This window comes from Girardinichthys multiradiatus, chromosome 1 (genome assembly GCF_021462225.1).
Source record: "Girardinichthys multiradiatus isolate DD_20200921_A chromosome 1, DD_fGirMul_XY1, whole genome shotgun sequence".
In the NCBI taxonomy this organism is placed as follows: Eukaryota; Metazoa; Chordata; class Actinopteri; order Cyprinodontiformes; family Goodeidae; genus Girardinichthys; species Girardinichthys multiradiatus.
The window spans coordinates 21,023,732-21,167,910 of NC_061794.1; the positions used below are offsets into that span (position 1 = coordinate 21,023,732).

Genomic DNA, 144,179 nt, shown 5'->3' on the forward strand with positions numbered 1-144,179 from the left:
TGCAGACCAGAAGGCAGCATGATGGTAAGTGCAAAAGATTTAATGACAAAAAAGTCACTCATTATTACAGGAGGCAGGAACAAAACAAACGGGCAGGCAAGACAGGAATGGCAATGGCATGATCAAAAAACAAGACTTGAGCATTAAAAACAAGACATGAGCATGAGAAATGTCTCCGCGACGACTAACAGAACAGGTGTGAATATATGGCGTGAAAACCAGGTGGAGCAAGGAGACAGGTTAACTTAAAGCAAGTGAACCGAATAAACTTAATTAACAGAATAAAACGTGACTGGAGCAAAACAGAGACTCTTGAACACAAACTAGAAAAACATGAAGCAAAAGCATAACCAGATCCGAAAACCAAACTTGACAAAACATGAACAAGACGACAAAACAAAAGCATGATCAGGAAAATAAACAGAAAGATGAATCAAAACTTGAACAGTGAAAAACATAAGGAAGAACCCGGAAACCAAAAAACAAACAACCCCAAATCATGACAAATACAAACACACGCACTACTTTGTGGTGGTCTCTCAGATAGAATCCAAAGAAACATATGGTTGTAATGTGACAAAATGTGAAGAAGTCACTCACTGTAAAACATAATAATTAAGATCTATCTCTGTTTATTCCTGATGATTGATCTGTACACTTCCATGTGCCAAAGACATGAGTCTAGAGTCAACACATGTACAAATTCTAAAGAAAATAGTCTAGTTTATTATACAAAGTTCCTAAATTTCTTACTTTTGCAAAAGATGCTGTCTACTATCACACAGCTGTCTCCTCCCTGGCTGAGTGCTCCAAGATTACTGTGTTTTCCTTTGGATTTAACTGGTGTGTCAGGACTGATTTTCATCCTGGCCTGGTGTGCATTTAGAAACGGTTAACATCAAATAGTCTGCTAACCTGCCCTCCATCAGTTAAGGCAGGCCAAATTAACACCCACTGCTCGGCTGAATGCTTCTGATCACAGGTGTGAACCAGGAGATTTTCCACTGAAAATCAGCCTGTGTCCTTCCCTGTCTAAAATAAACACTGCAGAGTTTAATTCAGGTGGAAGAAAAACACTTTTTTTGTAATTTTATTACATACTTGTATTGGCAGCAGTGGCATTTAACTGACTGATTTTCAGCCGTGTTCCGGTTCAGTATGCTGCATGTCTATTAATCGCACATATCAGAATACCCAAAGGCCGTCCATGTTTTGTTTGAGAGACTCTTTACTTTATTAACCTTGCATCTCTATACACCTTGCTTGCAGCAACCGTATTCATCCCTGTCAGCCAGGCTCAATTAGTTCAGCTGTGACAGTTTTAGATTTAGGTTGTAGCCCGGGCCTTAAACAAATTTAGTATGGCTGACGAGCTAAGGCACTCGGAAGTAAAATAAATATATAAATTACTTTTTTTAAAGAATGTTGTGTTAGGGACGAGCTATGCCGTGTAGTGCAGTGTGTGTGTGTATATATAACAGGTTTGCATCAGTTTCAGAGATCATTAGAGCTGTTTTAGAGGGGACTATTGTGTTTTTTGTGGAAAAAATTATTTTATGTTCCTTAACAGACACCGCTTTAGTTTCTTTGAGTGAATGCTTTTAGGTGTTACCTGATAAAGTAACAAGCACATCTTTTAAACAAATTAAGCTTTTGAAGAGCATCACAAAGAACCGCGTCATAAGAGAAATTAGATATTTGCTCAAAGTGACTGAGGAAAGCATTCTAGCACACACAACACACAAACTTAAGAAGTGTGCCTGATGTATTTGTCTCAGAGAGTTTCCCTGTTTGGGAGCACCAATGGAAATGAAGAGATTGTTTTCCACAGCAGGGCCTAATGATGCCTGATGGCTTATTCAGCTGCTGAGTGCCAGCGCTAAAAGCTGATCATTACGGAGCCCCTCTGCTCTTTCGGTGTTAAAGCCGTGGCTCAGAAAATGAGCTGTCACCAGCTCGAGGAAGCAACGCCACGTACTGTGGCGACCCCGTTCTTTTTGGATGCTACTGCTTTGGAGGACACAGAAAGGTCTGTGACGTGACTGTAAAATGCAGGGTTTTAAAGCATTTGGCTGAAAATGAAATTAAAATCCAACAAATTCAAACACTGGATTGTAGGTTTTTTTTTAGCTTTTTGTGTGGTCTGAAAGAGACATGAAAATAACGTGTCAAACAGTACGGGTGGAGATTTTGATGTATCAAGTGCACAAGATGATAACTAATGTTCTACACAACAGTAGCTCAGAGTAATATAGATCAGATTTGACTGATTTGACAAAATGTCTTCACCAGACCTTTTAGATCTAGTTGAAACAACTTTTAACCCATGCAAGTCTCCAAGATATGAATGTTTTATTGACCTCAACAAGTATTCTGCTAAAAATAAGTTGACTGAATGTCTGCTGTTATACATCAAAGTCTCTCTTATATGAATCAGCATATTTTGCTGATTTAGAAATTCTGAAATGTTAAAGTAATCAATGAAAACTCCATTTTGAATATTTTTTATTGCATTGGTGGTGAACCTGTGTTTATATTAAATCCATATTTGCTTTGAATGCAAAAAAAAATAAATCATAAATTACTTACTATGTCTAAATTCGTAGTTTGCTGAAATTTTCAGTCTCTCTCTCTAACCTAAATAATATGATTTCAAGAACTCATGAAGAAGACATCCCTAAGTGATTCAGAGCCAGGACTAATTGCCCTGTCCAATTCTGTTGCACAAGCTGTTTTTGTTTGCATTGTACACCAGGCTACATTAATCTCAGTCTGTGTAAAGTCCCTCAATCCTTCGCTTGGATGTGCTCAGTGTCAAAATCATCACCCAGCTGTAAATCCAGAATAAGTATCCTCTAGATATCAAACGGCCAGGAAATACCAGTAAAGCCTGCCTTTCCCAAAGTGAAAAGTGGCAGAAAGAACCACTGCTGGAGCTGAAGCTCCCTCCAACCAAGAGAGAGGTGGAGGTTACAGAACCACCCGAAGTTAGTTCTGAGAAAGTAAAAATCTATGTCTGGCCAATAAGGCCCTCTTTACCTGTTCTATGGTGGTAGTTCTAGTGATAGAAGCTGACAGATCAAAGTTGGTTCCAAGACTTTGAATTCATCCTCCTTTTCATTTCCCCTCTCAAATTAAAATAGAGGCTTCAAAACTCTGTCTTCAAACTCCTGTGATACTAGTAAACTTCTGTCAGAGTACAATTAGAGTTAGTATCTTTGTTCCATAGGTTTGTTTGTTTTTTCCTGATTAAATCATTAATAAAAATATCTGGTTTGGTAATCATAAAATTCATGTTTGTTTATGGTACCAGTTGCAGTAGGTCCTTTATATCATTTCCGCTAAACTGAAAATATTCTTGATTGATCCTTTATAAATCTCCTGTTTCTTCTTTAAATTTGTAATTTTGATATCAATTTTCAGATGGATTTTTGATGATAGATTATGAGGCTATTTTATGTATGAACTTTAACATAGTTTAACATTGTATGATAAATAGCATTACTCTTCTACTTTACTACTCTAGTAAAATTTTCTACCTGTAGCTCTGCACAGTCTTACCTGGAACACCAATGGGAAATGAGCCATAGCTGTGGGCACTCTTTTATAATGGGTCTAAATTGAAAATGTTAAATTAATTTCTTCCACAACATCAATATTGAATAACATTCAACACACCTACTGGAAATATTATCTGTTTACATGGTTGCCACATTGAGATAAACTAATCAGAAACCATCATAAACAATCCCACAACATTTAAAGCAATGTCTCATGGGAGTTTTCAACAATAATTTTCCAACTTTGTGTCGTAGCTCACCTGGTTGCACCAACTTGAACATAAACAGGAAAAAAAGAAATTTAATATAAGTTAACATTTTTGTTAAATGTTCTTTGATAAACAAAGTTACTGTTGATTTGTGTTTCAGACACCATTCTGACAGCACTCAAACTATTTCACTGCACTCCAAAGGTTCATATGTCATGTTACAAACCCAAACTTTAAAGCATAGTATTACATTTTTATGTAATAGACCAAGACCAACTAGCACATGTTTATAATATGGAAAATGATATGTAATTTTCAACATTTTCCACAAATAATGATGTAAAAAATGTAGCATACATAAGTTTGTAGAACCCCTTTACTTTGAGATGACTAAATAAAATCCAATGCAACCAGCTTCCTTTAGAAGTCACCTTAATAAATATAGTTAATCTGTGTGTAATTTAATCTCAGGGTCAAAACAGTTGTTCTGTGAAGACCTCCAAGCTTTATATGACAATATTAGTGAACAGACAAGCTGTGAAGAAGTTTAAAACAGGGTTTGGTTATAAAACAACATCCTAAGCTTTAAACATCTCAAAGAGCAGTGTTGAACCACTCATCTGAAAATGGAAAGAGTTAACCTAAAATGTTGTATCTACTACAGGCAAAAGTGAACTATTTTGGATCACAATGTCTTCTTTAAACCTACAAAGCTCTCAGAATTAGGTCTTATCCAACCTTAAAGATCTCCTCGTTCCCCTTCATCTTAAACAGAGCACTGTGCTCTCAGAATAGAGGCCCACCTGTAGTTCTGTATTCAGAAGAAGGTCTAGTGGCTGAGCACTTAGCTATCAGGCCCCTTTTTATTAGAACCTCCTGCCTGTTTCAATTAGTCAATTACACAGATACACCTAAAACTTTCTTTTTACTCCGGCTTATATTTAAAGTTTGCTTGTAACTTGTCTTTTGCATTAGAGCTATTTCCAAGTCTAAGCATAAATCAGTACATATTTTTACTATATATCTGTCACTTTCTTTAACTTCTTTTTCTAGCTTTTACACATAGCTTTGGGGCTGCAGTTGGATTTTTTTATTGGACTTTATCACTTTTTATTTTCTTGCCTTTTAATTTTTATCTTATTCAACCTGACAAGCATGCCTGTTGGAATGGGGATGCGCCAATTAAGATAGATTGATAAAGTGTGGCATAACTGGCATAACTGAAAACCTAACACATGGCCATCCACCTAAACTAAGAGGCTGGGAAGGAGAGCATTAATCAAAGAAGCAGCCAAACAGAGGTTGGAGCATCTATTGACATGAAAACTATTGCTCATGCTCCCTACAAGCATGTTCTTTATGGAAGATTGGCAAGAAGAAAGCCGCTGTTAAAACAAAGCCTTTAGAGGTCCATAAGCCATATAGGGGATACAGCAATCATATGAAAGACAAATAAGGTGTTCTGGTCAGATGAGACCAAGATGAAACCTTCTGGCCTACATTCAAAAATACTGTGTGTGATACATTCTCCTGAACACACCACGACCTACAGTAAAACATGGTGGTGGCAGCATCATGCTGTAGTGATGCTTTTCTTCAGCAGAGACATGAAGCCGTAGCAAAGTTGACTGGAAAATGGATGGAGCCAAATATAGGAGAATCCTGGGCAGAAAACCTGATATAAGCCTCAAAATAGATGAGGCTGCAGCAGAGCTCACTTTCACTCACAACAACCCTAAACATGGAGCCAGAGATAAAATGCAATGGTTTAGATCAAACCATATTTGTATTAAATAATGACCCAGTCAAAGTCCAGACCTAAATCCAAGCGAGAATCTGGGGCAGGACACAAAGGTTGCTGTTTACAGATGATCTAAATTTAACCTGAGGTTTTGCTTAAGAATGGGTAAAAATGTAATTCTGCAAATATGCAAAGCTGGTAGAGAGATAATAAAGAAGCTGATTGTTTGTCAGATAAAAACTGCATTTCAATAAATGAAACACACTCTTAAACACATTGATGTAGGCTTAGCTGTAATTGCTTGAAGCTTCCACGATGTTATATATAAATAACAATAAGATGTCACAGTTAATTAGTTTGACACTTGAACTGGGTGTCATGACCCAGAGCTCTTCATGATGTTTGCATCATTAAAAGACTTACGTTCAAATACTGAAGCATGCACTGTGTACTGTTGTCCATACTCACAAGAGGGACAGTCTCATAATTAGCTATCAAAACTGTCCATGTTTGAGTCCTTGCAGTTGTAACAACGTTGTTGCTGTATGAGCAGATGAGGACCTCAAGTAATGCTATTTTCTCCCATTAGGTATCACAGCTTTGGACTATTTTCAGGGCAATTGGGCCCTTGTGGGATAGCAATACACCAGATTGCAGTTGGTCCAATCACGTGAAATCCCCTCTATGTCAAACAGTGATGTAACATGGAAGGCGAGAGGAAAGGGGATGCGAGTCTTGGAGAAGCTAAATGTCATTGCAGCAGAGTGGGTGACAGTGATGGTTTTTGGTTATAAACGGCATGTGAAGTCACGGTCACTTGCAAGAGAGTCACACCATTACTCCTATTGGAAATCCATGTGTAATGTTTGAGGCCTGCTGTCATTTTTCTCAAGCCTAACAGACCTGAAAATGTTTAATCAATTATACAAGAAATGACCCCTATTAATATCATCATTTGAGTCTTTGAATTATGGCCTGTTGGCACCATAATTCAATTCAATTCAGTTCAATTCAGTTTATTTATATAGCGCCAATTCACAACACATGTCTCAAGGCACTTCACAAAAATCAGGTACATACATTCCAATTAATACTAACAATTGAATAGTTCAGTCAGATTCAGTTATTTATTCAAATTGGATAAAAAGTTTTTCTATGTAAGGAAACACAGCAGATTGCATCCAGTCAGTGACTTGCAACATTCCCTCCTTCCGGATGAGCATGTAGAGACAGTGGACAGTCACTTGCATTGACTTTGCAGCAATCCCTCATACTGAGCATGCATATAGCGACAGTGGAGAGGAAAAACTCCCTTTTAACAGGAAGAAACCTCCAGCAGAACCAGGCTCAGTGTGAGCGGCCATCTGCCACGACCGACTGGGGGTTTGAGAGAACAGAGCAGAGACACAAAGAGAACAAAGAAGCACTGATTCGGGAGTACTTTCTATGGGAAGGAAAAGTAAATGTTAATGGATGTAGCTCCTTTAGTCGTTTCATCTAGAAAGAAAGAACAGATAAACTCTGAGCCAGTTTTCAAGGTTAGAGTCTGAAAGAGAGCACATATAATTAGTTACAGTAAAAGCTCAGTCAATTGCCATGTCTAGGAGAGAGAAAGGGTTAAACACTAAAAATTCAATTTCATACAGTGGAAGTTGCATGCAAATTGGCATAATGAGAATGTGTGTTAGGCTAATATTCACTGCTCGTCACTTTTTGGGATTATCAAGAGTTCAAAGGGATAGTTCAGATTTTTTAGTACAGGTTATGTTAAAAACCTTTTTAGCAGTTTTTATACCTGCAGTAGATAACCTTTTGGCATTTTATTTTAGTATAAATCCAGAGTGGTTGCTTCTGAATGGTTTAGTTAACAGCTAATCTGAGAGGACCCAAGACCATGATAAACTAATATTATCTTAAAATCACTTCAATAAAAAAAACTGTCATAGCAGTTTGTGAGAATGCTATTTTATGAACCTTTGAACAGCTGTCAGAACAGTCCTTCATATTGAGCAGTTTATAGAGAAGATGATTATTTACACTGGAAATGAAGGTAGTAGGCTGTGCACCACTCTTATGTGTCCCCATTTATCACTGTTTTTATTAAATGAGCTTTCCTTAACTGTATATGTCCTTTCAGAGCTGATTGGCTGGTTAGGAAAAAAGTCTGGAGGTCAGATGTAAGCCCCACCTCCTTCCTCCTACAGCAGCGAACCTGTGCTCTTTTGTTGTATTTTGTTTTTGGCTATGTTGGTAATTGATGGTGGTCCTGATTGTTGGTTTTAGCATATGGTTAGGCAGGGAATTGGCCCTGATCTGACGGTCTGCCGGTTGGCTTTTTTTTGGATTTTGGCTTTTGTTTTTCTTTTTTTTTTTTGCTTTATTCAGCAGTGAACAAATTTTTTTGTGTGAAAATAATTAGATTTTATTATGTTTAAGAACTTCAAAGAATGGCTATTAAAGAAATGACTGGAGATTTGGTTGGATTATTTTCAAATAATTAAGCATAACCTGGTATAGCCAATGTCTGGATAAATTATACAACAATTAAACCCCCTGAAAATGGGCAAAGTTCAATTTAGGAATTTTTGAATGAGACTACCAAACAAAAATGTTTAAATCACTTTGAAGTTGTTTTGATATGTAGACAATCCCGTGTACCTTTGGTCCCTGAATGCACCTTAAAAGTTCAGCTGTTGGGATATCCCCTTTTGTCAGATTGAATCCAGCCACCATGTCTGCTGCTGGGAAGCATTTTAGCTGAATGAGCGCTACTACAAGCAGCATCATTTGGACCTCAGCTAATTTTTCCCCAGTACCAGTGGTGTTGGAAGCTGTTTCAGTTGAGTAATGGAGTTTTAATGAAAATTCAACGTAGAAGATTCACCTTCATCGCCTCCGCTCCACCTGATGACTCCGCCATAGCGCTCCAATCAGAGACATACCCAATCCTAATCCTAAAACGCCCTTACTAGCTCTCGTCATCTTCAGAGTATACATCTTCCTCCAGGGTCCGAGCGCCAAACAGATATTTTTTATTAATAAACCTGCTAATCATAATCTCGTTTTTTCCCTCCTTTGTGAGTATTTCCAGGTTGAAATTTAGGGTTAATACATGCTAAAAACCTTTGGTTCTACATTATTTTATTTTCCATTGTCACTGTAGGTGAATAAGAAACATTGACTTTTCTTAAAAAGCAGACTGTAGTGATAACTGGGATCCACACTGTTTTTGTGTTGCATTTGAAACTTGCACAACAGATTGTAGCTCTGTGCACATAAACATTCTGCATGTGTTCAGCTTTAAAACAACTCTGTATTCAATTGGCACATGAGCATGCCAAATCAAAGGGGCTGTACCGAACATTTCCAGTATGTATTAGTATATTATTACACCGCTTGTTTCTCCATAAACTGCTATAATATTTTTGTCTTTTACATTTGCTGTCCCCAGTACATTTTGACACTGTTGGTGCAGTTAACCACTATTAATTTCTGTGGAAAGAACCACACAATTTAATACTGATAGTGGTGATATTGGAGTCGTTTTAAGACAGTAAAAGTTCACGTATCTTCCAGCTAATCTGGATTTGCATTAAATGAAGATAGAGATTAACTGGAGGTAAGAAATATTCACAGCTTTCCCTTTATTTGAAACACTGTTTTTCTGATTTTCTTTTGTGAATCTTCACCAAACAGTGAAAGCATGATGTAAAGTGCTTTTTCATTAAAGTTAACAATGCCTTGTTGCAGTGAAATTGTAGACCCGCTGTTTAAAAAAAAAAAAAAAAAAGAAGCCCTGTTTGTGTTGTAATGAAGGCAAAAACATAATGGCGATGAGGGTCACATAATGAAGGAAAGAATTCAGCAGACGAGAGGTGCACCTGTGTGCCATTTCTCATCAGAGCGTTTCTCACACCAACATCACTGACTGCTTTACTGCCTTATGGCAGTTCACTGAATTACTAAAGCAGCAGCCTGTTTGAATTAGCAAGGAAACGGCCGTATTTGTTATCTGTGAAGAAGAGCCATTCTGCGGTAAATTGAAAGAGTAATGGGCCTGACGTCAGGAATGAATTCCGGCACAAAAGACTCAGCATCGATTCATCAGGAGATGTTGGTGTTGATTAGCATCTGGGGATGCAAGGAAGCATGGGGGGAAATAAATTACACACGACTAGCATGTGGGTTTCAAATCTGGGATGCTTTGTAGCAAACACAGATAGAGACATGAAGAGATTTTTTTAACATAATCCCTTCTTCGTTAAGACATTTTCTCCTCTTATTTTTTTATTTTTTTATCTCTAAATATATTAATTCAAATGTACTGGGACAACTTATCTTTAGGTATATAGATCTACTGTTTAGAATTAAAGATTTAGCACAACCCCATTTTTTGTAGATAAAAAAATAAACTGTGCTCATTTTTTAAGCTACATTTTACAAACAAGAAAGCAAATGTAGAAAACTGATCTTTGACAGTTCCCGCATTTACAGCATTCACAGTGCTGATGATTTTTTAAATTAGTTACACTGCCAGGCACATTCTGATGGGCTATCCGGTCCCTGTAGAACCAAGGCAAGGGCTGTGTCGTCATTCCTGGCAAGAAGTCGAGCTAGAGAAGCTGCCCTGTTGTCCCAGTTTCTGTTAGTGGTGTTCAAAGACAGGACCTTGTTGAGATTTGATCCAGTACAGCAGCAGGTTTTAAAGAATTGATTAAAAGACAAGATAAAATTGACCTGGACAGCTACATTCAGATAATCGTTTCGATGGAATGTAGAGACAAACATATATATCATTCCTAAACATGTTGAAAGTACTATCTTAAAACAAATTGTGGACATTCTGACTCCAGACAGAGAGGTTCTGCACATTAACAACAAAGTTCCTCTGAATGAAAGTAATATTGATGTGGCCCAGCCAGAGTTCTGACTTGAATGATAGATAATCTGTGCATGGAGGTAAGGATTAGGGTGATGACAAGGAGGTCTTCACCAAAGACACATTTTCAAAATTCCAGTGGAACCATAAAAAAAGCTGGTTAGCAATTATGAGAAGCCTTTGATCTGATGCCAATAAAGGCCTCTAATAAAGGGATTATTGTGAATAAATGAGATAAATGATTTTCAACATGATAATTTTGTTCAAATCTAAACAAAAACAGAAGCTTTTTTTCAGAAATGACACCCTTTGGACATTGTTATATCATCTTTCAGGAGATGATGAAAATGACTTTAAATCTAAATCTGCCAGGGGTATGAATTATTTCATGCTTAACTGCCTTAAGATGCCAAACAATTAGCTGTAGAGTGTTGCTGGGAGAGATCTGGGCTTGTATTTACAAAAAATCTTAAAACTAAAAGTAGCTCCTTATGATGTCATTCTAAGAAAAATCTTAGAATTTCTCAGATTCTAAGATTTTGTTTTGAATTTTCCCTTGGCAAGATAAAAGAAGGAGGCCTTAAGAGAGCTCCTAATGTGAGGAAATGTTTAGAGCAGTGAGGAGGACTTTTAGTGAGCCTAAGAGTGTCTTAAGCTGGCAAGATGGCAGAAAGACAGAAAAAAAGGAGAGATATTCTCTGAACAATGAATAACAGCGAATTAATAAAATGCTTCCGGCTCAACTGCACAGGGATCCACCCTCTTAATAGTTGAGTAAATGAGCCAATGAGCCAAGTAAATGAAATAGAGACAGTATGAAAATGACCAGCATGGTGAGTGAACATAATAACAAGCAAATCAAAATAATGACAAGCATGTTAAGCTACGTTCAAACATCTTGATACTGTGTGACAATTTAATCTTGCTACGTTTTATCATCATTGTTTTCACATTTCAGAATCCAGTCCACATTCTATCATTGGTTAATTTCTCTCCGTTGATTACTAGGAGAGCATGTTTTTCCTTGTTTTTTTTAACAACCAATCACAGCACCTAGCAACGGGGTCAACCACACCTCCTCACTATAGGAATTTCTGTCATCTCCTTGCTTAGAGCCACTCTCAGCAGTGAACAGAACCACTCTTTAAGCTAGGAGTCCTTGGCAGGAATTTTTAAGCTATGTTAGGAGCTCTCTGAGAGGACTCTGAGAATCTTTGTAAATACGGGCCCTGGCCTTGGATAAGATAGAGAAAAAAAAAAACTCATTTACCATTTACATAGAGACCAGAAATCAAACTGGCATTAGGGACCTGAGCAGGCTAGACAGAGAGCATTATGCATAAAAAGTGTGTTAGATATGTGCCGATCCAAAGGGTGAAACGCATTGTTATGTCTCAGCACAAATCAAGCAACCCATCCAGAGTATGTTAATGGCAAGAAAGGATGTGCCTGACACATTGCAGCACAATATATCTGTTTTTCCATACTGGCCCTAACCCAAAAAGGTATATCTTGAAACATTTCATTGCTTTATTCTTTGCAATCATTTGCAGTTTCATACATATTCCAGGTCCTTTCATGCCTACTTTGTGTCATTTTAAAAATCATCAAGAAACTCTTGGGAAGGGGAAAACTAACAAAGAGAATCTTTTTACAAGAAATCGCTGTGAGGCCTTTCCAGGTTTACTTTCAGTCGATGCAATTTGCTGCATTGTATGCAATAACAATGGCAACCATAATGAAAACATTGAAATGAACCTTTCTTTAGAACAAAGGAAAATGTAAGTACATATTGATGACATTCAATGAAATTGTTTCATTACCTGCCTCTAGGCTCAAGTGATGCCAGTGAAAATAAAACAGGAAACTCATTCTCTCACAAGCAATATTTGACCTCTTGTAAAAATGTTAACCTTTTTGGGGAATCAGACACTGACAAATGACGGTCTGTCTGACACTCGGGGATATCAGGGAAGTTCTGTTTTAAGGCTGTGTGTTTCATTGAGCTGAGAGTGAGCCGTGCAAGACTAAACTCTGCACAGCAGCAGTGGACCAGCAAATAATGGTGGATTAACTCAATATTGTTCATTGGGATTCATCATCGATGACACATCCCCACTTCTTCAAGTCCTTAATTACAGTTTACAGCTGGTGGGTGGTTAGAACTGCTGTGCTTGCATCCGGTGGAACAGAGGTAAGATATCTAAGTGAGGGTTAATATACTCAGAAAGTGTACTAAATATTAGCACAGGATGCATTGAGAGAAAGTGTCCCTCACAAAATCAGCCTTTCTAGGTCACATGGGGACAGCAGAGGTTCAAATTAGGGCCACAATAAGAAAATACATCCCTCTGTTCCTTCTCCAGTTTCTGATGCTGGTGAAGTCTCTCCCTACATCACAATCAAATCCTTTTGTTGACTCTCGGATGCTGACAGTCACTACCCCCTTTTGTCGGTTTCAGCAGAGCTAATGACTGGCTTCCTATAAGGAAGCACCTCATTACCGCATGGCACAGCAAGCAGGTGGAGCAGAGCTGCGAGCGCAGTGTCTGTGTTGTGCACATGGATGTACAAGATCTGATCATGCCTAAATCAAAGCAGCCCCAGCCTTGTGTCTCTTCCCGATTTTTAAGTGCATGCTCATTTGCGTGCCCACGGTACATGCAAAGACTAACCACTGAATTTAGCTGGGGTCTAGCAATTGGATGTTTTATTATGACGCAAATGCACAATATAATATGTTTGGTCTTAATCCTGACTCCTGATATATAAACATTTGATCAGCACTCTTTTTTTAATGTGCTAAGTAATCCTTAGTGCAATTTTGCAACATTCAGAGTTAAAGTTGTTGTATATTCAGCTGTAAGCCAAACCAACTGAATCTAGATGTGAAAAAGACACTTTATAGTTTCCTCTCACTGTCTGACATTAAATCAGATTAGACTTTTCAAGTTTAAGGTAAACTGGAATTACCAATTGTATTTCTTTTTAGTTCAATATTAAGATATTGGTTTGATATTTCCACTTAACATTCTTCTCTTTTCTCATGAGGCCATATATTTTGTGAAATGCATCAGAAGCAAACACCCACAGAACATGATGCTGTCACCAACCTACTTCACAGTTGAGACGGTGTTTTAAACAATCTTAATGATTGTAAACTTCTGAATTTGAAGAATGTCATAAAAATGTTCTCCGTAATTATTCTGGCATTTAGCAAAAACTGTAATTTTAGTAATGCTAAATTACCTGAAACAGGAAAAAATTAAAAAATGTTATTATACTCCACAATATGGACTATTTTTGCTGAACTATCACGGTTAAATTTAAAGGTATAAATACTTTTGCAAAGCAATTAACCAATTAGATTTTGTTATTTAATCATGATTAAAATATAAAACCTATGTGACCTCCTATAATTATACAAAAATAGTTAATTCCTCTTGATAAGGTTTTGAATCAATCACACTAGAACATTCTGGACATAGTGAAGATCAGAAATCTCTGTTTACAATCCATTCAGTCCTGCAGGTTTTATTATATTGATTCCTATTAATGGGAAGTTGAGTGGAAGGAAAAAAGTTTTGCTGAACAACTAAAACAAGAAACAGAGATAACCCAGCCTTAACAAGGCATGGATTGCAGCTGGAGTCAGTGCTTTAAAAGCCATCAGAGCAAATTGATGCAGCAGAACTGAAGGCAGCTTGGGCTTCCTTAACACCTCACCACGAGTTGCTTGCTTACCTGTGATGCCACACTAAAGTAGAAATTCATGCAAAAGGGGCCCTGAACAGTGATTACATATATTGTACTGTACATGGACATACTTTTCAATAGGATAACATTTCTGTATTATAAGTATTTTTTTATTGGTCTTGTGTGATATATCATAAACGTTTTTGAGAAAATGAAATTCGGGTTTTATTTAGTTGAAAGTCCCAACAATCAAAATTACCAGAAATAAACACTTAGATATGTCACTCTGTGTCTATATGAGTTTCAGTTTTAATTGAATTTTATAATAATATACACATTTTTTGAGATGCACTTTAATATCGGATATTTTTCTGTGTGTTTCTGTCTGGTGTTATTCTGCAGTACTGACTTATTATTCACCTTTACTAAAATGACATCTTCTCCCACTTTACAACATTTTAGAAACAATCAATTTTTACAGGGAGGTTTTGACTGTAGTTTGCAAGATCACGACTCCATAAATGACTACAGGTCCTTCTCAAAATATTAGCATATTGTGATAAAGTTCATTATTTTCCATAATGTCATGATGAAAATTTAACATTCATATATTTTAGATTCATTGCACACTAACTGAAATATTTCAGGTCTTTTATTATCTTAATACGGATGATTTTGGCATACAGCTCATGAAAACCCAAAATTCCTATCTCACAAAATTAGCATATCATTAAAAGGGTCTCTAAACGAGCTATGAACCTAATCATCTGAATCAACGAGTTAACTCTAAACACCTGCAAAAGATTCCTGAGGCCTTTAAAACTCCCAGCCTGGTTCATCACTCAAAACCCCAATCATGGGTAAGACTGCCGACCTGACTGCTGTCCAGAAGGCCACTATTGACACCCTCAAGCAAGAGGGTAAGACACAGAAAGAAATTTCTGAACGAATAGGCTGTTCCCAGAGTGCTGTATCAAGGCACCTCAGTGGGAAGTCTGTGGGAAGGAAAAAGTGTGGCAGAAAACGCTGCACAACGAGAAGAGGTGACCGGACCCTGAGGAAGATTGTAGAGAAGGGCCGATTCCAGACCTTGGGGGACCTGCGGAAGCAGTGGACTGAGTCTGGAGTAGAAACATCCAGAGCCACCGTGCACAGGCGTGTGCAGGAAATGGGCTACAGGTGCCGCATTCCCCAGGTCAAGCCACTTTTGAACCAGAAACAGCGGCAGAAGCGCCTGAGCTGGGCTACAGAGAAGCAGCAATGGACTGTTGTGGTCCAAAGTACTTTTTTCGGATGAAAGCAAATTCTGCATGTCATTCGGAAATCAAGGTGCCAGAGTCTGGAGGAAGACTGGGGAGAAGGAAATGTCAAAATGCCAGAAGTCCAGTGTCAAGTACCCACAGTCAGTGATGGTCTGGGGTACCGTGTCAGCTGCTGGTGTTGGTCCACTGTGTTTTATCAAGGGCAGGGTCAATGCAGCTAGCTATCAGGAGATTTTGGAGCACTTCATGCTTCCATCTGCTGAAAAGCTTTATGGAGATGAAGATTTCATTTTTCAGCACGACCTGGCACCTGCTCACAGTGCCAAAACCACTGGTAAATGGTTTACTGACCATGGTATCACTGTGCTCAATTGGCCTGCCAACTCTCCTGACCTGAACCCCATAGAGAATCTGTGGGATATTGTGAAGAGAACGTTGAGAGACTCAAGACCCAACACTCTGGATGAGCTAAAGGCCGCTATCGAAGCATCCTGGGCCTCCATAAGACCTCAGCAGTGCCACAGGCTGATTGCCTCCATGCCACGCCGCATTGAAGCAGTCATTTCTGCCAAAGGATTCCCGACCAAGTATTGAGTGCATAACTGTACATGATTATTTGAAGGTTGACGTTTTTTATATTAAAAACACTTTTATTTTATTGGTCGGATGAAATATGCTAATTTTGTGAGATAGGAATTTTGGGTTTTCATGAGCTGTATGCCAAAATCATCCGTATTAAGACAATAAAAGACCTGAAATATTTCAGTTAGTGTGCAATGAATCTAAAATATATGAATGTTAAATTTTCATCATGACATTATGGAAAATAATGAACTTTATCACAATATGCTAATATTTTAAGAAGGACCTGTATATAAAGCGAAATGCTTCAAGCCACATATTATGAAACAGGTTCGCAGAGATCTAGCAATTGTGCTTAAGTCATACTGGGGTTTGTGACAAAATAAAAAGCTTTCAGAAACAAATTAATTTGCAGTTCTTTCATTTCATCTGCATGTTTGGTCTCTATTGAATTCTGCCTCCAGCCCAAAGTCAGCTACAGCTGAACAAAAAGGTTTCTCAAGCCTAAAAATAAGAGCTAAGGATGAGAAAAGCATGACCACAGAAAGTCATAACCAATCAGTCGCAGGAAACTGTGAAAAAAAAGGTCCTGCTCTTTCTGGCTTTAGGCTTTTCTGAGGGATTAGTTTCCATTTTATACATTTTACAAGCAGCAACAAACAACCAAAGAGTCAGGCAATGAAACAAGCGAACAGTTCATTATGAAGGATTGACTGTCTTAAAACTTCTAATTACCACATCTATGGTATTTCAGGGCCAAACACTGCAGTGACATTTAAAATGTGAACCTAGAGTCAGCAAAGGCAAAAATCCTACAATATACAAACACAGAGGTATTTGTTGGTGTGTTTTTGCAGAATTTTGTGTTTTGTAATTAGCCCAGTGTTTCTAATGTTTAAAAAAATATTTACTATGATAACCCAATGCACTGCTTTACTAAACATGCAAAAATATCACGTACTCAAACTTGAATCTCACACAAAGTAAAATGCATTTAAAAAGACAAATAGACACATTTTTGTTTAAATTAATTTAATGTTGTCTATGTACGCTTATTTAGATTTTGTTTGATTTTGAATGAATTTTAGTTACAATGCCTTTCAAATTGCAAACCTTTCTGCAGTTCCTGACAGCGAGCTTTAGAGATTGTTTTACTTCCATCGTAATCCTCGTGGTGAGATAAGCATGGCTCCTCATTGGGCTTTGTCTGTTGCATTTCCAGTTGTTTTAAACTTTTTATGTATAGCTCTGGCTTTAGATATGGGCAAGTAAATGTGAGTAACTACTTTCTTGTTGCCATTTTCCAAATTGACAAACATCTGCCTTAATGGAATGGTATGTTTTATTGTCTTTCCAATTCTTAGAGGCATTTTAAGAGGAATGGCGGTTTGTGTCACATCATTTTTAAATCTAAGTAAAACTGGAAGTCATGGATTACTGATTAAAGTTCCTCTACAGCCTGAGGAACTTGTGAAAGTGAAGCGTGAATTTAAAAATGCTTTATTTACATTCTTTTGATTGATTCTCCACTGAAAAAAAGTTTCCAATTTAAAGGATGATTTTTTTTCTACGTTTTTTAGCACAAGATTATATTGCAGCCATAGTGTTATTTTTTACATTTGTAGAGTATTTTTATGAGCGTCAATAAATGTGGATGACGCTGTATGTGTTTTCACAATAACTGAAATATCAGTCACCATTTCAGTTCACTTCACAAATGATGAAATCTGTAAATACAGACAGAATGTGATGTTTTTAGACAACAACACAGCCCTATTCAAGCATCTGTTAGTGGCCCATGAAAGATGGGGTAAAAAAAAAATCTGTTAAATATAAAATAATATATTTTACTGTCCAATTTTAAAAATATAATCAAGAGAAAATAGGACAAAAACTGGTTTAATTCTGAAAGGATCCTACGTTCTACAATCAGATAGAAGAAGTTTTAGTTTGTTTTTGCGTGTGTGTAGACAGGTATGGGTACACTTCTGGGTGTGTACAGTTCTTTCCAAAGCAAAAATTAACTAAATCATATCATTGTATAATGCTTTGTTAAAATAAGAGACCTTCCAGAATGTCATTGTTGGAATGAGAGGTGATGTTTAAACCCACAAGCAAAACTAAGATCTGAGTATGTTTCTCTGGCTATAAGTGTCTAAAAGCTTCAAATCTATTTAAACTCACAGAAACCATCAAGAATGAAAGATCCTTGTTCTGAAATAAGCACATAAATCAAACATTTTTTATTTTTCTAATAATGTGGTTGGACTTCCAGAGCTGCATTTTATTAAGTCTGCAGGTGTCAGTTCTGTTGATGCATCACGCTGGATCATTAAAGCATGAAAAAGCTGGATGACGTCTAAGCGGAAAACATCTGCCACATGCATGGACTGCACTGTTTCTCAACATCCCACCAGCTCCACAATAAGGGGAGCTAAAAGGTTACGCCTGAGAAAGAGTACCATCAAAAAGGTCCTTTGATATTGCAAATTAACATTGATATTCATGTGGATAATTATTGTAATTCACGTCAAATACCAGCCATTAGTGCTGCAGTGTTAGGGAAAAAGGGGGTTTGGTTATTAGAAGCTACTTATCAGACAACTGTTGCTGGCTGAAAAGCCCTGCTTGCTTCTGACTAACATCAATATCCATATTCCATTAAAACAGACAGCACAAAACCTCTGCAATCCCCACATTACAATAGCTTTCACAATAAATCTGTGGCTATAGCATTTGGTAAAGTGCAGATATGTGAAAACAGAGTAAAATCCAATGTAATTGTTGCAATCTGGTTTACTTAACTACTAAACTGCTGTTTTGTACTGTTTTTAGAGTTCATAATAGTAAATAAGTGCAAACAAAACATTGTGCTGTAAAATGCTGTGGATAAAATCTATTCAGTTTAGTATCCTTAGAGCTTAGCCATCACAGGAACAGGATCATAATTAGTAACTGGCATGAGTCAAGTTTCATCAACATCACTGTCTAAACAGGATTGACACGGCACCAGAGCATGCTAAAGATGATGGATGCTTTACAGCTTATTGATATATTCAAGCTTTACCCTGATAGCTTTTTCAGTTGCAGAACTAAATCGGTATATTTTGCTGAAAATTATGGAAAAAAGGAAATTGAAATTTGCATTTTCATTAAAACGTGAAAGGAATGTCAAAATCATTCAAACTACTACAGGTCCTTCTCAAAATATTAGCATATTGTGATAAAGTTCATTATTTTCTATAATGTAATGATGAAAATTTAACATTCATATATTTTAGATTCATTGCACATTAACTGAAATATTTCAGGTCTTTTATTGTCTTAATACGGATGATTTTGGCATACAGCTCATGAAAACCCAAAATTTCTATCTCACAAAATTAGCATATTTCATCCGACCAATAAAAGAAAAGTGTTTTTAATATAAAAAACATCAACCTTCAAATAATCATGTACAGTTATGCACTCAATACTTGGTTGGGAATCCTTTTGCAGAAATGACTGCTTCAATGCGGCGTGGCATGGAGGCAATCAGCCTGTGGCACTGCTGAGGTCTTATGGATGCCCAGGATGCTTCGATAGCGGCCTTTAGCTCATCCAGAGTGTTGGGTCTTGAGTCTCTCAACGTTCTCTTCACAATATCCCACAGATTCTCTATGGGGTTCAGGTCAGGAGAGTTGGCAGGCCAATTGAGCACAGTGATACCATGGTCAGTAAACCATTTACCACTGGTTTTGGCACTGTGAGCAGGTGCCAGGTCGTGCTGAAAAATGAAATCTTCATCTCCATAAAGCTTTTCAGCAGATGGAAGCATGAAGTGCTCCAAAATCTCCTGATAGCTAGCTGCATTGACTCTGCCCTTGATAAAACACAGTGGACCAACACCAGCAGCTGACACGGCACCACAGACCATCACTGACTGTGGGTACTTGACACTGGACTTCTGGCATTTTAGCTTTTCCTTCTCCCCAGTCTTCCTCCGGACTCTGGCACCTTGATTTCCGAATGACATGCAGAATTTGCTTTCATCCGAAAAAGGTACTTTGGACCACTGAGCAACAGTCCAGTGCTGCTTCTCTGTAGCCCAGGTCAGGCGCTTCTGCTGCTGTTTCTGGTTCAAAAGTGGCTTGACCTGGGGAATGCGGCACCTGTAGCCCATTTCCTGCACACGCCTGTGCACGGTGGCTCTGGATGTTTCTACTCCAGACTCAGTCCACTGCTTCCGCAGGTCCCCCAAGGTCTGGAATCGGCCCTTCTCCACAATCTTCCTCAGGGTCCGGTCACCTCTTCTCGTTGTGCAGCGTTTTCTGCCACACTTTTTCCTTCCCACAGACTTCCCACTGAGGTGCCTTGATACAGCACTCTGGGAACAGCCTATTCGTTCAGAAATTTCTTTCTGTGTCTTACCTTCTTGCTTGAGGGTGTCAATAGTGGCCTTCTGGACAGCAGTCAGGTCGGCAGTCTTACCCATGATTGGGGTTTTGAGTGATGAACCAGGCTGGGAGTTTTAAAGGCCTCAGGAATCTTTTGCAGGTGTTTAGAGTTAACTCGTTGATTCAGATGATTAGGTTCATAGCTCGTTTAGAGACCCTTTTAATGATATGCTAATTTTGTGAAATAGGAATTTTGGGTTTTCATGAGCTGTATGCCAAAATCATCCATATTAAGACAATAAAAGACCTGAAATATTTCAGTTAGTGTGCAATGAATCTAAAATATATGAATGTTAAATTTTCATCATTACATTATGGAAAATAATAAACTTTATCACAATATGCTAATATTTTGAGAAGGACCTGTATATATCACATATGCGGTGAGGATTTTACATGCAGTCATCATCAGCATGAAAGTCATAATAATTATATATATATATATATATATATATTGTGGATATATATGTACAGGCCCTCTTGAAAATGTATGGACTACACTAAAAAGCTGGGTCTGTAGCAGGAAACCATAGAACTGTCATGGAGTGACATTTGTGGACTTTATGGTTTCTTTTGCTAGTCCTTAGATCTTAGGTTGTTGTGCTACCTCCAGTTCTCAGTTTCCTTTAGTTCATGTTTATTCTTGATTCTGTTTTATCTTGGTCTGTAGTTTTCGTTTAGGTCTGTTTCACTGTTTTGTTAATCAGTCCCTTTCCTCATGTCTTAGTCTTATTAGGTTCACCTGCTCCCTCTGTCTCCCTGCGTCCATGTCACACCTGTTCCCTGTTTCTTTGATTACCTGCCTTTTGTTCCCCTCTTTGTGCTCTGTGTATATTAGTAGTTCTGTTTGCTTAGTTCCTTGCTGGTTTGTTCTGTTACTACCCCATTCCCTACCATGTCTATGCTTTGTCTATGCTTCGTTTGGAGACTATGCTACGTTTTTGCTACGTTTTTGCCTTAAGTGACCTGCAGAGTTCATGTAAGTTTTGGACTGTACTTATGATTCATCCCTGCTGTGTTTTTGTTGTGTGCTGTATTTTTGATATACCCCCCAAAAGAAATGCTTAAAATAAATGATTAAAAGCCCTAAATTTATATGATATTCCATTCATGAACTGATTTGATAAAGTACAGTTTGATAAACAGTTGTGACATGCATCGGTCTGATGGAGTTGTGTGACAGAAGAAGGTGGGGGATGAGGACACACAGATTATGTGTCTGTCTCACTTTGTTTACCTAAATGTCTGCTTGCTGGGACAGCTGAGTTCATTTACCTCCCTATTAGGCAAAGTAAACTGTTCCAAAACAGGCAGCGTCTGAGCGCTGTGAAGCAAGCATGATAAGGTGAGTGTCAGCTCTTCATTTTTAAGAGCATAAACCTCTAACCTGCTTCTATCCTACCTAATTTTCTGCAGAGGCATCTGTGCATTTGTCCTGTTTCCCGTCCTTGGTGTCTCACTAAGTGTGGAAATGACTGGGTTATATGGCAGCTTTGCTACCCCTGAATTCCCCCAGCCATACCATGACAACCAGCACATCGTGTGGAACATAACCGCCCCTTACGGCCACCGGATCAAGCTCTACTTCACCCACTTCAGCTTGGAGCCCTCCAATCAGTGTGAATACGACCACATCCAGGTGAGCTGCCTCTGAACAAAGATCCAGTTATGCACCCTGAAACATCTCGCTCACCTAAATGCCTCTAACTCTGCCAAAACAGGTTTTGGTTGAAGGGAATGAAACTCTGCGGTTCTGTGGCGACGAGGAGAAGAACCACGAAAGCACCCCCAGGAACACCGTCATCATGTCAGCCGGGAACGTCATGTCAGTGGTCTTTAGGAGTGACTACTCTAACGAAGGTCGATTCACCGGCTTCCAAGCATTTTACACCTCAGAAGGTGATGTAAAAAAAGGTGATGTTCCCAGAAGGCAGATAGAATACCGGCAGCCAAAATTAACTGTTGAAGTTCATGTGGAAATAATAGCATGATTAGATCATCGTAGGTGCACCAAAGTAGCCCCAGTTTTTGAGGTGGAACAAAAATAATAGAATGTTTGTGGTGTGTATTTGTGTTTGTATAGAGCCCCCTTTACTCTGAGAGCCCTCAATAAAATCCAGTGCACTCAGCGGCTACTGAAATCCCTTAATTTGTAAACAGAGTCCATCCAAATGTCTGAATAGAAAGAGGTGTTCTGTTAAGGCCTTAAAGGTTTGGTTGTGTTACCTCTAAAGTTTGAAATAATTAAATTTTAAATAAAACTAGCGGAATGAAATAAAATATTTTTTTCACAAGCTTTTCTTTTACCTGTTATTGGTTGACTTGACATCTTGTGGCAGATGTTTTAAAGTTGTATTTATATAGCACCTTTTGCAGATGAAAATAGTTCTTAACAATCAGAGCATGAAGATCAAAACATGAATAAAAAGACAAAATTAACACAGATAATTATTCACAAATATAAAGTAATGTTTAAAAAGATCTTGAGGAAAAACATGTTTGAATAAGAATGTCTTCAGCTGCTAGTTGAAAGAGTCCAGACTCTCAATACAATGTAAAAACAAAGGAAGCTTGCTCCATAGCAGAGGCGCAACAGTCTGGACAGAGCAATCCCTTTCAGTGTTCTATCACTTTAAAGACCCAAGTTCTTGAGGTGGAGTATACACAGGTCAGTAACCATGAGAAGGAGCTTGTCCAAGAATTTTACTATGTTCTACAATAAACAGGTAACCAGTGCAAAGACATTAAAATGTGAGTGATGTGAACTCTTGTGTTTGTTCCAGTTAAGAGTCTTGCTGCAGAGCTTTGAACCAACTGAAGGCGACCAATGGCTTCTTTGTTGATACATGTAAAAAATGTCTAGACAATATAGACAGCAAAGGAACCCTGAAAGACAACTGTGTCAGAGATCCTTTATTTCTTTGAGTGGAAGGACTTACACCTTCATGTATAATTTTCATCCAGGTGGTTTTAACTGGCAGATCCAATCACAATCCAGCCTGCTGTAACACAGAACTTCAGCTAACTGATATTACATAGTGTGATGGAAATAAATTAACTCTTAGTAAACCTCATCTGCAAAAGCAATGGTGGCTTACGCTGTTCAGGGAGATGCATGCAAACAAGTAATCACATTTGAAACAATTACAAGACTCAAGGGACCCTCCAGGCTTACATATCACATTAAGACAGTCCAGCATCATGCATTTTAAGTGTGCTTGTAGATGGACAGGCACAAATGTACTTGCTGACGTTAAACCAGCATCCTGTGTCGGTCTCTTCCAGATATCAATGAGTGCCTATCCAAGGTAGATGGCGAGCGAGTGTGTGATCATTTCTGCCACAATTGCATTGGCGGCTATTACTGCACGTGCAAGCAGGGATACCTTCTCCATGACAACAAGAGATCCTGCACAGGTAAGAGCAACTCAAGCTCATGTTCATTTAAGAGCAATCAAAGAGGCACAGATGTGCACAATGAGTTGTGAGCTCGGCATGAGGGTATGACTGCATTAGTTGTTGTAAAGAGAGTAAATAAACCCATGCTGAGCCTCTCAACAGTAGACCTGTTTGAGACAGGTTGTGAGAACAAGTCCTCAGGATTGCTTACTAACACAACAGTAAGAAATCAATGGAAATTTAAGCCAGATAGTATAGTCTGCATAAAGTAAGATCCCTCAATTTATGTGAAATCATTGTACATCACCACAGAAAATAGTTTTCTGACTTTTAATATTGGTGATGTTGTAAGTGTAAAATGTTGGATCTTATAATGTAAAATACGGTAATTTCAGGCTGAAAAGAAATACTGATGTACAAGGCTGCAGATCTCTGGCAGGTGGTGCACGGTGAGGTTAATCACAGCCGATTCCTCAGGGAAAAGCGACTTCAAAATGGCTATAAAAATTGATACCTGTGCGTGGCACTTACAGTGAACCAGCAACAGGTAATTAATCACAATTACCAGCTGATGCGGCTTAAATTATTATACTTTGCCAGAGGAAAAATGGTGGCACAACAAATCATGCAATGAATAGACAAAAATGATTATCTGCCCACAGATTGTACTAATTATATAAATTACAGCAACTCTGCCTCTTTGCAGAAGCTCATTTGTTTTTGTCCATAACTTCATCTGCACACTTTGCCAGGCCAATAACGCGCATCAAATGAGTATCATCCTTTATGCTGCCGGTGGAGAGAGCAGTTCAGTGGGAAATGTTATTTTCTTCCTCTAAAAAGGCGTTATGACACAGCAGTTGAAGGAAAAGCAGATTTTAAGAATTGAGTATCATTCACTGAAGGTTCAACACTGGGAACAGAGTTCCTATTCTCTCTGGAAAAGTACAAAAAGTATTTTCAATATATTTGCCAGACTTTATTTTATTTCTGACTGTTGTCTAAAAGTTGTCTGTCCGTCCGTCCGTGAATGTGATTTTTGCCAGTTCTGCATTTAACCCCCAACTCTGCAGAAATACACAGTAAATTCACAGTAACTCCTGCGTTTATACTTTGAAAATGTGCAAAAATAATGAACAAAGCTCTGATAAAATGGAGTGTAAAAATATGGAATTACAACGTAAAATCTGAAGAAACCTTGATCATTGGAAATATACTACCCTGTCCATTATGTTCACCCGTCTGTGGTCTGTCCATCCGTCCTTCTGTCTATCAATCCCTTACTGTTAGCAGGTTCCAAATTTAAAACCATCCCACTGCCATCAGTTCATAGAGAACCTAATATAAGAACCCTGTGAATAAATTATTTCACTTAGGTCCTAAATGAGCACATTTTGGTCCAATCCGTGTTTCCTTTACAGTGCCCTGCAAAAGCCAGGTGTTGACGTCAGCATCTGGAGTTCTGACTAGTCCTTTTTACCCAAACCCCTACCCACCCATGAGCCAGTGTGACCACACCATCAGTCTGCCAGGGGGCTCCAGAATCATCCTGGGTTTCCTGGAACCTTTTGATGTAGAGGGACACCCTGATGTCCCCTGTCCGTATGATATGTTAAAGGTTGGTCTTGCATGAGTCTAATTTACACAGGACGATGAATAAGGAATGTATTCCTCCTCACGGCTTTGAAGATGGTCTGTCACTGACTTAACCTCTAGCAGCTGATTTATATCAGTCAAGGACCTAATGAATCAACATTGTTCTTTTTTCTTTTGGATATCTCTTTTTTCTTTAGATTTCAACAACTGGACAAGAGTATGGACCGTTCTGTGGCTCAGCACCACCAGACTCCATAGATACTGGAAGTTACCAAGTGCATGTGGCGTTCAGGTCTGACTCTAGTGGGAAAAACAAGGGATGGAAGATCAAATACACCAGTACCAAAGCTGAATCTCTCGCATAAACTGAAGGCTTGTTGCCCAGACCATATTTTCTTCTCCAAGGTTTCAGTTTTTTGCTAAATATTGCTGTTGATATTCATAACAGCTTTGAGTTTACGTTATTTCCTTTTGCACCAGTACATTGAAATTTAAATGCAGCCATGCCAAAGCATCATGTACCGCTGAACTTTTTTTTTTTTTATGTTACAACCACAAACTGCAATATATTTCTTTAAGAATTTATGTGATAGTCCAACAAAACGTTAGGTTTCTCAGAATGTTGAGTTTGTCATGCATTTGTATTCAACCCTGTTTAATCGGGTAGTCCGGAATAAGAACCTTAAAAAGTCACATTGTCAGTAAATAAAGTCCCCCTGTGTGTATTGTAATCTTAGTATAAATCCAGCTGTTCTTTTCAGCATCATGAAAATGAAAGAACACAGCAGAGAGCTCAAGGATAAAGCTGTGAAGTTTAAAGACGTTTATGTTACAAAACATCTTACAGAACACTGTTCAATCCACCATCCAAAAATGAAGAGTACATGCATATTTACCAGGTCACGGGTTTCCAACTACACTGCATATACAAGGAGAGCATTAATCTGAGAAGCAGCCAAGAGGTCAATGGTAATTCTGGAGAAGCCGCATGGATCCTCAGCTTAGGCAGGACAATCAGCAGAAAGAACCAGCTATTGTTCAAGGATATCAGAAACCTGGCCTTTATAGAAGAGTGGGAAGGAGAATGCCATTGTTAAAAGAAGGCTGTAATAAACTCAATTTGGAGTTTGCTGAAACATATAGAGGAAAAACAGCAAACAGGTGGAAGAAGGTGCTTTGGACAGATGAGGCCAAAATGGAGCTTCCTCTTACCAAAGCTAAACGCTCTGAGCTACCGCACCCTGTTGGCGGTCAGACGCCTTGGAGCTCCTCCGGTCCTTGGTCCCCATGAAGCGATCACACACACTATCTAAAGACTCTTAAATGAACGACTCTCAACCAGTTTCTAACTTTCAGCTCCTTTAATCTAAATTAAGGCGGAGGAATGATTACAGAGATCAGCGCTGAGGCTCCGTCTCGGACCGTGGCCGTCTGTTAGAGGATGACGAAGAGCCTCGATAGAAGGTCACCTACAGTTTTTATATCTGGTACTCCAATGCAATGGATGTGTCCTCCCTCAGTGTTTATCAGTAGACTATGTGTCACCATTGTGGTGTCTATCTGTTAGATTGTGTATTAGCGGGTGTCCATACTTCATCTAAGTGTGCTGTGGCTTTCTAATCAAACCAGTTATACTGGCTGCTCCACTATCAAACCCAGTGCCCCAGCCTCATGTGGTTCGTGACCAACCTTGGGCCATTTATTCTTGTAATGTGTGTTGATGAGCATTTTTATCCTATTCTAACAAAAGGGAAACATTAGAGCTTATACTTTACTTCACTATGGTATAAATGGGAAAAACAGCTATGAGTCATATTAATAAAGGTTATTCCTAACAGCTATGTGTGGCCGAAGTCCAACACCTCTACAGGTCCTTCTCAAAATATTAGCATATTGTGATAAAGTTCATTATTTTCCATAATGTAATGATGAAAATTTAATATTCATATATTTTAGATTCATTGCACACTAACTGAAATATTTCAGGTCTTTTATTGTCTTAATACGGATGATTGTGGCATACAGCTCATGAAAACCCCAAATTCCTATCTCACAAAATTAGCATATTTCATCCGACCAATAAAAGAAAAATGTTTTTAATACAAAAAACGTCAACCTTCAAATAATCATGTACAGTTATGCACTCAATACTTGGTCGGGAATCCTTTGGCAGAAATGACTGCTTCAATGCGGCGTGGCATGGAGGCAATCAGCCTGTGGCACTGCTGAGGTCTTATGGAGGCCCAGGATGCTTCGATAGCGGCCTTTAGCTCATCCAGAGTGTTGGGTCTTGAGTCTCTCAACGTTCTCTTCACAATATCCCACAGATTCTCTATGGGGTTCAAGTCTGGAGAGTTGGCAGGCCAATTGAGCACAGTGATACCATGGTCAGTAAACCATTTACCAGTGGTTTTGGCACTGTGAGCAGGTGCCAGGTCGTGATGAAAAATGAAATCTTCATCTCCATAAAGCTTTTCAGCAGATGAAAGCATGAAGTGCTCCAAAATCTCCTGATAGCTAGCTGCATTGACCCTGCCCTTGATAAAACACAGTCAACCAACACCAGCAGCTGACACGGCACCCCAGACCATCACTGACTGTGGGTACTTGACACTGGACTTCTGGCATTTTGGCATTTCCTTCTCCCCAGTCTTCCTCCAGACTCTGGCACCTTGATTTCTGAATGACATGCAGAATTTGCTTTCATCCGAAAAAAGTACTTTGGACCACTGAGCAACAGTCCAGTGCTGCTTCTCTGTAGCCCAGGTCAGGCGCTTCTGCCGCTGTTTCTGGTTCAAAAGTGGCTTGACCTGGGGAATGCGGCACCTGTAGCCCATTTCCTGCACACGCCTGTGCACGGTGGCTCTGGATGTTTCTACTCCAGACTCAGTCCACTGCTTCCGCAGGTCCCCCAAGGTCTGGAATCGGCCCTTCTCCACAATCTTCCTCAGGGTCCGGTCACCTCTTCTCGTTGTGCAGCGTTTTCTGCCACACTTTTTCCTTCCCACAGACTTCCCACTGAGGTGCCTTGATACAGCACTCTGGGAACAGCCTATTCGTTCAGAAATTTCTTTCTGTGTCTTACCCTCTTGCTTGAGGGTGTCAATAGTGGCCTTCTGGACAGCAGTCAGGTCGGCAGTCTTACCCATGATTGGGGTTTTGAGTGATGAACCAGGCTGGGAGTTTTAAAGGCCTCAGGAATCTTTTGCAGGTGTTTAGAGTTAACTCGTTGATTCAGATGATTAGGTTCATAGCTTGTTTAGAGACCCTTTTAATGATATGCTAATTTTGTGAGATAGGAATTTTGGGTTTTCATGAGCTGTTTGCCAAAATCATCCGTATTAAGACAATAAAAGACCTGAAATATTTCAGTTAGTGTGCAATAAATCTAAAATATATTAATGTTAAATTTTCATCATGACATTATGGAAAATAATGAACTTTATCACAATATGCTAATATTTTGAGAAGGACCTGTATTGTGAAACATGGTAGTGGCAGCATCATGATGCGAGGTTGATTTTCTTCAGCAGGGACATGTGCTTAGCCACCTAGTCAAAGTCCTGATCTAAATCAAATTCAAAATCTGCAACAAGATTTTAGATGTACATTATATAGAAGCTCTTTATTCAATCTGAGCTTCAGATATTTTGCCAGGAAGAACGAAAACATGTTTTTTCTCTACAGGTGGAGAGCTGTTAAAGATATATTACAAAAGACTTGCAGCAATAATTGCTGTGAAAGGCAGTTTTGCAAAGTTTTGGCTCAAGGGTGAATTAAAAAAAAGGACACCACCCTTATTTTATTTGCACCAAAAATATTTAGATGAATATATCATCTTCTTTTCACTTTACAATTATGTACCACTTTGTGTTGGGCTAAGAAAGGGCGTAATGTGACAAAATGCAAAAAAAGGTTTCAGGGCTATGAATAAGTCTACATGGCTCTGTAAGCTTTCATGCAGTCGGTCGTGGCAGATGGCCGCTCACACTGAGCCTGGTTCTGCTGGAGGTTTCTTCCTGTTAAAAGGGAGTTTTTCCTCTCCACTGTCGCTACATGCATGCTCAGTATGAGGGAATGCTGCAAAGTCAACGCCAGTGACTGTCCACTGACTCTACATGCTCATCTAGGAGGAATGAATGCTACAAGTCACTGACTAGATGCAATCTGCTGGGTTTCCGTAGATAGAAAAACTTTTTATCCAATTTGAATAAATAACTAACTCTGACTGCACTGTTCAATTGTTAGGATTAATTGGAATGTATGAACCTGACTTTTGTGAAGTGCCTTGAGACGACGTGTTGTGAATTGACGCTATATAAATAAAACTGAATTGAAATATTCAGCTTCATTTCTTTTTACCAAGACAGTCATCACACTCATATTCTCTCACATTTCCTTCACCTCTCAAAAAAGTGTTTGGGTTGATTTAGTGTTTTCACTTTTATCAGACCAACTCTGAATTTTTGTTGTGACGTAACAACAGATCCATTCATCTTTAGACTCAGAAGGTCTTCGCCGAACCAAATGGAATAAGATTAGTTTCTAGCATGATGTAGTCTTTGGGGCGCCTGGGTGCTTACCTGAGCACTCACAAGTCACCATCTAATTCATACAGACACTGTGACATATGATAGCACAATGCAGCTGACTGCTCTGATGCTGCATCACACTGGCGCCAAACTGTTCAGGCAAGGTGGAGCCAGTTTCACAGGAACTACGCACACCATGATTCCCATTAGGTAGCTGTTGGAGAACATACAGCAGTAGAGCTCATATGCACATTATTCCTTAACTCATGCAGGAACATGGTAAACATGTGCACAAAAAATTATGAGGACAAGGTAGTACTGTCAAGAGACTGGAGATACGTTTATTTACCAAAAAACATGGGAAAATGTACCCCTTACATCACTATACACAAACATCACACCTTTAACCTCTGCTTAAAAACTATTCAAAAAAAGCAATAGGCTGAAACACGCTGAGGCTCAACTACTCTTTCAAAAGATACAATACTCACTAATTACGGGAGAGCTGTGAATGGAGCACCTTTTTATAATAAGACCGTTGTTTTTTTTCAGGGTTTCAGAGACTGCGGAGACAACCTACCTCGTGTTCATGTCACACGGACCTGCGCACACGGTCTTACATCACACATCCTTCAGACTGACACATAACTGTCAGGGTTGGGTGCAAGATATAGACTTAAATCATCCGGAGTAAGCAAATAACATGTTAATCTGCTAGTGTTACTGGTTTCTGGCTGTGTTGTAAAAGTCTGCTTGGGTAGATCTTATCTTTAACCTCTGTTAAAATGTTGCAGCTGATGAAACATAGAGCACACCTACTGTTATTACTGGAGGTATGTAAAAGATGGTGAATAACAAGGTAACAACATCAGGAAGTACATTCCCCAAACTCCCCAAAGAACTAGTTTTTCATCTGTGGGAAGAATTCATGTTTAACCACAGTTAAATGCGAATAATAATAACAGTTAATAATAATAATAATAATAGTTTTGAAACAGATTACTAAATACAAAGCTAACTGCAGTTAACCTAACTTGGAGAACAGACTGGGAGCTAAGCTGCTTTTAGGTCGAGCAATAATAAAACTCACCTGTAAATGTTGCATCTAACAATGGACCGACAAAGCAACGCATCTAACTGAAAGCAAAACAATGAAGACCGAGCTCAGAGTAACGTCAGATTACAAAACACAGAATTTCTGGACTCTTCCCTAAACAGTGATCTATTCAAGGGTTCCTGCAAAAAAGTGCAATAAGCTAGTTTTAGGAGTAAAAATGTGCCTTTAGTAAAAAAAACAAAATCAAAATTAAAACAGAAAACGAATGAGTGTCCAGCTCTAATATGTAACTAAAGGAAATTCAAAGCTAACGTGGAAAATCTGGACAAAGTTGAAGACTAAGAAGCCCTGTATAGTGCCATCTAGTGGACAACACAAAGACGTTCAAAGAAAAATCTATGTATCGGTTGTTTAGCTTTCAGTATTGAGGCCTAAAAGAGCCACAATCCAGAAAATAAGCTATCAAATACTTGTATGTGCTACTTCAAATAAAACTGTAACAAATCCAATCAATAAAATCTTAATATGTATGTGTCATTAAGATATTAAATACACTTTGTAAATCATTAATATAAATAAAACTTTAACTACTTGTAAGTTAAACTATATATAATTATTTAAGTGCTCCCCTATCTACATTGCATGATGAAATAATGTGAACAGTCACTTTAGCTAGTCAAATATACCTTGATGTTAGATTGGTTAAGCCACAGTAGACCAATCACCTTGTGTATAGCTGTGTTAGTCCCGCCCACTGACTTCAACGAGGACCAATAGTAAACAATTCCACCATGAGCAGCGACACAGGACTATGAAATCATTAAATTAATACTATAATAATTACATACGGTTGTAACAATGAATTTAGCTTTAAACGGTTTACACGTGTAATTATGTATTTCGTAACAGACATGTTTGTAGACTTATAGATAACTTTATTACTGAGTGAATGCATGACCAAATTTGATTTAAATTTCCAAATATATAAATATTTATTTAACACGTTATTTTGTGAACCATGGCACATTTAGCTCTCCATACTTGCCAGGTACTGGGTGACATGCTTGTTGACTTGCCTCTGTTACATCACTATATAAGCCTGCTGGGTGCTGGTTTGTTAATATTCACAAGGATATGATTCTCTCCCAGCAAAATACCAATCCAAATTAAAAGCAACTAAATCTGAACACATTTGTGCAAATAAGCCCAATGGTTCTCTAGGCTTTGGCTCCTTTGCAGCTTTCTTGAAACGATGCAGATATCCACATGTTTAACATTTATGTATTCCAGCAGTGAATATATAAACAGCAACACAGCGCAAATTCCATTCTCCTGACCCTTAGGCAGGTTAGTGTGAATCCTTATCAGTCTCTGCTAAGGTAAAGCTTTGGCTTAGCTGCTGCCGTGGGTCGCCATTGCTGCGCTCTCCTCCTGTCTGCTGCCATCCTGCTGTGTGCTGCTGATGGACTGCATGGCCCGTATCTGCTTCAGGCGCGTGGACAGCTCCGCTTCGCAGGCCTGCAGCAGCGTGGTCGTCCTTGCTATGTCCCAGCCCAGCACCTGCTGCATGGCTTCCAGCCCTCTGCTCACTACCATCTACATGCACACAGAGGCCAATATCATTTCAAACAAAGGAGATGTTCGTACCCGAGCTTTTATTATGACCAGTAACTTTACATATCTCTGCATGCGCTAATTAAAATCTCATGGCTTATAGCAAAGCTGTTACTGGTTTAGCTGGAATAGATCAGAAGGTGTTTCTATAGTGTTACTCTCTTAGAGCTGGAAATAAACAGACACAACCTAATGTTTTTTAATTATACATAAAAACAGTTTCAGTTAATGAGCTTCAGATGTCTCAGGGATTCTAGCTTTGCAGCCAAAGTATTTCCACCCCATGAACTTCTTCATGTTGTTACAATAAAACCACAAGCTTCAATGAATTTTATTGCAATTTCATTTGATAAACAAACATAAAGCAGTGCATCGTCTTGAAAGCAGCCAAGAAGGCCAGGTTACTGGAGGAGTTGCAGCAATCCACAGCTCAGGTATGAGAATATGTTAGCAGGAGAACTATTAGTCACATAGATAACAATTCTGACCTTAAGAGGAAGAGTGGTAAGTAGGAAACCATTGTGTGAAGAAAGCCATCAGAAGTCCCGTTCAAAACAATGTAGGGCAGAAAACTAACACTTGCACGTCGTCATAAACAAAAGTACATCATGATGTGAAGATACTGTTCTTCAGGAGGGACCATGAAGCTGGTCAGAGTTTATGCAGAGCAATCATGCAAAGCAAACCATTAAGAGTGGAAAATGACTCGAAACTGGGAGGTTTCAAATCTGCAAAGCAATAAAAAGTACTGTATAATGAGGTATGCACTGGGGCTGAAACAATTCAGCTGACGAATCGTGATGAATAGATTGTTGAAATAATTGTCACCAAAATTAGGAATTGAGTAATCGTTAACTGGAGTATAGAGACTCTAAAACATGTTATTTGCTGAAAGAACAACCCTCTCAGAGCAGTTATAAAGCCCAAACTGTGCACAAAATATATAATTTTGCATTTAAGATGAAAAACTTTCCTTGTCTGTAAATATGATCTATGCAAAACTCTAGTGGCATAGTTTTAGCTTCACCTGGATATACTGTGTGAAAAATCTCCTATTTGCTATCTGATTATTAATCGGTCAATCCAAAAACTGGTCAACGGATCAATTAAAAATCATAATTGGCAAAATAATTGTTAGTTGCAGCCCTAGTATGCACTACTCTGTGTGGGTCTCTCAAATAAAATCACGCTGAAATCTGGTTGTAACGTCACAACATGTGGAAAATGTTCACCACTGCCAGGCACTGTACTTCATCATTCTTAAACGCCAGACTCAGTAGGCTTGCTGGCATTAATGTGCGCCCTGAGCAACAAGTGCACCGCTCAAAGTTCAGCTGTGAACCAATCACACACCACGATTTTGTTCCCTATCAATGCGTGTCCAGGACCACCGGCCAGCTAAGCCTCCCGGTGAATAATGTATGTGGCCTGCAGATGGTTCATTTTAAACAACATATATATATATATATATATATATATATGTATCTCTATTTGGTGGGTCGACTTAATGTGCAGGGTAATGTTAGATGTGAAAAATACGAGGTGTATAGGAAACATCTGGCACCAGAAGGAATGACGCAAGTTATGACAGAGTTCACAGAACAGCTGGAATGTACTTTTGTTGCAATGTTCTGCTTCAAAATTCCCATTTACTGCTTTTAGAGAGGTCTGGTATTTCTGATGCGTCATTATAAAGGTGTTTTTATTTTATTTAAAAGACTGAAGGCATAATGGACGAGTAGTGAGAGGAGAATACCTGCAAATCCTCAGTAGAGAGTCGGGTCTCTGGGCTCGTTTTGCCTTTCAGGACCATCAGTGTCCTGGACATGAATCCGGACGCAGAGTCCACCTCCCTTCCATCGGGCAAATCCACGCCTCCAGCACCTGACATATTAAATCATATATCAGAAGCACAGATTATAGTAAATGAGAGAAACATGAGGGATTATTGAGCAGCAGCAATGACTCCATCTAGTGACCAAAGGGCACAAGTGCAACTAGGCGCCGTGATCAATCACAATGTGAAGAAAGTACAACTAATCACTGAAATATTACCTAGGAATTTAGGTTAACCTTAAAAAAAATACCAATTTAATTTTTCTCCTTAATATTGTTTTCTTTTAATTTAACGCAAATAAAATCTTTGCCTATTGAATCAAGTTTTGCGTGGTGGAAAAGGTTTGCTATTCTTAAACACAAAAGCAAAGATTATGAACAGATGTTTGAAAATTCATTAAAGTCTCCTTCAAAATCATCAGAACCCCTGGTAAAGATGAGCAAATTAAGAATACCTAAAAATAATACTTCCTTCTTTTATTACAGTAGCATAATCTCACAAAAGAAATGTATTCAGTGGAGGAAAAACCCTCTTAATATATATATATTTTCCTTTTTAATGAAACATTTTAATGATTTATATTCTCCTTGTTTCCAGGTATCTGAGAACCTTTAACTGCTAGTCAGTGACTTACTGTTGAAAGGACAGACAAAGTAAGGGCACCAGTAAGAAAGGAATAACAGGAAAAAATTAGGGAGGAAGGAAAAAAATAACAAAAGAAGGCAGGAAGGACAAATATTTGATTAAGTAATAAGAAAATAAAGTCTGGAATTACAAATATTTTTCCATCGTCTTATTTTTATTTTTTTTCCAGACCTGAAAAATACTGAAACCAAAGATCCAAAGTCCATAGGAACCCTGTAAACAACAAATTTTTCTTCAGTAAATCCAAAAGCACTAATGTTGCAGACAAATTGGCTGAAAACTGGGGAGACGGTTCTGTTGAGCGTCTTTATCTTAAAAGAAATACAAGTCTATTGTGCTGAAAAGCGAAAATATGTCAAAATCACTTTGTGGAATGAGACGAGAGTAAAATCCCACAGATTGTCTTTTACAATGACTATTTCCATATGGGCAGAATATAAACAGTAACCACATAATAAATCTGTTATACCATGCTGGCTGGGCGTGCTCGCCTCCTCCTGCCGTCTGTCCTCTTTCTCCACAGCTTTGAGGTACAGCTGGAGCAGCTCTTTGGACTGCCTTTCCTCCTCTCTGCGATCCAAAACCCTCTGCAGCGTCTCCTGAAGTTCCACTGTCTTCTTCTCTTGGAAGCCCAGGGCAGAGGCTAGTTCAGAGCATGGCGCATCCACTAATGACTGGGAAAGTACAACATTCTCTCCAAATTACACACTTAGTTATGCAAAAGTATGAATAAATTAATGAAAACTTTACATGCTTGTATGATCCAATCCCTTAAATTGGCAGCGGAAAACTTTTTTCCATGCAGCCTTCTTTCTAATCTACAGGAGAGGAATCTTGAGTGAAACAGAGAAATCCTGTCTGTACCTGTAGGTCTCCCTCCGACATGAGGATGATACTGGCCAGGTCTTGCTTCAGCTGCAGCGCCAGATTCCACCACGGTACTGCAAGAATGGAGGAGTCGACGACGTCAGCTTCCAGCAACACGGACTCCCTCGCCATCCAAGCCGTCCCACCATCAACTGCAGTAAGAGCGAAGAGAATAACAAAACACAAAAATGCGCATTTCTTTGCAGAATAACAGGAATCCATCCAAGCTTGAGATAAATGTTTCTGCTTACTCTTGCGAGCTGGAACCCATGTCTCTTTATCATGCAGCAACATGAACTTTGTGTTAAATGGTAAACACAAAAAGTAGGCCTGATCCTCTACTATGGTCCCATCGCACTCAAGGACCACAGAGACCAGGTCAGTTTGATTCACTCCAAGAAACTCACATCCTGTAGGAAGAGGAGAAATTCCGAGTTATAGACGTATAATTAACGAAATATCAGTTATGCCTAAGAAAGTTCATCCATCACAAAAAAAAATCACAAGAACAAAGACTGTAATTCAGAATCTGTACAGGGACAAACGTATTTATACCCTTTTAACTTTCACATTATGCCACGTTACAACTACAAAGCACAAACTAATTTTACTGGGATTTTATGCGACAAAACCCACAAAAAAGCAGCGCATAACCGTGAAGTGAAAGAAGGATACATGCTTTTCAAACTTTATTATCAATCAAAATATGAAAAATGGGGCTAGGAATCTAGGAATAAACACAAACAGCAGATTGACTTTTTTTTTTTTTTTTCATTTAAAGACTTGCAGGTTAGAACATGACTGAGATTGACTTGTTTCTGTACAAAACTCTAGCGACCATGAGTTCTAAGCAAGCTTGATTTGAGCAGTAAAACCACCATGGATCCTGAATACCACTAAAAGACCATAACTGACATTTATCTCCCTTGCATGTTATTTTACTCCTTTACGGTGCCAAAGCAAACTGAAATGACAAAAAACAGCAACCAGAACTACATGAAACTGATCCAAATATCCAATAAGGCAACTAATAAAAGGAAGTCTCATAATAGTTTCTCGGAGGTGTTTTCCCCATATCAACTTACCTTTTTTCTTCAGCTCATCCAACGAGGGAACAACCACGCCGTACGACTTCTGCCGTGTGAAGTTACACACTTTGCAGGGTCTCCCGTCTGTCATTATGAGCCTCAAGCTTAAAAACCGATATTTATTTTGAGTTTTCGACCTAGAAACCACGAAACTGCAGTGCTAAACGTTCAACTACTCCTGCCCTTTTCGTAACGCGGAACCGCCACTTGAGCGCTAAGGATGCTGGGATGTGTAGTTTATACAAGACAACAAGGGATGGACGTAACAATAAAACAGGCAAATGAAGATTACAGCGGATTTTACGTACTCTCGTCTTTAAACATATGCATTGTCAGCTAAATGAGATACAGCATTTCTTACTTTATACCTTTATGTTCGGGGAAAAGATGACAACACACACACACACACACACACATATAATATAAATATTTATTTATTGTGGCACTAGTGGCCTTTATTTTGAAAGTTGAGTGACAAGAAATGCGATGACATTTTTATGAAATGGTTGAAAACACTCACGACCGTCTTCCTTGCTAACTATGGAATCTAGTTGTTTGGAAATAAAGTTATACCAACACAGTTTTACATCTGCATCAAAGCCCATGACACTGTTCTAACCTAATCCTGCTCCAAACACCTCCATAACTCCATTCTTGACCTGTCTGGTGTACACGACAGTCTCCACAATGACTTTTGCCCACCAATGCTCTCTAGAGCTAACAAAATAATGAAAGACTCTTGTCACCTCAGTCATCAACTGGTTTACCCTCTGAGAACAAACAAAAAGACTCTGCTTTCCCTCCTCTAAATGCAATAGTCCACACTAATGAACTAAACTAAAGCAATAAACTTTAATCATGGATATACAGGAACTTACTTTTCTAAAGCATTATGTGTTGGTTGTATTATTTACTGCCATTAAAAATACCCTATATGTTATTTTATTTGTAGAAGGTATCTCATGTAATATTTCCTTGTTATGTTCTTCCTTCTTGATTATGGTACTAGTAGTAGAACCTTTCCTAAATTCAGTATACTAAGTGTAATGACAATAAATGTATCATATATTCATTCATTTGCTTGAGGATTGTGTTGGGTTGGGTGACTCCTTGGATGCATGCTTGGAGATAAGCATGGTTGTTCCTGATTGTTATTGTAAATCATGAAATTTAGGCTTCTGCTCTTGAACACTACAGACAGATTCACAGATGGAACAGAATATAATACATTCAATTCAAAAATAGTTTATTATTCCCAAAGGAAAATTTAATTGCTGTAGCTCATATTATATTATATTATAATATAATACAGGTTTCTTCGAAGAGCATATAGAATATTTATAGACAATGCAAATTTCCTTTAATTGTTGTCTTTAAGGGTGGGCTTTTCCAGTGTTTAAGAAGCTAAGCCGCTTTTGGGATGACTCCTGAATAAACTAAACAAATACAGTAAAGATTTGTGTGAAAGAAGAGTCTGTTTCAGGAAAAGCAATCGAGCGTGATTCCATCGACCTATTGGGGAGCTAGGAAGATGGCCTCCACCGAGCAACCTGAACCACCAACACAGGTCTTTCTTTGTCTCTCACCCAACATTTACGTCCTGTTCCCCAGATATCACCGGGAACTCTTCGAATGTGCTTCTAATTTGTTGCTTTTAGCTATCAGCCCTTTTAGCGGCTGCTGCAATAACTGCTCAGCTAATAGGTGCTAGCATGCTTGCTAGTTAGCATGCTAACTGGGGAACGTTTTAAAAGTTTCCTCTCACACAAACTGCTGTTAAGAAGTGGATATAAACGAGTCCTAGGTTTTGCCATACGTTTTCACAGACAACGCAGCTTGTTTATCTAACTGACCTGCCATTTATTACGCTCCCACGTTGCTAAGTTGTTTCTCTCTGAACATATAGTCATGATTCTGTCATGGGAGGTTGTTGATATTGGCAATGGAAAGGTCATTCAAGAAGAGCCACAGGGCTGGCTGGTAGGAGTTTGTTGTTAGTCCTTAAACAATTGACAGCAGGTATTATAGAAAAGGATGGCTTTAAGATTTCATATTTGTCTATTTATCACTTGAGTTACACGTATTGTATTGTAAATACATGCGTGATTTAACAAACAGATGTTAAAGGCAGAGTGCATGCTACTAAACCATTAATCAAGTCCCACAACGCTATACTCACTGAGACAACTCAGATGATATTCCTGCACCACAAAGTTAGCAACCCCAGCTTATGTGGTGCCAGACATTTACATTGTGATTATATTACCTAACGTGAAATAAATCATAACCCCTTGCTTAAAGGATCAATCTGAACCACATGTTACACTCATGTCATTTTGGAAATAAAATGGTTGTCAGAAAGGTCATTTGTGTGCTGTTCTAGAGGTTCCCCCCCCCCCCATTAAATTTCATTGCTTTGCTCCTTATTTTTTACCAGTCAATTCACTGATCAGCTAGAGATTGGAGTCAGATGACTTTCCCTTTATCAGCTTGGATGTGCAGGAAAAAAAAAAGATGTTTTTTCATGTTCAATAAATTAATCAAAACTAAGAACTGTCACCCCTTTTGGTCTTCATTCACACCATCCAACAGTATGTACTTTCCACTTTTTTGAGTTTAAAATGAGATCAAGGGACTTTTATGCTTTCATGCATAAATAAGGACCATCTTATAATTCCTTCTTTTTCTGTTTGATTCTGTTGGTGCTTCTTTACTTTTGTTTTCTTGTCTTGATTGGTCCAAAACCGGAATTAAGTCATGAGGCTCTGCTGGTCTGGACACAATCCATTCATCCGTTGTTTTAGGGGGTCCTCTTTAGTCTTCAAAACGTTTTTCCTCTGATGTTGAGTAATAGCAGCACCTCCTACTACCCAAAGTTTTTTTTTTTCCATATTATATTTATTCATGCATTTAGTAATTAATGAAAAATAAGTTGGCAAGGAAAAAAACACAAACAACAATGATGAAGAGCTAATGAGCTAGCCACATGTAAAACGACTGAGAAGCATAGATTCTAAAATCTTAATAAGAGTAATACAAGAAAAAATGGAAATAAAAAATTTCAAATTTTACTTCCAAAAACTAACAATTAATGTTATTACTGTTGTTAATCAGTAATAAAACAACAATTATAGTGAGAAAAATATGTGATAATAACCAAATAGAAATATTTGAAAGCAGCTAGAATTGCAATAAAACTAAAGATACAGATTAACTTAAGATAAGATAAAATTTTAAGAATACTCAGCCGTAGTTTATATGTGTAACATTAATAATTAATGTGTCTTATTAATTATTCAACACCTAAGTAGAATTTTCTTTTATATTCAGCAATATAATTTTTGTGTTGTGAGCTTTTTAGGTGAAATTCAGTACATTGAAGTATAATAAATGTCAACAGTTTTGTTTTTTTAATGGATCTCGTTCCTATTCTATTTACAGCACATTTTTACACTTTTGCCAGTTGGCTATAAGAAAATCTTTTATAGGAATACACCTAAGTGTCATGTCCAGTGTTGTCCAGCAGATGGCACCGTAACATCGAACTTTGTTTGTCTTTGCAGTCGGGCCTTCCTGGAGTTGACGGGGCAGCTCGGCCCAGAGAAGCACTGGTAAGGAGGCAGAACCTTATCCGAGTTAGCTGATTGAAACGTGGGGGTTTAATGGAAGTGCAGATCAGTTAGCTAAACCAAATGTCGTTCTAATATAATTTATTTTACATGGTTAAGTAAAAAACAAAACAGTTCTACATCATACTGATAACCTGGAGACATAATGGGAAGATAACCTTATGTTTTATTTTTCCTCTAGAGTGGAAAACAAAGTAAGAAGTGGTTCAGTTTTCTTGTAGCTGTAACTTTAATAATTACATACTTGTGCGGTCTTGTCTTTAGAGCAGATTTGATTTGTTTTGCAGAAAAATCCACGTTTTTATCAGAAAATGGTTTAGAGAAAGATGCCAGAAAGCAGCGGCTGCTTGCTTACATAGCCTTTAATGCATGCTTAAAGAAGTAGTTCAGGTTTGAGTTCTATCAACAGCAAGCATCAGTAGATCTTTCATAGTGATTATAGGAAAGTGTTTATTAGGCGGGTTCTTGTTCCTAAATGGGATGGAGTACGTCCCAGGTACACTCGGCGTCCTTGTATGGGCCCAACACCCAGGTTGTATTGTTCAGCCAGCATGTCTCAATGTCATTCGCCACCATTCACTCTTCATCTTCCCCCCATCATCCCTTCATGCCAAGGCTAATTTAATCCTGCGTTTATTGATTGTGGGAGCATTCTCACAGGCTTTCTTTCAATTTACTTCAATTTCATCATCCTGGCGCACTTGAGGCTGCCTCCTCAAAAAGGGAAGAAATTCTTGTAGCGAAGGTCCTGATTCGAGACCGACTGACAAGTCCCACCACCTCCCTCCTCACTTCCAGCCCCTTTTCTCTATTCTCTTTTCTCTTTTTGATGAGCTGCTCTTTCCCAGTTAAGTGGATTATTACAGTAGGGATAATTCTTGTCACATGGCATTATTTGGATGAGGTGAATAATTGAGATTTGTGTCTGAAAGGATTTTATCTGGATGAGAGGAAAGGCAGTGCTGGCAGGGTTGGGAAGGACAGGAGGAAGCGAGAGCAGGCACACACACACTTACACTTGTATAACATTCATGTGCACATGGCTATGTCAGACAGTGCTGTGTGTCAAACTGGGGACACCAGTCATGTTAACAGGTTCTGACTCACCTCGCCCACATCAGAAGGCCTTGGCACACTGCACGGACTCTCTTTAGTGGCAAAAGGACCCAGCTCAGGGGTGCCAGTGCCACAGCCTTTGCCACCACACAACCCAGAGGGGCCGCTCTGGACCTGCAGTTACAGAGACGCATTTTGCTCACCCCAGGAGTGGCAAGTACTTTAGGAGAAACCCAGAAATTTTTTTTATTTGACTTTATTAATGAATGATTTATTCCCCCAAATATCTATGTTGCTAAAATAAGTATATATTGGAAATGTTAAAATTATAAGCTTATAAACATAGTGCTGGTCATTTCAGTTATAGTAATTTGCTGTACTCTAGTTCAAGTCTCCTATGAGGAAATGTGGTATTGAGACTCTAGTATGTATATACCAGCAGATCGTTGCTTAAAGTTATTTTGGTTTGAACCAGGGGTTCTAACCTGTCATTTTTTCATAAAAGTTAACTGGCCAAAAAGGGATATCTGAACCAAAACCAGTGGAAATAGAGCATAATATAAACATTTTATAAAGTCATTGGCAACTGAATTAAATGTGAGAATTAAATGTGAGATCGCAGCATTTTTAATGACAATTTATCTCCATAATAAAACAAAATACTTGAGAACAATGAAAAATAAGAGTGTTACACAGTGGTTTGTGTACATGGGTATGAAATGGTTTACAGATTCTAAACGGTAGTAGGAAGTACATATCGGCGAAGCGGAAAACTGACCCCGAGAAAAATGTGAATAAAGCACAAACATTTCCCCCTCTGCTCTCACTTTTAGGTTTTTTCTTTCTTGGCTACTAAGATATAACCAGCCTTGACAGTAAATAATAATGGACTGGAACTAAGTTCTATGCAAATAAAAAATTGCCATAACTTTGTGATCTGGGGGTTTCTATAGAATTGATAAGAATATAAATCTTTGTCTTTTCTGTAAAGGATCTGGTCAGCAGTCAATAAAGAGCCATCACCATTCAGACGTCTTGTAAATAGAAAGCTATTCATAGAATTATTATTTTCTTTAACTTTTATTCATCAGCCTGTGATGCAAATGTCAACAGACCAAAAATGGTGTTCTGTGAGATGAAATATTTTCATTGCTCAGTTTACACTTGTATTACAAACAGCTTTCGCCAAAGTCCTATTTCATTTAGTTGCCTTTTAAAAGTCACAGCTCCTATTATCAGTCAAGGTTGCATTTTTTGTTTTTTTTTACAAAGATCTTGTATTGATAATAGGAAAGTCAGACAGCGGTTCAAATCCATTAAAAATCGTACATTGGGGTAATGTTCTGACTCTGGTGTCCAGCAATCATTTTTCCTGCTCTAATTCACCAGTTAAGATACATGAGTCCTGATACTGCACATTTTTTTTTTATTTAAGAAAGGAAAAACCTGATTGTCAGGTACATTTCCTTACATTGTGTTGGTAATATAACATGATGAATATAATATAATAAGTACATTTGTCCCTCAGCATTGTGTTCCATTGCAATCCTTCGAGGCTTTAACGCTTTTTAGACAGATTTAACCTGGTTTTAGTGGATTTTCCATATTCATTGGGTTATTTTGCTGGCATAATGCAATCCAGTAATTTGACCCTGCTAGAGAAAATAACACCTATGCCATAACTACGGGGTCTTCTGAAATGAAGGCTTAAAGAATAACAAACTACTGCACCAGGTAGGGTTAAATGCGTTTTGGCCGACCTAAACTCAAACATCGAAGCATGTTACTTTATTTAGTTGGTGTCTTTTTTATACACCTGCAAAAAGCCCTGCTCATTTTGCGTCAGCAAAAAACCACAGAGATGTTGTATTCACCCTGTACGCATGCAGCGGCAAATGTTGCAACTCATCTTAATAGGTCATTTCAAGGCAATGAATCACAACATACTGATCTGATCTCAAACACTGGATCACGGTCCTGATCAGAATCAATCATTCATTGACTATTGATCCTTATCTGGGTCAGTGATTACACCTCATCTCGGTTGAAGTGATCTGCGTTTGCAGCTGTTAGTGTAAGGTGATTAGCGCATGGCTAATTATCATATCAGCACAGATGTACATTAAGCAAGCTGTTTCGAAAACACCGCAACTATATTCATTGTTTCATTGATGACATACTAACAGCCTGTATTTTAATCCCATGAAGGAAACCATTAAAATTGACTATATAAGTAAGCAAACGCCGGCAGATCTTAAGTAGCCTTGCTGCTATAGTTAGTGTTATATTTATATATACATATATATTTATTTCTGGTTTAGATGCCTTATTAACAGAATTCTTCTTTTAAAAATAAAAAGTTTCCTTAGAGCTCTCTAGATGGTTCTATGGTTGTTTTTGGTTTAAAAAAAACAAAACATAAGATGGCTTTTTTTTTTTACTAATAAACATGTTTTTATATAAGGAAAAAACCTGTAAGGATTTTGAATAATCAAAGCTTGTTTTTCTTGCTGCAACTCAAAGCTACTGAGTTTATTGGTAGGGTTTAGATGCGGTGCCAGCAGATTCTGCATCTTATACGGCTCCAGGTACGTATAACGACGTCATGAGTGGGCCATCCGTAGTTTGGTAGGTATAATATAGGTTTGAAAATCTGGGCTGTTGTTACAGCTGTCATAGCATAATCTCATTTTTTTTTTTTGTGACTGACATTTAAAAATGAAAAAGCAATGAAAATGTTTGCTCCTTTTTTTTTATTTTTTAGCCTTTGGTCTATCCTGATAAATAAATGTGACCAAAAAAAAACAAGAAACATTTCGAAAGGTTTGATTGCTCTGAAAATAAATAAATCAATTTGATTTATTATCAAAACTCATTTTTCTGCTCCAATGAAATAAGAAGTTGGAGACTAATATCTGAGCTCACCTAGAGCGCAGTGTGTGCTTTTATCGTTGAGTTGTTGAGTCTGCTGCAGCGTTTGTCAAACCCAGGTCTTGTACTTTAGAATATCCTTCCTGGCATGAAACCAGTTATTTACTTTCCATGCCCTCAACCCAGGCCCCAAATGACTAAATGTGTGTTTGTCTGTAAGAATGCAAGCGTGCGGTTTATGTTAGCAGTAGGTGCATCGCTGTCAGTCAGCGTGTGCATGTTGGCATAGATAGCATGAACCCGGGTGTGTGTTATGTGTTCAGGTTTGGGGATTTTAGTACAGCAGAGGGAGGAGAAAAAGAATTGTAAGGAGAACATCCGCGGTCTCGCAGCAACATCAAAAGCCCTGCTTCCCCAGGATATTAAGCGACTGTGATGAAAAATTTAGCAAGCGTTAAATAAGCCGCTTTGAAGTGATCTGTTTTGGCTCAGCAGTCTTCAAATTTCCGTAGCCCCTCTGCTACAGTGTAGTCGCCTCGGCGTAACGGGGGAACTGAAGATGATTGTGTTCAGGGCAGGAATTTTGGTTGGTTAGCTGAGGCCAAACTAATAGTTACTGGTGGAGCCGTGAAGGGACCGCTGTAGCTACTGTAACCTCTTTATTGTTCTGTCAGACTGTTTCTCTCATCATTTCACTCCTCGCTGTCGGCTCCTTCGCTGCGTCCCGGGAGGCACTGGCTGACAGATGTGGCACATATGTTAGCTCTGGAAAGAGATATTTTTTTCTTTTTCCTGCACTTCCATGTGGGTGTAAGCCTAATGTAAAACAGTGGTGTTACCAGGAAGTCAAAGGTTGAACTGGGGTCTTGCCTGAGTGATACTATCCCCTTCGAACATGTTCACAGTGCCTTGGAGAAGAATTCATTCCCCTTGACGTTTTTCACATTTTATCAGGTTGCAACCCCACATTTCTGTGTATTTTATTGAGATTTATGTCACAGTAAAGCACAAAGCAGTGCATGGCTATGACGAAGAAGGAAAATGATACTTGGTTTTAATTTTTTAATTTTTAATTTTACAAACATTTGAAAAGTGTGACGTGCATTAATCTTCTGCTCTACAGAGTCAATATTTAGTACCAACACTTTTCGTCACAGTTATAGCTTAGCTTATAGTTATATAAGTGTTTTGGGAGTATGTCTCTACCAGGTTACACATTTAAAGACTGAAATTTGTAACCATTTCTTTTACAAAATGGCTGAAAATCAATCCAGAGAGCGTCTGTGAACGTCCGTTTTCAAGTTTAGCCCAAAGATTCTTAATCGGATTTAGGTCGAAGCCATTTTAACACATAATTAGACTTTCATCTGAGCCATTTCATTGCAGCTCTGACTGTGTTTGTCCTCCTGCTGGAAGGTGAACCCCTGCCCTAGTCTTTAGTCTTGTGGATGATCATTTTGCATCATGATTCCTTCCAGGACTGCCATGTATTTAACTGCACACATCTTCCCATCATCTCTGACCAGCTTCCTCCTCCGTGCTGAAGAAAAGCAGCCCCGCAGCATGATGCTTTTTCACAGTGGGGATGGTGTGTTCAGGGTGTTAGTTTTCTATCACACAGTGTTTTGCATGTTGGCCAGAAAGTTCAGTTTTAGTCTCATCTGACCAGAACGCCTATTTTCCGTGGACTTCATATTAGGGATGCACGATATATCAGCATTAACTTGGACATCGGCCGATTTTAGTGACTTCTTTTAAAGATATCGGCATCTGTCCCAGAATTAAAACTATAACCGATGTTAATTTCTGTCTTGTTGCAGTTTGTGCATGTTTCAGGAGAGGGAGGGGGAGGAGGTTAGCCATGTGGCATTTGTTTATGCATAAGACAGTGATAGTTATGCAGTGCAGGATTCGATATGGGCCCAAATGTTCATATTTATGCATCCCTACTTCTTGTCTTGCCACTCCTCCATGAAACTCAGATTTGTAGAGAGCACAACTAATAATTGTCCTGAGATCACATTCTCCAACTGAGCTGTGGATCTCAGCTGCTCCTCCACGGCCCTCCTTGCTGCTTCTCTGAATAATTCACTGCTTGCCCAGCCTGCGAGTTTAGGTGATCAACCATGTCATTTCAGAGAAATTCAGAGTAAAGGGGGATGAATACATATGCAAGGATTGCACATTTCAGATTTTTATTTGTAAAACTGATTAAAAACTATTTTGGTTTCAATACTTTTATAAGGCACTATATATGTAGCGATTTATAGTATATGTGTGCTTTTTTTTTTTGATAGATAGATAGATTAAAATCTAAAAAACACAATGAAACTACTGCACACTTCAAAGTGATTGCGATTAAGCTTTTAACTTTTCAGCCTCCATAAACCAAAAATGAACAAGAACTTAATATCTTGTTTGAAAATTCAGATCTCTAATTATTTCACATGAATCACTTTTAAAGCCATCATTTCAATTTTTGAGAACTGCAGGTTTCAACATGCTTCAAATTAATTATTGGGGCAGAATACAAAATGAGAGCCGGTAATTGGTCCAGTATGGTAACTCTGTTCTGTCAAGAAACTGGGCTACCATTCAGTTAGCCAAGGGAACCTTCTCAGAGATTTTTCCCTTTTTTTCCTCTTTGCTCATTACTTTAATTGTAATTGTAATCCTTTATTGGAGCTGTCTGCAGTAAAGGAGAGTTATGGTCCGACTGGGGGTGCGAGCAATGGAGATATTTCATGATTATTGGGGAAGACGGTCACTAGGTGGCAGCCACTCGTTCTGCTCCGCTGTAATTACTGAGGAGAAAGTTGTGAGGATGTGTGTGTGTGTGTGTCAATTCAAGGTTGTGAGATTTCACAAATTTGTGCACTTGTGTTATCTGATCTGATTCTGAAGTTGCACACAGCACAAACCACATAAAAGGCATTAACCTGCATTTTTTTAAAAATAACTAACATCATCTTTCATGCACCAACAGGCCTGATGAAGGGGGGTGCGATGTATGGAAGTGACCTGAAATCATCGGGTCAGAAATGCTCAGTCTGCATCTGTTTCAGCAGTCGTGGTTTAGGTTTTCTCTTCGAAAAGCATAAAAGCTCCATTCTGTGTTTCACAGCAATTATTGTGCATAATGCTCTGTTTGTTTCCATGGTTAATGACACAGGAAGGGCCCTCTGTTTTATTGTTGCTGTGTTGCAGTTTTTTTTTGTTTTTTTTTCTCCTCTTCGCGCCGCCTCCTTAGAGGACTCTGTATGAATTCTCACTGTCATGTCCAAGGACGAGTGGCGCAGGGTCAGCTAATTGCTTTTATGATTATGATTTCACGTCAGATTTATTGTGCATGCTCGGAGCCCATCTTCCAGGTCCTGCCAACGTTGCGGGCTTTGGATGGGGGGGGGCAATGAGTTTACAGCTTCTGGCTGTGACGTCTTGTTTAAGTGCGGGTCACACTTTTTGACTCATTAGGAGTTGAACGCAGGGGGTTGGGGTGAATCACACAGGCTTTTCCTGTAAAAGCCTCTCTTTTCTATGTCAGTTACTGTACTTGTTTTGCTCACATTTGGCCACAGAAAGCCATTTTATCACTTTGTCTCCAACATGTGCTGAAGTTTGGAGGTCATGAGTGTGGAATGACGCAGACAGGGATCTTGGTTTTTCTGGTCGTTTGAACTTTTTTATGAGCCATAAATCTTTCATTTTCGTTTCTGTTTGCAGATGAAATGATTAAGCTCATTCCACTCATAGTGTGCCAAAATTATCAACTGACTTCTTTTTGATGGTTTTTTTTTTGTTTTTTTTGCCTAGGTTCCACCCACTTCTTTGAAAATGATGAGCACAGATGAGTCCAACCCCTTTAAAAAAAAATTATTTTCATTCTGTGGTTTCTGCCTTGGGTGTTCAGCTGGACTCGATCTGCATCACAAACCCCTGTGATAGCATTTTTATTCTATGAAAATGTCTCGGTGAAACGTTCACACTGAAGGGGAGCTGGGCTCTCCTTGCCATATAAAATCACACGTTTTAAGCAGATAGTCTCATGTCGTAAGTCAGAGCTCTTGATTTGTTGCAGTAATTTGACCTCGCCCTGACCTCCCTGAGCTGGGCCGCGGTGTGCCGGGTGACAGATGCAGCCTGGGAATATGGTTTGGATATAGCTCCACTGAGCTCACAGGAATGTTTCAGTTAGTTTTGCACAAAGTTCATTTTGGAGACATATGTAAAGTCTGTGGTTAGGCTGAATTTAATAAACTTTAATTAATACTTAGGACTTTATTTGCAGGGTTTTTGTCACAGCTAGTATGATAATGTAAACGGCTCGGTAACAGAGCTGTAATTTCCTATTCTCCCACAATTTAGTGAACTGTCACAATATGTTTACTTAAGAAATGATAGAAATACGACCCCGGTTTAATTACAGTGTAGCCCTTTTGCCTCAATATACTTGGGAAAGTGGTCTTATTGAGCTTAGCTTTCTTTATACTCTCCATTCTGCTTTGTAATTACTTCAGCGTGATTTATTGTCTTTTCTTTGTGTTTATGGCTGTAAACTGCTCGAGTGAGTAAGTTGGTCTGAGAGCGGCTTGTCTCCTCGCAGCGAGGCTGGAAATCTCCCGACGAATCCGAGATGTCTCTGCTGTCAAGACTGCTCACATCGCTCTCAGCCTCCAATGTCACTTTCAAGGCATAATTACACAAGTTGTGTTGATTAGTATGAGAAGCAATTACGGCGGCTTTCCGCCGCAAATGGGGAATGTGATGGCTCTTGATTGACAGGAAGCATCCTGGTTTTAATAAGTAAATGACTATGGTAATTCAGGTACTGAGACCCTCTGATTTGTCAGCATATTTCAATTTTTTTTGGAGATGCCCTCTGATTTTTAATGAACATGAATTTGATTGAATTCCCCTTCATTTCCTCTGCCTCTGCGTCCATCTGTCTCCTCTCAGGCCAGCTCGTGCTCTCATAAAGGGGCCGCGTACTGATGCTTTCTAAGCTTTCCAGCTTCTTGCAGAATCAATTCAGCTTGCACAAAGAAAACAAAACAAAAAAAAATACATGAAATGAGCAACCCACACTGTTCAAATTCCCTTTTAGCATCTCTCTCACTCTCACAAGTGCAGAAATCAGTGGAAAAAAAATATTTGTAATTGACACTTTGGGGAACATTTTTCCTCTTTTTATCTGGCTTCCCAGTAAGTTATTAGCTGTTAATTTGTCTGCAAGCTCCCCTACAGCGCCAGATATTTGTTCAAATACTAGGATCCCCTCAGCGCATTTGTAACTACACTTCTGAAAATGCTGCCTCGCCTAATTATGTAATATAATACTGCCTTTTAGGCAAGTTTCTTTTAATTGAATAATATTAGCGCCAGCTAAGGATAAGCAGTCGGAGCTGCGATGCTTAAAAGAGCCATCCATACTGTGTGAAACAGTCGTACAGTGAAATACAGTCACCACAGCAGGTTAAAGCTTCCACACTTATGCGGTATTTTTGACTGAGGGCCAAATATTTATGCTAAAACTTGATTGGCCCAACACTTAGTCTCATATTTCTTTCTTTGTTAACCACTGTTGGCCTAATCAAGTAATTCCCTATTTGTCTTAGTAACCCCCTATAGAGTCATACATGCATACATATAAAATAATTTGCTCTTGCACTCTCTAGCCCAGCTGTAATTTATATGGATTGAATGAGTGCTGCATTGTGGAAAAGCATGAGTGGACCAAACTCTCGTTTGTCACCTCTAATAAATGTTGGAAATGTAAATTATGAACTTCTGCCTTCGGATGTAAATGCACTTTATCCCAGTCCCTTTAATGTAAACAGTCCAGTCCAATACATTAAAGGCTATGGGAGGGGGGCGGAGGGGTATTAGATTTTGGATTTTGACTGTTTTCACAATCAATAACCAACACAAAAGAGCTCAGATGGAGAATGTTCCAACATATCTGAAGTTGCCTTCATAAATTATGGCCTGAAAGCAGGCTTGTACACCAAAAATGTAAATACATTAATGTTATTAATAATGTAGTGACTAATAGTTCTATCAAAACTGTAATAGCAGTTTAATGGAATATGACAGCAAGAATGTATTACACTTCGTACATTCAGACGGGACCTCACATGACATTTATCAGATTTCTGTAACAATTCTTTTGATTATTTTGTAAAGTTAATTGCTTCTTTTCCCTTGAACGTCTTCTCCGGGAGAGGGACAAAAAAAAAACAAAAAAAAAAACAAAAACCTGGTAATAGATATTAATTAATATGTGTCAGTTTCTTGGGTTTGATTAAAAATAATGAAAGCAAAATGCTAATAGGATTTCAGCGTTTCTCTGCGTGTGGCGTCCCGAGATTGGGGCTTTATCTGGGGAATCTGGAAAAAAGGAGATGGTGTGAAAGTGTCTTAGCTGAAATGAAAAGGACGTGGAGCACAAACTGAGATAATTCTTCTTTAAACCCACTAAAAACAAAAGAGCACTTGCTTAACTTATTGAATTCTGATTATTCGATCTTAAGAAGGATGATCAGGAAGTGGATTAGCAGCGTGTCACGTCTTAGGGATGAGCTGGTTGCAAATATAAAGTCATACCAAGTTGTTGAAAAGTTGTAATTTAGAATACCCACTCATACTGTTCCATGGGTTTAAAGCTCTTTTAACGAAATGCTAGAGAAAGTGCCTGAGCACCCATTTTTTTCTTGGGCTGCATAGAGCATAGAATAACGCAGCCCTGACCCTCTTCTACCTGTTGCTGTGCATTGCAAGTTATGTGGCAGAAAGAAGGGAACTACATTTTTACCTCGATTACTGCTTAAGACCAATTGGAAATATTTTCAGTTGTGAGAAACATGGACAAGTCATCGTTCGGAGTCTTAAGGAATGCCACCCATCTACCTTATTATAAAATTACAGCTGTCATGTCTGTTAAAAGCTATTTGCTGTGCTTACAGCTATGCCAAAACTTGTTCATACCCATGGCATGGTTTAGGTTTAAAATTATTTTTTTTAATTTTGCCAACGTGTTGTTTCTGACTGGGAGTAATATCAACATTTTTAAGGATGTAAATAATTTTCGACATGCCATTATTAACATGATAAAAAAAATATTTGTGGATTATTTTATTAACTTTTGAACAATGCATTTTTCATTTCCTATCAAAAATAAACGTGTTAGTTGAATGAAAATTTTTTTTTATCTAAATCTGCCAGGGTATGAATAATTTTAAGAAACTCTGTATCTTAATGAACAACAAAATAGCTGAAGAAATATAATATTCTGTGCAATAAACACTTAGCAGATCTCAGTGTTATATGTTTGGCTAATGCTATGCATCAAAATAAAAAGCAACAATAAATAATATTATTATAACTCTGATAATTGGTGTGTTATATTAGTTCATCAACTTTGTTGTTTTTCTCCTTTCAGTTCAAACAAGAAGATCATGTCATACATTCAGTCAAGATGTCCGTACCTGATGATCTCATACCAGCTCAATTGTGTTTTTTATTCAAATAACTTCACTTTGCTTTGACAATAACTGTATGAATGCCACAGTCCACCACAGTCGACCTGCAGAAATCATGGCCAAGACTTTTAGTTCTCTCTACATCTCCCTGCACTTTTTAGCAAAAACAAACACCTTTTAAGAGCTATCGTTATGGTAGGGCAAAGGTGTGAGGAACTAGTGAAGCAGAGGTTGGCACCGCTCAAAGAAGTCACCGCCGTCACTGGCTTAACTGACAATTATCCAACACCTGGACTGGGTGCCTTCCCCGGGTTGTGTGTCAACTCTGTCGACTTCTTGTTAATGTAGTGATTAACAGGAAGATTGCATTTGTTTTTCTGTATGCAGCTCTCCTGGAAGCACATGCTTTGCTTTCTCTTTGATTAAAACAGTAGATGGATGGGTGCAGTGTAGCTCAGTCATAAACTTCAAAAGGAAGGGTGAGCAGACAATAACCACAGAATATAGAGTAGACGATAATCCCCTCTTTTATTTTTGCTCCCCAAGTGCTGTTTACTCTGTACATTGGGATTTAAAGTAAGGTATTATTGGCTTGAGGTCCTGTAAAGAGTCAGCCAACCCAGATAGTTGTTAGTAGTCGTCCAGTATGCAATACTTGTATGCCTCCTATAAACAGAATGTCTTTCCGTATAAGGGTTTATGTTTTTTACATAACTGTCCTCCTGTCTCTCTCCTTTCTGCTCTTTTGCTACATCATGGCTCTGAAAGTACGTGGAAAGTGGTTTTAGGTGTCATGGGGATAAGAAAAGGGAAGCAAAAAAAGAGCGAGCCTTTACTTTTGAAATGTAGAGATTGGCATTGTCATGTGTTTTCTGTGTCAAGGTCGACAGAAAATGTCAGAACAGGTGTGTGTCTGCTGCTGAGCTGCTTGCCAACTCAGCCCCTCTTCTGTAACACGCCACCCCATGTGACATTATAGTAGTTCACTGTGGGTCGTCTCCTCTCCTCATTCATTTGGAGGAGCCTGGTGAAAATATGTACTCTCCTCCTGCTGCCACGTGATGGTTTCTTAACGCCTAAAGTTTGCTAAAGAACTTCACGTCGCTACGCAAGGTGCACCAGTCATTCACAACTTTCATTTTTCCTTTAGTTCAGGTCCTTTCTGATTGTTGTGCTTTCCCTTTTAACAAGCCACAATTTTCCTCAAGATAAATAATAAGCCTTTCATACACCAGTTGAAGATGCACCGATCACAACGTTTGGGTCAGTTGCAGACCTCTGGTTCTGTTAAAAGCTTCACATGATTTAAGCCAATTTTCAGCTATGATATAAGATGTAGGAAAATCATTCAAAAAGTTTTTTTCCTGGCCTTCCTGGTTTGAGGGCTCATTAGAGCAGAGGCTGCTTCACACAGTCACTTTAAAAACAGTTACTATTTTTTTACAAGTATTTTTAAATAAATACCAAATGTTTACAGAGATTACATTTTAAACTCTCTTTAGCATCTTATATATTGTTTTAGGACTATATTACAGGATTAGCTAAGTTAGCATGACTATGGTTCCTGAGACAGAGGTCTCTGTGTGTATATTCTTGAAAATGTAAATCCTGACTTTTCCAAAAGACTCCCAACATTCCTAAGTCCAGCGTGTTCCATGACTTTTAAGTTGAAAACTTAAAAGGATTAAACAGACCACCTTTTCTGTCCTCAGTCCTGCTCTCTCTCGCTGTCTTGCAGCCTAAATGAAAAATTGACTACTTAGTAGAAAATACCTTTTTAATTTGCTTCTTAAGCACCTGACAAATTGTGGAAATTGACAACTTTTAAGTTTTTTTGAGGAAGAACTTATTATGGTGACCTGGTAGCTGAAAATCAGCTGACTTTTCTGTCCATCTCTGCAAACAGTTCTAATAGCCAATGAGAAAATTAGCATTGATCTTCAAAGGTATCTCTTCTCGTGTGAAAGAAAAAACAACCGTTTGCTGCTCTCAGGATTTTACCGATCTGTTTCAGGCAATTATGTTGCAAAACCTGAAACTTCTGTTTGAGCTTCTTAGAAAAGGCGGATAATGTTCAGGTGGGGCAAATAAATATGCTTTTGTCATTTTCAAACCACCGCATCCTCCTGTGTGTAACCGAACAGGTTGAGGAAGGCTGAAATGATGAATTCTTATTGGATCTGACAAACTGTCTTTTCTTTCCTCCTGATTGGGCTTAATGAGATGAAAGGCAAATGCTACTTCTCTGACCCTGTTTTTTCATGCTGTCAGCACTGTGTTGTTTGTGCTCTTATCCCGTTCTCCCAAAGCGAGGCTGTTGCTGCTAGTTGGGTGCCTCCATAAAATAAGATTTAGCCAGCATTTTTCTTTGTCACTTAGTGTGATCTCTTACAGACTCTGTTTGTTCTCCTTTTCAAAAAAATCAAGACGAAGGCCCTTAAGTTTCCTCCCTCAGTTGATGGTGATTTCATCCTGACTTGTCTGCCACTGTAGATGTGTGGCCCATTGTCTTGGCAAGTGTGTCTAAATGTTTCTGACAGGTCTCAGTGAAAGACAGGCGGCAAGGGTAAACTGCCAGCGCTTTTCCTCCCCCTTCTGCTTTGCTCCACCCCATCCCGTCCTTCCCCAGTAGATGGCGATGTTTATCTTCTCTGGCTCAGATGTGTCTCTCTTAACACAGTCCATCCATCCCCTCTCTCCTGCTTTCTGAGGGAAGGAAGGATCTCACCCTGTGTGCAGGGTCATGCCACCAATTCCTGGTCCCCTTTGAAGACCATGAAATTGCTGATCCAAAACACATGATTAGTGTATTCAGCCTGGTGACTGGAGAAGAGTTGACACACGATTACAATGTCATCAGAATGTCACAGTCTGTAGAGCTGTCTTTGTGAGGACAGTTCAGTAGTACTATGTGTCTAAGATGCTATAATTTGATCAGTAAAATTACGCTTTGGACTCTGGTTTGTTTAGTTTTTTTAATAGTCAAATACCATGACCGGAAATGGATGCCAACTGAGTGTATTGTCCCCTCATTTCATTCCTTCATTTGCCTATCAAAGTGTTTTAGTTCAAACTTAGCTCTCCGTGTTGATATTAAAGTGTGTAAGTGTGTGTGTATGCGCGTGTGTGTGTGTGCGTGTGTATGTATCTGCGGCTGAGCGCCTCCTTAGTGAAAGGAGTGGTTTGGATCACTGGAGGAGGATAGGCTTGTCACTGTAAGTTGCCCGTGACGGAGGCAGGTCTTCCTCCTGACACCACAACACAACTTCTGTGGTGTGTCGCTCGGACACAACCTCTGCATTGTTTGCTGCTGTTGCCGCTTGCATTTTGCCTCAATCAGCTAATAGGATGTGAAAGGCCAGTGGGCCTCGACGATATGAAGGACGACCCATGGAACAGCGGTGGTTTCAAGAAAACACATTTTGATCCTAGTCATGCAGATGCAGTCTTCTTTTCTCCATTTACAGAGAAAAACTGGTATGAACACATAAAAGTTTTGCAGATCAGGTTGTTGAGGATGTAGGGTCATTTCTCAGAATGGGTAAATGCTTGTCTGAGGCCCTTATTAGGTGTAAATTCCAATATCATCAAACATTTAATTAATTTCAATATTTCAGATTCAAAAGATAAAACCCGTACATTATATAGGTATTTTACACACACTGATATATTTCAAGCTTTTTTTTCTGATATTTGAGGCATTAGAAACTTAAACAATTAGAACATTTACCTGAATTTTAGCAGTTTTCATCAGGTTTAAGCCATGATCTTTAAAATTGACATAAATACAAGCCTGAAATACATTAATCTGTGTTTATTGACTCTATAACGTAAAAGTTTCATTTTTGAGTTGAATTAGTGAATTTTATTAACCTTTTAGCTATATTCTAATTTACTGAGACATACCTCTTTGTAGTTAAATTGAAAGTAAATTCATGTTCAAGTCAGTTTTTATGCATTTTTACTGTGTAATGCATCTAAGTAATAATATAAGTTTCACTTTATTAATAAATAACTGACATCCGTTAACCTCAGAATATCCATATTCATTTAGATACACCTCTTATACAATATCAGACAGTTTCTGAGCAACTAATAATCATTTTTATACCTTTTTTTAAAACTTGTAATAATAAATGCGTCAATTAATAACTATTTGTAGCACCCTCTGTTCATCAAGGTTTGCCTTGGAAACATTTGAGGTCATGGCTGAGAGGCACATATGTTGATATCATCGACATAACGTCAGTACAGCTTTTGTTCTGCGAGATAAGACATTTCTGTTGCAAAATCAGTAGCCGTGATCTCTGATGATTGATTTTATATGAAGTCTTTTTGTGTTTTACTGTATTTTAAAAATTTTCCGACATGTCGACGTTTCATTTCTGAACCCATCTTTTTTTTCAAACCACATTATGAGCTCACTCTTTGAGTTTTTTAGTATCAAACTGAGCTGTCTTTTTACTTTAATCTGCTGACTTGCTGGTACTAAAAAGCACGCAGAGCTGCTTGTCACAGAAAGTCATCGCTAACTGCGAAAGTAGAAAAAAAGAAAAGAAAAAGAAAAGCTTCGAATTACAGGAAAGAGGCACTGCATTAAAGAACAAAGGAGATCGATGGCAGTACATTAAATTTTATGCGACTGGAAAAAAAAATCAACTAATTAAAATTGATTACTCCTGCTTTGTAAATGTGTTTCTGAATTAAATTATTGTATGAAAACATTTTGACCAATTGAGGGGCTGAGGAAGTATCCATTACTGGATTGCAGCTGAGAAGGGGCAGGAATGTTTAGTCGTAGCTAAGTAGTTTGTTGTGCTCGGCTGCGACTTCCCCCCTCTACGTCTCCCCCCTGCCGCTAAAGTGCCACGGGTTAATCTCCGATGACCCTCATCTCTCAGAGCAGCTCCAGGCTCACTGTTTGGGCCTTTTACTTGAATTAAAACGAACATGTGAGTTATAAAAGTATTTCTAGAGGAAGAAAGAGGTGTTTCTCCTCTTCAGAATGAACGGCTCTTTGGGCTCTTCAGTCCACCACCGGGGGTGTCCTCTAGATCACTAAGGGCAACCCCCGGCAGTGCCACTGACAGTTGCACATAACACAAAAGCCAGAGTTGGCTTTATATCTGTTGAGTTAGTTTTGCACAGGCTGGATGCCACATGTTTATCTTGACATCAAGCCAGCACTTTTGTTGCCTTGTTGTTCTTAACACCCTCTTACTTCACACAAAACACAGTCATGCCCTTTTTGGACAAAATATTTGCAGTATAAAAGAATGAGACTATCACATGATCTGATATATACTCTAACTGAATCATAAAATATGTCTGATTGCTGTAGCATTTGCGGGAAATTCCTTAAGAACATAACGCGTTCTAATCACATCTGTTCTCTGAGCAGTTCAATAGCGTCCTCGTTGGATAAGCTACTGGGCCTTTGGTGTTTCACGCCCTCAAACCTATTGAACGTTACCACGTTTGCAGTGAAATGCTGCTGAATGGAAAGTTTGGTCTGGAAACGTAGTGGTCTTTTAAAAACAAAAAAAAACAACTTGATTTCCGTCCAACAAACCCCCACCTCCTTTACAAATTGCATAATGTGCTTTTGATGTTCTGTTTGCGGCCCTGCCCGTGGCTCTGACACTGATACAGTGCTGTATGCTGTTATTTTTAAACCTTTGAATAGCAAATGTCAATGAAGTTTTCCATGGCCCTTTTTTTCATCTACTAAAATGTTGAGTGAAACCTTTAAATTCCAAACACTGGGTTCATTTAGTAATCACTAACTATATTTTAGTTAAAAACTAAACAGTTTTGTATATGTTTATAGTGTAAAGATTTCTCACATTACAAAGACAAATACATAGAGAATGAAGCTACAACCTTTTTTGGTTCATCTCCTGCTATGGGCCTTTAAAGCTCCCTGAGTGTCTGAACAACTGAGTGTTAGCTAAATGGTCGGGTCAGCACCTCACTTCCTAATGTCTCCCAGGGTCAATAATTCCCCATAGCTGCTCCCATGAGGCCTTGCCTTTTTCGGCTAAAGGTCAACATTTAGGCAGGAAAGGTGTCACAATTAGAAGGCCGTTTAAACTTGCTCTTTCAACAAGATTAAAAAGCACCGATGGCCACATCCAGCAGTCAGGCGACCGAAGGAAATACAATAATTGCATTAAAACTTAATTCCTTTCTCGCTGGGCTCTGATATCAGAACAGTATTTGGTTAAGTCATTTAAGACAGCTGCCCCTAATAGCAAATTACCCATGAAAGCACCAAATTAATATAGAGCTTAATTTTTTATTTATTTTTTGCCGTCTCACATTCTCTCGCTTTTGGTCCTCCAAACGTGTTTGAAGCGGGGAAATTTGAGACCGTCCTAACATGATTTTTGATCATGTCTACCAGTCTGTTATTATATCAGGGGCACTTCACAAATGCACAGGCCAGGGCAATTTGGAATGAATTGATTCACACTGAGCCTTGAATCCTATACTTGCTAATGATTTTCTTTTAGTCCTCGACTGCACCACGACCCAACTTTTTGTTCCACAATGTCCTCTGAATGTCTGCAACACAGATCGTGAGTTGTCCTACATTGTGGTGTTGTTTTTTTACATTTTTATTTTAAGAAACATTATAGACAGATAAAGATGACATTATCTTAAAATTATTTTATTAATATGTGATCTTATTCTGGATTAAATTGGATGAAAAATTTGTATAGCTGTTTTAATAAACCATTTTGTAGTTGTGTAGTTCAGCATCTTTATAAAAAACTGCCAGTTTTTCCAAAAAGAAGGCTCAGCAAATGCAGTAACGCCACAATGTTGGCTCTAGGCATGTTCCGATTACCGAAATAAAAGTATATGGTCGTTTTAAAAACCACACAAAGTTTCATTCCATTGCCATGGTTTAAGAGAAACAGCCAGAGATACCTCAGTTTTTGCTGGCTTAGAATACAGAGTAACACTGTGTTCCCCATCCCCCACCCGTTGCTATGCACTGCCGGCTCCGTCACTTTAACTGTTAGGGGTAAAGAGTTTGAGATGCATGAAAAAAAAAAAGCTCTATTAATTGTATGTATGATAATACAAATTAGCAGTGTCTACCCATTATTGAAATCTAGTAAAAATTGACGTGTGTCTTCAGCTAGTCCACCGTCTGTTTTCCTTTAATGGGTTTTGAGGTTAGTGAAGCTACATGTGAAACTACGGGAGTCCCGTGCCAGACCTGAAAAACCCAAACTTAAGTCAGTTGTTTAAAACTTTGTCAACTTAAGTTAATGAATAAACTACACAGTAGTGATTAAGTCACCCAAGTAATTTTTAATAATCTATGTTGGTCTTAAATTTCAGATACAGGTCCTTCTCAAAATATTAGCATATTGTGATAAAGTTCATTATTTTCCATAATGTAATGATGAAAATTTAACATTCATATATTTTAGATTCATTGCACACTAACTGAAATATTTCAGGTATTTTATTGTCTTAATACGGATGATTGTGGCATACAGCTCATGAAAACCCAAAATTTCTATCTCACAAAATTAACATATTTCATCCGACCAATAAAAGAAAAATGTTTTTAATACAAAAAACGTCAACCTTCAAATAATCATGTACAGTTATGCACTCAATACTTGGTCAGGAATCCTTTTGCAGAAATGACTGCTTCAATGCGGCGTGGCATGGAGGCAATCAGCCTGTGGCACTGCTGAGGTCTTATGGAGGCCCAGGATGCTTCGATAGCGGCCTTTAGCTCATCCAGAGTGTTGGGTCTTGAGTCTCTCAACGTTCTCTTCACAATATCCCACAGATTCTCTATGGGGTTCAGGTCAGGAGAGTTGGCAGGCCAATTGAGCACAGTGATACCATGGTCAGTAAACCATTTACCAGTGGTTTTGGCACTGTGAGCAGGTGCCAGGTCGTGCTGAAAAATGAAATCTTCATCTCCATAAAGCTTTTCAGCAGATGGAAGCATGAAGTGCTCCAAAATCTCCTGATAGCTAGCTGCATTGACCCTGCCCTTGATAAAACACAGTGGACCAACTCCAGCAGCTGACACGGCACCCCAGACCATCACTGACTGTGGGTACTTGACACTGGACTTCTGGCATTTTGGCATTTCCTTCTCCCCAGTCTTCCTCCAGACTCTGGCACCTTGATTTCCGCATGACATGCAAAATTTGCTTTCATCCGAAAAAAGTACTTTGGACCACTGAGCAACAGTCCAGTGCTGCTTCTCTGTAGCCCAGGTCAGGCGCTTCTGCCGCTGTTTCTGGTTCAAAAGTGGCTCGACCTGGGGAATGCGGCACCTGTAGCCCATTTCCTGCACACGCCTGTGCACGGTGGCTCTGGATGTTTCTACTCCAGACTCAGTCCACTGCTTCCGCAGGTCCCCCAAGGTCTGGAATCGGCCCTTCTCCACAATCTTCCTCAGGATCCGGTCACCTCTTCTCGTTGTGCAGCGTTTTCTGCCATACCTTTTCCTTCCCACAGACTTCCCACCGAGGTGCCTTGATACAGCACTCTGGGAACAGCCTATTCGTTCAGAAATGTCTTTCTGTGTCTTACCCTCTTGCTTGAGGGTGTCAATAGTGGCCTTCTGGAGAGCAGTCAGGTCGGCAGTCTTACCCATGATTGGGGTTTTGAGTGATGAACCAGGCTGGGAGTTTTAAAGGCCTCAGGAATCTTTTGCAGGTGTTTAGAGTTAACTCGTTGATTCAGATGATTAGGTTCATAGCTCGTTTAGAGACCCTTTTAATGATATGCTAATTTTGTGAGATAGGAATTTTGGGTTTTCATGAGCTGTATGCCAAAATCATCCGTATTAAGACAATAAAAGACCTGAAATATTTCAGTTAGTGTGCAATGAATCTAAAATATATGAATGTTAAATTTTCATCATGACATTATGGAAAATAATTAACTTTATCACAATATGCTAATATTTTGAGAAGGACCTGTACATGGATCTTAAATAGGACTGCGACTAAAGATTATTTTCATAGTCAAGTAATCTACGATTATTTTCTCGATTAGTCGCAATTCTTTTTTTATGACAGTATCTTGATAAACCGAGCAGATATTCTACATTCTCGTCTAAAAACTTCATAAAAGTGCATTTTGTGTCACAGAAATTGTTACTTATCAAACTTTACTCAATGCTTTTACTGGTTTCCTCCGCCATTGCTGCTCCAACCCGCAATAATAGGGTGGGCAATGACACAGGCAAATAAAGGCTATACTGCCCTTTGTAGTTAACTATAGGGACTATATGTGCTAAGTAGTGCTTAACACCGAGACTGAGATATTTAGACACTCAGCAATGTTTGTTTATATTTTTTTAAGTGACGCTTTGACACATAAAAGTTTGTCTTTCTTTTTCATAATCGACTTAATCGATTATGTCAACAAAAAGTTGCATCCCTAATGTTAGGCAGATTTCTAAAAGTACAAAACCTAACTACTATTAGCAATCCAAGCCAATGGCAATGTTTTTTTTATGTGTTTTCATACTAAAGAAACATGTTTGCAAGCAGATATTGTACAGTAATATATGAACTTCAGCTTAATGTTTTTCAAACCATCAGAAGAATTAGATGGAGTTGCCAGTTGAATACTGAACTCAGGCCAGCTCTGTGACCTCTGACCTTCTGAGTAGGAATTCATATGTCGGGAGGCTTTCTTTTTGTATATACAGATATTAATTCGGAAAATCTAGCTTGAAAAAGTTCAAAAAGAATGCAGCTTAAATAATGATCAACATAAGCCTATTGTATATATGTTACACTATAAAGAGCACAATGGAGTATATTTTGCTTTAAGAAGGTTGACCTGTAGCTAACCGTGGAACCAAGGTAGATCCTCATACCATCAGAATCTTATACCGGTCCATACCTAGTTGGCACATTTCTTAATTATACTGTGGTTTCAAATCAGTGGACTTCATAAGTTTCCTTTTTATTTGGACTGAATTATTGAGACTTTAAACCTTTGCATTTGCTGCCATTTTAAAAACTAACTTGAGACGGTTGGACAGGTCTGTTTCAATACATAAGGATACTGAAAGACTTTGCTGTCTCAGTGTAGACAGATCATATATTCCAAACCTTCAGGTTACCTACCTTCTCCCCATAATGTAAACCTCGCGTACGACATCCATAGGTCTTGCGGTATGTTATAGTTAAGTGCTGTTACTAGTTAGAGCGAAAATATACAACTGGTTACACAGATTCCCTCAGGCGTCCATCCCTGTGGTTCGAACTTAATTGGATTCTAACCTCATTTCTCACAGTTCGAGGCATCACTGTTGTAATTTTCACACAAGTGCAGTGGAAAGTCTGGTCCAATTCAAACTCAATAACATTTCTGTAATCTTGTCTGTTCATCAAGTTCACTCTCTTTAAGTGTATTGGTTAATGTTATCTCTTCCTGTGATTGAGTTTTCACCTCTTTTTCAGCTTTACCTGACACTTTATTGGTTATCTGGTTTGCAAAGATTATTGCACTTTACATGGAGCACTTTGGTGCATTAGTAGTCAAATCTTTACAAAGTTTTCCAGGTTTTCTTTCAGATAAAAATTTACCGGTTTGCCAAAAAAAATGGAAATTCATCTTATTTTTCTTTTTTATTTATATTGGCAACACGGATGCATCTTGTACTGTTATCCATCATCTAAAAGCCCAGTGGTGTGCTACCCAACACTATAACTGGGGTGATCCATGAGTCAATAACAAGAGTGAAATCAGTGCAATGTGGTTATAATTGATTGAGATGTCTGGATGGAACTTGTGCAAAGCCTCTATGTCATCTGCTAAGAAGTGCACTTTTCCTCTCCCTGAAGATCCACCACTACAGTTTTAACCAAATGGACATTTGCCTCATTAGTCTGCCGCTGAGCAAGCTGCGGTCCTTTCTGAGGTATCATACTTATGCCTGTTAACGTTGATACAATTTCCTTGTCAATAATTGGACAACTGAAACTTTAGGGCAATGTAAACAAGGACTGCTCATTCAGCGTATTCTTTCGCTAATAGGTCATTACCTCTTACTGGGCTTCCACCGCTTTGTTATTCACTGGACAGAAAAATTAGAATATTAGATTTTTGTTGGTTTATCTTTTTTCTGGTCTTACTAAAACTTGTCACCTACAGTGTATTTATTTGTTAATGTTCTTGAACCTTTTGTCACATTATTGCCACAAGCTTTAGTGTATTTTGAGGGAATTTTATTGGATAGACCAAAACGAAGTGGAGCAGATCTGTAAAGTGGAAAGCAAATGATACATGGTTTTCAAAACTATTGATAAATAAAAATCCAAAAGGTTTGACATGCAGATGTATTCAGCCTCCTTTATTTTGACACCCCAAAATAAAGGTGCATTTACACTGCTGGTCCAATCAAGGGATTGGTAGAAGTGAGAAAATTCTCACCTTCAGTTGGACTGGTTTGCTTTTACACAGAAATCTTTTAGACCTGGACCAAACAACGTCATGCAGTTGCAATTGATTGTTTTGGGGGCAGTATCGCACAGATCAAGAAGAAAAAAGTACAAAGAAGAAAGTCCGTCTCTTGACTACTCCACATAACCCCAAGAGACAATTTCAAACTCTTTCATCTATGGATTCAAGTCCTTACTTTGTTTTTCCTCTACTACTACTTCTTCTCCTCAAATGCGCTGCTCTTCCGTTACACTCTCTCTTCCTGCTTTTAGTACACCCACCCAGCATGCATGCACACTGCAAGTGAACTGCTCCGAATAAACCGTGCCAAGACAGTAGTTGTAACCATGTCAGGGTACGGTTCTCTGGTCCGTTTCAGGGTCTGGTATGGGTTCACACCAGGTAAATTCACTCTAGAAACCGGACTCTGGCACGGTACAAAGCATTCTAAACGTTTGGTGTGAAAGCACTGTATGATCCAGTAGACCTCAGTGCTTTCAGAAAATAGTCCACCTATGTGTCATTTAATTTCAATTTAAATGCAGCTGTTTTGTGAAGACCTGAGATGTTTTTTGGAAACCATTAGTGAAGAAGCAGCATCATGAAGACTAAAAACACAGCAGACAAGTCAGGGAGAAAGTTGTGGGGAAGTTTAAAGCTGCAGTAGGGAGGTCTGAGGAAACAGTGGACTTAGCCTGAAATTTGACCCAGCATACCTTACAGGTCCCTCTCCCTTGCTCTCTGCTGTGCTACAGCCCTCCCTCCACAGCGGAGCCCGCTGTGGCTAGTAGGCTAGTAAGCAGGGCCACTGATGACGGCGGATAAACAGCTATGACAAATTCACTGGTAAGGACAAAACATCAACGATATGCTTTACATTGAATATGATCTGCCCATAACTTGACAACAAACTTGGTCTTCAAATCATTAGCACAGCTGCAGCACAAGGGCAATCTTTAAATGATGGTACACACTTTGCAGGGGAGGGGTGTGAGCAGCACGTACATGCATGTGATTGACACTGCTAAGACATTTTTCCCTGCTCTGATTGGTTGTTTCTGACCGGGAGCGGTGTGTTTCTGCAAATGGCAGTAGGACCACTGGGAGGAGCCAGCAGAGCTCGATTTTAAAATTTTTTTTTCACAGATCATCTGTCTCATATTGTACTCTTATAGTGACAGTTTTAACAAAAATATCAAAAAATACATGGTCTGCATAGTGCCGCAGTGGTTAGCACTGTTGCCTTGCACCAAGAAGGTCTTGGGTTCGACTCCCGGCCAGGGGTCATGGTGTTTGCATGTTTTCCTATGTATGCGTGGATTCTCTGTGGGTACTCCGGCTTCCTCCCACAGTCCAAAAACATGACTGTTAGGTTAATTGGTCTCTCTAACTTGCCCTTGTGTTAATCGGGGTGTGCATGGTTGTTTATCCTATGTGTTTTTGTGTTGCCCTGTGATGGACTGGCGACATGTCTCTTGGCTGTAGACTGCTGAAGATAGGCACCAGCTCTCTCATGACCCTTTACAGAAGAAGCGAGTATAGAAAATGGATGGATGGATAAAAAATAAATTTTTGCAAAAGTTACCTACTGCAGCTTTAAGGCAAGGTTATCTTTTGAAACAATATTCCAAGTTTTCAACATTTCAATGAGCAAATTCATCTGAACATGCAAAGACAATATCACAACTGCAAACTCCCAAAAACATGGTTGTTCACCTAAAGTGACAGGTTGGGCATTATTGAGAAAAGCAACAGTGAGGCCCAGGGTAACTCTGGAGGAGTTGCAGGGATCCACACGCTCAGGATTACAGTTACTCGTACACTCGGCAAATCTAGCCATTAGAAATAAAGCCATTGCTGCAATGAAACCCATAGGAAGTCCAATTTGCACTTCGCCACAAACCATGTAGAGTATACAGCAAACAAGCTGTGGAAGTTGCACTGGACAGATGAGACCAAATAATTCTGGTTTTGGCCTGCAAACATAGCACTCTGAACACATTGGAACGTGGTGGTGTCAGTATCATACTGTGAAGATTTTCTTCAACAGGGAATCTAGTCATACCTAGTAGACAGATAGGTTTACAATGAGGATAGTACTAAAAAAAAACAACTTTTTACCGGCAGCAAACCTTCAGACTGGGCCAGAGGTTTACTTAACTGCAGGATAATGACCCTAAACATACAGCCAGGGCCTCAAAGGGATGGTTTAGATCAAAGCATACATATGTGTTCGCATGGCCCAGTCAATCCAACTGAAGTTAGATATTTACAGATGCTCCCAATTCAGTCTGACTGAACTTGAGTTGTTTTGGAAAGAGGAAAGGCCAAAGATTTCACATGTGTAAAGCTGTTAGAGACACACACTAATAGACTTGTAGCTGTCATTGCAGTAAACGTGTTTCTGAATATTGAATAGAAATACTCTCCTCTCTTTTCTGATTTTCATTTGTAGAACATTTCGAAAATCATGTATCCCTTTCCTTTTTCTGCTACACAACATACTACGGTGTACTAGTCTATCAGTAAAATACACTGAGGTCTGTGGTTTTAACATAAAATGATGTGGAAAAAGTTCAAAGGGTATGGATGCCTTTTGAGGGTCCCGTTCATTAGGAATGAGAGCTTTGCCAGTTGCAGGATATGTTTCTTCTTTTGTTATCAGAAGAAGATTCTCGTTGTCTTGACTGTATCTTCTGGCCCACAGCATAAGTTGGGGGTTGACCATTCAAATAGCTTCATCTGGTTGTCACAAGAAATCAGGGGTCTGAAACCTGCATCCCCACCCAGAGCTGCAAGTGGTTCTTTGAACCCTCCACTGTAGCTCTTAATAACCGTGGCCAAAAATTATGAAGAATTGAGCATATATATTTTTTAAATGTAGAGGTGAAAAAGAAATGCTAGCTTTAGCAGTTTTCCACACTAGTATTCTTAGGAAAAATCTTTGTAAAGTTTGATGATTTTGTTTTATTTAAAGTCTAAAAGAAAAATAATTCCTATAGTAGATATTGTAAAAAAGGCTATTGTGTTTTGAAGGGTCATGTATCTGGACCAAAGGCATGAATGGCTCTGGTTGAAAAGGATGCTGACCACTGAAATGAAGGTTCTGGGTGAAATGGAAGTCCCTGTGAAATAGTATATTAGTGTTAAATGATTGGGGCAACATCTCATGGGGTGAGTCTGGTATTTTTTAATCCAATTATCACATAAATAAAAAGTCTTAGTTTCTATTAAGTTCCATGGTTTAGAAAAGGGAAGGCAGATTGTACAGGATTCCTGTACCATGGTTTATCATCACGCTGTACCTTTGTCACAGAACCTTAGGTTTTTAAACTGCTTCCCTGCCACTTCTGCCCCCTGAACAACTTTAAACTACAATTATTTTGGATTGAAACAGGTTCATAGTATATGCAATGCATTACCCAAAATGAATTACCACTGGCAGGGCCCTCAATCACTTTGTATCTTTCAACACTAAGAGAAAAGAAGAGTAATCAAAACCTTTCAAGCTATTAGAGGGATGACTTTTACAATTGAATCATGGGGACCACAGGTGCGATAATAAGTCATCGAAACCTCCCCTCCAGTGTGTTTCTCCGTTCTATGTGTTCCCTACATATTTATCCATTTTAGGAGGCGCCACTTCACGGCGCCTACTTCAAATTTATGTTTTAATACCATTTGAGGAAGATGCCCCCCCCTCCTGTCTCCAATTCTTGGAAATGCATACTGGGTGGAAAATTAAGGTGCATCTCGAAGGAAAACATAATAGAATCGATGAACGTGGTGCACTTAAAACTACTGATGTTCTGATGCTATTTAACGTTCTGGTGCATTAACGTTTCAAGTCATTACAACAGTCAGGCGAGGTGATTTGATCACGGCAGGTTTTTAACTGGAAGAATTACAGAAGTTTTCTGCCTCGGATTCTCAAGTTATTAGATACAAATGATCACCTCTGCATTAAGTATAGATTTTCTTCCATTGCGCACTTAAGAATGGAAGTTTGTCTTTAAGAGGGTAATAGCAAATTAAGCTCCATACTCCATTTGTCCGGCACTCCTGATGGGCTAATTTTATAACTGCTGATTTGGTCATTCCCCACATTTAGCAGGAAAGTGGTCAGGTGGTCTTTTTCCTCACTGCTGGCTGCGAGGGAAGTGGGGGTGTAAATGCAACTATCAGATGGAATCCATTTAAGCTTTTTTTTCCTTCTTTTTAGCTGTGGTGGATTTATAATGAACCTTTTTCTTAAGGATGGTCTAGACTCTTGTTTAGACTGTTAACAGCATCAGTTTCCTTTAGGGTTACTCACATTATGTGATTATGAGGAAATAAATCAGATTTGTTTCTTTCCAGGTTGCAACTGCTGTAAAATTTCTGCACAACCCGAAAGTACGCGAGAGCCCCCTGGCCACCAGAAAAGCCTTCTTAAGGAAAAAAGGTCAGAGACATTTGTTTTATGTTTGCTAGATGAAGTTTACCAAATCTATTCAGTGTTTGTGTTTCTTTGCAGATCTTTAGTTAAGGAATCAGTGTTTTGTTTATTTCCCTCTGGGTAGGCTGGTCCACAGAGGTCAGAGACTGTGGCCGCAGCTTTTTGATCAGAGGGCTGGGGGGGTGGCGGGGTGTTTTGTTCTAAAAGGGTCGATTTAGCTTCATAGAACAGGATTCGGGCCCTGTGAATAAATGACACGCCAGTCAGGATGCTCCTTTGGGTTCAGGAAAATTAATATTGACAAACTCCCTCTGAGTTTTCAATGGAATTATCAATATTGCCTCCTAGCATTTTAACCCTTTTACTTAATTTAATGGTTATTGTAATTTTGAGCTACTGCACAGTAAGGGTTTCTGACTGGGGATGTTCGAAATATTTACTGACATCTAACTTTTTTCTGTTCTAATTTATTCAGATACTTCACCTTGTACAATACGGTTTGTGCAATGAAAAAGCAAAAAGTTTATTACGCTGAACTCATTAAACTCAACTCAATATAAGGCAGCAGTTGATTTGTGGCTCCGTGGTTGAGCAGTGATGATACAGATAAGGGAGTGTGTGTGCCTTTACGACAGCTTAACTCTTTGTAATGAATGTTTTTTATTGTAACTGGTCGTGAGACAGTTCAGTACTTAAGGGACTGTGTCAGTACAGTGCTGAGGGACTCTGCTTGCAGCACTAAAGTAGCCAAACAGTAAGGAGTGAGCCTAAGAGCTCTGTAACTTGGGAAGGTAACCTGAAACCAAATCCATGTTGGCCTGCTGCTACTACACACCTCTCATATGACTATAATGATTGTTAATATCTTTTTACATTTCTTCATCTTTTAGTCTCATTATTGACAGACAGTTCCCAATCTGCTGATGTTTTCCCAAAGCCCAATCACCGCCAGATGATGTCATGTTGTGACTCATTTTCTTCCTATTTTCAGCTTTGTTGTGATATTTGTGAAGCCCCACCATCCAAAACGGTTTGCTTTTACTGCACTTTACATCCATGAAATATGTATGACCCTTTAATGCAGATTTATTTTGGTAAACCTCTTTCCACTGTAGGTCTAAGCAAGAAGTCTTGATTTGCATGAAGACATTGATCATGGGGAGAAAGCATACTTATGAGAAATGAATCACTAAGCACAAAGTATGTTTGAGTAGCTTTTTGCAGTACTCATAGCTCTGGACTTTTATTGCAGAGTTACTTAGCAGTGAACGTGGAGATATTGTAAGCATTATTATACTTATGCTTGTTATTGTATCATGCTGCTGTGGGCTTTTAGTTTTGGGATTAGAGCGGTTTCTTGTGTATGCTGGAAATGGTGGCAGGATTAAGAAACTGTAAGTTACACTTTGAATCCTGCAATTACTCTATGTTGCTTTCGACGGTAGTACATTTGTGGTTTTAGAAGTAGCTTTATATCATAAAGGGTTTTCTCAGTTTCTCAGTATTAGTTTCCTCACTTGATTCTGGTTATGTGATAAACGATTTGCCATCACAAAACATGCACCTATCTAGTTTTTTAGGTTCCGATCCGAACCGGACATTTGAAGTGCAGTGTCTGCTGATAACAGATATTGTTCAATCCAGAACCGTTTTACCTAAACATGTAAGATTGTTTTTGGTCATGTGTTATACAAGCTAATGTGATTAATTAAAGATGCCGATCAGGTAGGCCTTGACCTGCCGGTACAGATTTTGGCCAATTCCATTTTCTTTTTAAGAGCTCCAATGTAAGAACAGCAATCTAAATGTTGTTTTCTAGACTTCCTGCTGTTAGTGGACATTTATGATTCATATTAGGAGCAGAAGCCATGTCACGGTGTATGAGAGAGAGAACATTTGCCTTAAAATAGGATTTTACTATCTTTTTAGGGAATCGTTTTTTGCATAATTTACACTGTATGTATTCTCTACAGAATACATACAGTGCCAACATTTCCAAATCCAGCATGTTTTATGAGAGAGAGGTTTAAAGCGCAAAAGAATAAAACAGAACCTTTGTGGAGCTTTTCTCAGCCTTCCTGTTTTCTGCTATAAGTCTCACTCTCTTACAGCTTGAATGAACAGCAGATATGTTGTAGAAAATAGTTTTATTTTAAATGCTTCCTACATGTCTGCCTTTCCCCTGACTTTGTTTTAAACACCTGGGAATGGCTAACGTTGAGTTTTTTTTCCCTCCTCAGTACCATAATCCATACCAAGAATGTTGCTGTTGGCACGACCTGATGTGTGGTCCCTTTAATGTTCAAAATGATCTAGATGTTTGAGCTTCCGACCGGCCGAACCCCATGTCAGGGCTGATCAAGCTGAAAATCGTCTTAATTCCACTCACCAGTCAGTTTCTCAGTGTTTCTCCAGAAAAAAGCACACAGGCACTACCAGCTATACTGCAGCAATTTCACCCATATCTTCAGGTGCATCCTATATATATATTTCCAAAATCGATAATTATAAAAGAACAATCAGAATGATCCTTTCATGCTTATACTCAGTCTTGTGAATAAAGTTAGTTTGGAGGACCACAATAGACTTGAATATGACAGTAGTTTAAAAAAGCTGCTGGACTCATTAGCTTTTTGTCAAGACAAAAACAAATAAATGGTTTAAAATGTCGCTGCATCTGGCAGCATTTAAAAAACAAAAATCACTGTTATTTAGCCAACCTTTTTGCTGTGAATTCTAATTAATTATTCAAGATCAGAGGTAGCGCTACACACATGGAAGAGATTGAGAAGAGTGACAAAAACAGCTCAGTAAATGAGGAGTTTGCTATTTTAGAGAAGTAATGTCAAGAACCAATGATGGTGACATTTTAAAAAAAAAACTGTTAATAACTTTTATTAGCAGTTTACACCCTTATCCCAGTTAGCAATTTTAGTTGTAGCTGCAGTCTTTTGTAGAAATCATCTAATAAACCACCACCACTTTCAAATACTACAGGTCCTTCTCAAAATATTAGCATATTGTGATAAAGTTAATTATTTTCCATAATGTCATGATGAAAATTTAACATTCATATATTTTAGATTCATTGCACACTAACTGAAATATTTCAGGTCTTTTATTGTCTTAATACGGATGATTTTGGCATACAGCTCATGAAAACCCAAAATTCCTATCTCACAAAATTAGCATATCATTAAAAGGGTCTCTAAACGAGCTATGAACCTAATCATCTGAATCAACGAGTTAACTCTAAACACCTGCAAAAGATTCCTGAGGCCTTTAAAACTCCCAGCCTGGTTCATCACTGGTCCAAAGTACTTTTTTCGGATGAAAGCAAATTCTGCATGTCATTCGGAAATCAAGGTGCCAGAGTCTGGAGGAAGACTGGGGAGAAGGAAATGCCAAAATGCCAGAAGTCCAGTGTCAAGTACCCACAGTCAGTGATGGTCTGGGGTGCCGTGTCAGCTGCTGGTGTTGGTCCACTGTGTTTTATCAAGGGCAGGGTCAATGCAGCAAGCTATCAAGAGATTTTGGAGCAGTTCATGCTTCCATCTGCTGAAAAGCTTTATGGAGATGAAGATTTCATTTTTCAGCACGACCTGGCACCTGCTCACAGTGCCAAAACCACTGGTAAATGGTTTACTGACCATGGTATCACTGTGCTCAATTGGCCTGCCAACTCTCCTGACCTGAACCCCATAGAGAATCTGTGGGATATTGTGAAGAGAACGTTGAGAGACTCAAGACCCAACACTCTGGATGAGCTAAAGGCCGCTATCGAAGCATCCTGGGCCTCCATAAGACCTCAGCAGTGCCACAGGCTGATTGCCTCCATGCCACGCCGCATTGAAGCAGTCATTTTTGCAAAAGGATTCCCGACCAAGTATTGAGTGCATAACTGTACATGATTATTTGAAGGTTGACGTTTTTTGTATTAAAAACATTTTTCTTTTATTGGTCGGATGAAATATGCTAATTTTGTGAGATAGGAATTTTGGGTTTTCATGAGCTGTATGCCAAAATCATCCGTATTAAGACAATAAAAGACCTGAAATATTTCAGTTAGTGTGCAATGAATCTAAAATATATGAATGTTAAATTTTCATCATGACATTATGGAAAATAATTAACTTTATCACAATATGCTAATATTTTGAGAAGGACCTGTATATGCTCAGTATGGCAGGTAGAGGTGGACACCCTAAATAAATAAAATAAAGCATTTTTCTGGAATCTAGTTATCTTGCCATTGCTGCTAAGCCACTCCTCTATGGAGTTCTGAGTGTTGCTGCGGGGCATTTTGTCCTCAGTTAGTATTACTGTAAAATTTCAGCATAACTTTTTCCACTCTAAGCACATAAAACATTCCTATTGTGCTGCTTTTTCTCTCCTGCCTGTAAAATATCTCTAAAAAAGCTCCTACAACAACGCCTACTGGGAGGTTAAAGTTTAACTCTGTATGTTAGTTCAGTCTTTAAGTTATCAAGCAAATCCGGCTAAAATGTCGACTGGTGTATACTAAACCTTTTTTCTGTACAGTTTATAAGATTCTTGTGTTTATTTCAACATTCTAGAGTTGAGCAATGTTTTTATCTGTAAGCCTAACGCTGCATAGTAAAATCAGTAATAATGTGACTAGCAGCAACACCGGACCATGGAAGTCTGGATTGGTGGCCTCGATGTCCGATCCATGGAGGACACCAGTATCAGGGCGGATTCAGATATTGGATGGGATCAGGCCTACCTCTATTTACTGGTGATCAAAATTGACTTAGAAATAAACATAGCTGTATAAAATATATTTGTTCACCATAACTACTGACTCCTTGCTTCTTGTCTTTAACTTGAGCTACAATGGGCTTTTGCAGACAGCAACAGGCTAATCCTCTTCCTGCGTCTTCCCCTAGTATGTGTTGTCTTCTCAACCTTTTGACACCAAAACTCAATCATTTTCCTCATTCCACAGTCACCACAGAAAATGTGTCACTCTTAATTTCTAATACAGTTTAATGCCATATTTATGTAAATACGTCTTGATTTTACTCCATATTAACAGCCAGAAATGTCAAAGCACACATAAAATGAAACAATACCATCTCCCTGTAGAGTGGAATTTAAATTGGATTTCTCTTGCTGCCAGCGCTTATGCCGGACAGCTGATGAAGGGGAAAATAGGGCCCACTTTGATTGCATGTTGCAGAATCTTTACACAATAATCTCAGGCGTGCATAATGTTTCCCAGCGTATTTGGTGTCCTGATCTGCATGGAAGGATGCATCTCTGGTTACATCTCTCTTTTTCTAAAGTGATCATAATAGTGTGGTTTATTTCAATATTCATTGAAAAATATAATTTTCCCTTTTCCTTTCTCCTGTCAATTTCAGAGTATGAATTGGTCATTATGCAGTCCAATATTTCTAGCCGCCCTTCTTAAGTCCTCGAAGTTGAATAAACTGGCTGAAATGTTGAAAGTTTGTCGCTTTGATGTAGTGAAAATCAAGATGGATTTTGTTCTGTAACAGAAGAGTGCAAATGAATTGCATTTTACACCGTCAACAACAATCTTGAAGCAATTTTGCTCCTCACTAAGCTCCGTTAAATTTTCTCCTGTTTGAGTGAAATATAATGCGCAACAGGTTAATCTCGGAAATTGTGCCGTCTGTGTCTTCGGCAGTTAACAGTTGTAACAACTAGAAGAGCATCGAGCCCCATTTTGGTGCCACCATTTAGCCCAGACAATTAGCAGTTTCACACATAATTACCACAAAAATCCAATTCTCGGGACAAAGTCAAGAGCATTTTCCAGCTTTCAGCATGTCACTTTGACCGTGGCCCCTAAACTGACATCACTCAGCAGCTCCTTGATTACTAGGCTGGATGTAGTTAGAGCAGAGAAGCACAAACTTTTCATAACAAGCCATAAATATCATATTTTCATATGTTTTTTTGTGTTTTTCTTTCATATGGGGACAAAATACAATCGGGATTATTTTGGTCAATATAAAAATCAGGATTATTTACTTATTGAGTTTAGAGAAATGAATTGCAATCAAAGCCATAAACAGGAAAAAAATTTTAGCATGTAAAATGTCACACAGACCCTTCTGTATCAGTGTGATGTAAATATTGCTTTTACTTATTTTGTTTGTTTTTTTTTGCTTTCCTGGTTGTGTGTTGAATAAATGATACTAATGGATTTCCCCCTGAGAATTATGCCGGTGGTCCAGGGTCAAGGGGAGCACAGGTGGGTTTTTTGTCTATTGCTATACCAGTTATGAAGGTAAGGGTAAGGTTCATCATCCCAGATATTAATAGGATGCTGTTTGTAAGTGGGGTTATGGGACTCACCTCTCGGACAAAAATGACAATGACCAAGGCCTGTGTGGAAGGTAAAGGGATTGATGTGGTTATAAATTACTCCACGGCGCCACCTAGCCGAGGCCTTGCCCACTTTGTCATCAGTACAAGGCAGTAAAGCAGGGAAATGAGAGCAGAGTCGTCTTTTTAATACATAAATGAATACTCTATGAGAGTGGTCATTATTTAGGGCATGCCATTTTCAAGCGGTTCTACAGAACCAAATGACATGTATGATTCCCTCGTCACGGCAACGTGAGAAACTGGTTGAAGTTTTCCTTAACAACCCACTGACCTCCATCTATTTATGACCCCATCTGCCATACATTTTTTTTAAATATGATATTCAAAATGTAAGTAATTCTCACTCAAGGGCAAATTCATGCTCCAACACTTGGAGGGCAGCAACAAAGGCATTCACCTTTTACTACACAAAATATTTTAGTAAGCAACTTTTATAATTGGCTGTCCGAGCTGGGTCCTGACCCATAAAGTCTAGAAGTGCCAAAATCGGAGAAATAGATTTAATGTTAGAGCCTTGCCGCCTCTTTGCCCTTAAAAGATGCCCAGGGAATGCGAGCCTCGGAAAATAGAGCTGTAAATAACCTGACGAGCAATGGGTTTTCCTTTAAATAAATACCGATCAGGTTTATGTTGAAAGACAATAGAAAACGTTGCCCAGATATGCAGTTTACAGTATTTATAGCTGTAATATCAAGGTGCCAGCACCGTAATTTCATGCCCCAATGAGAATGGCAAGGTCAAAGCAAATGCTTTGGCAGAGCATCTGCTAATACGGTGACTCATAAACAGGGACTATGTGTATCAGGTGCAGCAAATAATACAGTATAATGAAATACAGAATAGCTTTCCATTATTGTTCTTTTTTTATGTTGTCGTCATTAGGTATAATTTATGTCTTAAAAATTCATCTCCCCACAGGTCGTTCTGAAATGGGGGTCCAGGGGTCATTCCACAGGTTTTGGAACCCATAATAAATCCCCATTTCCTTTTTTGTCTTCTCCTTTTATATGTAAAACTCACTTTCACCTTGTTCCTTTTTCTTCTGGATCTAAGGCTTATTTTATTTGTTGTGGTCTTCCTCTCAGCAAATAGGCAGATCAGAGCTTACAGCCAATTTAGCGATCTGTAGTTTAACTTGAAAACAGGAATTTCCATGTTTTAGATTTTATACTTTATAAATTGCTACACGAACATCAAAGACGGCAACAGCTATTAAAATGTACATATATTAATCTCTGTGGCAGCACAAGTGCAGTTTAAATAAAAAAGATCTAACATTTCAAGGAGAAACTGCTTTTGTTTTCCGTTATTTCTTCCTTTTATTTGGAGTAAACTGAGACCGCTGCAAGTTTCACTCAATAGTCTGTCACCATGCAGTCTGCTGTGGTTAGATGAATCAGGAGTCCAGGGACACATTATTGCTTATTTGACTGTGCAGTCTCACTACACAAACTCAGCACATGGCTCGCACCACTTCCTGGCACTAAAGACCTGCCGTAAATGGCAGGCTTGCCAAGATTTTCATTCAGTTATCCAACAGTTTTCATGATCAGTCCTGTTTGAATTTAAAAAGGTGACTGGAGAGATCGTTTTTTGACGTAAGCTGCTCAGTAGATTTGTGAGGCATGTTGATTTTGTGCATTTTTGTTTGTTGATACACAGAGAAGCTAAAATGGGATTCCTGATTAAAGTTTTAACACGCTATTCAGACTAACCTGACACTTAGGACAATTATTATTCATTATCAGATATTCTTGTTGGAGAAGTTGATTTGTAAATCATGACTAATTTATTCCTTATTATTAAACTGAATAATAAAGCTTTTGCTTTAGGATTTAAAAGTCAAAGCTACATTAAGAAATGTCTTTGAGGAAAATAATTACAGTTTTGCAATGAAGGATGTCCTAATTGCAATTTAATTATGTCCAACACAGGAATAAACATGTTCTGGTATCAATCCCCGGTCCGATTGTTCCTTACTATCAGTGCCATGTATGTGTTTGAAAGCATGCCCCAGATGCTACAGTTTCCGTTTTTCTTGACATAACGGGTATTTTGTCCCAACAGGTCATTCTGCATGAGTGTTGTTGTTTCTAAAGATATATTTAACTTCATGACTCTATACTCCTTATCTAATTCATGTCTCCTGCAGAAGATGTTTTCATGCAGAGCAGTTAGCTAAAGTGCTATGCTAATACTTTCACATTTGCTCTCTGTTGTAGTATGGGTCGGTGGATTCTTTGGGCGGGGGACTGGGTGTCGGGGCTGGGGATCAGGGTTTGGGCAGTTCCTGGGGGACTGTGTGTATTGGTCCCTGTTTTCGGTTGGTTCTCAATGCTCAGTGCCTGTCCTTAGCCTTGGGCTCGGTGGGTGTGCCTGTTTCTCCCTCCTTTGTTGGAACTCGGCAAATGAGGGTGGCTATTGAGGTCAGCCGGGTAGCTGGCTCCCTTGGAGAGCAAAAGGCTCTCCCAGGGGGCAACTAAGGAGTGCCTCCGTAAGAAGCATCTCAAGGTCCTGGAGTGGCCTATGCCTGTCTCCAGACCTAAACCCAATCAAAACTCTTTGAAGGGAGCTGAAAGTCTGTATTGCCCAGTGACAGCCTGAAACCTGAAGGATCTGGAGAAGATCTATATGGAGAAGTGGTCCAAACCCCTGCTGCAGTGTGCGCAAACCTCGTCAAAAACTACAGGAAACGTCTGATATCTGTAATTGCACACAAAGGTTTCTGTACCAAAGGTTAAATTTTGTTTTTCTGATGTATCAAATACTTATGTCATGCAATAAAATGCTAATTAATTACTTAGAAATCGTTCTATGTGATTTTCTTGATTTTTGTTTTAGATTCCGTCACTCACAGTTGAAGAGTACCTATGATAAAGATTAAAGACTATTACATACTTTGCAAGTGAGAAAACCTGCAAAATCGGCAGTGTATCAAATACTTGTTCTCCCTATTGCAGCACAGGGAGACAGTAAAGTACAGCAAGTCTCTGTCGGTAATCATTCTTGCTTAAAAATCTCAAAATCTTACATGGGGATTTTAGTCCATAAAGAACAATGGACTTCATCTGGCTGTTCTACTAAGCTATCACTTACCTTTCACTCTCATCTCTGTCATCTTTTTCCCCTGGACTCTCATCCTCTAACAGATTTCCCTCAATTGTTCTGTGATGAATCCTCTCAACCTCTGTTATAGAACTGTAGTTAAAAAATGTGACACAAACACAAGCACTATATGTGACATTCACTATAGAGAACATTCATATTATAAATTTGTTTTTCAATGTAAACAAGTAAGGTTAGCCCTTTTTTAAAAAAACTTTAAAAAAACAGTTATTTGTGTTGGTACTGGAAAAGTTTGAAAATTAGCCTTGAAAGTGTTTGAATGTTATTGTGGGAAAAGTGTTCGAACCCTGACAATAGTACGAACCTTTTTGGAAATTCTGAGACACTTTTTAAGCCAAATAAAGAAGAATTTAAGATATAATATAAACTACTCATTTTGCCACTGATTTTCTATTGTACTTATTATGAGGCAAATATGATTCAGTATCTAAGAACCAGATATAGTTTTTGCTGTTTTTCTCTTGCTATCCTTTTAATTGTTTCATTATAAATGGGTTAATGTTGTTTTTAATATAGTTTTATCATAAGTTGTGTAATTATTTCCCTTTTGTTTAGACCAAGATACTCATTAAATGATGAGACCCACAGTAATGGCAGCATATGGTAGCTGAAATAAAATCCTTTCTTGCCACAAAAGGAAATGTTCATATTAGATTTTTTTTCTCCTCCCCTCTGATTCTCCATCTGGGAACCCTTTGCAATTTAATCATCACTAAAATCATTAAAAATATCTGAAGATTAAATTATATTGGCATTTGCAAAATTATGTAATACATTTACATTACAATGAAGAAATTAAAATAATGCATTTTCGCTGTCTGGGGTGTATGAAATCTCCACATGGGAAATATAACTGAAGAAGTGGACAGACTTATTTTCTTTGCCTTTGGTGGCAGTTAATAGGCTAGCAGAGGTTCAGATTTCATTGTGTGAACCTTTCTGCACTTCCTTTGATAGATGTCCCTGAAAGTCTCAGTGGTATTTCTGAATTATAAAATGAAAATACATTTTTGAGAAGCAGGCTGGTCAAATTGAATGAGATTTGAAATACTCTCTGAATTGTACTTAAAAGATTTGTTGGAAGCTTGGGAAGTATATAAAGTAAGGTTATTATAGCAAAGGAGCCATTTGGTTTTTCACCCTAATGTGCAGTCGTTGAGCATGGTTCGAATGTCTTTAAGGGTTGTGTGTTCATTTCAGGACTCACTGATGAAGAAGTAGACTTGGCCATCCAGCGTTCTGGCAGCACAGAGGAAGTCCTACCTTTGAGCCACGTGGGGCTCCCACATCCACCTTATGCGACTCAGCTAACTCCTGCACCACCCAGTGAGTACATCCTGTAGGTCATTTTCTTCCCTTTGCCACCTGTGCATAATATGGATTTTGCAAAAGTCTTGAGTCATCTGCCATTTTTTTTAATATATATACATATTTTGCTCCAAATAGTTGTATCTGGGTATTTGTTTAAAAATTGCCTCTGGCCAGCATTTCAACAAACGTCTTGCAACAAAAATGATGGAGCAGACATTGTCTGAAGGGGGCATTTTCTGTCATTTTGGCTTTGTTGTGCACATCTCCACTTGTGCACACGATTTGACAGACAGACATTTGTATTTTGAAAGACGCAAGGTGATTTCCAAAGAGGTATTGGCTAATCACTTGGCATAAAGTAGATTTTCAACTGACTAATGGTGTACATTCAATTTTTCTATCTGTTAATTTAGTTTGTCTGCTAAAGACCTGCTGAGCCTGCAAGAAATTCTTTCCCCCTTCACTTTTCTAAAAAGTCATGCTACAGTACAAGGTATGAACAGAAAATGAGTCACTTTTTAAAATACATTCATATAGTCTGAATACCTGTTCCTCTGCACTAATGAGAAGGATATGAACTTTCCTCAGCTGGCAGACAAACCTCTCGAGCATGCAGCCAATACGAGCTGGGTGGTGGTCTTTAGTAAATCATTGGATGTTTAATGGCATTCAATACCTTCCTTGTTTAATCTGAAGAAGTTGTTGCATTGGACGCCGCAGGCTATCCGGAAAAGGAAGGCGGTGCAGAGGCAACAAAAGGAGACAAAGTATTCAGAACCAGTGGAGAAACCAGTGGAGAAAGAAAGCAAGAGATCATCAAGTTAGGAAGCATCTTCAGTGATCTGGCGGGGTAATATTTGATGCCCCCATATCAGCAGTGTTGCACTTAAACATGATCAGGATATCAGCAGAAATACTAAGGATATTGGTGTTAGAAAGTGCTGTGGCCTTTGTGAAGACGTTTAGGTACTTCAGAGCAAATATCAGCTGGATGGGCTCATTCATCTCAGTTGTAACAACCTCATCCTTGTTATCCACACTGCTGGTTTGGGACAGTACTGGGAGACAAACTGTACATCAAAAAATACAGTTTGCTTGTACTTTTTAAACATTTGACTGCCCTCTCAATCCAGGAGGACTATTGGGCAGGGTATGCAAAAATAAATGTACTCCATATGGTTTAGATTACTTTCACACTACACTTTTGACAGAGAACCAAACCTCATGGACAATACCACGCGGTTACGACAGCTGCTCTTTCCATGCTATCACAAGAAGCTGCCCAGCATGAGCAGCATAAAAGTATGGTTGGCTGTTTTAACATTTAACCAAAAACGCACCCATATCTAATTCTTCCCTGAAGAAGAATGCCATTCAGGATATCTGAACTGTTCATTTTAGCTGGAAAAAATTGGTTTATGTACTTTTTTCTTCAAAGATTGTCCCTGACTATTAAATGTTATAATTTCTTGCCATAAGCAAGTCAGTGAGCTATCTCCCTGTTGAAAGAGAAAGAGAGCAATATATTATGAGCTGCTGCTGTGGTTACACAGATACCGAGGCAGAATTTAAATGCATCTAAAAGTAAGGCCAACATTATGCATACCTCTATCAGATGTAGCTTTCAAGTAATCTTTACATTTAACATGTTAATGCAAATAATGTTAATGTTAATGCTTTGGAGTGGCCCAGCCTGAGTCCTGACGTAAATATGGTAGGGAATCTACGGAGGGAACTAAAGATTAGGGTGATGGCAAGGTCTTCCAACCCGAAAGTCTGGAACTCATCACCTAATATCAATTTGAAAAATACTAGTGGAAACATGGAAAAAGCTAGTGATTTCTGTAATGCCAATAAAGATTTTCCATTGTATTTTTGGGAAGGGTATAAGTAATTTGTGACATCCCGTTTAAAAAAAATAAAATTACATTGTTATAGTTTGAGAGATGCCTGTCTGATTTCCCATCAGAAACAAACTTCCCAATTGCAGGAAAATCGTTTTAAAGCCAATCTGCCAGGGGTATGAATAATTACTATTAATGTCCATAAATCATAAGTACAGGGAACGCCACTCTCTCTCTTTAGTTCATTGCATTCCGCCCTGTAAACAAACTGCATCCGGGTGAACAGAGACCCATGTTTTTAGGCAGACTAGAACTCAGATTACTTTTCACTCCCAGCCAGGTGAATTCAAAGAAACTAATCTGTTTAAATTAGACCAAACTGTGCTGTCGTCCTGTAAAATTCCTGACTCGTTGAAATCTGACTCTAACAAACGAATGAGTGGTTAGAAGTTCTTGCTCATCTCAATAAAAACAACTTGTGGTTGTCCCAGTCTCATAGTTTGTTAGTTTTGTCTTCTGTAGGTTTACTGTTGGAGATTCTAGATTTATCGTGTCTCAAAAAAATCAGCTTTAGTATATATAATAAAGTCACCACCGATTTGCCTTAATTTTAGATCCAGACAAAGAGAACATAACAGCCCACATATGAAGCTTATGACGTCTGATGCCGTTCCATTTCTGGCGGGGTCCCACCCTGGCAAGACCCCACACCACTACCTGTATCTTTATTACCTCAGGAGGTTGTGAATCCTCTGTCCACTGATTTACCAATGTGGAATGAAGTCCGTGTAATGCTTAACCCATATGACAATGATTCCAGATGTATTCCACCCTCATTTATTACCACACTGTCCTTGACTCCCCAGCATCTCATGTTTTGTAATGAAAGTGATGTTGATGGGATGGCCATGTAGTTAGGGAGACTCGCAGCACTCCGTCCATAGTAGGGGGGTTTTATATCAAAACGGCTATAAGGGAGCTGCATAATGAGGTGAGAGCTGGTCGTCTTGTATGGGGGGGGGTCATGCTGAAAAGAAGGGGCTACCTGCCTCTGATGTCCTTCTTATGGGGACGGTGCACAGGGACCCGCATTCATCTCTGTCGCAGTAATGGATACTCTGATCTCTATTTCCACACGGTAGAAGGACAGGAAGGCCTCCACTGAACCCAATAAATTTGAGAGGAGATTGGAAAAACGGGGGATGGAGTCCACAGTTCCACAGCTTAAGTGACCAAATAAAAAGAGGAAGATGGCATTGTGCAGATGGGAAAGAAAAAGGGGAAAGACAAAGGAAGAATGAAAAGCCCTAAAGTTGAGGGTGGTAAGAACAATGGGTGGGCCCCGGTGATGCATTCAGGCATCATCAGGGTCAACCACCCCTCCCAAGGACTTCCAGGCCTTTCAAATGCCTGGTTTTCTGGGATAGCTGACAGTCTAACCCAGCTTTAATGTTGATGAAGACCCAAATTTATACGGTTATCATATGGATGTTGGAGAATGATTCAAACATTTTTGATGGGAAAGGTTAGAGGTTCACTAAGTGCTGCAGTAGCAGCAGTGAAACATGCCCTTGAGAAAGGAAGATAAAACGACATTCACCCTGGAAATATACCATACATTTCGCTCTGAGTGGGCCTCCCTTTTTATTTGCATGTAAAATCACAAGTGCCAAGGCAAAGATCAATGTAGTTTACTCCAAGCCAGTAAACATGCACCACATAACCCATTAGGTGAAATCAGACTTGTAATAGAATATCTATGGTGTGCTTTAAGCAGGTTCGCCTTAAATAATTTGTATTCATTTTAGCCTCGCTGGAGTAAATAAAAGAAAAACTCACATGCTGCCTCCAGACATGTTGTATAGTGACATTTTCAGTTGAATGCCTCTCTAAAGTGGGGAATTTCCACCTTGACAGGCAGTTGGCCTACCCAGATGACAGTTTGCACAATGACACACTTTCACATCATCTGTCACTCAGCAAGACACTCAACTTCAAAATGTATTGAAGCACACTTTCTTTGATGTTTCTGTTCATCTTAGGTGCTTTCTGTGCAAATACTATGTTTATAATGAAAAGCCACATTTTCAATATTTCATTCTAATTACCACAGTTTGGAACGTACCAAATATACCATCTAATAATCCTGCAAATCTTGTTTTCCAGTACATGGTGACAATGTATTTTTCAGTCACCCTAGAGTCCTTGCAAAGTAGCAAAAAAAAAAAAAAGAAAAGGTTAAATTGTTTATAAAAAATTACAAATGCAATCTAATACGTGTCTTTCAACTCAGTACTTTGTTGAACCGCTTTTTGCTGCAATTTTAGTTGCAGGTTCTTCTGGGGTATGTCTCTGTCAGTTTTACATGTCTAGGTATTTAAATTTCTGCCCACCCTCCTTTGCAAATAGCTCAGGTTAAATCAGACAGTAGAGAAAGTATCGGTGAATAGCATCTTTAATGTCTTCCCATAGATTATCTTTGGATTTCAGCCTGAACTTTGACTGGACCATTCTAACACATGATTGTGCTTTGATCCAAACCATCCTATGGTAGCTCTGGCTGTACATTTACGGTTGCTGTCCTACTGGGAGGTAAATTTCTGCCCCAGACCTAAGTCTTTTCCAGTCTCTAACAGACCTTCTTCTAGGATTTCCCTGCATCAATCATCTCTGACCAGATTCCCTGTTCCTGCAGAATGAAGGCATGCCCACAGCATGATACTGCCACCACTGTGTTTCACTGCGAGGATGTATTTTCAGGGTGATGTGGCCCAAGAAGTTCCATGTTGGTCTCATCTAACTAGGGCACCTTCTTCCACATAATTGCTGTCTCTCTTGCATGGCTTGTGGTAAACTGCATACGGTCCTTCTTTTCTCTTCCTTCTTACAACTCTTCCATAGAGGCCAAATCTGTGGAGTATACAACTAATCCATGTCTTGTTGACAGATTCTCCCACTTGAGCTCTGGATCTCTGCAGCTCTTCCAGAGACTATTGACTGTTTGCCTGATTAATGCTCTCCTTTTCCTAAGTCAAATGGACTACCATGTCGGGGTAGTTTTGCAGTTGAGCCATACTCGTTTTATTTTGAGATGGTGCGTGATTGGGAGATTGTTTTATAACCTACTCCTCCACATCTTCATCCCTGACCTGTCTTCTGTGATCCTTGGACTTCATGATGCTGTTTGTTCACTAATGATCTCTAGCGAACCTCTGAGGCCTTCATAGAACATCTCTATTTATACTGGGATTAAACTACACACACGTGGACTCTGTTTACTTGTCACATTTTCAGATATTTGTAAGAAAATTAGAAAACCATTGTTCATTCAAGTAGGCAAGTTTTTGGTTGTAATGTGACAAAATGCAAAACTTAAATTTCTTACCATGTAAAAATATTTATTCCCTGGTTGTTTCTGTGAAATATGAATGTGTTATTAGAATTGCTCTCTCCATATCTTTGGGATAATTCAGTTTTTAGTCTATAAAGTGTTTGATCCCTTTTTTCTGTCCTTTTCCAGCAGGCTACAGATGGAGAGACTATGGCGCGCTCACCATCATTATGGTTGGCATCGCATTTGGCTTTCATCAGCTTTACAAGGTAAGTCCCACCACAGCATGATGATCGTTTCCTCCCTGAATTTCATATCGCAGTAAATGCTTGAGAAACACATTTGCAGACTGTACTCTGTATGTTTCTCCTCTCCTTCATGTTGCATTGAAATGTGTTTGCATCGGTCTCTGACAAACTGTGGCGCTGAATTGAAGGCGCCACTGCAGCATGTAGCATCATTCTGGTCTTGGTTTTGAAGTAACCATGCTTTACGTCAGTCCATGATCTCATTCTAACCTCCTGTTTTTTTCTCTCGATATTTTATTGCATAGATAATTTTCCTTTGAAAGGTAAATTTGCCAGCACAGCATAGAACTTACTTTTTGGACATATTACAGACCAAAATAACCCCCCTGTTTTTTGGGGGCTGGGGGGCTTGAACATGAGCTCATAAGGTTCCTTGTCCACAGAGACACTAATCCCACAGTGCTTGTTGGTTGTACTCTAAATGACATGTGGAAACCATTACTCTAGTTAGCTCCTGTCCTCTAAAGAGGGCAGGAGCTCTAGCAGTAGTTTTTGCAGCGTATTGCAGAGAGAAGCAGAGGACATAAGATGCAAATACAGCAGAGTTTTCTTTAGATACCTTTTACTGTCATTTATTCTCCCAGCAGTGTTTCATAAGGCTGCATGAGCACATTCCTGGTCTTCCGTCTCATCAGACAAAAACACACACAGTACCAGCCTACAGTTTCCTACATAGAGAAATGTTTTCCTTGTTTGGTAGGTGGGAATCCCTGGTGGGATGGCACAGGTTGCTGTCATGTCACTGAAGTGTAGCGCCAGTCGCACCATATGTCCATGATTCTGCCCAGGCTTTATTTATGTTATGGTCTGCCTTGTAAACACCACACTCACAGCAACCCACTCATTAATTACCACGTGTTGACAGCTATTTAATCTTTTTCTCTAAAAAGTGTTTATTGCTCTCACCGGTGTGGCATCTTGCCTCCTGAGCTGGAGAGAAAACCCGGCAGAGAGTATGAAACTGGCAGTTATATGTTGTTGTATGTTATGTATGTTGTTACATGTTGTCACATGTTGCCGTGTTACAATCACAAACCTCATTGTATTTTGTAGGGGTTTTATCTGATAGACCAACACAAAGTAGTGCATAATTGACAAGCGGAGAAAAAAAATCCACCCATGGTTTTCAAAACGTTTTGCAACCTAAAATCTGAATATGTTATCGCATTTGCATTAGCTCCATTCACCCTAATGCTCCTTAGAAGCCACCTACTTCCTAAATGGTCTGTGTGTAATTTAATCTCAGTATAAATCCAGCTGTTCTGTGAAGGCCTCAGAGGCCTGTTAAGAACATTAGTGAACAAACGGCATCATGAAGACCAAGGAACACTGAAAACATGTTGGGTGGGAAAATTAAAATCAAGGTTAGGGTAGAAAACAACATCCTAAACTTTGATCGTTGTTTAGTTTATTATCTGAAAATATCGAGAGTATGAAAAACATCAGCCTAAAGTGACAGGCCAGGCAATAGAAACTTTAATCAAAGCAGCTAAGAGGACCAACGTAGCTTTGGAGAAGATGCAGAGATTCACACCTCTGCTGCATAAATTATTTGCCAAGACCGGTATTACTTAGGCTCTCAAACTGGCCTTTATACAACACTGGCAAAAAGAAAGCAATCATTGAAAGAAAGCCATGAGAATTAGTGGTTGCAGTTTGCCACAACCCCTGCATGTTGTGTTTTTTTGGTCTGTTTGTCACTTTTTTCAGTGTTCATAAATGTGTTGTCTGGTTTTACTCTCACTTTAATGAGACATACAATAAAACATACTCATACACCATTTGTTGTCATTTTCTTATTTCGTCCTTTGCTTAACAAATTACTTACATGACTAATCATCTACTAAGGCTTCTGATTGATTCTCTCACTTACTAATGGTTGGAACAATAAATGTATGTTACCACCTTCATTAACAATGTTTAACAGCTCCTCTGACTCTTTGCTGTTCAAGTACACACAAAGTTACATTGCACTTTTGACAGCCAGTCTCGTGTCCAATCAGCAAAGCCTTCTTTGACCTAGCATATGGAGGTGGCCTTGTCTTTTTCCTCATCTTTCTTCTGCTTTCTACCAGAGAGAAGTGTAATCTTGTGCCATGCTTTTAATTGCAGAAATACATCCTTCCCCTCATTATGGGGAGCCGAGAGGACAAGAAGCATCTGCAGAGGATGGAAAGCAACATTGCAGCAATGAGTGGCACGCTGACACAGACAGGTGAAGATTAATATCTTCATCACTTTCTCCCTCCTTAACATTTTCCCTCATTTATCTGTCGCCAAAATCGTGGGGCCCCGCACGTTTTTAACAAATGACGCTGCTGTCATTTCGCTTTAATTTGAAATTGCTTGTTTACTGTCAGGCTCGGGCTCAATTAATTACGTTTCGCTGAAAAGCTCTTAACCTCGGAATATTAATGAGGAGTTGGGAAATGACAACTTTTCTCAACCCCCACCCACCCATCCAAAACCTCCATTGCCGTCATTGTCAGCCGCCCTGTCCCCCGTAGGTGAGCTGAAAGTTCATTTTAATTTTGTGTGTGTGTGCACGTTTTTTTTCTGGGATTTGTGTGTGGTATTTGGGCTCAGCATTGGCCCCAGTGTGACTAAGTGCGCGGTGACAGGTGCGGCTCCTATGTTGGACAGGTGAAGAAACTCAACCTGGCTGTCAGACAGGGGGAGAGAGAGAGAGGGATGAGGGGAGAGAGCTGCTTTTCCAGCTCTTTGTCAGTATAATTAAAAATCCAGGGAGGCGTAAATGAGAGATGCACTCTGAGAAACTTAGGTCTTGTTAGCAGTAGTGTTCAACTGAAGTGTGTTTTCACCTGATTCGTACCAGTCCCTGTAAAACTGTTTCAGGCAGATGATGGTGTTTTTGTGTTTTAATTGTCATGCCAATATCACGTTTCATTTATGCAAACCCTTTCAAGATAGTCAAAGCATGCTTAAGTTCAGTGCTGTGAGAGCACTAAAATGGCCTTGTTAATCTGTTGTGAGCGAAAAACGTTTGCTTAATGTTTAAAACAGTTTACTGACAGAATAAATTGGGAATGCCTCGTCGCACAAACTGAAACTTTGTCAAAACTTGGTTTTTCAGCATCACGTTGAAGCTCAAAGGTTGCAAAGGAGATTTTGAAAATACAGACAAATGACATATTTTCACCGCATTTACACAAATATGCTTATGATGTGATTGCTTTTATTTAAAACATAAAACAGCAACTGTTTCTGCTCCAAAAATAACTTAAATTATTGAATGATTTAGTTACAATAGTGTTATCTATAACATTTACCTATAGACATTTTAATTTTGATGCATAGACATAAGCAAAAGCATGGAATAAACACCTGTTAAATCTAGCAGTACTCATCTAGTGGTTATTTTGCTGAATAATCAACCTTTTTTTGTTGGTCTGAACTTTGTAAAGTAAAAGAAGTATAACAAGCTACAGTATCCAGTTACAGTCAGATCTGCAAGTTTAAAAATCATTAATGTTTTTTTTTTTTTTTTGAGGGGGTGCAGAAAGATCTCCAAACAGCCAAAGTTTTCTTTTTTTGATAAAGTATGGATCCCTCTTTCAGCCAGCAGAGCAGCAGTGTGCAGTAGGAACGGGGGAAGAGGCAGCCTTGCACTACTTGGTGCTCAATGCAGCCATACAAAAAACTCTGGTGTCTCCCACGCTTTTTCTGGTGTCTTATTAAGGAACGCTAGACTGTAGGGACAGTATGACAGACACTTTTGTGGAGTCTGGTGAGTCTGATCCAACACATTAAGGGCTGAAAGGAAGATTAGATCAACCAAGCCAATTTTCTAATTGGGATCAATATAATTGACATGATCTTAGTAGTCTATTTCTTAAATGATGAGATTAGAGAAAAGAATGTAATGTCACGTGTCATAGACTAGTAACTTGTCTAGGGTGTACTTTGCCTCTCACCCACTGACTTCTAGAAATGGGTACCAACCCTGCAGCGTCTTTGCAAGTATCAGCTTGATTGTGTGCACAAACAAAGGATTTGACTTCAGTTTCATGCACTCACAGACATTAGGTATAAACATATTACGTTTAGAGGAATTAAAATAAAGGATAAACGTAAATAAATGTACTTAACGAACCCATGTATGCATTTAACTTGGAGAAGTCAGGACTCTCAGAATATTGAAGCTTTCTGGTTTTTCTTGGTGTCAGTTTGTTGTCCAAGATTTATAACCAGTTGGGAGAGCTGAAGCATCAAGATACTTTAGCTGAGATGCATTGCATTGCCAATGTTTCCAACCTCAGCTGAGTTCTTTATTGTTAGCATCCAAGGGGCTAGACCTTCTTGTAATCTAACAATAATTTGCTACATGTATTTCACCGTATAGTGTTTCCACGGACTTCTTTAGGTTTAGGTATGAGTCCTGTGAGGTTAGAGGTGGTGGATAGCAGACTGGTGAGGAGAATCTGCCTGCATGAGGAAAGCACACGGTGGTCACAGAAGGCTAACAGATTAATTTCGGGGGAACTGAATTTCACACAACACCCGCATCCAAAGATACCCTCTTTTCTCCAACTACGACCACATGCACATTCTCCTCCTCCTTCTTCTTTTCTTCATATTTATTTCAAGGACTGAGTGCTTCGTTGTGTGTTTGTTGTGGCTGTTTCTTGCAGCACAGATGGATGGCGTACACTAAACATGTTGCCTATGCCATACATTGTAATTGATTTAGTAGTAAACGGTTATCGTACAATGAACACAGATCGAACTTGACGTCGTACCAAAGTCTGTTAAATCCACATCGCATAGTGTGTCATGGAATAGTCTTATAAGATTGATTAAGTCGCACAGTGTAAGAAGACCATAAGAGAAGTATTGTCTTTCAGTTATTCGTTCACTGTATGTCAAGTCTTCAGTAATGAATGTGTTGGTGCCAAATTACAATATTATATCTGTTAAACTGTTGTGTTTTTTTCCCACTTTAGAACAAATTGTGTCCCTTGACAGGCCTTATGTTGCACAGGTTAACTCATTAAGTTTTTGTAGCCTTTTTAATGTATGAATGACCCATAACCAACATGGTCTAATGACAAATAAACTAGTAATTTAAGTCAGTAATAATATCTTAGATGAATATTAAAAAGCAATCTCATTTATATATCTAAACTGCCAGTCCTAGGTATATGTACCCTTGTGTGTGAAAAACTTCCAGGAGATCTTTTTTTAGACATCCTGTGGTGGACATTCCCTTTAACTTCAAAAGAAAACAAATTTAGAATTTGCGTTTCCAGCTCATGTAAAAAAAAAAAAAAAATACCCACAGTTGAAAATATGGCTTTTCATTTTTTCGGTCACACCCATTCTATTGTTTCCTGGCTTCGCTAGAAGGATGGAGGGGCAGGAATTGTGTGAGATGGCGTGCAAGGTGTGTCACCCTGAATCTGATTAACAAATACAGGCTGTTTTATGGTCATTTTGTCCCAACTATGCAAACACATTTCCCTTGGCTATTTCACTGCCTATTCTTGCTGCCACTTATCACTTTTTGGAGATTTGCCCACGTGCAACGCCCTGCTCAGTTTGTCAGCGAGGACAGGATTACAGGAAAAGAGTGCTCTCATGTTTTGTCAGAGAGAAACTGAGACTCCAATGAAAGGAAGAAAAAATAGCATTGGTCTTTTCTTCAGCCAGCGTGTAGAACTAATTTGCTATGACTGCAGTAGCCAAGCTGCTATCGTAGTTAATGACTGTTGTAGTTAACAGTTGGGGAGAGGGGTTGCAATTACACTGAGAGTTTTCTCCCCCCTGCTTCCCCTTTGTATTCCTCTCCCTCTTGCTTTCTCTCTCATCGCTGCACTGAGTAATAGCAACGGACTGCCTCGCTGCTGCCAATTGCTTGAACCCCCCTTTTGTTAAAGTTCATGTATTTCTCTAGTGCCAGGCGCAATGAGGTGATGTATCCTTTTGAATGGGGACCACATTAGTCTTTCTCACCAGCCCCAGCTAAGAGTAAAGGGCCTTGACTCCCATTATGATTTGCCTACAACTTCACACGGACAATTAATGAATGGATCTTGGAGCTACTTCAGCACAGCCAGGCTGTAATGGAATTGCGAGGCTGTTTGGGCACTGTTTGTTGGTGGGAGCCATATTGGTGACCAGCTGGCCATTAAAGACAGAGACAGGCTTGGACATATGTAGTGTACATTATAGCGAGGTATTTGCTGAATAATTTACTGAATACACAATGCACAGGCTCTTCAGAGCAACTGCAAGCCCCACACATTCTCTCACATGCACATGTGCAACCCTAACACATTGCAGCTACTGTCTCCTTCTGATGCCTGGCCAAAGTCATTGACTTTATTAATATTCTTGGCTTCAAATCAGTGATATCATGGAGGAAGAACTTGTGCATTTTTGTTGAGTGTCTGAGCACAAAGAAGCCAACTTGGTCACAACACATGCAACAATTTGGGCTGTCAACTGTTTGACTGAAGTGGCTGAAAAATTAAACCAGTTTATTCTCATCTTATTGTTAAACAAAGGGCATACAACAAAAATACACAAGGTTTCTCTTGGATTGTTTAACAGATCAGTGCAAAAAAAGCACATCTGGAAACATCCCAGGTATTTGGAGGAAACATTAGAATCTGGCTCAACTTTACACAAAAATACATAAACGTAGCATTGCATACAATTCAAACAAAAATACTGTTAAAGCAACCAAATCTGAAATCTTGATCACGCTTTCTATAACCTTGTTGGTATGGCAGCGACCAATGATTATTTTGGTAGTTGACTAATCTATCAATATTTTTCACAAATAGCCGATTAGTCAATATTTTAATACACTTCTGCTTTATTTACACATACCTTCTGTTCTCAGTAAATTCAAATAATGTTATAAAATTGGAATTGCAAAATAGTCATTGATCAGATTTAATTTAAAATCCAAAATACTAAAGAGAAGTCAAACCTGAACCTGATTATTATTCTCCGATGACTGATTCCTGAAGTCAGTTTGTGATTTGTGGAACCTTTATTCTGTGAGTAACAAAAAACATGTGATTTCATTGCTTTATTTGGCACATAGACTACCATAGGGTTGGTGAAACATGGAAGCTGCAACAATGTCAACACTAACACACTTAACAGTTGAATTATAATTAATAAAAATGATCCAAGATGGCGCCGCAGATGGTCGCCTCGGCATGTTGTTGCGCATTGTTTTGTTTTGTTTTTTGCTTTAAAACGGTCTTCTGTGATGGTACCCGGAGCTCTCTCACCAGAGAAGAACTCATGAACATCAGGGCTACTACACCAGAGGAGTTATTTCCAACTTTTCTGTCTACTGCTCTGGAATTTTTGGACATTCTGGTCAAAGGTGCGCTCACCTTTGTTCACGCGGTGAAACGCCGGAAGAGAGGGAAACGGGCTGGGGTGCTGGTACGACTTCACCAGCGTGGACTACGAACACCGTTACCTGGAATATTTCTCTCTAACGTGCGCTCACTTCCCAACAAAATTGAGGAACTACAACTGCTGTTGGGGAAAAACAGGGACTTTTATTCATCGGCAGTTTTGTGCTTCACGGAGACGTGGCTGTGTGGATTAATACCGGACTCTGCGCTGCAGCTGGCAGGATTCCAGCTCTACAGAGCGGACAGAGACACGGAACTCTCCGGCAAAGCGAAAAGTGGAGGAATCTGTTTTTACCTCAACAGTGGTTGGTGCAACGACGTGACAGTGATTCAGCAGCACTGTTCTCCAGACCTGGAAGCCTTCATCATAAACTGTAAGCCTTTCTATTCCCCCCGTGAGTTCGCTTCGTTCATCCTGGTCGGTGTTTACATCCCGCCGCAAGCTAACGTGCAGGTCGCACAGCGCATGCTCGCCGACCAGGTACTGAGTGTGGAGTGGACCAACCCGGACTCCTTAGTAATCGTCGTTGGCGACTTTAACAAAGGTAATCTGACCCACGAACTCCCCAAATATAGACAGTTTATAAAATGTCCGACCAGAGAGGACAACATTCTGGATCACTGTTACACCACCATCAGAGACGCTTATCACGCCATCCCACGTGCTGCACTGGTCCAATCCGACCACATCATGGTCCACCTGATTCCTGCATACAGGCAGAAACTAAAGCTCTGCAAACCTGTTGTGAGGACGACAAGGAAGTGGAGCAGTGAGGCTGTGGAGAATCTCCAGGCGTGTTTAGGCTGTACAGACTGGGATGTGTTCAGGACTACTACCAACAGTCTGGACGAGTACACAGAGGCTGTGACTTCCTACATCAGCTTCTGTGAGGACAGCTGTGTACCATCATGCACCAGGGTGAGTTACAACAACGACAAACCCTGGTTCACAGCTAAACTCAGAAGGTTAAGACTGGATAAGGAAGAGGCCTTCAGGAGTGGGGACAAAGACATATACAGAGAGGCTAAGTACAAGTTTGGCAAGGCAGTGAAAGAGGCCAAACGACTGTACTCTGAGAAGCTCCAAATCCAGTTCTCAGCCAACGACTCTGCGTCTGTCTGGAAAGGGCTCAAGCAAATCACCAACTACAAGCCGAAAGCCCCCCACTCCATCATCGACCGACGCCTCGCCAACGACCTGAACGAGTTCTACTGCCGCTTTGAAAGACAAAGGGACAGTCCTGCAACCATCCCCCACGACGCCCCCCAACAGCTGCAGCCACAATCCACCACCCCCACCTCCCCAACCTCAAGAGGCGCCTTGGCACCTCCAACCCCCACCCTGAAGTTCCCCCCCACCAGCCCCCTACCCACGCCGAGGACGGCTCTTTCCATCAAGGAGAGGGACGTCATCAAACTCTTCAGGAGACAGAACCCCCGGAAAGCTGCTGGTCCGGATTCTGTCTCACCAGCCAGCCTGAAGCACTGCGCTGATCAGCTGTCTCCAGTCTTCACAGACATTTTTAACACCTCACTGGAGACATGTCATGTGCCAGCCTGCTTCAAGTCCTCCACCATCGTCCCTGTTCCCAAGAAGCCAAGGACCACAGGGCTTAATGACTTCAGACCCGTCGCCCTGACCTCTGTGGTGATGAAGTCCTTTGAGCGCCTTGTGCTCTCACACCTAAAAGACATCACCGACCCCCTCCTGGACCCCCTGCAGTTTGCCTACAGAGCCAACAGGTCTGTAGATGATGCAGTCAACCTAGCCCTTCACTTCATCCTCCGGCACCTGGACTCCACAGGAACCTATGCCAGGATCCTGTTTGTGGATTTCAGCTCTGCCTTCAACACCATCGTCCCAGTTCTGCTACAGGAGAAGCTCTCCCAGCTGAGTGTGCCCGACTCCACCTGCAGGTGGATCACTGACTTCCTGTGTGACAGGAAGCAGCGCGTGAGGCTGGGGAAGCACGTCTCTGACTCCCTGACCATCAGCACTGGTTCCCCCCAAGGCTGTGTTCTCTCTCCTCTGCTCTTCTCCCTGTACACCAACAGCTACACCTCCAGTCACCAGTGTGTCAAGCTTCTGAAGTTTGCGGACGACACCACCCTGATCGGACTCATCTCTGATGGTGACGAGTCTGCGTACAGATGGGAGGTGGACCATCTGTTGGACTGGTGCAGCCAGAACAACCTTGAGCTCAACGCTCTAAAGACAGTGGAGATGGTTGTGAACTTCAGGCAGAACCCAGCCCCACCTGCCCCCATCACCCTCTGTGACTCCACAATTGACACTGTGGAATCTTTCCGCTTCCTGGGAACCATCATCTCCCAGGATCTCAAGTGGGAGCCAAACATCAGCTCCCTCATCAAGAAAGCCCAGCAGAGGATGTTCTTCCTGCGGCAGCTGAAGAAATTCAACCTGCCAAAGACTATGATGGTGCACTTCTACACAGCCATCATTGAGTCCATCCTCACCTCCTCCATCACCATCTGGTACGCCGCTGCTACAGCCAAGGATAAGGGCAGGCTGCAGCGTGTCATTCGGTCTGCTGAGAAGGTGATTGGCTGCAGTCTACTGTCGCTCCAGGAACTGTACACCTCCAGGACCCTGAAGCGGGCAGGGAAGATTCTGGCTGATCCCTCCCACCCCGGTCACAGACTCTTTGAGACTCTCCCCTCTGGCAGGAGGCTGCGGTCCATCCGGACCAAAACCTCACGCCACAAGAACAGTTTTTTTCCATCTGCCACCAGCCTGGTTAACAAAGCCCGGAAACCACCCTGACACTCTCCCTTTCCCCCACACCCCCCCTTTTTTTGCTGACAGGACACCTGTAACCTGTAACTCTATGCGTTACATTAACGCTCAGCATGGACTCCTGCTTTACTTGCACTGCCATACTTGCACAACGATCACCTGCACTGTTGTATTGCTCTTGCATCCTATACTGCTCTATATTTACTCTCACTCACTTAAAACTGTGCACATATATTTATATTATATTGTAGATATGTTTATACTGTTTAATTTGTACTGTATTGCACCGACTACGCCAAAACAAATTCCTTGTATGTCCAAAAACGTACTTGGCAATAAAGCTTTTCTGATTCTGATTCTGATTCTGATTCTGATACTTTGTCTTCCAAGAACTGACTATAGCATTCATAAAACACAAACTATATTTTCAGTAATCTCTGTTTAGTTTAGAATAATTCAGTCCGGGTACTGGTCTGTGTGATATAGAACTAATCTGATGTAGTCTAAAGTCTTTAAAAGCAGTAAAACAACCATTTGCCCAAGAGCAGAATCCGATGGTAATTTAGTGAACAGAACTGAAATGGTATTCAATTAGCCACCATCATCTGTTTGCTCTTTTTTCAAACTTACTGTAAAACATTAATAGTAACACCAAAAGGTTAGACCCATGATGACTCGTCATAATCCCTTGAAACTTACAGAAAAATCTGACGGATGGCATGTGATGCACATCAAGACATATGGCTGTATTAAAATAAAGTAGCCCACACCAGAGTTGTCAGCCATGGATCACCACGACCCAACTACTTTTCTATAGTTTTTTCCGCAAATGTCGCAGCTTTTTAAAATAAAACTACCCACGGCTAAAGTTCATTTATCTGTTCTGTCTCAGTGCACACAGTGTGGGTCGACCAATGTATGTAAATGGTGATATAAGACGCGTGTAAAATTGCGCTACACGTGGTGGTTGTTTCCTGAAACTTGCCCCGCATGGCTCAGCGTTGCTTGTGTTTTCAATGCCAACACACTGCAGCAGTGCTACTATTGAAGGAGAGCTCTATTTTGCACAGCCTGCATTCAGCTTGCTAGCAGACAACAGTACTGGTTGACAGTAGAGATGAGACTGTGCCTACGTCTGTTTTGGATGGGACATTTACGTGGTTTTATTCGTTACAGCCTCACAGTCAGATGAAGGCTCTTAATGGTTCTCTGAGTCTCCAAACTCAGCAGGCCTCCAGGAACCTTCCAAGGGAAAATACATCATAAGGTAGCTGATCAACTAATCAGAGGCAGACTTCGGGAAATGTGAGCCTTATGTCACATTATACAACCAATGAAAAATTGTCTCTTTTTTTCCTTAGACACCTTCTTGACACTGAGAAAGACCTCTGAGTTTCAAATATATCAACCAGCAATCACTTTGGACTAAATGACTTATGACGGAGGCTGTTTTCATGCTACGATTTTTCTAAAACATTATACTAAAATCTAAACTAAAATAGATTTATATTTAGGTTTTATTACCGTCACTAACCAATATTTAAAACTATAACTGCTTAAGCTTTCTGGATCATCAAAAAAAGCAAATGAAGATCGTTCATTTTAGGCCAGTTTTGATATTTGTCATTCTGACAAACTGTGTTGGCCTTAACAACTATACTTCTCATATTTTGAAGATCCTGAGACAGTACCTGCTGTGTAAGAGTTTGTGTTCACTAGTCCTGTGATCTGGCGAGGACATTTTTCAGGGACCCGGAAATAATGTCCTTGTTGGCCAAATCTGTTTGCTTTTTTTGTGTACTGTGGTAGTGTCATCAGCCAATTTATTGATCAGTTTTTCCACGTATGTAGATGCACCGTGGTGCGTTAGCAGCTCACCAATAGACTGAACACACAACTTATAGCCCAACATGATGGAGTTACATTTTCTTAATTTTTTCCAACGCGAACTGATGCCAGTGGTAATTCTTCGACGTTGCTTTACAGGCTGCCAGAGAGACCCAAACATCTGGATAAGCTGTTTTCTGGTGTGGTGAATTCAAACACATATACATATGCGTCTCCTCTTGGTTTAGAGCGCACACCCTGTTATAGTGACACCTTTTTAACTGCTATTTCATTTTTATTGCTTTCTCCAGAAAGCTTGGTCGTACTTTGGCTCCCAAAGGGAGGGAGGAACTCTCAATTATTTGCACATTTGTCTTTGGTCTTAACCAACTTTTCTCCTCAAACTCGTATTCCGTTTCTGCAAGCGTAAAAAGATCAAACATTTCAGCACCCCGCCTTATTGATACAGCTCCACCAGTTTAAACACAGGTGTCACTACTAGTGTCTTTGAAAGATCAAATATTTTTTCTGTGTTGCTCTTTCAAAAGAAGTACAGCTCCCAAGCTAACTCTGTCTTTTTGTCGAGGGTTAATGCGAGAGGGGAGGGTACTTTACATCCAGCCCAGCCGACTACAGCTCGGGCTTTTAACCATGGCCTGACAACCCCAGCAGTGGAAAGCCACAATATCTGTTGATGTTAATCCTATTAGGCTTGATTTAACACTTTACACGCCCATGATTTATATGAATGTTTATTGGTTTTCTGTAATATAATCAGCTCAGGGAAACTTAATGCATTGTTTGGTAATACATGCATGACTGGAAGCAGGGGGCACACACACAAAAAAAAAGCTGTGCCTGGTGTTATTTGAAATCATACACCTTCGTCCAACACCAACACTTGAACTAATTCAATCTTCAAAGTCCATGGAAAAAGAACAATATTTATTAGGATTAGGAGGGACATTTTGTCTGGCAGCCTCCTCCAAAATGAAAGCCTTGGTTTTTTTTTTCCTTTGTTGATCGTTTGAGGATTTAAGATGCATTAGAAGACAGTGTCTGGGCGGATAATGGAAGGTTAAAGACTGTTATTTAATTTAAGTTCAGACACTAGAGATTAATACCTCCATCCTATGTGAAGCCCCTCCTTTCCCACCCTCTAACCCGACACCTCAGAACAAAAAGATGCGACTAAAGTTACAGGGTATTAGCTTTGATTACAATTCTTGGAGTACGGCCTTGATCAGTGACACAAGTTGAGCCTCATCAGATCTGCTGTCAGTTCTCCAAAGAAAATAAAATTGCATTTACTATGAACTCACTGTCATTCTACTTGTTTTTAACAGTCATCCAGCTTCAGCAAACCCTGGTCCATATCCAGGAGCTCCTGGTCCAGCAGCAGCAGAAGATCCAGGAGCTCTCTCAAGAACTGGCTGCAGCAGAGGTATCGTAGCCACATACTTTGGCATCTCATCAGTCACTTTAGCACGCCCTGCAAATAACTAAGATATCATTGAGTTTGCATTCGGTAATTCTGTCGGGTTGAAGCGCATCTATCCCGATTTTAAAAATTATCCCTTTTCAGTTGTCTTTAGACTTCTAGCCAATAGCAGTTAAATTTATTTCCATGTCCAAAAGTGAGAAATAGGTCTGAAAGAATAAAAGTGAGCATGAGACACTGATGGCGTTACATATGCAATACCAACATTTATCAGTGCATAGCAGAATGGCCATTCAAGACATAATTTGTGATGGTAACGTCTGACTGCTAGAGTTTTCTATTTCAGCCCGGGCATAAACTGTGTTTCTAGCCTTCAGGTTTGGGTTGTTATGTTCCTTGACAGAGATGGTTGCAGAGAAATCCATCTTTTTCAAATGTTTGCTTCCACCAAACTCATCCATGCTTCCTACATAGAAGCTCTCTGGGGAAAGTAAGAGTGTTTATTCTGTTTATTCTCTTTTTGTGTTTCCTATAAGGGGCTACACTCTTATTTAATATATTACCATTAGAAAGATCCTATGCTACATCATAATCCATTTATCGAAGTGCATATCGGGTTTTTTTCATATTGATTTTGTGGGTTTTAAATATATCTGTGCCATTGCACATTTGTTTCCAAATTTGACTTCTTAGTACTATTAGTATCTAACTTCTCATAACTTTCCCTAAAACAACAGTGACATGACACAGACTCAAAAAGCTTCCTTGTAGTTAGGCACTCCCTTTTAAATTTTCTATTTTATGATATATATCTGCTTTTTGAGGAAGGCTGGGCAGGCATTACATTTAAAACTCCCAAGGAGCTCAGAAACATAACACTTAAGGTTAAAATCTAAGATTGCTGATGAGAGAGACTAACTGTCTCAGGGCCTCTACATGCAAACATCCTTTACTCTGCTCAAGTCATAACAACCCCAAACAGACAGCCGTATTATATCTTATATCATCAGGCAACAAAACATAAGGTGTATCTCACCATGGAACCATGATCTTTAACCATGCTGCCTTGATTTTTATAGGCCATTCTCTTTAATCTACTCAGGATGCTAAGTGTTTTAATGAATCCAACTGAGTGATTGTTTTTAAACGTATTTGCAGGTATGAAATGTTGCTACATTTTTATACCACCTCTCATAAATTGCTTTATGATCCCAGGGCCTCAAAAAATGGTCTTGAAAGAGACAATCTTTTGACAATGTTTTATCTCCACAGCTTGTTAAGCACGTGGGTGTATAACTGTAGCATCTGGATATCACAGGAAAACATATGTAAATGCATCTGCTTCAGGTCAAATGAGGAAGAAAAGTATGGATCTCTTCCCTGAACGAGGTTAATCAAAGCTAATTTTGTGCCGTTTCAGGTTCTAAGCTTCTCTGTATCTCTGCGTAGTGTAGAAAACAGTGATGATCTGATTTGACTCCGTGCTGGTCTGAGGAAGGTTGTTCCTCAGCCAGACAAAAGGTCTAAGGGACCTTAGGTAAAAAATAAAGGGAACACTTAAACAACACAAAATAACTCCAAGTAAATCAAACTTCTGTGAAATCAAACTGTCCACTTAGGAAGCAACACTGAATGACAATCAATTTCACAGCTGTTGTGTAAATGAAATAGACAACAGGGGGAAATCTTTGGCGATTAGCAAAACACACTCAATAAAGGAGTGGTTCTGCAGGTAGGGACCACAGACCACTTCTCAGTACCTATGCTTTCTGGATGATGTTTTGGTCACTTTTGAATGTTGGTGGTGCTTTCACACTCGTGGTAGCATGAGACGGACTCTACAACCCACACAAGTGGCTCAGGTAGTGCAGCTCATCCAGGATGGCACATCAATGCGAGCTGTGGCAAGAAGGTTTGCTGTGTCTGTTAGCGTAGTGTCCAGAGCCTGGAGGCGCTACCAGGAGACAGGCCAGTACACCAGGAGACGTGGAGGAGGCCGTAGGAGGGCAACAACCCAGCAGCAGGACCGCTACCTCCGCCTTTGTGCAAGGAGGAACAGGAGGAGCACTGTCAGAGCCCTGCAAAATGACCTCCAGCACGCCACAAATGTCCATGTGTCTGCACAAACGGTTAGAAACTGACTCCATGAGGATGGTATGAGGGCCTGACGTCCACAAATGGGGGCTGTGCTCACAGCCCAACACCGTGCAGGACGTTTGGCATTTGCCAGAAAACACCAGGATTGGCAAATTCACCACTGGGACCCTGTGCTCTTCACAGATGAAAGCAGGTTCACACTGAGCACATGTGACAGACGTGACAGAGTCTGGAGACACCGTGGAGAGTGATTTGCTGCCTGCAACATCCTTCAGCATGACTGGTTTGGCAGTGGGTCAGTAATGGTGTGGGGTGGCATTTCTTTGGAGGGCCGCACGGGTTCCTCCTAATGCAGGACAATGCTAGACCTCATGTGGCTGGAGTGTGTCAGCAGTTCCTGCAAGATGAAGACATTGAAGCTATGGACTTGCCAGCGCCGTTCCCCAGACTTGAATCCAATTGAGCACATCTGGGACATCATGTCTCGCTTCATCCACCAACGTCACGTTGCACCACAGACTGTCCAGGAGTTGGTGGATGCTTTAGTCCAGGTCTGGGAGGAGATCCCTCAGGAGACCATCCACCGTCTCATCAGGAGCATGCCCAGGCGTTGTAGCGAGGTCATAGAGGAACGTGGAGGCCACACACAATACTGAGCCTCATTTTGACTTGTTTTAAGGACATTACATCAAAGTTGGATCAGCCTGCAGCGTGTTTTTCCACTTTAATTTTGTGTGTGACTCCAAATCCAGGCCTCATCAATGGAAATCAAATTTATTATTGGTTAATAAATTTGATTTCCATTGATGATTTTTGTGTGATTTTGTTGTCAGCACATTCAACTTTGTACAAAACAAAGTATTAATGAGAATATTTCATTCATTCAGATCTAGGATGTGTTATTTGAGTGTTCCCTTTATTTTTTTGAGCAGTGTAGATTCCCCCGGCAGAAAACAACAGTGGTTCTTTTTCCTTTTCATTTGTCATCCCTAAATCACAGATTGGATTAAAAAGTCCACTTCATTTACTATGAGTGCCTTGTTGGACAGCAGCAGTGTATAAAAAGTATATTTCCCATTGAAACACCCATTAAACAAATCATAAACCCTGCTTTATAGTCATGGCGTTGATCTTAAATTTTCCTTGCGAGTCGACACGAGTCCCTCTGTTGTCTCAAGCCATGAGGGAAATTGGGAAATTGTTTTCAGGTTCGCGATGTTTGATGAGAAACACATGTTGGAGCCGGGGAGCTACTTATCATTCACCGTTTGTGGCTTTCAGGGTTTTCCCTCCACTGTGCTGCTTAAAGTGCGCCACACTTAGCAATTATACCTCTCAACACGGAAATGTGCCTTTAACCCAAAACACATGGAGACTTTTGTTTCCTCAGCTGCTAAGTAAACATTTCTCATAGCTTGAAACCGCTTACTTGTGGTGTGCGCCTGCTGTCCTCAAAGCGGGGGACGTCATTATGGAAGTGAGTTTAGACAGACGGACTCGTGACCACACATACACACACCCAGAGGACACGGGCCGATTCAGCACATTTCCAGATCAGGCTGCTTTCTTACTTAGAATTCTGTGAGCCCGTTCTGCTGTAAAGATCCAGAAAAAGCTAGACGTCACCTCTGGTAAATATGTGTAAAAAGCCTCAAAATAGATGCATCTTTTGCTCAAGTAAAATAATTTCACACTGAATCATTTAGAGATCTCCAGCTTTTTAATGTTAAGAAAATAACCATTGCAAGTGACACAATTATTGATACAATCCCTTTAAAACTAATTTGACTGAACAGTTTTTTTTAATCCATACATTTCTGAGTCAATCAGAGTTTCTTGGTAATAATCCATGACTTTCTTTTTCCTTGGGATATAAATATTATGTGACATAGAGGACTATTTCTTTCAGCTACTGGCCACAAGGTTAGACAATAATGACCTATGTTTATGCTGTCACTATGCATGATTAGCAGAGCAGGATGGTAAGAGAAGTAAATAAAATCTCCATAATAAACACTAGGCACCATCTATAGAACCACTGGGTGTTTGGGAGAATTTCAGGGGGAAAAAAAACTTTTTGGTCATGTCATCCTTTCTTCCTTTTGCCATTTCATACCTGTGCACTTTTGGTCATTTGATACTCAACTTTTCCTGAGTACAAAATGGTGACACTATGGGACGTTTTGCATTGCATGCGCAACCCCAGATGAACGTTTCGTGCCAACTTTAACAGCTAACGATTTAAAATAGGTATTCTGTATTCTGTTCAGAGTCTTCTTTAAAGAAATGTGGTTATGATTACTCTAAATGTTTTCCACCAGCAGGAGGTCACTTAGAGTCACTTTAATTCGATCTGAGGTCCAAGAGCCAGTGGGTCCAAACAGAAATCTGAACCAGAATAAATAGGAATTTGTTGTAATATAACATTTTCAGACAATATTTAATGATTTTCCTATACCTCCAGCGATCATCTGGCAAGAGGTGGTGTATAATCTGGACACGGGTCACCAGTCCATCCCAGGACATATTTCTCTAATGTAATATTTATTATGTTTTCTTTTTTCTTTTACACTACCTTACCAGGGAAGACAAGTAATTTCTCCATCTCTTTACACCACACAAGAGTTGCAGATAGATTTGCCTCCAGAAAATCCATCTCTGATGTTACACAGCCAAGTCCATTTCTGCCCCATTATCATTACAAATCTGCGTGCTAACTGTGTTTGTCCTGCTGTCTCAACTCACTGATCGTTCTCTTTATTAGTGGATACTACACAGAAGATTAGAAAACGCCTCCTTGCTTACACAAGATGAAGTGCCAGTGGGAAAGAGCATAAGTAGAGTGAAATCAATTGCACTGTACCAGTGTTTCTACTCAAAAACACTCCTCTGGGGAGCTCCATATGAAACTAATTCCATCATAAATATACATGTGTTACACAAAAACATACTGTCTGCCAGCGGAACAACTGTGAATTAATTTGCCTTCAGACTCTCTTAAACAAGGCTTGTTAAAGATCTTATCTTGCTGCTAATAGTCCACAGGCATTTATCTTCATTTAGCCAGATGTGTTGCCATTCTTGGATGCTGCTGGAGTTGGTGCTATTTTTGTTTCTCTCTATGCTCATAATATATATTTTTCTTCATTTTTCCTGAAGCACTTACTTAACCAGCAGAAAGAGGCCGACCCCTATCACACCCAGGCACCCACCCGAGACATATTAGTTACAAGGCTTTTAAACCAGTACGGGGGGAGTCTTGCTGTGAACAGTATTCACTTAGTACAAACACACAGCCTGGCTGCACGTTGGTGGTTGATGATTTAATAGCCTGTACTGTTCTGATAGTATGTGGGTTTTCTTTGTTTTTTTGGGGGGGGGTTGGCTCATTTGTTTTGCTGCTGTTTGTTCATGCATGAGGCTTTTTACAAGGTGCATATGAGTTTATGTTCTCAATGCTTCAGCCATAACGCTGCAGGTTTTTGCAGAAGTCCAACATTCAGGAAGAGAGAACAGACCAAGTTTCTGACTTATTGGTTTTTTTGCTCTTTAAATAGTTTCTTGAAAGAGAACAGTTTATAGAGAAATAGAGTTCATATGTCTGATGTTTTTAACCATGAGTTAGAAAACTATTCAAACATTTTGATTTAAAATATTTATTTTTGAAATTAGAAATAAGGAAGTGTTAGTTTCAACGAGTTGTTTTTTTTTTCAAAAAAAGCCTGTTTTTATTTTTATTTTTTATTCAACTTCAATTTAGTTTTTTGTACTCTACCAAACCGGTCCGATTCATATCTGTTTACATAGAATCCAGTTCGGTCTAAATTCAGTTTAAATCAATGCATTAATCCCAATACAATCATATCAAACGATCAGATTCTGATCCAGTTGCTTTCATCCATTCATTCCAAGTCATTCAGACCGATAATGCATTGCAGTAGAATCAATTGATCATTTAAGACAAGGTGGTAAAAAGTAAGGAAGCCCAGGCAAGAACATCCCGTCATTGACTTTGCAGCAGTCCTTCATTTTGAGCAAACATGTGGTGACAGTGGAAAGAAACTACTCCAATTTAGCGGGAGGAGACCTCCAGCACAATCAGGCTATGTATCAGCGACAATCTGCCACAAGAGGCTGGAGCTTGAGAGGACAGGGAGGAGATTCAGAAAGCACAGAAGCGCTGAGCCAGGAATCATTTCTGTAGAAAAGCAAAACAATAAGAATACCAAGTTAATGACAGCAAGGGCTTAGTCAATGGCTTTGACCAGAAAAGCCAGAAGCACTGAGGCAGTGTTGCCTGTGTGAAAAGAAAAACAAAGACAGTGCACTTAACTTACTTAAAGCAAATATTCCAGGATATATCAGTGATGGCTGTCCAAAAGAAAGACACTGCCAAATTGAGAAGATTGGAGTCAGGAGTACATTAATTGGAAAAGGCAACAAGAGCAATGTTCAGGAAAGAGACACAGCTAAACACAGAAGGTCTGAAGTACCTTCTGTGGAAAATAAAAACAAGGAATGTACCTAGAGTTATTGGCTGCAATAGCTCTGTCAGTGACTATCCAGGAAAGAGACTCGGCTTCACGAAGAGTCAGTCGGCTGGGGGGATCTTCAATGGACACGCTCTCCATGTACAAGAAACCAATGAATGTAACAAATGACCTCAAATGAAAATATGCAAAATAGATGTTTTCTTAAATGCAACATTCAAGTTTCACAAGTCAAAAACTAATGTTTAGGAAACAGTGTTCAATGGGAAAATGGGCAAAAAAAATCACTCAATCAAAACATAAATGCACCAAAATAAATGCATATTTCCCATAAAATCATAATTACTAATGCGTATTTAAATCATAAAAATGGGTCTCCTCAGAAGCATCTTCTAACGAACTGCAGAGGTTAAAACATGTATCTCAGTAGGTTGTTTAAACACTGCAGTTTGCACACTTATGTAGTCCTGCTGGATACTTTTCAACACTTGAGGTTGGCCTTTTAAAGTCGACCTTCTTCAATCGTCACTGATACCCCAACTCTCAGCCTTCAACCAAGCAACCAGTGCACTTAACGCATGATCCTTGTACAATGTGTGTGTATCCACGCTGGCATAATGTATCTCAGAGCTGAAATCCAGTCCTGGTCCAACATTTAATTAGGTTTCTTCAGACTTAATATGACATATGTCAGAGTTAGTGTTGTGTGACAAGCCTTGATGTGAGATATTATATGGTGCTGCTCTGTAGATAATGCATATTATAAATGTAGATGGTGGTTAACACGTCTACTTGAAAGCCTTCTTTTCCTATGGCGGGTGACATAAATATATAAATATGGTCACTTTTTTTCTTTTCAGAATTGAAAGTGATTCTGCATCTTGGCTGTTTTTTTTTTTTTTTTTTTTTTTTTGCTCTGCCTTTTAAAGCTATTAATTTTTCTAAAGAAAAAATTGAGGGAGAAGCAGTATTGAGCCTTATTATACGGGTGCCGTGGGGAAGCGAGGGATTAAGATGGTTCTAATGAGGTGACGGCTGTAATAAGAGTGTCTTTAGCAGGCCTCCAGTGCACCGCCTCTAAAACACGGCTCCTTATCGGAGAGGTTTAGGACCTGATAAGAGCCCCCATCCCCCCAAAAAAAGAAAAACTCCTATCTTTTGTCTTCACTTCTCCTCCTCTGCCTCCCTCCATCCGCCGTAAATGAGTCTGATCCCTTTCAGATGTGATTCAATTAATTTCTCTTATATTTAATTACAAGCGAAAGAGTCCAAGTTATCCCTCTCCCCTCGATAGGGGGTCCACGCTTCCTAACAAGCTTCCTCTGGTGAGTCAGGAGAGTCTTAATTACAGCTTTTACTTTTCTTTTATCCCACTTTTTCCCTCGTCTACTCCTTCTAATCCCTTCTGGTCTCGTCGGCTCGTCAACTAGCTCATTTATGTGTTTGTGCGTTTTTTTAGTGAGTAGCCAAAGAATTAAATGCAGTTATCTACTTCATCGTTTCACAAACATTTTACCATCATGGCCTGGTAAAACCTGCTGGTTGTATTTAAAGAGTGAGAGCTGTTTTAAGATAGTTTTATTGGAATAGTTTTTGGACAGCTGCGTACACCTTCAAAAAAATAAGTACACTTTAGTGGTGCATCCATCAGATTTAGTAAAACTCTGACCTGTTGTTACCATTTTTATTTTTTTATTTCACTACTAAATGCATTGAAAATTAGACAGCCTTAAAATAAACAATGATTTCTGAAAGGAGAGCACAGTTTTAGAGATGTCCCTCTATGCATCATTGATTGAAAATCTACAATACAGTAGAATCCTCCAGGTTATGGGCCAGACGTGTCTATAAATAATACCCAACTAGAAAGAATGGCAACATATCTAATTTACTCCTTTACAAGACAAAATATAGATCACTTTTTTTTCTCCTTTTTCCTCTTGATAATAGAATTTGCTCCATAACATGAGATATTACAGATCTATCCTCTGATTTACTATAATATGTGAATTTATTAAAATCATTCATTCCTTTATTGTAGCTATACAGGAACCTAAAGAAGCCGTTTTGAGAGATCGCCGCTCTTGGTAGTTGCAACACCTTCACAGTAAAGGTTGAAATGAACTTTCTAATTAGCTTTGCCTTTTCAACGTCAGGGGGAGCTTTGATATCACTTAGTCTATGGTCTTCTGGCTGACGATGGAAGGTATGATCAGCTGTTTTTCATGTTTGTTGCGTTTTAAAATATTTCACTCTAGTTCTACGCTGCCTGCACATGGTGTGGCTCCTTTACAAGTCATTTTCTCTTTTAGTGCAGAGGGTGCTGGGTGGCGCACGTGACCTTTGTATGTGTTCACCATAAAGTGTCCGGGTGACGCACTTAAGAGCTTCAAAGTCCCGCCTTTTGCATTCTTTAAAGTGAAGTCATATATTGACATTAAGATAACTGATTTCGGATGTTTGTTCATTTATTCAGAATCATCCTTGTGTGCATCTAGATGCATTGAAAAATAGATTTTATCCCCAATTCCCTCTAGAATAAGCAAGACTTAACATTTTCAAATCAGGCATGCTCCATGACAGAACATATCAGACTCCTTAAAAGGATAAAACGCAACAGCTTCGAAGTAATACTTTCAGATGCCTGTTATCTACCTCCATGTTAGCCTGAAGGTACAGCCCACAATTTCCTTCTGGAAGCTTCATACACATTTTGTGCGTCCTCTAACTTCATTGTCAAACATCTCACTGATACTAAAATATGATTCTTCTTAACTCGATCTCTAGTAAATATTTGTGTGGTATTATTTTCCCTTTCTGATAATTTGCCATCTGACACCTCATTTATTTTGCATCTCTTTGAGTACTCTCACTTTTCTGGCATATAACATTGAATTCCGATTGTTTGCAGGTTGCATATTCTTTCCACTTTATCTGCCATGATTATCAGTCAGTCGACTGGCATATTTTAGAACAGCTGGTGGTAAATTTGTTACAATTTGTCACTTGTTGCTTCTTCTTCGATAAGTATATATAAATCATTCCTTATTTAAAAAAGGCAGTTCAGCATCAGATTTTCAACAGTAATTTGCTATTCAAATACCTTTCCATAACACCCTGTAGCATTCATGCTACACCAATGTATTCGCCTGTGCGTGATAACACAACCCTTTGATAAAAGAGAAAAAGAACAAAACACACTGCTGTGCTTTGGCCTCTCTTCATGAATGTACCCATTGTCTCTCCCACCCCCCACCCCACCCCACCCCATTGTCATTATCCAAAACAGAGCACACTGACCTAATCTTTTCTGGGCAGTATGGAAAATTATGTAAAAACATCCCGATTCACCCTCACAGGACTTTCTGACTTCAGAAAGGTGGCAGAAGTGACCTTGTTTGCGCTCCTGCCTGTCATCTCCACCAACAGGCTGTTGCTTAGTTGTTATGGTGACTCATGGCTGAACTACAGGAAAACATGTGGCTTTAAGCGTTTGCATTTTCCATATTTGTTTACTTACCCTGTCCTTTTACTAAATACGTTTTAAATATTTCATGTGGTTGAACTGTTAAAAGGGCCTGCAGTGTAGGGACTTTGTGCCGTGACCGTACATGTGACCTGATCTGTACATGTGTGTGTTTTTGTGTCACTGACAGTTGTGTGTGTCTCTCTGGGGCTTCTCCTACAGACATCATCCTCAACCAACCGCATCCTGGACAACCAAACCGTTGGAGAGCTGAAGGCTGAGATTGCCTCTTTGAAGGGCTTACTGCTCAGCAGGTAACAAAGTTATCCAGACCCCTGTCACATGAAACAGCCTTTAGCTGTGTTTGTGTGTGTGTTGGAAGAGTCAGGACACGTTGCTTGTGGCCTTTTTGATTTCTGTAATGCAGTCCATTTGAACTGTGTGCCAGTGACACAAGAGCAAAGCACCATCCGCTTGATAACGTGCCACATGAAAGTTTGTGTTTTCCATAGAAAATACAAACTCAAACGTCACTGCATTTTTCTAAGCATCCAAAACATAGATACCTGAATTATGTAAATAAGAAAAGTAAAACAGTTTATTACTTATGGAGGTAGAATTGTTTAGTATTACTAACGTGTAATTGGCAAAACTCATTAGCTTTAAACTTCTTCGGACATGGTGAAGTTTAAACAGTTGGCATGTTCTTACTTATCAGCATGGGGAAACTGCAGATTTATACAACGGGTTCAGTGTTGGGGTGATGGTGGATTAGCTCACATGTACTGCTCACCGTAGGTCCATTACTCCTAATAACGCTGTTCTGTTAACTCCAAGTATAACATTTGTTAGGAAAGACAGAACCTCCTTGTACTGGTTTTGTTGAATATTTGGGGTAAAGGGTTATTGCATTTTACAAAATGTTTCTGGTATAAGTATGTGTACGTTATTTTTGCTGTCATGTGTATGAAATAGAATTGTGTTCATTGGCCACTTTAGTAGGTATGCCTCACTAGTTCTGGATTGGACCCTTTTTTGCTACTAAAACAGCCCTAATTGTTCTTGGCATAAATTCCACAAGGTTTTGGAAACATTTCTTAGATATTCTGGTCCATATTGACATGATGGCATCAAACAGTTGCTTCAGATTTGTTGGCTGTGGATCCATGATGTAAATCTCCCAGTGCCACCTCACTGTAAATGGACCAAACTTGAATAGCAATTTTCTAGTTACTGTATACTCGCTATTGAAAGTGGTGTTACACTGGAGCCACACTCACCCAACCACTCTCACAAACACGCTCAAATGGAGACTACTTGAGATTGAGTGCCTTGCCCAAGGCACTTCGACATGCAGCAGGGGAGAAGGTTGACACAGATTTTTTTATTTAACTGCTTAACAACGACTCTTTCCACTGATCCACAGCTGCCCCAACATCCCTAAGGTTTTGGGTTGAGATCTGGTGACTTAGATGCTCAGTTTGTAAGAAGGTCCAACGTGACAAAATATTTCCCACACCATGACACTACCACCACAAACCTGAATTGATACAAGGCAGTTTAGTCCCAACCTCTAAATCTTGCAGCTTAAACAAAGACTCGTTAGACCAGGAAACATTTATCAAATCTGTTATTGTCTAGCTTTGGTGAGCCTGAGCGAGCCTCGGTTTTCTGCTCTTAGCTGACAGCAATTTTACTCACACCGCTGATGCCCACTGGATATGTCCTCTTTTTTTGGGGGGCGGGCCATTTCGCTGTTAACCCAAGAGGTGACTGTGCTTGAAAATCCAGTAGATCAGAGATGTCTGAACTACTCACATTTCTATTATTTCATTCTCAAAGTACGAAATACAAGACAGGGCACCACTGATTCATTCTAGTAAAGCAGATGAGTCTGAAAAGGCCTCAAGATAGCATCTAAAAATTTTTTCAAAGAACAGTTCCCAAACAAGGGAGGTTAAAAAAAATCTACATATTTTTTATCAAATCTTACAGCAGTTTTTTCACTGTAAAATTAAACTTCTGTATAAAAATAAACTTCAGTCCTCAAATTCAGACCCACCTTGCATGCAAAAAGCTGTGCTGAGGATAACCAAATTTAACCTCGTAAAACCGCTCTGGAAAACCTAAGTATAGAGCATGAGGAACTGCACATACTGAACGTATGTGTTGCCGTGAAATCAGTTGCCGTTGCTGTCAAATCAGCGAAAGGCCGTGCACGTCTAAAACAGGTTTTAAAGTCAGAGTACATTTGTAATCCCTGCAGGGCTGAATTTAAATCTCAGAAAGAAGTTCCAAAAACAGAACAGCCATCAGGCAAACGTAACTCTACAGTGACGTATTTCTGAACGTTTTCCACTAATACGTGAACCATAGGAACACAATGTCTCACAGCTTCTACAAACTGCACAGTTGTTTACATTTTCTTTCACTTTACAACCAGCTGGGCTCACACTATAGCATTCAGCTGACTAATCTCTGTGTTAAAGTTTTTAACAGAGAGACAAGTACAGAAAGACAGATGACTGTAATTCAAAATAAGAGAAGGAAATGGCCAATCTGAGATTGAAACAATCAGTTATCAGATACATTTAACTTTTTTTAAATAAAAAAATGAATATTAATAGCAGACCTTATTATAATTATACTACTGGATAAATATTCACCGTATTCTCTTTAGCCTTCCCACATTTTTACTCTTCCTAATCAGACATAGCCCAGCTCAGTTGGGTCGATTAGCATGCATGATTATACATCCATGTCTATAATGAGCCCTGAAGTAAGAGTGTAAATCAGAAAACCAAGCAAGGACATAAATTGCTTCAGAACTGTCTGGTTGAACATGTTTTGTTCCCCCCCTCTCAAGTTTTAATCAGTAATAATCCTTTTGTCATTTGCTTTTCAGTTTTCATCCCAACTCGCGCTGTGACTTTCCCGGCAAAGGCTTGAATCATAAAATAAAGGCTCACCATCTGTCTCTAAACGTGTTACCTTTATGTTCTTCTGATCCAAATAGTCTCCAAACCGCAGAATCTTTTTGATCTTAAAAATTGCATTCTGTATAATTAGAGAAAAAAACTTGGAGCACCTTTACCAGGTGTGGTGAACATCTGGCTGTCGCTGGGGGAAAATATTCTATCATAATCATCAGGAGTACATTAGGATTGCATGGACATTCATGCACCTATATATTTTTTTTATAGATATGAGAGATCAACAAGTTCTTTGTTTAGTCCACAAAAATCTGTTAAAAATATTTTTCACAATAGAGATCCTGTTTAAATTAGGCCCAAACAAAGTGAAAGTGAGGCCTTCACCCCCAAACACCTTTCAGATGCAGTCAACTTCAGGACATTGTTTTGTGGATATTCTATTATTTTCCAACCACATTTTCAAATTATTTCGATGTCTGTTCAATGAAAATGCTTAGAAATGGTTAGGATATAAGTTTGAGTTAAACTTATAAAGAGCCATTTTAGGAGTCGGTTACAGACCACTGGTAGACCACCACAAAGTAGTGCCCAGTTGTTAAGTTCAAGGAAAGTTGGTGTTTTTTCTTCTTTTTCCAAATAAAAATTTGAAATGTGTGCTGTTCAGTTGTATTCAACCCCCCTGAGTCCATACTTTGCGACAAGATGAGACAAAATTGTCTCATCTTGCCAGAGAACGTTCTTCTACAACCATGGTGTTCTTCTTGCCACTCTTTCATGAAGGTCAGATGTAGAGTACACTAATAATGGCTCTTCTCTGCTTCTCTAATTAATACTGTAGATGACTGTACAGCATTTAGTTTCAGGGTGCCAGAGTAAAGGGGGGACTCTCTTTTTATTTGTAAACATCTTTTCCATTGACTTTACAACTGTGCGCTGCATTTAGTTGGTCTATCGCATAAAATCCCAAAAAGACGCATATACATTAGTGGTTGCAACCTGACTCAATGTGGAAAGATTTAAGGGGTCATAATTGTGTTTATATGGTGTTATAGTCTTGTGGTTGCAGTTGCCTACTCTTGGATGATAACTTTGTAAAAAAAAAAACAACTTTCCGCATATTTAGATCAGAATGAGGTTTTGAATGAAGTTGTCATTAACGCTAACTTATTTCCACTGTTTTTTTGTTTTTTTTCCCCCAACCCCACAGGAGACAGTTTCCTTCCACTCCTGCTATTCCTAAGATCCCCTCATGGCAGATTCCTCTGAAATCGCCTTCAGCGACCGGCTTACCATCTGTTAACCACACCAACAGCAGCAGTGACATCTCCCCCGTCAGTAATGAGTCCGCCAACTCTTCCCCAGTCAAAGATGGACACCAGAGCCCCCAGGATGCACTGGGGGGACCAGACGGAGCCCACGGGATCAACGGAGATACCTGCACGCCACCGCCGCCAGACCAGGTCCGCATGGAGGTGCAGGGTGAAGAGGAAAAGGAGGAGGATGACGAAGAGGATGATGTTAGCCATGTGGAGGAGGAAGAGGCTCTGAGCATACAGTCGCAAGATCGACGAGGCGGAGATGGACAGATTAATGAACAGGTTGACAAACTCAGGCGGCCTGAGGGTGCCAGCAACGACAGCGAGGTTGATTAGCCGAAAAGCAGAATCTCGGCTCGTTTCTCTAAGAACCTACTCACATCATTTCATTTCAATCCACCTTCCTTTCCGTTTCTACATCATCTTGTTGCATTCTGATGCTGAGCAAAATAAGGAGTAGTTATGGGTATTGAGAGGATCCACAGCTGACAGATATTGAAGTGGGTTGGTGAATTAAAGGCTTCCCACAATTTACCTTTGATAATGCAAATCAAGCTGCATGCTAAGCTAAGTCCAATGTAGTGACGCTTCTCCAAGGGGAGAAATAATAGAAGCGATAGTAAAATCACAACAACTTTAAAGGCGCCTGTTTAATGCTAGCCATGTTTGACTTTTAGCTTTTAATTTAAATCATTTGATCAGATTATTAGCAGCTCTGCTTCAGCATACTTGTAACTATACTGATTCAGACCGAAGCTGCACATCCGTTAGTCAGAAAGCAGATGTTGCTTTAGTCTCAAAGTTACACTGATCTTCCTGTGAAGCGTAGAACGAGTTTCTCTCCTTGCTGATGGCAATAGGAGAGGACAAGCTCTTCCAGGGCCTTAGCTCTCAACCTCTTTTATGTGTCCTTTTGCATTGGTGTCAGTCTGTCAATAATTCACAAGGCCAGCAGGGTGGCATTTGGGTGAAATAAAAGCCCTGAAATTCGAGATTAGAATGTGATGACGGGCTTTGTTCCATGCCGGTGTCAGAGTGCTCATATGCTCAGAGGACGAAGGGGGGAAAGATAAATGTTTTTTTCCCCCTCTCTCTCTCTCTCTTGCTTTCCTTTTTCACCGAAGGCTGAATCCTGCATCTTTGCGAGTGAGAGCTTTGTGCGCGAGTCAGGGGAGGAAAAACCCAGACAGTCTGTGGAGCTATATCTGTGTCTCCAGCAGGGCAGCTGATTTGGTTTGTGAAGTATGTTAATAATCAAATGATCAACAAATAACAGATGTATTAGTTCATGCAGCTTGAAATGTCAAGGAGGCTAAAAGTGGAAATCTAATACTAGAAGCCCAGTTGCATCGTATCATTTTCTATGACAAACCCTCCGGTCCAAATTAGGTAGGGCCTCCCACAGTGAGTAATCTTTACAGAAAACGGCAACAATATTTTGTAATTAAGCTGCAGTAAGACAAAAGCGCTGCCACAGAGGGAAGTTGCAGAACTGGTATTACTTTCTTTTTTCTCTCTCTCTCTTGATGTGGAGGAGGATGGGGAAGTAAAAAAAATGCCCCGTGATTGAAAAGGAAAGTAATAAATGAATACTTGACTTATTGAATTACTCACTGTGTCTCAAGCTAACAAGAAGAGTTCATGACTGAGAAGAAGGGATGCCGGCGGTTTTCGTCTCCATCACATGGTTTTCCTACGCGTAAAGAAAAGGCACAAATTATGTTTCATCATGTTATGACCATCATGAGCATCAAATAATACCTTTATTGTAAAATCTTGTTTTTATATGTATTTGATTGTTGTTTTTGGGGGGAGCATTGTATAAAATTCACCCACAACTGTAATAAATCTGGTTTACCACAAGAAGAGTGGCTTATAGTTATTTTAAAACAGAAACTGCATTGTGGTACTAATTTAAGATTGAATTAGAGAGAATTTCTGGTGAATTGGTACACAACAATCTGTCACAGTTTATCATATATTTACAGTGCCGTGCAAAAGTATTTACATTCCTGAAACTATTTCAGTTGTTGTCACATTACAACCACAAACTTTAATTGAATTATAAGGATTTATAAGACAGATCATCTCTTTAATTTTTTTCCTAAATTGTCCAGTATGTATCTCCATCCATCTTCTCATCAACTCTAATGGGCTTCCCTCTCCCTGCTGCAAAAAAGCATCCCACAGTATGTTGCAGCCACCACCATGTTTTACTGTGGGGAGGGTTTTTTTCAAGGTGATTTCCAGCGATGGCTTTCCTTCACACATCATTTTTCACTTGTGGCATATAACTTGTGGTTATATGCCACAAAAACGTATATCCTGTTCAAGAGATTCTCCCACCTTAGCTAGGTGGACAGAATGTCATTTCCAAAGAATTAAAAAACTGATAAATAGTGCGCTACTTTTTGTTTGTCTATTATATAAAATACAAAAAGGTTTGTGATTGTAATGAGTCAAAATTTGGAAAAATTGGGGTGTGAATAGTTTTTCAAGGCCCTGTATTTTATGCCTTAAACAGGCAACTCCAGATACAGGTGTGAACACCAGCCTACTTTATGTGTGTATTGAATGTAAAACCTTGACTAATCCTCTGCTGAGTAGTCTGAAACCATGACAAGCAGGGACTTCCACCATTTCCTCAGCTTTTTTCCCCAGAAGTGACTAAGTGAAGCGCTTTGTGATCAAAAGTTTCAATCTTTGTTTATTCCTGTGGGTTGATCAACAAGTTTGCCTCTTGTTTTCGGTTACACAAATGCCATCTTCACAAATGTCAATGTTTTAATTATTTTTGGCTGTTGGGATGTTGAGAAAAGCGACTTTTCCATTTAAGCTTCAGGTATTTAAAACTGGCAGAAATGCAACCAGGTGTACACTTGTGTTTTACTTATTTAAAGCATCTAAACTGAGCTGAATTTGAATATCCCATTCATATCCAGTTGTATATGATCCATTTCAGTGCAAATTCAGTTCAAATCAGTGAAATTTGTTCCACTACAATCCAATCCTAAAGTCAGATCCAGTTCCATACAGTCCAGTTCAATCCCAGTCATTCAACAAAGGCAATTCGATTTAGGGGGCTTATCTAGCATGTTTCACCTACACAAAAACAAAATGGGCTGTGATTGTTTTGATAACCATTGTTTATTGGGGGCCAAACATGTAGTCTACATGACCCACAATGCACACTTAACCTGGAGATTCAAGTGTATTATAAAAGCGATACCCATAACTCCTCTTGAGTTGCAAAAATGTCCTAAAATGTGATTCCAATGTGCTTAAGTGATTGATATCATGATTAATTCTATAATTATGGTTACGAGTGAGCAACGTACTCGTCTTACGCTTTATCGGGGACCGGGTCGTGGGGGCAGCAGACTCAGCAGAGACGCCCAGACGTCCCTCTTTCCAGACACCTCCTTCAGCTCCTCCGGGGGGGAGCCCAAGGCGTTCCAGGCCAGCCAAGAGACATGGTCCTTCCAGCGTGTCCTGGGCCGTCCCCTGGGCCTCCTCCCGGTGGGACGTGCCTGGAACACCTCCCGAGGAAGGCGTCCAGGAGGCATCTGATATACAGGGGTTGGACAAAGAAACTGAAACACCTGTCATTTTAGTGTGGGAGGTTTCATGGCTAAATTGGACCAGCCTGGTAGCCAGTCTTCATTGATTGCACATTGCACCAGTAAGAGCAGAGTGTGAAGGTTCAATTAGCAGGGTAAGAGCACAGTTTTGCTCAAAATATTGAAATGCTCACAACATTATGGTGACATACCAGAGTTCAAAAGAGTACAAATTGTTGGTGCACGTCTTGCTGGCGCATCTGTGACCAAGACAGCAAGTCTTTGTGATGTATCAAGAGCCACGGTATCCAGGGTAATGTCAGCATACCACCAAGAAGGATGAACCACATCCAACAGGATTAACTGTGGACGCAAGAGGAAGCTGTCTGAAAGGGATGTTTGGGTGCAAACCTGGATTGTATCCAAAAAACATAAAACCACGGCTGCCCAAATCACGGCAGAATTAAATGTGCATCTCAACTCTCCTGTTTCCACCAGAACTGTCCGTCGGGAGCTCCACAGGATCAATATACACGGCCGGGCTGCTATACCCAAACCTTTGGTCACTCATGCCAATGCCAAACGTCGGTTTCAATGTTGCAAGGAGCGCAAATCTTGGGCTGTGAACAATGTGAAACATGTATTGTTCTCTGATGGCTCCACCTTTACTGTTTTCCTCACATCCGGGAGAGTTACGGTGTGGAGAAGCCCCAAAGAAGCGTACCACCCAGACTGTTGCATGCCCAGAGTGAAGCATGGGGGTGGATCAGTGATGGTTTGGGCTGCCATATCATGGCATTCCCTTGGCCCAATACTTGTGCTAGATGGGTGCGTCACTGCCAAGGATTACCGAACCATTCTTGAGGACCATGTGCATCCAATGGTTCATACATTGTATCCTGAAGGCGGTGCACCAATACACACAGCAAGACTGGTGAAAGATTGGTTTGATGAACATGAAAGTGAAGTTGAACATCTCCCATGGCCTGCACAGTCACCAGATCTAAATATTATTGAGCCACTTTGGGGTGTTTTGGAGGAGCGAGTCAGGAAACGTTTTCCTCCACCAGTATCACGTAGTGACCTGGCCACTATCCTGCAAGAAGAATGGCTTAAAATCCCTCTGACCACTGTGCAGGACTTATATATGTCATTCCCAAGACAAATTGACGCTGTATTGGCCGCAAAAGGAGGCCCTACACCATACTAATAAATTATTGTGGTCTTAAAACAGGTGTTTCAGTTTCATTGTCCAAAAACCTGTAGATGCCCGAACCACCTCAACTGGCTCCATTTGAGGCAGGAACTCCCCTCCAACCTGAAAAGGACAGGCCACCCTTTTCCGGTCGAGAACCATGGCCTCGGACTGGGATGAACTGATCTTCATCCCAGCCGCTTCACACTCTGCTGCGAACTGCCCCAGCGCATGTTGTAGGTCTTGGCTAGGGGGCCAGCAGGACCACGTCATCTGCAAAAAGAAGAGACAAAATCCACTGGTCCCCAAACCAGACCCCCTCCGACCCTTGGCTGCACTTAGAAATCCGGTGACAAAGGGCAGCCCTGCCAGAGTCCAACATGCACCGGGAACAGGTCCGACTTAAGGGCTGCCCTTTGTCAATGCGGACCAAACACCTGCTCCACTTGTACAGAGACCGGATGGCCCCTAGTAAAGGCCCCCCAATTCCATACTCCTGGAGCACCCCCCACAGGACACCACGAGGGACACAGTTGAATGCCTTCTCCAGGTCCACAAACACATGTGGACCGGTTGGGCAAACTCCCATGAACCCTCAAGTACCCTGCAGAGGGTATAGAGCTGGTCCAGTGTTCCACGGCCAGGACGAAAACCACACTGCTCCTCCTGAAGCTGAGGTTCGACTATCGGCCGGACTCTCATCTCTAATACCCTGGTGTAGGCCTTACCAGGGAGGCTGAGTAGTGTGATCCCCCTATAGTTGGAACACACCCTCCGGTCCCCCTTCTTATGAAGGGGGACCACCACCCCAGTCTGCCAGTCCAGAGGCACTGTCCCCGACCACCACGCAATGTTGAAGAGGCGTGTCAACCATGACAGCCCTACAACATCCAGATACTTGAGGTACTCAGGGTGGATCTCAGCCACTCCCGAAGCCCTGCCACTGCGGAACTTATTAACCACCTCAATGACTTCAGCCTGGGTGATGAAAGAGTCTAACCCCGAGTCCCCAGCCTCTGTTTCCAACAGGGAATGCGTGATGGCAGGATTGAGGAGATCCTCGAAGTACTCCTTCCACCGCCCGATAATGTCCCCAGTCGAGATCAGCAGCCTCCCACCCCCACTGTAAACAGTGTTGGCGAAGCACTGCTTCCACCTCCTGAGACGCCAGACGGTTTGCCAGAATCGCTTCGAGGCCAACTGGTCAAGCCGGGTTATGAGTATTTAAATAAATTCATTGTGTTGCAATGCATCTGGCCACTCCAGGGTGATTGGAGCCAATAAAACTCCACATATGAAGTTCAGCGTTTAATATTTTCACCCTGGATGTTCATTTGTCAAGTTTTTGGTCAAAAATAGCCAACTGGTAGGGAACGCTACTTTTTAGGTAAGACCTAGCAAAGTAGCCTCTAGGTGTACATATTCCACATATTTGTTCTGTAAAGAATTAGTACCACTGATGTTTTGTGTTAGATCCTGCCTGTCTCTGTCTAAAGGTCAAGTGAAGAGTCAGATGGAGAAACCGCACCTGATCTAGGCTGCGGGTCCTAATAGTATTGGCCACAAACTCCTAAAGACCCTTTTAGACCAGCTGTGTGTGGTTCTGCAGCACCTCTTCAAACTAGTTTGACCCATTAGAAGGTTCCAAGGCTGTGGAAGACCACCTGCCTTGTTCTAATATCTAAAAAATGCTTAACAACTGTAGACCTCTTGTGTACAATAGGAGTCAAGTCTGACTCCTATAACATCCCATGTCATGAATCAGAATCAGAATCAGCTTTATTGCCAAGTTTGTACATACAAACAAGGGATTTGACACTACACTTTGCTCTTTTGTTCTGAAGAGACCACCTGAGTCAGCAAACAAGCACATCAGGACCCCCTGCAGTTTGCTTTTTACCATGGAGTTGAAGACACTATTATACACCTGCTTCAAGAAACCCACTGTAATCTGGACAAAGGAGGCAGCACCGTGAGTACCAATCAGAGTCCTATCATCTGCAGAAGTACTCAGTTGACCATGCAGTTGTCAGGTGCTTTAGAGATGGACAAGAAGCTGAGTACAGAGAGCTGGTGGAAAAACAGGAAGATATCAAACACTTCTTCCAGTATGGGAGAAGACATGAGGTTAAGCAAGGAGTATAAATACTTGAGTGCTCACCTGGACAAGAGACTGGATTGGAGATACTGTCTAAAAGAAGGGACAGAGCACACTACTTGTCGAGGAAGCTTATGTTCCAAGTTGTTTGCAGCAAGATGCTGCATGTATTCTATAATTCTGCTGTGGAGAGCAATATACTGTATTTTACTATCATCTTTTGGGGTAGCAGCATCAGAGCCAGTGGTCAGGACAGTTCCAGGCTATGTTCTGGAGCCTCTACAAACAAGAATGCCCTATAAATTGAAATCATAATGGACAAACCTGAGTACCCTCTTCCTGAGAAGTTAATTAAAAAATAGTGTTGTCAGTCACAGGCCTCATCAGATCCGCTGTAACACAGACTGCTACAGCCATCAGCCTAGCCACAGCCCTCAGTATCATAACTCTTTGAGGAAACTTGGATAATGAGCGCTCCTCCAACATCTCGTCTCTCTTTATAGTTCAGCAATTGGGACACAGCATGCACATAAAGCATGTTCTGTGTTTCAAGACCAGGATCATGTATAGTAGAGAATAACTGTTTTGGGCTCAAGATTTTGTGCCTTTACTCAGTACCAGTTTTCTGTGGCATGGTCAAAATTAAACGTTCCCTTTTTGAATGCTAGGTATTGCCATGCATTGTCAAGTGTATGAATTTAATTTATCAATGTCTGAATGATCAATAGCATTTCACATATTGATGAGGTGTATAAACTTCTTGAAGGTTCGATACCACAACCCTTCGTAATCCATTAACCTTTCCCTGGAGTTCAGGTCAACGTTAGATTTATAGGGACCTACTGTAATAAATCCACTTGTACATCATTTAGTGTCTTGGGGGATTTGCAGTGCATTCCTGTCTACAAAGCATCATTTATCCTAGCCTCATATTCTCATCTGTATTATGAAGAGTCCCAACACCATACACCACAGTTTGCATTATGAACCCTGTGTGCATTTAAATTTGCTCCCTTGTGCCAGTGGCTCTCGGTGTGGTGGTGAAGAGAGGGGCTGTTTGTCCAAAGCAACACCTTGGTTTTGACACCATTTGACTCCCCAGCTGGGAGCCTTAACCTCATCAATCTTGCTGCTAAACGGAGAGCACTCAATAGGATGGTGTATTGACACGATCTGAACTCCATTGTTCACTGGAACTGAGCACTCAGCAGGTTAGAGGCCCGAGTGTCTCCTTGGATCAATGCAGGAGTTGTTAGCCCACAGCAGCAGCAGGAGCAGTTAGAGGACAACTGTGACTGTCTCTCCACCTTAAACATCTTCTGTTCTCCAACAGTGGAGCCCTCCACTGTTAATCATGTCACAGTGTTTTTGTTTTCCCATCACCCTAAATGGGGATATTTGCATAGCAACAGAGGTCCTTCTGAAGCATCAATCTTATCCAAACATGCAGAAAACTCGAGGAAGTGTGCTGTAATATGCTTTAGTAAAGGTCAAATGCAATGCAGGATGAAGCAAACTGGGGATGAAATCTTTCATGTGAGACATGAAGTATGTTGTGTGTAAATGGTGACAATCAGATGTCATTTTTACAATTAGTCTACTATGGAAGTATCATTTTAATCTTCTTGGACCATCTGTATGATTGTACTTATAGTGTAATCATCAGCAATGAGGACCTTTTCATCACTTTCTTCTGTCTATTCTTTGTTTTCTGAGGAGGAACTCTATAATGTTACTTAAATAAATTTGAAAAGGTTATTTGATTAATTTGAAATCTAAAACATATACTGTCACAGAGTGATACTTTTAATGAATTTCTGTTAACTAATAAATCCCAAATATCAATTTCTCAGAACGTTAAAATTTAGCATAAGACCAGTAAAAAAGATTGACACACTCTACAAGGAGGGTATGCCACAAAACGTTATTGCTAAATAAACTTGGTGTTTCCAGACCGCTGTCTCAAATTATATTAATGAAAAATTAAGTGGAAGTAAAATCTGCCGTGAAAAAAAGTGTACAATCAACAGGGATAACCACTGTTTTGGGAGAACTATGAACAAAACCCCATTCAAGAAGTTGGGGAAGTTTCACAAGGTGTGGACCTCAAAGTCAGTGTTTCAATATCCACCACCCACAACTAGCGCATTCTGTCCTAAGTAGAAATGTTGCTGAAGAGGATCAAACTTGCTCGAGGTCAAGTGTGAAGTTTCCCCAGTTTATGATGATCTGCTGGTGTTGGTCCACTGTGTTTTATGAAATCCACATTAAATGCAGCCATGAACCAGAAAGGTTTAAAGGAATTCAGGTTTCCTTCTACTGACAAGATTCATAAAGATGCTGTGCACCCGTCCACACTCCCAAAATGGTATCACTTAATAAATATATATATATATATATATATATATATATATATTGGTCAACTTTGATAGAGTATTGATTGACCTCCTATGACCTTCATTCATTGCTGTAAGTTGTTATCTCATTCTACTTTTCTAATGTGTTATTTAGTAGTATTTGACTAATTTGCCTAAAATCATTTATCCTTGGTTTAACCAGTCTTGTAGCAAATACTAACAGGCTGATGTGAACGAAATCACAGCTGAAAAAATTAAATTTGCTACAGACCGGTGTAGCAAGAATAAAACCTGCTTCCACAGAGTGAACCTGTTCACATTTGCAACTGTGGTATCCGTTTTTCTGGGTAAGTGTGTGTTACATCTGTGTCAAAAAAGGGACAAAACATATCCTGAACTGGTTGTGCTAGCAGTAAATACTTAATTTGTTTTAATAATATGTGACTACATATTTAACTTCAGAATAAAATAGTTGTGTACACTTTCTGTGTTTACTGCTTAATACACGGTCTAATTAAAAACAAGTATTTACAGGCTTATACTAAAGAAACCATTTTATGTCGCAGTAGCCAATTCACTTCTTCCAAAGCTAAGAGAAATACCACTGTTTGCTGTTGATTGCAGAAGCCAGTCTCCATAGTCTGTTGTCAAGGCAACCAAGTAATGTTGACATATTTATTTGAAATCCAGTATCCCTGTACATGACTGTTTCAGTACTTTAGAGGGTATAGGTGCATCAGAGTAAATTACAGTTTCAAAAAGTGAAATTAAATTAGTGATTCAATCCAAAAAGTGAAACTCTACAGACGCATTGCTCACCTTGTAATAAATTGTTCACATAGTTAATTTGGATCATGAGGACTTAAAGCTAATGAATACCTAAAACTTAGCTTCCTAGAAAATAGGAACGTTACGTAAAGTTCTTTATATTATTCACAAAGAGTGGAAGCCACAAAGGGTCATTGCTGAAGAATCTACCTGCTCACAGATTCTTGTGTTCAACCTAATACCACACGATTAAAAGGATTATTAAATCAAGCCCATTCAAGAGGAAGATTAAGGAAGCATGGACTTCCACCTATGGGCGAATCTAGACGAGCTTAAACTCATTCTAGTATATGTAGTGGATTTTGTTTTGGATAAATTGAGTACTACGAAGGTTTTCACAAAACACGTGTAGCAATAGTATTAACTACATATCCTGCCAGACTTATATAAATTGTATTATTTTTACCTGACTCAACTCTTTGAACATCTTTCCATCTCTCTGAAAGATAAATTCTCTTTGATTAAAGGGGCTTAAATTGCATGAGATGAATCAGAATATTTCCACTTCAGTTGATAATTGATGGTGATAATAATTACAAATAAAGTAGTAAAATGTGAATACAATTACAATTTAAAATAAACATTACATAAAATGTTAGGGAACTAAATGGGAAGTAATCATATATACAATCAAATCTACTTTTTTAACTGCTTAAACATAACGTTTGATTATTACCATTTCACAAAGTCCTGACTAATAGATTTTTACAACACTTTTTATCCTGCTTTCTGAGAAGGACGTAAAAAGGTGTTTTAGTCTTGTAATTAGAAGATGACTTGTAATATAATTGGCATTATTCTCTATGAATGATCTAATCCATCTAGTCTATTAAAGGTAATTTTAGTGGCTTGGGTTTGAAGCAGTACGCCACTCTGTCATCACTCGAGAAAGTATCATGAATTGCTTAGATAGTCGAAGTAGAACAAAACCAGAGGATGAAACAGACTCAGCACACAGGATAAGACGGTAAATGAGGTTTATTTCTACTGTAGACTTTGTTTAAGGAATCTTGAGCTGGAGTTGTCCAGAAGCCAGAGGAAGAGGAGGTAAACCCAGGAATCCAAGGAGAGAGAGAGTACTGGTGATGAGAATATTTACAGTGCAGTCCTTAGGAGGGAGTATTAACAGATGTTGGCAGGCAGATAGGCAGGTCGACAGGCAGACAGGCAGGCAGACGGATAGGCAGACAGACAGGAGTCCACATAACGGAGGTTATGTTCCAGCAATGGTCTGTATCAGCAGCTACCTTAAGAAGCCCATGAGCTCATTAGGAGAATGCGTTGCAGCTACAGACAATGAGCTGCCAGAACCAACCAGAAGGGGAGGAGCAGAGATCCTACAGTACCCTCCCCTCAACGATTGCCTCCAGGCAATCCAGAACGCTTTTCAGGATGGCGTTTGTAAAAGGACGTGATGAGAGCAGGGTCCAGGATGTGAGAACGAGGAACCCAGGTTCTCTCTTCAGGTCCATATCCTGCCCAATCCACAAGATATTGAAAACCACGCCCCCTACGCCGAACATCCAGGATACGATTGACCGTATATGCAGGGTGGTCATCAATGAGTCGAGCAGGAGGAGGGGACTTGGTGGGAGGACTCAGGGGACTTTCCGAGACTGGCTTGATCTGGGAAACATGGAAAGTAGGGTGAATGTGCATGGAAGATGGTAGTTTGAGTCTCACCGCAGATGGGTTGATGATCCTCTCGATGAGAAAAGGGCCAATGAAACGGAGGGCCAACTTTCTAGAAGTATCTTTTAATTTAATATTCCTGGTGGAAAGCCAGACTCTCTGATTGATGCGGTAGACAGGTGCAGCAGAACGGTGACGGTTAGCGAACCTCTTATTTTGTTCCAGGGTGCGTAGGAGGGTCCTCCTGGTCTGTTGCCAGATCCTACGACACCTGGAAACATAATGCTGAACAAAGGGGAACAGGATGTCAGATTCAACACTGGGAAACAGCGGGGGTAGATAGCCCAGTGAAGCCTCAAAGGGGGACAAACCAGTAGCAGAGGAAGTATGTGTGTTGTGAGCATATTCGATCCATGTGAGATGTTTGCACCAAGAAGAGGGGTTGTCATTTATTACGCACCTCAAGGCGACTTCAAGTTCCTGGTTGCATCTTTCTGTCTGTCCATTAGATTGGGGGTGGTATTCAGATGAAAGACTTACGGAGGCACCAAGAGCTTTGCAAAACTCCTTCCAAACTTGTGAGATGAACTGCGGGCCTCGGTCAGAAACAATGTCCAAAGGTATGCCATGGATGCGGAAAACGTGGAGAACCAGGAGTTGGGCAGTCTCCAATGCAGACGGAAGCTTGGGTAAAGGAACAAAATGGGCTGTTTTAGAGAATCTGTCAACAACAGTAAGGATGACTGTGTTACCGTCAGATGGCGGGAGACCAGTGATGAAATCAACGGAAATGTGGGACCAGGGGCGGCTAGGGGTGGGCAGAGGTTGAAAAAGACCAGCAGGGGGTTGATTAGTGTTCTTGTTTCGAGCACATGTGGGACAAGCTGCAACAAAATCTTTAATGTTGAGGTTCATAGTCGGCCACCAGAAATACCTTTTGGTAAATGTGATCATACGAGTCACCCCAGGATGACAAGTCAATTTATTGTTGTGCACCCAATCCAGAACTTTATTGACGACAGAGTTGGGAACGAACAGCTTGCCCACTGGGCCAGTACCTGTGTCAGGTTCGGACCTCTGTGCCTCCCTGATGTCCTTTTCAATGGCCCAGGTGAGGGCGCCCACAATACAAGAATCCAGTAGGATGGAAGCTTCGGTCTTGAGTTGGTCAGAATGAGAGAACTGGCGAGAGAGAGCGTCAGGCTTAATGTTCTTGGAACCGGGTCTGTAGGAGACCAACGGGCTTGTCTGGGGTTAAGTCTCTTGGCATTTTGAATGTAGGAGAGGTTCTTATGATCAGTCCAAATGAGAAAAGGGACTTCAGTACCCTCTAACCAATGCCGCCATTCCTCAAGCGCCAACTTGATGGCTAAAAGTTCACGGTTGCCCACATCATAATTTTGCTCTGCTGGAGACAAGCGACGAGAAAAATAGGCACATGGATGTACCTTATCATCCAGAGGAGACTGTTGAGAAAGAATAGCCCCTACTCCAATGTCAGAAGCATCAACCTCTACAATAAAGTGCACATGGATCAGGATGGGTCAATATGGGTGCTGAAGAAAATAGAGTCTTTAATTCCCCAAATGCCCTTTCTGCCTCAGGAGTCCAATGGAACGTTTTCAGAGAGGAGGTGAGTTGAGTGAGAGGTGCAGTAACCTGACTGTAGTTCCTTATAAACCTCCTATAAAAATTTGCAAATCCCAAGAACCTTTGAAGTTGCCTGCGATCAGTTGGAGTAGGCCACTCTGCCACTGCCTTGGTTTTCTCGGGATCAGTTCTGTACCTGCCTGCCTCAAAAATAAAGCCCAAAAAAGACACAGATGTGACACTGAATTCGCACTTTTCGGCTTTAACAAAGAGTTGATTCTCAAAAAGCCTCTGGAGAACTGTTCTGACATGCTGGCGATGTTGTTCTATGTTCTGGGAAAAAATCAAAATGACATCCAGATAAATGAAAACAAAGAGGTTGAGAAAGTCACGAAGAACATTATTAATAAGAGCCTGGAAAACAGCCTTAGTCAACCCGAAAGGCATAACCAAATACTCAAAATGTCCTAGGTGGGTTTTGAAAGCTGTTTTCCACTCATCACCCTCTTGGATCCGGACCAAATGGTAAGCATTTCACAGGTTGAGTTTAGTGAAGATCTTGGCAGAATGTAATTGTTCATGTATGGAATCAATAAGTGGTAGTGGGTATTTATTTTTAATAGTGATTTGATTCAATCCTCTATAATCAATACAGGGTCTTAATGTGCCGTCCTTCTTACCCACGAAGAAGAATCCGGCGCCAACAGGGGAGGTAGACGGACGAATGATCCCAGATGCTAAAGAATCCTCAATGTACTCTTTCATGACCTTTCTCTCAGGTCCGGAGAGATTAAAGAGTCTGCTGGATGGTAGCGGAGCGCCTGGGAGGAGATCAATAGAGCAGTCATAGGGGCGATACTGAGGTAAAGAAAGAGCCCCTTGTTTGCTAAACACAGGTGCGAGATTGTGGTATTCAGGTGGAACTTTGGACAGATCAACAGGCTCAGAAGGTTTGAGTTGTTTGATAGAGTGAGAGACAGCAGTTCTTAAGCAATTCTGGAGACAGAGATTACTCCATCTCTCTACTCTGCCCTCCACCCAATTAATAGCAGGATTATGTTTCTGCAACCAGGGAAACCCCAAAACTAATTGTGGAGAGATGGAAGAGACAACAAAGAACTCACCCCATTCATGATGGTTACCAGAGGTGATGATGTGAAGCTGAGGCACTTTAAATCTCACTTGACCAGTGATGCCAGTGACAGAAAGGGAATGGTTGAGAGGCTGAGAGGGTATTTGAAGTTTATCAACCAGATCCAAGGAAATAAGATTCTGTTCAGCACCAGAATCAATAAAGGCGTCAACAGGAAACTTCTCTTGGCCAACAATAATAGTGACCGGAAAACACAGACGAGAGACAGGGGAAGAATGGGATATGCTCATCAAAGTCCCCTGACCTATTGACGAGCCCTCTCTTTTCCCTTCCTGGGGCATCTTGTGATAAAATGTCCTCCTTGTCCACAATATAGGCAAAGACCACCCTCAAAGTGACATTGTCGTTCTTCTGGGGAGAGTCGAGTGTGACCAATCTGCATTGGTTCCGGTTCCGCAGATCTCTCTGAAGAGGAAGTGGGTGCGTCGAGGAAAGTGGTTCGAGGCGCCAGAGAGTGCTGCCACTGTGAATTGTAGTTCCTTTCTGTTTGTCTCTCTCTTAGACGGTTGCCAATGCGGATCGATAGGTTGATTAATTCATCCAGTCTTTCGGGTTCATCTCTCAAAACCAACTGGTCCTTTACTTGATCTGCAAGGGAATTAACAAAAATACCCTTGAGTGCCGCTTCATCCCAACCCACCTCCTGCGCTGCCACCCGGAAGTCAATGGCGAACTCAGCCAACGCTCTCCTTCCCTGTTTGAGGGTGAGTATCTTCTTAGCCGCTGCCTCCTGCTGGAGTGGTTGATGGAAGACTCTCTTGAAGTGACTGAAAAAAATGGCATAACTAAGAGACTCAACAGGGTTAGATGCCAAATAGGCGTGCGCCCAGCGCAGAGCAGATCCCTTTGGCGAGGTAACAATATAAGTAATCTTGGAGGCAGCAGTAGGGAAAAGGGAGGGGGAACGACTAAATGCTAATTCACACTGGAGAGAAAAACCACCAAAGTTATTAGGATTACCATCAAACAGTTCAGATGGACGGAAGTCAGGCTCTCGGATCCCAGAAGATAGAATTGTGGGTGGCTGAGGATTCTCTAAACGAGCTGGAGGATTGGAAGAGGCAGGTGAGAGTTTGGTTATGATTTTGCTTAAAGCATGAACCATACCACCAAGTTCTGTGAGATGAGAATCCGTAGTCCTTTGTTGTTGCAGTAGCTGTTGAAGCATGGTTTCAGTAGATTGTAGGCGTTCCTTTAAGGAAGTCTGTTCATCATCTGAATTGTTCTTCGACATGTTAGATGGCTGGAACATACTATCATGAATTGCTTAGATAGTCGAAGTAGAACAAAACCAGAGGATGAAACAGACTCAGCACACAGGATAAGACGGTAAATTAGGTTTATTTCTACTGTAGACTTTAAGGAATCTTGAGCTGGAGTTGTCCAGAAGCCAGAGGAGGAGGAGGTAAACCCAGGAATCCAAGGAGAGAGAGAGTACTGGTGATGAGAATATTTACAGTGCAGTCCTTAGGAGGGAGTATTACCAGATGTTGGCAGGCAGGTAGGCAGATAGGCAGGTCGACAGGCAGGCAGACGGATAGGCAGACAGACAGGAGTCTACATAACTGAGGTTATGTTCCAGCAAAGGTCTGTATCAGCAGCTACCTTAAGAAGCCCATGAGCTCATTAGGAGAATGCGTTGCAGCTACAGACAATGAGCTGCCAGAACCAACCAGAAGGGGAGGAGCAGAGATCCTACAGAAAGTATATACTCGCCTTCCAGGACAGCTTCTTTTCTGGCTGTTGCAGTTTGTTACCGTCCCTCTGTTGATGACGAACGTGATTCTCAGTAAGTTACAAAAGTATCTCTAATGTTGTCAATTGTTATACAGGTTTTAAAAGCTTTGTTTCCAGAAAAGGATGTAGTTATTTACTTAGTTGACTCCAAAGTACAACTAAGGTTTATGAATTATCCTCGCAGCATTTTTTAAAATAATTTATCATTCAAGTGTATTTGTCTTTAAAGTTCTAGCTCGGATTTATTTAAAGTGTGACCAAAATCTCAGACATTATTCTGTTGAAAAAAACAGCAAGAAAATAAAAACAAAATGCAAATTCAAAACTAGGTTAAAATAAAGTATTGAGTTATTTCATAAGACTAAAATCTGGTTGAGTCTGACAAGCCACCAGCTTTTCTGTTTCTCCAAACTTGATTCAGAATTACCTCTGTGTACTGTTGGTAAGATGATTTGTCAGTTCCCTTTCAACAATAACTGTTATGATTCTGGCATGTCTGCTCTACCCTGTCTCCCTGGCTGCAATCAGCAGATTAGATGCACCTGGTGGCTGCTGCAGTGTAGTGCAATCTATGGCATGCCAAGCACCTGTGTGTGCCCTGATATATACTGACTCTGACAAGCAGACGGTGCCAGATTTTTGAAAGCCATCGTGTGAGTAGATATCCAGCGTTCCTTCCTGTCTGATCATTGTTCTTGACCTTGCCTTGCCTTTTGGATTTATGCCTCTGCCTGCTCCCTGTCGGACTATTTGGATTTTGGTTGTCGACCTTGTTTCCTGCATCTGGTTTATGCCTCTGCCTGCCCCTTGCCTGACGCCTCTTGTTCCGACCGTTGACCCTGTTTCTGTCCTTGGATTATTGAACCAGCCTAGCCCTCGGATTATTCAACCTGGAGTCACTTCTTACCTGAGCTGTGGAGATCACCGCCTGCTGCCCACTGAGGTTTCCCCTCTGGGTTTCAAGTTCCACTCAAGACAAAAGCAGGTTAGTGACTTTTCTGATCCCTGCAAAATCTGGAGAGACTACAAGTCACTAATCCCTCTTTCTGCCTCAGTGATTCCTGGAAGCTGTGAGGAGTGTTACCTGTGTGACGTTTTCCTGTGGCTGAATAAACCTTTTAAACTTTCAGTACTGTGTCTGGCTGAATCTTGGTTCCACCTTTTTCTGATTCATAGTAGAAAAATCTGGCCAAAAATGGACCCATCGCCAGCACAACAGTAGCGCACCCATGTTGATGAGACCTTTTCCTGGTTGGGTTCCAGCTTGGAGGAAATAATTTCCACATTACGTTCTGGCAATCTTGTCTCCGAGCCGCCACCGTCACAAAGAAACCACGCCCAAGTGACACGGACAACAGCAGAGGTAAGGGAGCCACGCCTCTCTCCGCCTGAGATGTTCAGGGGAGACCCAGACCAGTGTCGAGCTTTCCTAACTCAGTGTGAAATTCATTTTGAGCTTCAGCCGTCATCCTTTCCCACTGAACGTTCCAAGGTGGCTTTTGTTATATCTCTGCTGGCAGGAAGGGCGAAGCAGTGGGGGACTGCTGGAAGGCAAAACAGGTCTACATCTTGTAACTTCTATGAAACTTTTTCTAAGGAACTCATTCGAGTTTTTGACCCTATTATTCCAAGTCGTGAGGCCGTAAGAGGATTATTGTCCCTCAAACAGGGTGATCAGCCTGTCTTGTCCTATATAATTGACTTTTATTTGTTTGCCGCAGAGAGCCGTTGGAATGAGGCAGCACAGATGGATGCATTCATGAAAGGACTAAACGCAGACATCAAGGATGAGTTAGCAACCCGTGACTACCCCTCTTCCCTGAAACAACTCGAGGATCTGGCTGCTCGCATTGATATTCGGCTGGCAGAGAGAAGGAGGGAGAAGTGACATGAGGAGGGTCACTCATCATTAACTCAGGGTTCTGCACACCGGCATGAGAGAAGGAGCCGGTCACCTCTCACTGAGGAAAATGAGAATTGTGAGCCCATGCAGCTGGGAAGAACCAAGATTACCCCTGAGGAGAAAGATCGTCAGAGAAGATTCAAGCTCTGTTTTTATTGTGGAGAGAAGGGACATTTAGCACTCAGGTGTCCATTAAAAGGACAGGCTCAGTAGAGGAAGCGAGGTCTCTGCTGAGCCGAAGTCAACTAACTGCCTCCTCCTTCTTGTTTCCTGCTCGTTTTCAAACCTCTTCCATGTCTCTCCAGGGGGCCGTGTTTATTGATTCAGGAGCAGACACTGAATTAATGGATGAAACTTTCACAAATAAGAACGGCATAAAACTTATTCCATCAGCTGACACACGAAACGTGCTAGCATTGGATGGTCACAGCATGAACAATTCACACCTCAGGACGGAGGAGATTACTTTAACAGTTGGAGGTAATCATCAAGAAAAAGTAACTTTTATGATCATTAATTCACCTGAACTTCCTGTAGTCCTAGGGGCCTCCTAGTTGCAGAAACACAACCCTCACATTGACTGGAAGAAAAAAGAAGTTCTGGGTTGGTCTGAGTCATGTTCCGCTGACTGTCTTTTGTCTGCTGCTACGGAGGTCAGTGTGGAGAATGAGGTTGAGGAAACCTATCTGGATTTATCTAAGGTACCGCAAGAATACCATGATTTAAAGGAAGTCTTTAATAAAATCAAGGCCACAGCTCTGCCACCCCATAGACCTTATGATTGTGCTATTGATTTGCTTCCTGGCACATCACCCCCTAAAGGCAGAACCTATTCATTGTCTGGTCCAGAGCACAGGGCCATGAAGAATTATGTTGATGAGGCATTAAAGGCAGGGCACATTCAACCTTCTTCCTCTCCTGCAGGTGCTGGTTTCTTTTTTGTTGGGAAGAAGGATGGTTTGTTGAGACCATGCATTGATTATAGAGGCCTTAATGAGATAACAGTTAAAAATAGATATCCCTTACCACTCATGAACACAGCTTTTGATCAGATCCAGGGAGCCAAGATATTTTCTAAGCTGGATATAAGGAATGCATATCATCTGGTCCGAATCAGAGAAGGATATGAGTGGAAAACGGCTTTCAACACGCCTACGGGCCATTATGAATACAAGGTCATGCCATTTGGACTTACTAATGCTCCTGCAGTTTTTCAGTCATTGGTCAATGACGTTCTAAGAGACATGGTGGGTCAATTCGTATTTGTTTATGACATACGGATTTATTCTCAAGATCTGGAAACCCTCAGAAAACATGTCAGAGCTGTTCTACTGCATCTTCTCCAAAACCAGTTGTTCGTCAAGGCAGAAAAATGTGAGTTTCACATCACTACCACTTCCTTTTTAGGCTTCATCATTTTCCCACATCAAGTGCTTGTCGATCCCTCCAAAGTAAAGGCCGTTTTGGAATAGCCTCAGAAAGCAGGAAAAGTCTGAACAATGGCCCATTTTGACTACGTTTGTTATTGCATTCACTTTGATCCACTTAGCCTACCATCAGATGCACAACAGGTATTTAGGGTAGGTTTTTTTTGTCATGCCCTTTAAACCAGGAGTGTCAATCTCAATTACAGAAGTGGCCTTAAAACATGTACTACATCTACTTAAAATAACATAAAATCTGCCAGGGGTATGAATAATTAACTACCGTTATGTGACTATGATATGATCACCTATTGTTAATTTCTTGTTTCCGCAGGACTTGCTGGTACCACTCTCAGTCTCTCCGTAACTATTGCTAGACGTGCAATAACATACATTGTCATTACAACGATTCTGTCCATGCTGATAGGTGAGAGAAATGTTGTTTATCAAGTTGAGTTAATTCCGCTCTGTTGATCAATGGCTGTGGTGTGGGGGCTTTAGTAAAAACATCCACAGTCCTTCGCTTTCTCCAGTAGTTCACTACCCTGCTCCTCTCCACCAATAAATAGATTTTATTTTACTGATCATTTTAGCACTTCTACTGCCTGTTCGCTTCTGCAAGGTTCCTAGAAAATCTGCAAAAGTATAAAATTTTTTGATTTTAACATTTTCCAGGTCAGACTCAGTCAGTCTCAGCACAAAGAAGTCTTCTCGCAAGGGTAGGCGATGATAATGAAAACTGCTGTTTCAGCAGTTCACCAGACCTCTAAATATTTATATTAACTGAATGCACTAATTCGACATCACAGAAACAAAATAGGTTAAGAAGAAGTGTTCAGCACCCTGTTCTGTGCATAAGATACACACTGGGTGTGAAACGTGGAGATCACTGTGTGGCACACAGTGTAGCTCTGCAGAGGTGTTGAGGTTAGGTAAAGAGTCTAAAATAAGTAGGGATGGAGTTCAAGGTCAAGGTAAACTTGACTTTGATCTTCTGTTGCAGCAGCAGAGATGCTTCTGTTACAAAATAAAACAGTTATCCAAATGGTCTGGTTAAGAGGCATGCTAGCATTCAGAGTCTTTAGCTTTTATCATTACTTCTATTATGGCAGATGTAAAAAAAATAATAATAATTAAGAGCAACTAAAAATTGCAATATAAAATATGTGAGTCTGGATCAGTAGTTTTACATTATGTTTTAAAGTTTTATTTTTATTTTCAATTGGCATCTCCAGCAAATGAAGAGCATCTATAAGTCATGTCTTTAAAAAAGGGGAAAACAATCCAGCAAAGACCTGACTCAGGACGTAGGAGACGCATCAACCTTTAGTTGATTGTGTTCTGTATTCAGCTAAGAGGTCTTTGGAGCTGTGATACTCTGTTCTGTTTTTAAAAACTGTGATTTTTGGTGTTTTAAAGCAGGTATTGATTACTGATGCCTCAATGATGTGTGGATCAGAGTTAAGCTTGATAAACAATCCAAAACAAATCCTTCCTCTGAAATTAGTCAGGTAATGGACTGAAAACAAAGTAAAAAAACCAGCAAAAGTTTGAAGAGAAACTTCAGAAAACCTGAGAAAGTACTGATTAAGACACCTTTTAGAGAAATTCTGGTGTTTAGGGTGGAGCTTTGCTGTATCATGTGTTAGTGGTAGAGTTCTTACAAGGTTGTCTTCCTGTTTGTAGCTTGAGTAAACAGCTGCTTTTAAATAATTTGAACTTTGATCAGCTCTAGTTCTTGATCTAAGATACTTAGACTGGGCAGAATAGTTGTTAGTTAAAGACAATTTAAAACAGCTTAAGTTCTGTTAAACCTTTATTCTATATGTGCATGTTGATTTCTAAATCTTTTGTTTGTTTTCACAAATATATCATTTGTTTCTGATGGGTCCCCTGATGTAGCCCTGGCTTTTGTGCCCTGGCTCACCCCCAGAGAGCCCCGGCCCAATTTAACCCCTGAGTGCGGTGACCAAGTATTTGATGTTCAGACAAAATTTAATAATAAAGTTAACCTAAATAAAATAATGAAGTTTTCAAATGACGGTTTCTTTTATTAATTGGGACAAAAGCTGTCCAAACCCATCTAGCCCTATGTAAAAAAGTTATCTGCTTCCTAAATCAGGTCACAGTGTGGGTGTGCAGTTAAGCAACTGATAATTCAGTGGCTATTTGTTAACCTGCCTTTTCCCCTCCCCTACCTCAGGTTGGCTCAATCTTATCACCTGAAACTTAGATCCCAACTAATCAAGCCAACTGTGTTTTCACGCAGTCCTGGACAAGATGATGATGAATTCAAGACAGCTCAGAACTACAGCTCAAACCCTGTCCCCTACTGATTTAGAACGGGGAGCACAATTTACAAATCAAATTCTGATTCTGATTCTTTTAGTCCATCTGTTTAGTATTTCAGATACTCCACTATAATTTGGACAATTTTATGAACCATTTCTAAACGGCTCTGCATGAAAGTCCCAGTAAATCAGCTTTTTTTAAATACTCAGGCTTGCCCATATGGCACCAATAATCAGGCCATGTTCATGGTCACTCAAATCCACCTTCTACCCCATTCTAAAACTCTTTTTTTACTTCAGCAAGTTGACTTCACAACATCTACATGCCTGAATGCATTATTCTGCTGCCATGTGATTCGCAGAGTCACTACTGGTGTTAACAAGCAAGATGGAAGTTAGTGTTGTAGTTCTTGAGACCGGTCTTGGGCTCAAAACCAAATTCATGAGGTCTTGCTCTTGTCATGGTCTCATGACATCAACAACATATGCAAGTTTTTTACTGCCGCCTGCACTTCCATGTGCCAAGGATGAGGAGACAAAAGAGCTACATCCTCTGTCTCCTACAGTCACCTCCTCTCCAACTGTCTGGAGCAAACACTAAGTCGTTTAACTTTTAGCTGGATGTCTTCTTAACTTGTAAAAAGCTTAACAGATGTTTTGGGCAAGCAGCTAAACTTCTGCTTCTACTTGTCAAAATTGGTAAAATATTAATGACTGGGTTTTTTGCCTCAATCGGCCAATGTGCATTTGTATGTAACTGAAAAAGTCGGTGCCCTCCTTCACACACAGCAAGTAGATTACCCATCTGTTGCGCCCTTTGAGCAGTAATAACCCTTGTACATTAATTGTACATTATGTAACAATACTTTTTGCATATTTTCTGCACATTTTTGCAAAGCCTTGATGAATTTGTAAATAATAAATATAATACAAAAGTTCTTATTGTAACCTTTTTTGCAATGCTCTACGATAGGTTAGGCGTTAGATGCATCGTTGCAAACTCTTAGGCTGAAACCCTGTTACAGCTTAGGTTGCTATGAAGCTACCACAGTCAGAATTTCTTGAAGCATTTGCAGCAAAAGCTATAATATGATTACAACAAAAGTCTAGCATTTGTTTCCTCAGACTTGGACATCCTTCTCTTTGGACTCGCTCTTACCTCTCTCAAAATCTTGGTTCTGAATCTGTCTCGGATTAGGTGGTCTGACTATGAAACTAGTGTAACTTAAAAACTAATAGGAGTTAATTGTGGTTTATCTTCATGATTCATTCCTCTGTTTCTCTATAGTGTGACAGTGATAGTAGCTACTATGGGAGAGGCAGGAATCCCGGGTACAGGAATGATGACCACCCTCTTTATTTTGGCCATCAGTGGGATTCCAGTGAACCCTGCCTCTATTTTGCTCGCCATTGAATGGCTCCTGTAAGTTTTTACCAAAAAACCAAAATCTTTTTTAAAAAAAGTGAATTTAATTTTTTCCCTGATGTCAATGATTTTAGAAAGCTCTTTGCTTTGTATGTGTCATCAGAGATCGCCTCAGTGCAGTTGTGAATATCAGAAGTGACTGTTTTGGTGTGGTTATCGTGGCCCATCTATCAGAAGGAGAACTGAAAACAATGGAGGAACAGATGCCTAAGACAGGAACTACCACGTGAGATTCTTCATCTTTACGTTTTTTTTGCTCCAATAAAAACTGCATAAGAAATGCTTAGATCATTTCATGGAATATTAACGATTTCAGCGATCAAAACTCCAACTGAGATAAAATAGGTCCTATGTCATTGTTATGAAGCATGTGGTTCCAATCATAAAAAAATGGGGCATATTTTGTGAAGTCCTGTTATTGAGATGAAGGGCGTGAGATTTACAGTGTGATGCTGCATCCAGTCAAGTGGTGGGTAGGTTACAGGTTATAATTACAAGATACTCTGTTAAAGTACTGTTGAAAATACTTATAGATTTTAAATGAAGACATGCAACTAATTACATGTAGCATTTTTAACTATTTTCAACGTTCTTGGACCAGACAATGGTGGGAGATGCTGTAAAGTCAAGCTCTAACTTGATGAGTAGGGTTGGGATTTAAGGCTCTTCGGAGGGAACCAGATCTTCTGGATCTGTCCCTTTTTAAAGGACCGTTCAAAGGACTGACCCGGATCTAATTCTTTATATTTCTTTTTTATATAAGCCACACTTCAATTTGGGAAATATTCATTGGGAGGACACAGATTGCTTCATGAACAGGAATGAAATTTGACAATTTGTTTTTGACATAAGAAGAGTGCTTCTAGATGCTCCTGTTTGTTCTTTGGCTCAGGCTTTTAATGTTAAATAAATCAGCAGTTTTATGTCTCATACAGTTCTAAATCTTGTAATAAAAACTCTCTATATTTTATACATTTTAATGAAAATGTTCTGCCATTTGGTTCTATGTTCATCAGCGGCGGTCCTCTTTGAGTATAAGCTGAAGTTGTCTTCAAAAGTACTTCGGTTAAGTCTACAGAATAGAATTTAGATTAGTATGTATACGGATTCACCAGTTTTATTTTTGATTTTTTTTGTTCAGAAGGGAGGATGCCACCAAGGGACGTTTCATAAGCAGAAGCCCTCTGATGTCCACAATGTCCCAAAGTGATTATTTACTGCCGTGAAAAAATGTTTTGGATTTCTGCTTTCTTCTTTTTGCACCATTTCGATATTTACAACCATTGTGTGTTTTTGCCTTTTATTGCTGCTCTTATTTTAAATGAGCAAACTGACATGTATATCAATATTAGATTTGCTTGGGAAAAATACCTTTACTTTAATTTCTTGGTTGGATGATATATAGATGTTTGCAACATAAAATGTTGGTTTGAAAGAAAATATTCTCATGAAAAGTGTATATTTCAGCCTGTTACTTTTGTTATTTCTTAAATTAGTGTATTTGTGACATCTCATATTTCTCATGTAACTTTAGAGCTACAATACTTTTGTAATATTTCATTGTGCTGTGATTATAAATGATGTTTGCTGCTACAGAAATGCTAAACGTTTACTCGAACAGAATTATTTTACATGTATTTATGTTGCAATAATTGTATAAAATGTATATGTTCAGAAGTAGGGGCGTAAAAAAGGATCTTTAATTATCATTACTGTAATGACTGTAAGGTGTAAAAAGGATTATAGATATCCAGTTTATTGTAGAAAGGTTATGGTTTGAACTTTTTAAGTCTGTTCTAATTCAGTCATGGGTTGTTTTTATCAACTTAAATTAAGTTTTTCCCCCTTTATTAAATGAAATAAACAGATTTTTGCATTCATTCATGTTATCTTTGTCCAATTTTAAAATTAGTTTGATGATCTGAAGTGGACACCTTATGCTTGTATAATGCTAAACAATTTTCTCCAACAAAGTCTGCATCTCAGATTTGCAGAGGCACTGCATTATGTCTTGGGGTGTTTCGTCATATTCTCCACTTTCATTGGTTTAATTGGTCACACTAGAGAATTTGTGAATCAAAGTTATTTATTACTCTTTTGCTGCTGTGACTGTTTTTAGTGTACATCTTCATATTTTTACAAGAATTGTGTTTTTATTCCAGTAAACCTCAGTGTCTGGGATATGCATGTGGTCCCATTTTCCTCAGCACTGCTATGCGGTGTTCGTGCACACAGATCACCTCCCAACGCTTTCTACAGCTGCTTCTTTAAAAGCAGCTTTCCAGCTCTGAGTGGCTGCTGAACAACCGCTTCTTCTGGGTGAAAATGAGAACATATGACATGTCAAGGTCACTGGAGGAGGGTTTGCCTGTATAAGGCTTCAATTGCAGGGCCAAGCAAACGCTGCCAAGTCATAAAGCACTTTGTCATCACTGGCGATATAAACTCTCAACAATCAAATGGGATCAAGCCCCCCTTCCCTTCCCTCCCTGTGTGGCCTGTGTCTTGATGTTCCCTTGGCTTCGCTGCAGAGCTTCTTTTTGAACCCGAACGAAAGCTGTGCTCACCTTACTGATATGCAGGGGGGGTGATGTCCTGGAAGAATTTATGAACGGTTAAACAATGAGCCATCAAGGGCTTGGGGAGCCAGGATGCACAATGCCCTTGTCCTATGCTGGTGCTCAGATTGGATTATCCTCGGGAAGGCCTGTCAGCCTGCTGAGAGTTTGCGGCTGCAGGCGATACAGGGGCAACAGGTGTGGTGCCTGTTGACGTTTGTTTAAATTATACTAATCACAGGGCCCGACTGTGGAAGCTCCTGAAGCATCCTGCTGGCAGGCAAGATGGTGCTGGGAAGGTGGAGGTAGAAGAAAACAACACGAGGGTCCAGCTTTATGTTTTAAACAGATTTTTGCATGCAAAACAGGTGTCTTAGAACCATTTGCTTATAACTTAAAAACATACAGTATGTTTTGAGAGATAAGGGTTTCAGTCAGACTCATTTTCCAGTTACTGATCTGTAGTTATTGTTTCAGTCTGATCTGAAAACAGTGGAAGGCACCTAAAATCAGTTCAGATATTTCTGTCTCATCTTCTACAAACCATATTTTTTGATATTCTCTTGTGAGATATTGTGCAGCCAAGAAAAATATCTTGTTAGCAAAATATTGTTTTATGGTAGACCAACATCAAGTAGTGCATAACTGTGCACTGCAATAAAAAAAAAGTTATTTTCAAACAATGCTGCAAAGAAAGATCTAAAAAGAGTGAGGTGTATTTATGTTCAGCTCCCTTAACTCTCATACCCCTAAACCAATCTGTGCATCAGTGCGTGAATGTGTGGGCGTATATGAGTGAGTGAATGAGGCTCATGGTGTAAAAACGCAGATACTGGTTGGTATGACTCCATAAATTCAGCCTATTTACCATTTTAAAAGGAACCCTGGGGATTTTATACAAGAATTTAAATCTTCCACAAATTATACCAATAAATTGTTCCAAAACATGTGTTTTTACATGGGCTTTGCTTATCCTAAAGTTTAAAACGTGAAATTTCAGTCAGTCATTTTCTACCGCTTATTCCATAGTGGGTCACGGGGAAGCTGGTGCCTATCTCCAGCAGTCTACAGGCGAGAGGCAGGATACACCCTGGACAGGTCGCCAGTCTATCGCAGGGCAACACACAAACAACCATGTACAAACTCATTCATACACCTAAGGGATATTTAGAGAGACCAATTAACCCTAACAGGCATGTCTTTGGACTGTGGGAAGAAGCTGCGTACCCGGTGAGAACCCACGCATGCACGGGGGAAAACATGCAAACTCCATGCAGAAAGACCCCTGGCCGGAAATCAAACCCAGGACCTTCTTGCTGCAAGGCAACGGTTCTACCAACTGCGCCACCGTGCAGCCTTGCACACGTGAAATTCCACATGTGCTTACTTCTCACATTATTGCACAACATTTTTCCTTAAGGACTTTACTCTGTCACTGGAAATGATTAAAAACACACTTCCACATCATGATGTTCAATAAACAAGAAAATGCTGAGTTTAAACTGGTAATAAGCTTTGCAATCTATATCCAATGCTTTGTTTTAAACTTTTTGGATCTGTCCATCAATCCTAAAAATCATATTTATCTGTTGCATCTATAATGCAGTTAATAAGTATTTGCACCCTAAAAGTTTACATTTTGTTCTTTTTTTGTTAACCTGAAATGTTTCAGGTTATTAAACAAATTCTAACATCTACAATTCTAAAATAACCCACTGAGTACAAACAAACGCAGCACTGTTAAATCATGTTTTAACTGTGATTGACCGCATTGTTTGGTTCCAAGTCACAGCCAGGCCTGTTAAATTTAGAAATCACCTCACCAGAACCTGCCTGACAGCGTGAAGTAGGCTACAAGATCTCAAAAAGCAACACAATGCAATAGTCTAAAGAAAATCAAAACAGATCAGAAACAAATTCATTGACATGCAACAGTCTGGAAAGGATTAGAAAGTAATTTCTAAGCCTTTGAGAATCTAGTGAGAGCAATTATCCATAGATGGAGAAAACATCGAATAGTGAGGAAATTTCCCAGTAGTGGCTGGTCTACCAACATTACTCCAAAGTTCATCGAAGACTCATCCAGGAGATCACAGAAGAACCCAAAACAACATCTGAAGCACAGCTGTTCTCACTTGTCACAGTTAAGGTCGTTGTTCGTGATTCAACAATAAGAAAGAGACGAGGATAAACTGGCATCCATGAGAGAGTTCTGAGGTGAAAACCATTGCTGACCAAAAACAACACAAAAATCTGTCTCACATTTACCAAAAATGTCATGATAATATGCAGATGTTTGTGAAGTGACTGACGAGACAAAAGTCGGACTTTTCAGAAAATGTGTGTCCTGTTAATTCTGCCACAAAACTAACACACCATTTCAAAAGTGACTAAAACATGGTGGTAGTGGTCTCATGGTCTGGGGCTGTGTTGATGCTCCAGGACCTGGAAAACTGAGAGAACCATGATGTTGGACCAGAAATATACTGAAGGAGAATGTCCAACCATCAGTTTATGACCTTAAGCTTGAGCTCATTTGGATCTGAAATGTATGGTTACTGAAACTAACTTACTCTGCTTGTCATGCTGTAGCAGGACCATAAACAGGTCAAAAAACCTTTAATGTCGTTGAATTAAAACTAATTTGTAAAGAGAAATGAGAGAAACGTTCTCCACAGTGATGTAAAAGGCTCACTGCCAGGTATTACAAACACCTGATAGCAGTTGTTGCTGCCAAGAGAGGCACAGCTAGTTGTTATGTTATGTTTTGTGTTATCTTTGACATTGAAATTTGCTAATGATCTGAAACATTTAGGCAGGAAAAAAACAAGAAAGCTGTAAGTGGACAACTACTTTTTCTCACTGTATGAAGAAATATTAAAGTTTTAAGGAAATAAATAGTAATTTTGTAATCTGATGTTTGGAGAATTCTTCTTCTCCCATGTTTCTCATGGGAGAAGAAGTGGAGGTGGTGGAGGAGTATAAATACCTCGGTGTTCACCTGGACAACAGACTAGAGTGGAGATGCAACTATGAAGCCATCTACAAGAAGGGACAGAGCAGACTGTACTTCTTGAGGAAGCTTAGGTCCTTTGGTGTTTGCAGCAAGATGCTGCATATCTTCTATAAGTCTGTTGTGGAAAGTGTGATCTCTTCTACCATCATCTGCTGGGGAAGCAGCATCAGAGCCAGGGACTTAAAAAAGCTCAACAAGCTGATAAAGAAGGCTGGTTCTGTTCTGGGGACTCCTCTAGAACCTCTGGAGATCATTGTGGAAAGACTGATTCTTCATAAAATGAAGAACATTATGGAGAACCCTGAGCATCCTCTTCATGAGACTGTCCTACAACAACAGTGTCTTCAGTCAGAGGCTTCTTCAGATCTGCTGTAAGACGGAGCGCTACAGGAGATCCTTCCTGCCCACAGCCATCAGCATCTACAACGGCTCTTTGAAGAAACCTACATAATATGAGCTACAACAACATTTAATTTAAAGTATTTTTGAATTGAATTGAATTGAATTGAATTGACTCAGTGATTAACAGTGAGAATTAATAACGATATGGTATTGTTGCTCTCTTCTATTGTAGCCTCCTGCTGTCTAAACACACACATTTCCAACCATCCAACACTTATGTGTGTTGAAAGACGGCCTTTAAAAAACCTGAAAGACTGCCCATTTGACCTTGTCCTTCCACACAGGCACCGATTGGCATAGCGAAATACAATCACTGTTTTCACGCTCAGGGAAAGAGGAGTGCAAGTAAAATAAAAAAAAGTAATCCCTAAATTCCCCCTGGTGGACGCCCCAATGTCTTGTTTTGGAGGGTCTGTGGTACTCTGAATTCTTCTGGTAACAGAAACTCAAAGTGAATGATAGACTTTTACTATTATTAGCAGCAGCAGAATATCCACAACCTTTGCTTCTTCCATGCTACAAATATCACATTGCTGATGTATTCCATATTAAATTACTGAGTTTTAACTGAGCGCTTGTGTGCAATGTCTGTTATCAACAACCATAATGTGGAAGATTAGCGCACACATGATGGCCACCTGTTGCCCCGCTCTGGTTTATGAAGGTCACAGCTGTGATATTGAAACAAGTCTTTTTAAAGGCTGTCGTCAAGTTGATCTGAGCCTGGCAATATACAAAAGTCATTCAACAGAAATAAATCGGACTGTGATGCATTTACATGTTATACGCTTTTATATGATGACCAACCATAGAAAACCCGAGAACTTTGTCCTAGTTGGTATATTTTTAGATCCTAAGAAAGTTACTAGACCCCCTCTTTTACACCCTACGGTTTTGTGATTTCTGCTCAAAGGGGGGGGGGGGGGGGGATATGTGGAGGGGATATGAAGTGTCAGTATCTTGCCTGCAGCAGAGAGTCATCTGAACAACCTCAATATGGACATAATTAGATTAGGTTTTCGTGGCTTGTCAGAGTAGATCTGTGAAAACACTGTTTTATGAACCTATGTTGTCATAGAGTTTCTATTAGATGGTTGTTTCTTAATGGTCAATCTCAAGAACTGGTCTATTGCCAGTAACGTTCCATCTAAAACACATGCTACAAACCCTGTTATATGCAACCTGGCAGGGTGAGTTTAAGACACACTTTGCTATTATGATGGCAGTCCCCTGTTTAGCTTCAGAACCGCCTTCATTCTGCATAGCACAGACTCAAGAAAGAGGCAGATTATTTAGATGATTGGGGCTTTGTGACATGTTGCACTATCCTGCTGGAACTGGGCATCAGCAGATGACCATACTGTCGTTTTTAAGTGTCGGACATGGTCAGCAACAATACTCAGGTACGCTGTGCCTATTATAATATGCTCAGTTGTTGCTATGGAGCCCAATATATGCCAAAGAAATCTTCCACAACACCACACTGCTACCATAACCAGCCTGAACCACTGATTTGGTAAGCCTGTACGACTTGTAACCTTTGTTTTATGTTCTTAGCTGACAGGAGTGGCACTCAGTGAGGCCTTCTGCTGGTGTAGCTAATCTGGTAGATGGTATCCCACATGCTTTGGTTGTAATGTGTGGTTGTTTAAACTACTGTTTTGTCATCTTGAGCTAGTCTGTTCATTCTCCTCTGACCTCTGACATCAACAGGGCATTTTTATCCACTTAACTACTGCTCCGTGGATTTCTTTCTCTCTTGGAGACCACAATCTGTAAATTTGAAAGATGGTTGTGCATTAACATTCCAGTAGTTTCTCAAAACTCAAATCAGTCCATTTGACAACAACAACCACGCTGATGCTCAGCTTAAACTTCAGCAAGTCGTCCTCACCACATCTAGAGGCCTAAAGGAGTTACTGCCATGTTACTGGTTGATTCACTTGTGTTCATAGGTAATTGAACAGTTGAAAAGTGGTCTGTGAGTATATTGAACTGTTAAAAGATAGAGGAACAACAGTTGTAAATAATTATTGCCTTCTGCAGGAATGCCATCTGCCATCTATTGCAGAGAGGACTGTAATTTAGGGGGTTATAAAAGTTTTTTTTTGCATTACCCGCTCTGCACAGCTGTTTCAAGATGGCAGAAATGCCCTTGTTCTTTACTTGGCCTACTCTGACTAGCTGCTACCTTAGCTCTCCTGCAAGAACTTCCTTCAGTTTCTGCAAACCTAAACAGCCCAAACAGCGGTAATAATTGATAGAAAACTGGTGTTTGAATCATCAGCACATCACTGAGGGTTTACTGTGAAATGGCAACACAGAGACACACAGCACAGAATAGGTGTTACACAACCATAATTAAAGTAATTAAACCTTGCGTAAAAAGTCATACCTGTGATAATATTTGGATAATACAGAATATTAATGTTTTTCTTTTCTCTGCCCTTGTTGTTGGTACCTTCTGTTGCTCCTTTTCACCATGAGACACAGCTTTATTTTTATAATTTTTCAAAACACAACATAATGAACTAATTTCCTGTTTGTGCTGCACACCAACCAAGTCAGATTACCTGTTAATACCGAATAATTTCCAAAAACCTATGCAGACATTTTATGTTATGAGGCACAACGCTGCATTCAGCTGTCCCAGTTTGGATGATTGTTTTCATAAATATAAAACCCAATGTTAGGGAATATTGGCATCATAATTTTAACTGGGCTTGTTACAAATGAATCAACAGTAACTCTGTTGTTGAAGTCTTTGGGTTGGAAGAATCTAAAATATAAAAATGTTTAGAGTTATTTCACACATTTTGTTTACTATAAATTCCATTTGTGTTCATTCATAGCTTAGTTGCCTTTTGGTGAGAATCTACAATGTAAATAGTCATGAAAATAAAGATACCCATTAAGTAAGAAAGTTTATATCTGTAAGTGTGCTGACGACAGCTATTAGGTAGAACACGTTCATTTTCCCATCTTAAAACGGAAGAAAGATAAACAGTGCCGGTTATCAGTGTAGTTTGTTTACACAAGATGACTTCAGTCTCG

General features: G+C 39.9%; 3 protein-coding genes across 5 annotated transcripts; 2 read left to right on the top strand and 1 right to left on the bottom strand.

The window, feature by feature from the left end:
* Positions 1-21,282: 21,282 nt before the first annotated feature.
* masp2 (MBL associated serine protease 2) lies at positions 21,283-26,091 on the top strand. 2 transcript variants are annotated; one of them, XM_047354781.1, is made up of 7 exons: positions 21,311-21,344; positions 21,652-21,710; positions 21,782-22,004; positions 22,087-22,264; positions 23,651-23,782; positions 25,186-25,382; positions 25,558-26,091. In XM_047354781.1, the coding sequence occupies exons 2-7, from the start codon at positions 21,703-21,705 to the stop codon at positions 25,723-25,725; spliced, it is 906 nt and encodes a 301-aa protein (XP_047210737.1). In that variant the 5' UTR covers positions 21,311-21,344; positions 21,652-21,702; the 3' UTR covers positions 25,726-26,091. The 2 variants fall into 2 exon arrangements, with proteins under 2 accessions (XP_047210817.1, XP_047210737.1); XM_047354861.1 differs by lacking the exon at positions 21,652-21,710 and having other exon boundaries at positions 21,283-21,344.
* Positions 26,092-30,208: 4,117 nt separating this feature from the next.
* dffa (DNA fragmentation factor, alpha polypeptide) lies at positions 30,209-37,199 on the bottom strand. Its single transcript, XM_047373273.1, has 6 exons — positions 36,998-37,199; positions 36,164-36,322; positions 35,910-36,064; positions 35,515-35,719; positions 34,320-34,447; positions 30,209-32,545 (listed from the first exon to the last, which is right to left on the bottom strand). Exons 1-6 carry the CDS (start codon positions 37,089-37,091, stop codon positions 32,342-32,344), a joined length of 945 nt encoding a protein of 314 aa, XP_047229229.1. The 5' UTR covers positions 37,092-37,199; the 3' UTR covers positions 30,209-32,341.
* Positions 37,200-38,489: 1,290 nt separating this feature from the next.
* On the top strand, positions 38,490-113,821 carry pex14 (peroxisomal biogenesis factor 14). 2 transcript variants are annotated; one of them, XM_047378327.1, is made up of 9 exons: positions 38,490-38,567; positions 40,564-40,611; positions 67,842-67,926; positions 78,631-78,756; positions 84,106-84,185; positions 86,337-86,439; positions 97,559-97,656; positions 107,929-108,020; positions 111,847-113,821. In XM_047378327.1, the coding sequence occupies exons 1-9, from the start codon at positions 38,532-38,534 to the stop codon at positions 112,289-112,291; spliced, it is 1,113 nt and encodes a 370-aa protein (XP_047234283.1). In that variant the 5' UTR covers positions 38,490-38,531; the 3' UTR covers positions 112,292-113,821. The 2 variants fall into 2 exon arrangements, with proteins under 2 accessions (XP_047234283.1, XP_047234291.1); XM_047378335.1 differs by having other exon boundaries at positions 38,524-38,567; positions 84,109-84,185.
* The last annotated feature ends 30,358 nt before the right edge of the window (positions 113,822-144,179 follow it).

Bases quoted from the DNA above. Each gene is read 5' to 3' on its own strand.
- dffa (XM_047373273.1), bottom strand. From the start codon at position 37,091: ATGACAGACGGGAGACCCTGCAAAGTGTGTAACTTCACACGGCAGAAG. The intron at 34,448-35,514 runs GTATAACAGATT...TTAATATGTCAG, and splicing joins GAGCACGCCCAGCCAGCATG to GTGCTGGAGGCGTGGATTTG. The intron at 32,546-34,319 runs GTATTCTCCTCT...GTGTGCATGTAG, and splicing joins TCTCTACTGAGGATTTGCAG to ATGGTAGTGAGCAGAGGGCT.
- pex14 (XM_047378327.1), top strand. From the start codon at position 38,532: ATGGCCTCCACCGAGCAACCTGAACCACCAACACAG. The intron at 78,757-84,105 runs GTGAGTACATCC...GTCCTTTTCCAG, and splicing joins GCTAACTCCTGCACCACCCA to CAGGCTACAGATGGAGAGAC. The intron at 84,186-86,336 runs GTAAGTCCCACC...TTTTAATTGCAG, and splicing joins GCTTTCATCAGCTTTACAAG to AAATACATCCTTCCCCTCAT.
- masp2 (XM_047354781.1), top strand. The intron at 22,005-22,086 runs GTGAGCTGCCTC...CTGCCAAAACAG, and splicing joins GTGAATACGACCACATCCAG to GTTTTGGTTGAAGGGAATGA. The intron at 22,265-23,650 runs GTGATGTAAAAA...GGTCTCTTCCAG, and splicing joins AGCATTTTACACCTCAGAAG to ATATCAATGAGTGCCTATCC.